This window comes from Arctopsyche grandis, chromosome 5 (assembly GCF_051622035.1).
Source record: "Arctopsyche grandis isolate Sample6627 chromosome 5, ASM5162203v2, whole genome shotgun sequence".
Lineage (NCBI taxonomy): Eukaryota > Metazoa > Arthropoda > Insecta > Trichoptera > Hydropsychidae > Arctopsyche > Arctopsyche grandis.
This window is the reverse complement of record NC_135359.1, coordinates 12,838,526-12,982,439: the sequence shown is the minus strand read 5'-3', so window position 1 is coordinate 12,982,439 and position 143,914 is coordinate 12,838,526. Positions and strand designations below refer to the sequence as shown.

At 33.1% G+C, this 143,914-nt stretch overlaps 5 protein-coding genes across 5 annotated transcripts; 4 read left to right on the top strand and 1 right to left on the bottom strand.

Annotated features, from left to right (window-relative positions):
• The first annotated feature begins 41,704 nt into the window (after positions 1-41,704).
• On the top strand, positions 41,705-44,065 carry LOC143912324 (uncharacterized). Its single transcript, XM_077431608.1, has 7 exons — positions 41,705-41,713; positions 41,787-42,591; positions 42,631-43,034; positions 43,107-43,296; positions 43,501-43,515; positions 43,605-43,760; positions 43,818-44,065. Exons 1-7 carry the CDS (start codon positions 41,705-41,707, stop codon positions 44,063-44,065), a joined length of 1,827 nt encoding a protein of 608 aa, XP_077287734.1.
• Positions 44,066-81,615: 37,550 nt separating this feature from the next.
• On the top strand, positions 81,616-91,194 carry LOC143911972 (facilitated trehalose transporter Tret1-like). Its single transcript, XM_077431077.1, has 9 exons — positions 81,616-81,645; positions 81,830-81,965; positions 83,725-83,939; positions 85,036-85,180; positions 87,830-87,992; positions 88,163-88,329; positions 88,882-89,077; positions 90,103-90,286; positions 90,446-91,194. Exons 1-9 carry the CDS (start codon positions 81,616-81,618, stop codon positions 90,635-90,637), a joined length of 1,428 nt encoding a protein of 475 aa, XP_077287203.1. The 3' UTR covers positions 90,638-91,194.
• A 13,698-nt stretch (positions 91,195-104,892) lies between these two features.
• On the top strand, positions 104,893-107,340 carry LOC143911971 (uncharacterized). The gene is made up of 5 exons (XM_077431076.1): positions 104,893-104,901; positions 104,975-106,270; positions 106,343-106,532; positions 106,737-106,751; positions 106,841-107,340. Exons 1-5 carry the CDS (start codon positions 104,893-104,895, stop codon positions 107,338-107,340), a joined length of 2,010 nt encoding a protein of 669 aa, XP_077287202.1.
• A 2,822-nt stretch (positions 107,341-110,162) lies between these two features.
• On the top strand, positions 110,163-111,714 carry LOC143911970 (pro-resilin-like). The gene is made up of 4 exons (XM_077431074.1): positions 110,163-110,180; positions 111,107-111,244; positions 111,319-111,495; positions 111,577-111,714. The coding sequence occupies exons 1-4, from the start codon at positions 110,163-110,165 to the stop codon at positions 111,712-111,714; spliced, it is 471 nt and encodes a 156-aa protein (XP_077287200.1).
• Positions 111,715-112,351: 637 nt separating this feature from the next.
• On the bottom strand, positions 112,352-143,482 carry LOC143911785 (uncharacterized). Its single transcript, XM_077430827.1, has 13 exons — positions 143,204-143,482; positions 141,456-141,602; positions 131,128-131,421; positions 129,415-129,756; positions 128,759-128,853; positions 128,450-128,666; positions 124,465-124,681; positions 122,797-122,937; positions 121,714-121,928; positions 121,410-121,648; positions 113,259-113,607; positions 112,566-112,686; positions 112,352-112,488 (listed from the first exon to the last, which is right to left on the bottom strand). Exons 2-13 carry the CDS (start codon positions 141,514-141,516, stop codon positions 112,353-112,355), a joined length of 2,427 nt encoding a protein of 808 aa, XP_077286953.1. The 5' UTR covers positions 141,517-141,602; positions 143,204-143,482; the 3' UTR covers position 112,352.
• Between the last annotated feature and the right edge of the window lie 432 nt (positions 143,483-143,914).

Sequence of the window (143,914 nt, the reverse complement as noted above, 5' to 3'; positions counted from 1 at the left end):
TCATTTGCAGCAAACCCTTTTGTTGATACTTTACATTACACGTTAATTTAAGAGTTCCCAAAGACGGACAATCCGCCAATTGAGAAAATAACGGATTGGTTACCAACGCCAAAATTAAACTTTTATTTCTGTAGTGAATATGTGATGACCCCGGTTCTATTCCGTGCGTGTATCCGTAGTTATGGAAACGTTACGCGTATAATTGACACAGGAAGTGTATTGGTAAAGGCGCTTCTATTTCTCTGGGTAAAACCCAATGTGCCTTGCTAGACAATTAATTACAAACATTGCAGCATTTTTTATTACATAAATCGCTGTATTTTGAGAGACTTCAGAGCACGAATCAACAATTAATTAATTAAACAATTAATCCAAAGAGACATCTATGGATTTAGACTTGTATGTACATACATTTTACATCGGTCTCCCTCACGGGCCCGAATGTGAAACGCCCGAAAACGCAAATATCCAAGTCTGACCGGCAGTATTAAAGATTAGCACGGGATTGAACCTGGTAGCCTCTCGGTGCTAAACAAAAATGCTGCTGGCAATAGAAACAATATAAAAAAGCAATAGAAAAATTAATTATTTAAATTTATTTTCAGTAGATGGCGCTAAATGCTCGTGGCACTATTTTCAAAAAGGAAATATTGATAGCAAACAATACATTTACAGGTTTTTTCTTGATTCTACTACCCAAACTTTACATACATTAAACCTTACATAGTTACATACATACATACAAAGTTTCTTTTAAAATTACGTATTAGATATATTTGTATTTTGAAGATATTTAAACAATCGATGATTAAAAAATCTCACAGAAATATGTAACTTGATTGTTGATGACATAATTTACATATATACATATGTATATAAAATATAATTTGTTTGAAATACATATAAAATATATGAAAGCTTTCAATAAGGAATTGTTAGAATACCCTTTGAGCGTATGTACATATGTATATACATACACACATTGGGATGGACTTGGATTGGACTTTTTTTCAAAATTATCACGGAAACAAGAAAAAAATGACGATTTTCTGAAAATAACGCTTTCCTTATACAAAAACCCATTGTGAGCGAGGTGCGTTTTCTATGGGGACTCTCGAGCAAAACGGCAACTTTGAATTCTCGTTAACCAGTCAAAATTCATTATGAAATACCGAAATAAACTTCAATCGGTGAATATTAAACGTTTATTTGATTTTAAATAATAAAAAAAATCAAAATTATTCTGAACAAAGAGATACATATATGGAAAAAAACCGTTTTTTGGAATTTTTGTCTAGATAAATTGATCTGTGAATCAATGATTTTTTTTATTCAACACCAGTTTTCCACTAGGTGTATCGATGAAAATTTAAAACAATCAAAATTTTCGCTCCGGCCTAATGTACATACATACATATATACATAGATCTCTACAGATTGATGATAACGAGAGAATTGAGAGATGATCTAAAAGAAGTCTTCAAAATTATGAATAACCATTTTAAATGTGATATGAAAAATATGTCAATCTTAAACAAAAAAAGGTCGTCATAAAGGACATATTTCTAGACTTCAAAAAAAAAATCAAATAAGACAGACGTTATTTTTTTCTTCAAATAAAGTATTCAAAGTTAAAAAAAGCTGTCCAAACCAGATTGTAATTTCTCAGAATAAATATTTTTAAAAACAAACTTAAACTTATTTACATTTATTTTCTTGGTATGTGACAAGCCCCTTGGGTCTATAACCACCCGTCAATTATACAGAAGTACCCATGAAATAAATAAAATGCAGGTGAATTTGTTTCCAAGTCTGATAATATGTCTACTAGATATACATATGTAGTAGTGTATAATTGATTTTTTTTGCCTTTGTGTTATTAAAATGTCTCATTTTTTGCACGCAATCACTGAACTTGTCAACTCATGCTCTTGTGTGCGTAGTGAGTGGGTCATTCTTCAGCCACGTGTTGCCCAGGACTCGCGGGACCCTAATAGCATAATAAAGTAGCTGTCCCAGGACAGTAGCCGATCCAGGACCCGCAGCCACTGCAAATGAAGAAAGATAGGAGCAATTCTACTGGAGAGAGCGAGACTCACTTTAATATATTATACTGGCCAGGCAAAGGATGCTACCACGTTGAAATATTCACAGAAGAATGGTTGTTTTTCACATAAAATATTTACAATCTCACCTGCGACATTATTAAAGTGGACTTAGCTGCTCGGTACGTTCGTCCATTTTCTCACCATAATCACTACTTTTCACCCCGATTGCTTCTCTTTAACCAAGGTAAACATTCCCGCTATGCTAATCTTGACGAGGCACTTCTCACTCTCGGGTGAAAGTTGCTCGTCTGCATGATAAGTACATACATATATGTAGTGTTGTAAAAAACTAAAAAAAAAACCCTGATAATTATTGAATATGGGTGAATTTTGTAGACACACATTTCACTTTTTAGTTGACAAAAGACACCAGTCGGGTTTTCATGCTATTCGCCGAACGAAAATAAATAAAAGTTCCCGGAGGCGGCACACTCTCTTCACAATAGCAAAGCACCTGTAGCTGCATAATTGAAGTGTCAGGATATAGCCGAGAATCTGTTGCAAACATATTTCTGCTTTGAGCTTCGTCTCTTTGCATTTCTCATTTTGTCCTTTGAATAAAGCTCGCCCATGCTGCTGTGCTTTCTGCAAAATAGCTAATACGAAAGGGAAACAATGAGAACTTCTTCATTTTTTTTATTTGATATCAATTGAGAACCGTAATCACCGTTGATTAAATTTAATTATGATAATTTTTCAAGCGGATATCTTAATAGTTCAAGAGGTTTGTGATAATTTACGATATGTGGTGTACATATTTTGAATCAAAATGATACTTGTAACGAACGGATTTACGCGCGTTTCTCTGATCTCGCGGTGGGAGATCCACAGGGCGTTTACTCCATTATTCTTCCAAGGGTCGGGTTATGTAGAAACGTGGACTAACCTTGGGATAGTGTTATGTATGTATATAGTCGGGGAGGTTCCTGACTGCAAATCGTTTCCGTTGATCACAGCTTCCTCGTGGCTGGGGAGCTGGCTCTGCGGTCGTCTTCTCGTTGAAGCACCGCTGGTCGGGTCACAGCAGCGGGAGGGGGAGGCAGGAGACAAACTCCGTACTGCCTCGTGTGGACACAAGATGGCGATCTCTGGGCGTCTCTGAAGACGCTCGGTGGAGATGCTGGATAGGGAGGTCCTTCCCGGCTGACGGCTGGCTGTAGAGAGAAGAGGCTCTGCGGTCCTCTGGTCAATCCTCTCACGGCTGAGGTTTCTCCGGAAACGGCGTGAGGAATGCAGGGGACGTGGTGCTGGAACCCAGGGGAGGGAGTGATGCTACACTCGACCTCAAAGCGGTTCTTCAGCACTGATGGTGGATCTCTGGGCCCCGTCTTCCCCTGGAGACGTGCACAGGAGAGATCTTTCTTCGACGGGCGATCGCGGGTGAGAGAGGCTCGCTCTACATGCGCGCGTGCCTATAAGGCTTTTTCCTGGGTGGCCACTCGAAATAAAAGGCGAGTGTTGCCCTATGGGACGATGGGGAGAACGTCGCGTTACATACTTCATTTTATTCAATTCCTTATATAGGATAACATAAAGAGTACATGCATACATATGTTCATATATCATATCATTTATCGTAGTTTTTAAGTAAATATTAAATAATTATAAAATTAGTTCGTGATTTACATTTATCCATATCGGTTAAATATTTTTAATTTTTTTAATATACTAGTGGTGCTACCCGGCTTCACTCGTTTCAACTTTTAACGATCTCTTCCTTTTTGCACGGATATAATAAAAAAAATAATTTGAAATGGAAATGCAGTATATTAGTGAGAATACCGTCGAACCATGAAAAAATCTTCATTTGTATTTTTATTAAATTTATTTGAATATAAAAAAATATATATTTAACGAACGACCAATCACGAACGTCTTTGACCAATCCAGCCAATCAGAAACGACTTTGACGACAGCCAATCAGAAACAAATGACAGACGCTGTTTCGGTTTTATATATAAGATTTTTATATAACCAGCAGCATAGACTGGTGGTTGGCATATAATGATTTCGAACATAGTGGTCACGGGTTCGATCCCACTAGTTGATGCTGGCCAGGCCTAGGATATATGACTTCAGGTCGATAGTTGCTATCAATGTTTGCCAATTTATTTGTTTTCAATTCAAACGGTTCCTACAAATTAGCATCTAGTAAATTCAAACGGTTCCTACAAATTAGCATCTGCAAATTTGTCCCTAGATGTCTTTGGGGATATTGATCGAACTAGACTTGTATAAATGCTAACAAAGCTTTTGTAACATGTTTGACTATAAGCGGCTCAAGCCTCTTAGTAATATATTTAATAACATTAGTTTAAGCTGGGATCATAATTTTGATTGAAATCCCAATCATTGAAATCTTAATCATGAAATCCCACACATTTTATATATTCATAGCTTATATTGTCGTACATTTGTTATTGAAATATTGCTTAAAATGTCTTTTTATTTTATTTTAAAATTATTTTTTTATATTTTGGTACATTAGGTTTTTTATAAACATTTATTTTTTTATATATTGTCTTAATTTTATAAACAAAATATAGAAGAGGCTAGTTTAAAAAATATTATTTTTTTTTATTTCATACGTTTTAGTTTTAGAGAATTTTATTTGTAATTTTTATATGTAATAATTTTTAATAAATAATTATTATTTACAAATTATTAAAAAATTTTTATTGGTTGGGTTAATAGGAAGAGTTCTCTAAATTGAGAAATCACCAATTCTCTCTGAAAAAATATCTGACTATTGATTACAATACTCAGTTTGAGCGTAACAATCCTAAATTTTGAGTTAAAGACCGCAAAAGCCAAAAAACTGTAAAAATCGCGGATTTTTTTAAACGCTCATATCTCGAAAACGATCGCCCACCAACAAAAATCAATATCATATTCGAATTCAGTGGGTCAAACTTAGTAAAGATTGGCTAGTCTCCGCTCTGGTAACTCAAAAACGTGATTTTTTGTTGCTCAGTGTAATTTGCGAAGTCAACGATTCATGTCAAGTCACGTTGCGAAGTCAACGATAGCTTGCAAACATGACTTTGAAAAATACAAAAATAAACCTCGACTTTGACTTTATTCAAGACATGGCTGCGTAATGTCAAATTATTTACCAAACATGCACGGTCGTTTGAAACAATACCGGTGTTTCTCAATATGTTTAAATGTCGTCGCGTTGAACAACGGGGGCGCGTCTTCAGCTTCGGTCCGCCGTTACGAGGGTAAAACTTAATTAAAACAAATAAAACGGTGATTATTCCAACTGAGACAAATTAGTTTTGGTCTCTCGCAGTGGGGGCACGTACCCCCATCAACCCCTTCTATGGCTGCGCCACGGTTTGAGAGCCACTCAACACCGCTACGATGTAACGGTGTGTGTACACGCTGTAAAATATTTATGGAGATTGCTCTCATCTCGTCTGATGCACCCGCATTTGTAACATTGAAATGGGTAAAATATGAATAATGCAAGTTAATTTCGTTAACATATGTATGGTATGTATGAACTTTTTTAAACTAAATAAATTCTCGGTTTAATTAAAATACGATCAAAGATATGTATATTTTTAAATGAAAACTATATACCTCTTCTTGAGTTAAATTTAAGAGTTTGTAGGGTACAGTTTTAGTAACGTGTAAAACTTGATTGGAAATAAGAGCAACGTCGGACATTCAGGATTCAATGAAAAAATCTTCCACAAAGTTATACACTTTCGAATGGGCATGCAACTTCGACGAAATGGATAGATAGACGAACGTTCTATCCTCTACTTTTTCGATTAAGCAAAGTTTTTATCTTTTACTAAAAAGCAAGTGGAATCCGGTTGCAATTAAAATGGAATTTGGGTCGGTGAAGATCTACTTTTTTATTTTACTCTCACAGCACAGCAATTTATAAAACTTTATTGATACCACGGTATATACAAATAGTCTTCGCACACTTTGGTAAATTTTAGTTGGAATCTTGGAATTTTTTCTGAAATTTGTATACAATTTATTTACATATATCTATTATAACGTATAATTTGATTTGAATTACAACGTATAACGTTGTAATTCGTTAGACTTGTGCCAATAAATATCGATCTGAGAAGATATTTATTGGTTCAGGTCTTTCATTTGACGAGGTCCCTTAGTGCAAAAAGTACACTGCTACCAATACATATATACGTATTGCTAACAAATGCGTGCATTTTGTGGCGTGGTGATTGTATATATGGTTAGAAACATAGTTTTAAATGGTTCGGTGACTATTTTGATACTAATAATAAACCTTTCTGATGATTCGGGTACCGACGTGGATTTGGAGGATGTGCTGAGAGATATAGAGATTTGTTTTGATTTGATTTGAATTTATTTTGTCTTTTTTATTTATTGTACTTTTTATATTAAAATATAAAGTAATTTAATAATAATTTTATGGTTTTGTTTTAATTTTATGCCTGCATGTGTACCATGAAATAAAACTGAACTATATTTACAACTGACTGAATGATGTTTCTGCCAGTATACACAAGTTATTAATAGATAAGACTTCGTCAACTAAAAGATTTGTATACATATGTAATGATCTAATAATGTTTAAATCGCGATTTTTCTTTTCGTTTATTACCGAAAAAACTAGTTAGAAAGACAATGGTATTCGCTGCTCCCAGTGGAATAGTTAAACAAACAAAATGCAATTTGTCTCGAAAACTCTAGACCAAGTTCGTTCTTTTTCATGTTGGACATAAGCAATTTCTTTTATTTTTCTTCAGAATACATTACACTTTAAACAATTTTGATTATACCTAGTATATTACTTGGCTAATCGCAGTCGTAATAAAACATTTTTGCCTACAACCAATGTTCTTTTACGAAGAAAAGAAATACTTTTTGGCGACTAGAAATGTTGATTATTTTTATAATTACAAATAAAAGTTTATACCAAGCAACTACTCATTGAATTTAAATGTACATATGTACATATATTGTATATAAAGTTAATTCGAGTGGGTGGTCATTCAGCGAATACTTTCAACGGTGATTTAAATATGAATCATGAGTTTCAAATATCTTGAAATAAAACTTTCAAACTGGTAGATACATAAGGTGGAAGTTGTCTTCAAGAAAAATACTTGTTTTCGAGCGACTAAAGTAAAATAGATAGAAATCTTTGCGCTTTCGTATTGTCAAATAAGTTGATGGAGAAAAATAAGAGCTTCCCGCTGGGGATGCGACGCCGTTTGTAATGCGTCATTTCCGTCGAAATATACAAGAGACGCCGAACGTCTCTCGAGGTGCTACTACAGCTACCCGCTCATGGAATTTTATACTGAGTTGGATTTTCACATCCGAGTATCAAAACCGGATACGTTCAGCCGACGGAAATGAAGCCTTTAGAACGTGAAGTGCTCGGAAAATAGGTTCCTGATAATTTTCCGCGGGAATATTTATTTTAGACGCCACGCCACACCGCGCCGCTGCTACGACATATCTCGCCGTCCGAAAGTGCTTCTCCAATTTATTTGCATATATAAGCCATGGTAGCAACTAAATCAGTAAGGCTAAGAGGTAGCCTGAATCAACGCTTTCTGTGAGAATTTCCACGCGAATTGATGCTTTGAATTAACGATTGCACCCAAACGCCATCATTTTTAATGTTTATCGCAGATTTTTATCATCAATATAGCAACAAAATATACATACATATGTATATGTAAGAGTTTGGAATACATTAATATAAGTATCTGTGCGTTCACACCATAACCTTAAATAAGATGGCCATATGGCTTAAATAGGGTGGCTATACGTCCCGTTTTGGTCGGGACCCGTTTTATGACCCGTTCAGTTGTACATATATATGTAATAGCAATTCACTATACTGCACGTATAGAAATAAAAGTGAGAATGAGTTAAAATATTCAATATTTATATGGATACAGATAAGTAAGCACAAAAATGACTTAAAATAAACAGAGACAAGAGATAAGAAAAATAAAATAAACGATAAACAGAACAATCAAGTGGAAAGCAAAACTTTCGATTCTTACATTGGCGCCTGGAGGATAAGTTAAACCAGCGCAGGACAAAAGAGAAATGGCGTCTGAGTACAAAGACGCGAAACTTGAATGGAAATAGTTCGAAGGTACACCTAACAACTCGGCACTATTGTATTGGACAGACTTTGTTCAGTGGTTAACCATTTAGGCCGAAACTACCTGCGGTTTCAGAGCGTGCCACACTCCCTGAAAATATTATAACACAATAAATTAGTCTGCCCGTATAAACGGAGATTGAAGTCAAGTCGAGAGCTAGTCGCTCTATTTTCAGTTGATTGGAAATAGAAGCTCAAGATTCGGCGTTGAAGGAACACGCTCAGCTAAAATTCAATATCTCAGCTTGCATTTGCATTCGTTTGCATAATTATGCGAGCGCACTGAATGGCCACAGCAGGGCTTGCTCGGTCGTGCTAGTTTTCCCCCGTAACGTGTTAACTTTGAGGAACAAAATTAACCCTGGGGCCTCGAGGACAAGACGGAAATAGAAGGCGTCGGAGATGCGGATTCTGGACTCTAGTACTGTCCTCACCTCATGTGAGCTCTAAGACTATATTGAATTTTCAAGAACCCCAGATTGGTTGAAACTTCGCCCCGAATGTGTTTGAATATTTAATTCTATACGTTATGGAATATTCTGTGATAAATACGATGGATAAATTGTAATAAATACGATGGACGAAAATAAAGCAAAAAGTCTGTGTAAAAATTCCGCATTTTCGATATTTATAATTTTAACCATAAAAATTAATGGGTCGTACAAAATGTTTATAATGTACATATGTACAAACATATAAAGCATTACAAATGACTATTGTTTTAATTTATGGTAAAAGATCTGGTGTTCGTAAAGCTGTATAAATTAATATCTAAATTGTTGTTTTCGTGAAAATAAATTTAATTCGCTTAAAATTTTAATTAAAATTCATAATACGCAAATATAAACGTATAGAATTTTTTCAACCTACATACATATATACAGTCGAGGACAAATGTACATATTAAGACACTTTTAAAAAATGCTTTTGTGAAAACAGCCACTACCTGCACCAATCTATCTCACTAAATATTATTCTATTTTTCAACCCTATTTACTCTTCCTTGTTCTGCCTATTATTAAAAAAAAAAACACGAAATTGTCTTTTTTACGAAAATGAGAGTTTCTAAAGAAGTGGTTTAGTAGCGTTGATTTTGTCGTTTCCGTTTCTGTCTGTTTTTTTTTATAGAAACATACCAAAAACACTGATATAAATACAATAGGTCTCAGATTACTTTACTACATTTTTTAGGGTCGGGGTGGTTGAAAATTTCTGAGCTACTTAAATTATCACGATGTACGATGATAATTGTACGATGAAACTATAGGTGCATTAAAAGATACAGTGAGATTGGTTGTATAAAAACTCCATCAAAAATGAGAAGAATCAGGAAAAGAACAATGATAAATGAGTATATTTGTCCACGACTGTACATATTTACATATAATAAACATATATGTACAACCGAGGTATATTTATATATGCACATATGTATAAATTCTAATATGAAATTAAAATTAGTGTCGAATCTATATTTATAATGAACTTCTTTGAAATAAATTTTAAACTTTAAAATAACTTTTTAACTTAATAATAGCTTTTTAACTTTAAAATAATTAATTAACTTTTTTTGATAATAAACTGTCCGCTTCTGATTTATATGATTCGATTTTCATTTGTTCACTTAATTCTCTATCTGCACTTTTCGATAAAATCCAATTAATTAAATATTATGTCATAGAAAGCTATCAAGTGTCCCCTTTTATACAATTTTGGAACACAGTATGATATGACAAAGTATTGAGGAACATTAATTACGTAATTTTAACGAAGAAGACCGATATAATATGAATGATGCACAAACAATGAGGACCGTTTCAATTAAGCCGTGAATATTTTTTCTCGTCATTTCCCCATTCATTCTACGGATTTTTCAACGTTTTTGAAAGACTCGCCTGTGAATTATTTTCGTCTATGAAAACCAAGCTTCGCTCTCATTAAAAAGGAAAGTACTCACAAGAGCAAACACACTCATCATTTTACTTTAAATTTTTCTCTCGCAATAACACAAACTTATGTATAGTACATATATATATATATATATATATATATATATATATATATATATATATATATATATATATATATATATATATATATATATATATATATATATATATATATATATATATATATATATATATATATGTATGTATGTACATCGAAATTCATTCATTTGGTAATCGTCTATTTTCTACGTGGATTCACGTGATGCCATATCGCGACCAATTAGTTTAACGATCCGCATGATACATACATTAGTTACAATATGTACATATATCAGTGCGTCTATTTGCAACTTGTTGATTTAAGTGATATGTTGTTGAGGTTGGCCAGTCTAATTCAATTAGTTTATATTCCGTATGCATTTATAAACATACATATATCTTGTTTATGCGATGGGAAAATCAATCACGGTGCAACGATGCGATTCATTCCATGATGATTTATCACAAGTTTATAATAAAAGTGATGTCAAAATTAATATCCAAGTTTTATGATGAATTGTCGGTTTAATATGTCCTGATTGATAGTGCAAAAGGTGGGTGTTATTACGGTTTCATAATTAATATTCTAATCAGATTATTGCGTAGCTGAAAAATTATTCGAAGACAATTGTTCGAAGCTATTTACTATATAGCAAAATTTCATATACTTAATAATTCTGAATATATAATAGATTTTGACACGTTACTGAGTTATTTTAATTATACATACATATAAGATGAATCTTTTTCTTCGGATAAATACGTTATGATAGCGATCAAGGGTAATAAACGGAGTTTTTTTTTAAGATATGGCCGTAATATTGGCTTTTTTAGAAGTTAATGTTATGCCATTAGTGTTTCAATATGATATTGGGCATATGACCGCGGTTAATTCAAATAAAGCGCAATCTGGAAGTCCAATTATCGACCATTTTTACAAGCAGCTGAGACCGTATATCGACAATAACGCGGCGAAGGCTTCCAAGTCGTCCATCGTCTCTGGTTTATCGGCGTAAACTACCGACTTAACATATCCCCATAGAAAATAATCCAAAGGTGTTAAATCACACGATCTTGGAGGCCGATTCACGACTATAAAATGGTAAGTTTCGCGAACTGAACGACGATTTTCGAAATAAATTTACATTAATAAGCATTGTTCTGGCGTAAGTCTATTCATGGTGAAATGGCAAACTAAACTGAGCACAAATCAGCTGTCAAATGTCAAATTAACTGTTGATGAAAAAAGTGTTGTCAGTACAAAAATCAAACCTCTAAAAAAACCCTTTATATGTTTGTATGCATGTAGTAGATTGATGAAGTTACACACAATCAATAAGCAATTAAATTCAAACCATGCATTAATAACACTAAAAGAATTTCTAATTTTACTGCAAGGTATTCCAAAACCAAACAATTGCTTTCGACCAATTTACCTGAGACCGGTTATTGTGCATGAGGCGTATTACAATAAAGTATGAAACTTGGGTGGTGGGCACGTGAGGTTCTCCACTAATGCTCCAGCAATCTATTTACATATGTATATGTACATATTGTATAATAGTAAATGGCTGTTGTGCGCCCTAGCCATAGTGGGGTAAGTTTCTACCCAACAATCTGGTCGCTTTGGCCTCCTCTTACTGTGTGACATTTATAACTTGAACGTGAATCATCTGCGTACATAACTCACGTGCATCTTCCAGCTGCAACGTGCCTGCACAATAATAATATATTTGCAAAGCCATAAGTTCAACGTGAACATATGTGTATGAAGGTGTGAAACAATGGTTACATTAACACTAACGACTTTTATTACTTAATTCAAGACATTTCTACTTCATAGCTTCAAAATTCCCTACAAAATTATACATTTGTATTACTTTGAAATATACATATATTTACAATCATTCATGTATGTACAGTCTAAAAAAACTCTACAATCATTCATGTACAGCCATTCGCCATCCAATGCTGGATGAAGAAGTCTTCAACACACTTTCATTCGTTTCTGATTTGGGCAACCCTCTTCCATATCAACCAAACATTTTTTTTATTTCATCCACCCATCTCCCCTGTGGCCTTTCTTGAACCCTTTTTCATTCTCTCAGATACCATTCGAGTCCATATACGCATCGTCCTACCAACTAAGTGACCCGCCCATTGCCATTTCAATCTCTTTAACCTCTACATAATATCAACTATACTTGTCATAGGTCTCATCCAAGTATTTCGTTTTCTATCCCTCCTCCTTATGCTAAAAATAAGATGTTTCATACTTATTTCAGTGCATTGTATTTTATGCCGCATCCTGACATTCAATGCCCAAGTTTCGCATCCATATGTTGTCTTTGGCAAGACGAACATTGATCGAAGATCTTTTTCTTCAGGCATTTTAGATTTGAAAATGATATTCATTCACCCAAATGAGTTCTAGGACACTTGCCCTCTGGACACATACCCCCCGGACATATATCCCCGATAAAAAACCCCCCGGTCAAATTCAGAGGTACAGATAATAATAATACATATATCGGATTCTTTATAAATAATCAATAATTAATAATAAAAAATCAGTATCAATAATAATAAATATACAAAACTCCAAAATCAATTGTAATTTAATGTTAGAAAGAAATATTGTGTGCTATTCCACGTAGGTAATCTATTATGTTACTATGTTTTACGATATCTGCGAATTACGACAAGAATCCGTGCGCTTAAATCACTGTGTCTTTTTTGGAGCTTGTGATGGATGACAGGCCAATATTTGAGTGCAGTATACTTGTAATGCTTGTTTTTAATGAAGAAATTCAATAAATTTCCAAATTGTGGGATGATAACATCCGACTGGTGACTGAAAGTCTTTTTAAATTGATATTTATTATATTAACAACAATAAATTGAAATTAAATATTGTACATATATGTATATAAAATGAAATTAAATATGTTCTACCACAATAAATTTATTCTAATTTATTACTTTTAAATTATTAATTATTTATTACTATTTTTAAATAATTTTTATCCATGGCGGGGGTTATTTGCACGGGGGGTTAATGACTAGGGGGGTTTTAACCGGGGGTATGTGTCCTGGGGGTATGTGTCCAGGGGGTAGATGTCCGGATACCACCCAAATATACTCCATCCTAATTTCATACGTCTCTTAATTTCCACTTCATTATTACCAGATATTTCAACCATTTTACCTAGATAAAAATAATTTCTAACTACTTCTACTATATAATATTTTATTTATACACATATACCAGGAAAGCCTAACAAGTAAACCCAATGCTCAAAAAAAAGTAATACTCATTGAATAAATGTGAACACACACTTATTTATTTATAACACAGATTAATGTATCCATACAGTTAATACAAATTATACTAAATAATAAAATTAAAAAACGAAAACAACATAAGTAATATTAAAATTCCATTCCATTCAAAATATGTTGCCTAACGGAACTGTGTGATGCAGTAAAAACATCAAGACCCTCAGACAGCAGGTTAAGCAGTTGGATGGCTCTTGAAAGGGTGAGTCAACAAGCACATTAGTTCTGCCCCGAATTGGCAGAAACAGAGTTCTGTAGCGAGATTCTCTCAACTTCCCAGGTACCCAAAGCTTGAGGCTAAAGAGAACTTCTAGAAGGTGACGTTCACCCGAATTTTGATGAAAATCTTCCCGAGTTGAGCGTTTCTACGCGAAGCTAAAGATTGATTCTTTGATGTATTACTATCAGGCATGAAATTTTTATTACACATTATTTAATATTCCATAATATGATATTATATTTAATGCGTCAATAACAAAAAACCAAGTATTACAAATTGATTTAAAACATACACGTGTTGTCTATGGAAAGCTATATTACCTGTAATAACTATTGACCCTCTTTATGGAGAGAACTCGATTAAGCTGACTTCTGAAGGTTATAAGGATAAGTGAAAGACATATTATATAACTATTGAAATGAATGGTAAAATTAGTAGGAAACTTGGGATTGTAAGTTGGTGAAACTCTTTAATAAGCTTTGAAACGATTTATTATATATGTATAAGTATGTACATATGTATGTACATGTAACTATACTAAATTATATATTCTGTATTAAAATTAAATTAACTTATATGTGCGTTTAATAAAATAACAATACTGAAGCAGTAAACATAGCAATGGTTACGAGATTTAATTTTAGCTTCATAAAAAAAGAAAACTCCCGAAGAATTTCATTCTAATACTGTAGGAATGTATTACATATATGTATGTATGTGTTTTCGAAAAAATGGTGAGCTTTTATATGATCATATAAAGATTCACGCGGATATCATATTCCAAATCACGTTTCACATCCACGCGTTAAAATATCATAGAAAAACACTCGAGGAAAATCGTAAAAGGTCGAGCTTTTCAAAAAAAAAAAAAAAAAGCGTGAGCAGTCGCGTAAATATTCACCTACGCGTTGTTTATGTACACACGCTTTTTTACAGTCGGGTTAAAATAAATACAGCAAGCAAATGGATGCTATCAAGACATAAATATAAAAAAAAAATATACATATGTATATACACTTATACACGTTCACACGCCTTTGATACAATATATGTTTTCACGCATATGGAAAAGACGGCTAAGTCCCAAAACGTAAAAGTTCATTGATACATTCTGTAAAACGCCTTTCAATTATTTCGCCCGAGCAGTTATGTGACAAAAGCTTAGCTTTTTTTTTAATATTATTTGTCCTTTATACGGGCGGATAAAGGCAATGTGGCGTCGTCGTTATAATGAAAAAGTTTCAGATCACTTAGCCCTCTCCCCCATTCCAAATACCACCACATATGTGTGTGTTTCGAAAATACACACAGCGTCGATGTTAAAAGGTTGTCGAGCATAAATCAATGTCATATTAAATTGTTTCCTTTTCCCGAAAGGCGCACGGGAAACACGGGAAAAAATCCGATGATACTACTCCCGGACCGCGCACAAACAATGTAAAAGAGTGATGATAACATTTATACATTTTTTTGGAGTGGGATCTGTCACCTACCTCACCGTATAATATGTACGTACGTTAAACCGCATTTTTTTTACGGTTTTTTTTGTATAACGCCTAAAGAATGGCACGTTAAAAATGTAGATGAAAGAATACCTATGTATGTATTCCTAAAAAAAAATATTTATGAAAAAACTTTTACTCGACTGTAATTAAAAATTTGTGTTTTGCGAATAAACTATTAGTAGCAGAAAATAAAAAAATTAAAATATAATAATTTGAAATGAATCAAACTATCTGAGCTTATTTATCAGCTGGATTAAAAACAAGGGTGTACGCTTTCCATATAATATACATATGTACGTGCATAAATAATTGTGTATGTATTGTATATTAATCATATAAAAAAATCTTTTCCTGTCGTAAGAATCTTTTGAATGCAAATTAACCTTCTTATTTTAGACTAGAACCATAAATAAAACGTGCATAAAGTTTGTCAACAACCTTTCGCCTTTTGAAAACATGTATGTACATAATGGGTGAATTCTCTATAGTATTTTCTTTAACGTATTAACCATACTTTTTAATGTTTAAACTTTTTGAAAAGGTTTTTTTTTAATCTTATTTTATGATTTTACCCATTGTGCCCCAGTGGTGATAACGTTGTGGCACAACGAGCAAAACCTACTTTTTGCCATTCTTGTTTTTTTTTGTTTAAATTGTTTAAAATAAGAACATGTTTTTACTTAATATTATAGATGAATAAATAAAGAAGAGATATGAAATATTAAATTTGTTAATTTTTTTATTCCTACACCCATTTTCCCTTGGGGTGTCCGTCATGCCCCGACTGCCCTACTGAAAATAATCAAAAAAAAAAAAAAAAAAAATATATATATATATATATATATATATATATATATATATATATATATATATATATATATATATATATATATATATATATATATATATATATATATATATATATATATATATATATATGTATATATAATTTTCCCTATTTAAACATAAGTCTAAAGTGATTTCTACTGTAAAGGAGCCATTCTTTCGGTAGAACCCTTTCAAGCCCCACCCCTTCGAAAGATAGATTACATTAAACTTGTATATTTTTGCGGCGGTGATACGCAACGTGTAAAACCTTTATACCTCGCAAAAAATAAAGTTAAAATATAAAGCAGGCTATAGTAGTAGCTTTTAGTCGTTGAATTATTCAGAATGCTCGCTTTGATCGTTTTAAGCGAGCCGAAAATATGGCGTAAAACGGCTTATATATCGTATCATCTCATCTAAATAAAAATGACGACACCGCACCGACGACGAAGAGGTAAATATTAAAAAAGCGTCGTTTTCCTCCGCTCATTTTCCCAAAACCATGGCAAATGGAACGTGCGTAATTCGACAGTAAATTATCCGTAATCATACAACTCCACTCGATGCACATTAAGCGGATCATTTGAATGCACGCCTCGGATTTGAACATCTCCGGAACGTTTGAATTTCGGTCTTCAAAGGGTCGAATCACGCCTTAAAGTCGTTAGCAGTCTCCGTATTAAATTTCGAGCAATTTGCAATAATATCGGTGGTAGATTGTCGTGCACTTTCCACTCTGATGTGTACGAGAAGAACACACCTGTTGCATATTAAAATAGTTTTCACAGCGCTGGGAGGAAGGGCGCATTCGACGCCCGTTAATATTTAGACAACAGCCTTCTCCCGTTTCATTATAATTTAATTAGCGACCCTCATACAATATTCATCTTGTGATTTTAATGAAAGTCTACCCACACCCTTCAGCCCCCAAGTCGGTCCAAAAATGTACGCTCTCGCCGAGGCCTCGATATTGCTCGGGCCTGTGAAGCCTTCGAAATTGAAACACAATATGTACGCTCAGAATGATAATTATAATAATAATAATAATAATAATAATAAGAGATAGCATATTATTTGTGAAAGAAAATATTTTTTTAAATATTTATATACGTAAGTACTAGTGCTTCCAATCCCGGAAGGTTACTTCAGCACCGGGATTGCGGTGCTGGGAATTTCCGATCCCGGGATCCCGGTGCTAGCACCGGGATTAAATGTATAAGAGAAAAAAAGTACAATTGCATATTTTCATATTTCAAAAACGTTCAATTGCGATTTGCAAAATCTCCCGATGTTTCAAGCAAAAAATACTCCCATATTGGCGTTCTTATTTTGAGAGTTTGGCTACATTCTTTAAATTTTCGATTAAATAAAACACAATAAATAAATTAAAAAAACATAACTTTGATTCCGTCGTGATAGATTGTACCGTCTAGTAATTGTTCATCGAAACAATCCACCTAAAATAAAAATTGCAATCACATACATTGACTTTTTTAAAATAATTGGGATGTGACCAACCCACGACGTATTTGATTTGTATTTGAGTAATATAAGAAGGTATGTATTTGAGTAATATAAGAAGGATAAAAAACAAAATTCGATAATCAAACATATGTACATACACGTTAACACGTACCGGCTATGAGCATTTTCGATACAAATTGAACACAAATGTAGGGAAATTTACACAAGACAAAAGTTCTACTTTTGATTTCTGAGAAAAACATAAAAAAAAACTTGACTATCTAGAGTAAAAGCACGACTTTCGGTTTAGGAAAAAATATTTAAAAATATTGGGGTATAATATTAATAATTTCTATAACATGTAAACAAATTTCAGTCCGATTTGATTAACGGTTTGGCAGATAATTGAATTCAAAAATTTAAAATAAGAGGACACCTATAAGGGGAGGTACCATTTCCATTCAACCTGAAAATTTAAAAAAAATTACATCGTATCGATAAGAATTTTAGTAATTGATACTAAGTTTCAGTTCGATTGGACGAACGGTGTTCAAAAAATCCCCAAAATACACTGACACACATTGTTTTCTGGATCATGAAAGCGTGATCAGTGATTGATTGAGTTGGAATCAGACATATTATGCATCAAATATCATTGTGGTTAAGCACAATATCTGCGACACAATACAGGCCGTTGATACCATTTCGTGGAAACGGCAAGCCGGCATCGAAACGGGTTAAAGCAAACAAATGGACTATGACTTTCATTGCTAATCCCACCATTGTTCATTATATAATGTTGTTTTATGTTTTTTCCATATTATTTTTAAAGAAATTTTTGCCAGCACCGTAATCCCGGTATTCAGATTAGTTTCAGAACCGGGATTCACGGTACCAGAAAACACCGGGATTGGAAGCCTTAGTAAGTACATATTGAAAACAGAATCTGCCAACGGGCGTCATAAGCGATACATATCTTTCACATTATTCTTATAATATATATAAAATCTTATTTTTATGAAAATAACTACAATAAATAATTTCTGAGTGAGACGAGATACTTTTTATGCCGTTACGCTACATGAAAAATAGCTTTAGTTCAAATCGAAATAGCATTATTGAAAATTCCCATTTTCAGATATTAAATATATAAAAATCCTAGAAAATTCGATTTTTTACCTTTTTGACTAAGATTTTCGAAACAATAGAATGCTTCGGTATTCACTTCAGTATATGAAAACATATTTTTGTTGAATTCATTGAAAATTCATCCCAGGCGATTTATTATAAATAATTATTTTTTTTTAGTAAAAAAAACGATTCCAGCTAAATTGTCTTAAAAATATATTTCTAGATATTATTAACGCTTTAATTTCGAGAGTAATAATCATAAGCAATTTTTAATGTAAATTTAAATACATAAAATAAAAAGCAAAAATGCAAAAGCAGAAAAACATGATAAAATGAAAAAATAAAAATAAAAAAAACAGAAAACAAAAGAAAAATAATACATAAGAAAAAGAATAAATGTACAAAAGTGTAAAAATCAAAAATAAAATCTAAAAATCACATTCTTAGTTTCATATTGAACAAAAGAAAAATAGTACATAAGGAGAAAGAAAAAGAAAAAGTAAAATAAAATTTAACAAAATATAAATAAAAATAAAATCACAGCGAGGCCCAAATGGAAGAGAGTAGATCAAGATTCCACTCATACAACACATTCAAATTAAGAAAATAATGATGAGCGCAGGTTACCAGATAAATATACCTATATATGTATATTTATCTGGTAACTATACATAGAACGTGTTAGGTATGAATGCACATTTTTAACCATATGTGTCACTTTAGGGCAACCTGTAATAAAACCTAAATTAAAAATGAAATATATAAAGTGTATATACATATGTACTTACATATGTATATACTTTTGTATATTATTTTTTAAATATTTAAAAAGTATTCTTAATCATACACTTATGTTGATAAACTAGCATGACAGTCTTAACTTGGTTTACGTATTTGGCTTAAATTCAGTAAGCCACTTAATTCCTTTTCAAACAAAATTGAACGTAAGCACTATCGCTGCCGAGGCACATAATTTACCAGGCATCATCGAATATTGTGTGACGTCATAAAATTGGAGCAAGTGGAGTTTGATCTTTAGTGGGATGATGGAAAATTTATGGCAGTGAATGGTAAATGGTTGAGCGTGAAGAATTATTATCGCAGCTTCACACCGCAGCGGAAGTGCACCGCCGGAAGTGATTCACTTACTGCAGCCGATCTTCCTGGCTGGGGATGAAATATGGCGATTCAAAGAAAATCTCTTGTGAACGCCGACCGGCCATCTACCAGCTTGCCAAGACACCATTTGCCGCCCGGTAGTTAATTCGGAGTTATTTACGATCGTGGAAAGCCTGCTGTGTACTTAGAGCTCCGCCTCCGTACTCTGGTGTATTGCATGGCCTTACATGGTTTCGCGATACCTCCGGCGCACTAAGGCGAAGTCTTTTTATGCTCTCTTTTTCTTTTGAGAGAAGAAAAAGCAGTGAAAGCTTTGTATCTTCTTGTAAAATTAATTTCGGACGTGCGAAAGCACCGTCATAAATTTGTATCAAACGTGCGAGAATTTTCCGTTCGAAAACGCCGCGGGGGATAATTGTGTGAGTTTTAATGAAAAACACTGGAGAAAAAAATATGAGTTGGAAATTTTTTCAAGATATTTTCCATGTATTTTGCGATTCACTGAATTTTATTCACATTTAAAAAAAACAAATTAAAGTTTAAACCATATTTGTAGAGCTTTCATATTATGATAATAATTTCATAATCATAAGTTACTTAAAAATAAATGGACTAATCCCCCTTAATTTAACAATTCAAATTGTAACACTTTTATACATAAATGTAAATATGTACATATGTATAAACTTAATTCACAAATATTAGGTCCAAAATTCAATTAACTTTTCATACCGGGAAAACATTTCTTTTTTGTAAGTAGAAATTTCAAATATTTATATTCATTTTATTATTTTATACAGGTAAAAACCCATTTCAATACATCATATAATATAAACAATAATAATAAAAGAAAACAATATTAATAGATGAAAGTAATAAAAACAATAAAATGCTGTTAATCATATGACATATTATTTACAATATGACAAAAAACATAGTTAAATAGTAAAAACCTAATAGATAAGATAAAATAAGAGGAAACCAATAAAATTAAGGAAAAACATGTTTTTGATATATTTATATTACAATTATATACATATATGGGTATATAACATATATGGGTTTGTATATATTCCAAAGATTTTCATTAGGACAAAAGTTCCACTTTTGGTTGTCGAATTTTGATGAAATTTTTTTAATTACTTAATAATTACGATAAATATTAAGAGTATAAAATACAGTAGTCTACCCAGGGGAAACCCCCTAGCTGTAATAAAACACAATATGAAAATTAAAATAAAATTTATCAACTGTTTATAATGAAAACCGATAATGTGTGTAGGCAACTATTAATTGTTCAACGTAAGTCAGGAAAAATACTTCTTTCTTTGATGTAAAAATATTTAAAAATGCAATTTTATGGAATCATTCATATTAAAAAGTTTCAGTCCAATCAATTGATTGGATTATGAGATAATTGATTCCAAAAAATTAAAAAAACAGAATACCAACAAAAGGACTATCACTTCCCGTTAACTATCAATTTGGAAAAATAGTACAACATAATGATACATATTTCAGTAACCGATACTACATAAGTTTCAATTTGATAGGACTAACAATCTTGAGTTCAAATCAGTCAAAATTTCGATGTCGAATTTTCACATGATCACAAAACTTTAATTATTTTTACTACGTACATACATTTATTTATTTTATATAGAAAGGCTTAACACGTAGACGACTAATTACAAACATTGCAGAATTTTTTATTGTAAAATAGCTGTATTTGGAAAGGCTGAAGAACACTAAATTAACAATTAATTAATCCATAGAGATATCTATGGATCTAGACTTGTACATATTTTTTTACATATTTTAAATAAATCAAATAGTTTGAGGGATGTTTTTTTGCCAAATTTAATGGAGAGACCGTTTCAACAATGAAATCAGATTGGCAAACTAGACTTGGAGTCACAATTATCCAAGTCTGACCAGCAGTATTATTAAGGATTAGCACGGGATCAAATCCAGTAACCTACCGGTGCTAAACATGAACCCAACCACCGAGCCATACCGCTGGCTACATAGATGAACTAAAAATTTAACTAGAAATTTTATGCGTTAAATTTCAAGTTCGCCATTTATGCACCTTTAAAATAATATTTCACAAATTATGCGCATATAAAAAATATTATTTAAATTTTCATTTAAATAATATTCAAAAAGTTTTGTATAAAATTAAATATTAAATGTTTTGTATAAATTAATTAATTTTAAAATAGCTAGTAATAAGCTCCACAACTATCAAACTACATATTTACCTTCAAATCCGCTCATTTTAATTTTAATATATTCAAACAATTTATTAAAACTAAATTCACACAACGCGATAACAATACGCAGGGTCTGGAGAGTGTTTACAATGATTATACAAACACACATTATATGTATATATGTATGTATGTACAAAACCACACATATGCAAGTGAGTGCATATCCCGTCTGATATGTGAATATCCGCCTCCACCCATTCCGTGTTCACATATCTAATGCAGCAACAACAGTCGGTTTTTCGCAACGGCCTTTGGAACTGAGAATCGGTTTTTCCTCCTAGCATTCAAGACCCCAACCCCTCGTTGCCAGTGTATCTTCGTAATAAATTAAAGATACGCGTGCTTTCAAATGCAGCTCGCATCCTGCGGTGCAAGCGAACGTATTGTATTCATAATGGCGAACACCATCATCCCTCTCCAGTCTCCCTCCACCCCGTGACGCAAAAAACACTGCAATGCATCATGATGTACGGAATATACCGTCGCCATTACTATCCAATAAAACGGCTTTTAGAGCCGCTTTATTGCCTTCTGGAATAAAAAAGCGCATCGCAATACAACGCTCGTGCACAATAAAAACTGCATCGAATGCATTCGTATGTAGATTAGGTCTGTGCGTGAAACGGTTTGACACCCGACATTGTATCGAATGATCTCGGCGATCCTCAACCATTTTCAATTTTTGATATCTCTCTAAAATTTAATTTAACAGATATAATGAGAACTCACAATTATCATGGAAAACAAGGCGAATACGAGAATCTTTGGTGTAAACATATTATTTATTTATTTATTTAAAAGTTTTGGACCATTGTGGCATTACAGGAAGAACCTAATGCACCACAATGGCCTAGATAATAAAATAAGAGAAGGAGAAAAACAAACAATAAATAGATGGAACAAAAAGCAAAAGCAAAAAATGAGATAAAAAAAATAAATTACAAAAAAAAGAAAAGATAAAAAAACAACATTTAAACACAATCATCAAAAAAAATAAAATAGTAAAGTAATAAAATAGCGGATAAATGAAAATTTAAATGAGTAATAAAATAATACAAAGAAGGGAATGTCTTGCACCTGCAGCCTGTTCCGATAAATAAGAACAAGCTACAAATACAAAACATCCCTGCGAGGCCCAAATGGAAGAGAGTTGATTAAATAATATATTAAAAATAGTATATAATATTATATTAAAAATAGTATCCATAAATTAGTTCAAAATTATTCTTTGCACAATTTTAATATTTTTACTTTCAATTATGTATTATATGTACATACACACATATAACCGTACGAAAATTTGAATCTAAATTAACAACATACATACATATATACATACTCGTATAAGAGTAATTTTAATATTCCAATTTAAACGGGGAGAGAAGAAGGAGGGTTTTTCCAGAATTCACAGCTAGTACTATGTATGTAAAATAATCAACTGAAAAAGGCCGAGGCGTTAAGAAGCAGACCAGATATTTGGCACTATCACACACCTTTTTCACACTAATCTATTTATAATTATGAGCTTAGACCACAGTGTAAATTAAATCCCATTCTAATTTTTCTTCTTCTCAATGCTCTGTCCGCATCCGGACGTTGGCGACAACCTCGCCGATTATTTGAAGATATCCGCATCGGTCTTCAGCGGCTCGGAACAGGTCTTCGTCGCTCATATCGGTTCACATGCGCATGTTTCGAAGCCAAAGCAACTTCTTCCTGCCAATCCATTTCTCCCCTTCTATTTTACCCATGGTTATCAAACGGAAAAATTCGTATTTTGGACCCCGTATCATGTGTCCGAGGTACTCCATCTTTCTCCGCTTGATGACAGAAACAAGTTCTCTGACTCTCCCTATCATGCCGAGGACTTTATTTGATATTTTTTTGGTCGATGGGATCTTCAGCATATGCCTGTAGACCCACATCTCAAAAGCTTCGATGCGGCTGATCATCCTGGTCTTCAGAGTCCACGTTTCACATCCATGTTGTAGCACTGTCCAGACGTATGTAGCTCTTCGCGAATCTCAAACGCGTACGAAGATTGAGATGCTTGTTTGTAAGCGCCGCCATCATTTTGATAAATGCTGTTCTAGCCATCTCGATGCGGATTCTTAGATCTTCATATGGGTCCATCTCTACATTCCGCCAGGTACCAAGGTATTTAAATCTTTTCACTCTTTCTAACACCTCTCCATCCAACGTTAGATTCTAATACCCGAAATTAAATCACAAATCGTCCTGACAAGCCTCAATGTTGAAAACCTCCGAAATATTCGAAATATCAAAATAAGACGGCGCGAGGCGTTTTGCGGAAATTTTTACCACCGGATATCTACCAGGCGTTGGCAGGGGGAGGGTATCTTTCCATTCGGTCGCCGGGGTTACTTGAGTGTATCTTACGCGCCGATAAAGCGTATCCGCCGATAACGTATATCCGCGTTTACGCGCCGAATGCGTGCTAAACCGCCCGTAAACCCGCCCACCCGCCAACCACCCACCGCCCCCGCCTAACATTTACACCGCGATTCGTATTGAAAAGTTACCGAAAGCAACACCTGCCACATACTAAACACTCGAATACGAAATGCAACACGCCACTAATAATCTCCGTCACACATTCACACGACGTGAATACACCAGACAGCCCTCTTTTCAAACGGGGTGATGGCAAAGACTCTGAAAATGAGGTTTCGCGGAAACGCTCCCCGTAGTCTGGTGAGAGACATTCAATGCTTACTTTTTAGAAAAATTCTATGTATACATATATGAAGGTATATTATTTTTTTTCTGATTTTTTACAGAATGTATCGCAAGCCGCTTTCAGCTCTCGGACCCATACAAAATGCTACCAAATCAGACTCACCTTTAACTCCCAGTGAGAATGTTTTCTTTTGCAAATAAAGAATTTCCTTTTCATAGTTTGATACTATTAGTGGAGAAAAAATGTAACTTTCAATATGCAATACTACATATGAATAAAAATATTCATATTCATACTTCAACGGGTGAATATAAGTCTCAAGTTTCAGTGTTCAACTTGCGATAAATTTCTGCGATATTCTTACAAAATATGCTATTTTGTTTTTTAAACATGCATAAATGTTGTGCATGTGTATATGTATTAGCTATCAATATGGCTCAATGGTAGCGTATATGTTTAGAACCAAGTGATCGGTGGGTTCGATCCGCTATACTGCTGGTTAGATTTGGGGATATTTGTGAGTTTTCCAATTTTATCTGATCATTGTTGAAACAGTTTCTCAAAATTGGCAAAAAAATATCTTTCATGTATTTATTGTATGTACAATTTGTAAAAATTATCTACAAATCTAAAAATCCAGAGATGTCTAAATGGATTAATTGTTTGAATAATTAATTAATTAATTGTTATTTCGTGTTCTTCAGCTTTTCGAAATACAGTGATTTATGTAATAATAAAATGCTGCATTGTTTGTAATTTATTGTCCAGGAAGGCACATTGGAGTCTTCCTGTCAAGTTTTCCTGGTATATATGTATCTACATATGTAAAATAAAATAAAATGTATGTTACAGTTGAAGTGTATTTTCAGTTGTAATATATTCCAAATGGTGTCTCAGGTCATTCATATTCGAATAAACTATATCTGTACAAGCGCAAATAACAGCTGAGTTTTGACAGATCAGATTTTTACGAATGCTTTAGAATTATAAAAATGCGTTAGTATTTGCTAGATATTACGAATAAAGGTAATGAGTACCGTATTAGAATAACTCCAAGAATGTGTTTCAAACAAAAATATAACTTTCCAACTCAATTTACACTAGTCTATGACATTTCCACGAAACCCTAACCTCTCTATCACTTACCTGGTACCAACTTATAGTTTGTACCAGGTATGTATTTTCAGTTGTAATATATGTATTTTGACCAGTTCAAATGTAATCCACCATTTGAATCAACTTACGTGGGTTAGACGGAATATATTACAACTAGTCAAAATATATTACAACTGGAAGATAAACTTTAACTGTAACATACACGTACATACATATGTATATATGTATAATATGAAAGTAAATACAAAATAAAACTGAATGAATAAATATTAAATACTACTTTCAAGTGCATTGTAAAATAAATATAAGTATAATTAAATTATCGAGAATTTTGTGAAAAATATTTATATATGTGCAAAGGTACCAATTGCACACATACATATGCATATACTTCATTTTCATTTAAAAAAAAGAATTGAAGAAAGATGAAAAGAAATAAAGAAGAAAAGTGAAGAATGGTAGATATGGGATATACATATGTATGTATGTACATATGTTTTACTAGGAAAAATTATCAAACAAAAGAAATTTAAAGCAAGAATGGGAACAACAAAAAGGGTCAATATGAGGGGTAGTGTTGTTGAAACAAGAGCAAAATCTTTATAAAAACGTAAAGGAGGTTTGTAAAAAGGAATTAAAGGAATAGTTGGTAGAAAAAATGATTAATGAGAAATAATGAAGTATTGTAGAGGGATCTGAATGAACATTGCAATAGGATCTTACTCAACAAATAAGGACTATCAATTATATATGTAGTTCAAAAGCTTAAAGAAAAAACTTTAATGAACAAAATGATCATTTCGTGCAAAATACAATAAATTTGTCCATCGTTTTCCAAATTTTCAATCGAATAGTCCATATAGAATGTACTGAAGAATATTTTTCGTACTGCTGTTTACGTTCAATTGCCCATTTAGAACCTTAATTAGCGAAATCAACTGATTTTTTCTTCCATCGAGATTAATTATTTGTTGCCCGTTGTTGCTGGAGCAGTTGGGACTTTATGTCCCTAATCACGTGGCATCATCATTTGATGGCTGTACCTCCTGCCCGTACAGTTCTTTTTCAAATGGCTCCTATTCTTAATGAAATCGTTGCTGCCGAGACTGAATGTGATATTTTCCACCTTAGTGAGCGTAAATTGTCGGAAATTACTCTAACCCATTTATCTGGTAGTCTGCGCTCATCATTGTTTTCATGATTGATTGTGATTTATGAGTGAAATTTTGATAAACTCTCTTCCATTTGGGCTTTACAGGGATGTTTTGTATTCGTAGTTGTTTCTTACATATTTATTGAAACTGGCTGTAGGTGCAAGGCATTCCTTATGCTATATTTTTACTTTATCTGTTATTATTAAATGCTATTTTTTATGTTTATGTATGGATGTATTTATGTTTATGTTAAAATGTATTTTTTTTATTTATAATTGATGAGTATATTATTTTCGTTATGTATTAATTTATGTTTAATTGTTATTTTGTTTTTTTTTGTGTTATATTTTTTGACCATTGTGGCGCTTTAGGAATTCCTGTTATGACACAATGGTCTGTTTAGAATAAAATAAATAAATAAATTATGGAAAGCTACACTTATTATTATAAACAGTGTATTTTCATTTGTAAAGCTTAAAAACCCTATTTATATACTAGTACAAGATAAGATGTTTTCCATTACATTTGTTACATTTAAAATTCTTCAGAAATATCCGCATATATACGATTGTAATAACTTGGTCGGATACAGAATATAATATTTAAGATAAGCTGGCGTGGTTACGACTCTATTTGCTCTCTGGTTTTATTCTCGGGGCACCTTCAGCACCCCTTTTCTCACGACGGATGCTACAGCCAACTTTTGCCTCCCTTGGCACAGTAGTGTGTTGTGCCAGACGAAAACTGTTATGCATTTCCTAACTGCAATATTTATTTCAACCGCGAAGACGAAAGCAGCAAAATTTTCGAAAATACGAGATAGTCGACTCTGAAAGCTGGTGCAGTTACGCGGTGGCGAATCTCCTCGCAGCATCGCATTTGCAACGACAGCATACGCTGAAAATTTTAGCTAAATAAGGAAGCTTGATTATTTTCACGGGAAAGCTTGAATTAGCAACATTTATTTAAAAATCCTCCAAGGCAATTTAAAATAGCAACTTGAGACCTACAGAAGCAATTGGAAAATCTAAATGAGAAGAAAAATACATTAACTGTTTTGAAATGTTCAATTTGTTAGTAATTATAAGTTAGTAATTATAATATTTTGTTATTTCAATGTTAATGATAAAAATCTCAAAAACCTATTCAAAAATATTCATAGAAGGAACTTAAAACATAAGAATGTTGTTATGGTTTAAAATATTATTAATTGAATAACTGGAATAATTTAAACTGAATTTTTTTGTCGGCACGATGTTTTAATTATGAAATTTCCATTTAAACAGTATGGGTTAAAAATAGAAAAAATATTGATACTCAAGAAGTAAAATCCGGTGTTGAATTTATTTTCAAAATACCTATTTTCTAAAAATTATTAAAATGTGATCAGAGAAATTTCCTACGAACACCAACTTGATACTTCGTATATATGTATATTAATAATCTAATATATAATTTCGAAAAAAACTTTGCATATATGTATGTAACCTTGGTTGGTTGGTGTTCGTAGACAACACATTCGATTTTTTTTTTCGATTCATAGGTGCCGATTCGATTTTTTTCGTTTCTGGTATGCATATAATTTCGAAAGAGACTTAGTTTATATGTTTGTTTCTTCGTGACAGTCAATTTAATAAAAAAACAAACGAATAATCAAATAAATTTACATAAAATAAAACTATTCAAATTAATTTAATAAAATGTTTACTATTAGATTACTCATGTTTAAGCGGTTTATTTTATTTTATTTTTATTTTTATTTAATTTATACCAGGAAGGCCTAACAGGTAAATCCAATGCGCCTTCCTGGCCAAAAAAAATTATATACATATTTACACATGTTGTTTTCATTTTGTAATATTATTATTTAGCATAATGTGTATTTATGTTGGTTTTATCTTTATTTATATATGTATGCTATTTTTAATTTTTATATACATATATGAGTAATTTTACTTTATTTATGTGTATTTATGTGTATATGCATGTATAATGTGTGTATGTATATGGATGTATGTATTTGTATGTGTATGAATGTGTATATGTATATGTATATATGTACATGTATGTATATGTGAATATATATATATTTATATTTATGTATTTATGTAAATTTATATTATAATTATTTTTTTTATATGTACATATGTACATACATATGTACTATGTGAATTTGTGTATACGTGTAAGTATTTGTGGATATATGGATAATGGAAGGCCTAACAGGAAAACCCTATGCGCCTCCCTGGACAAAGAAAATTATATAAACATATATGTATGTATGTACACCATCCATATATACACAAATACTTACACGTATACACAAATACACATACATACATTCATAAATATAAAAATACATATACATATACATATACATACATCCATATACATACACATTATACATGCATAATGTGTATGTATATGCATACACATAAACAGCTAGCTAGAAGTCATTTAAAATATGCTGCCTGACAGAACTGTATGATGCAGTAAAAACATCAAGGCTCCCAGAAAGCAGGTTAAATAATCGAATGGCTCTTGAAAGGGGCGAGTCATTAAGCACATTAGTTCTAGCCCGAATAGGCAGAAATAGAGTTCTGGAGCGAGATTCTCTCAGTTTCTCAGGTACCCTCATTTAAGATTACACAGAACTTCAGGAAGATGACATTCACCCGTTAGAATTTTTAGGAAAAGCTTACCTAGTTGATTATTGTATTACAAATACCGAGCGAAGCCAGGTAAAACCACTAGTTATGGATAAAGTAAAAAAAAAAAAACTTAACCACTTAAATCCTTATTCAAATTGATATAATAAATTACAATGTATCTGTTGTGAGTGGATGGGTTTTTATTAAATTCACGTCACATTTCAAAAACATTAATACCAACCGCATTAGATTTATAATACCACAGTTTTCAATTAAATTTGAACGACCACCACTCTGTACGTCATCGCTAATTCGTGTAGTGAAAATTGTTTTTTAATAAGCTTAACTTTTTAATGGACGGTGGCGGGGTCATATCGAACCGGCTCACCCATTGCGGTTATGATTCTTTATTAGGTGTATAAATTTAAAACGGTGTATCGGGCAATGTAATGTAAGCCGAGAGCGGCTCTTTGTTGGAAGTCGTGATGTATTCATAGGCAAACGTGGCTGTTGCATGTGAAATTTCGAATAAGCGGAATCAAACAAAACTGTAACCGTCCGAGGACCGATTTGAATACAGGATACACCTCGTACACACGAGACCCCCCAGTTTTCATGTTAAAAAAAACACGACCTTTTCTCGTGTAATATGCAAAGTACGCTGAATGAAATATGATATCCAATATCTGAATACGCCACGTTTTTGGCCTCCGAATTTCGTACGCAAATTTCAACCTGGGGAGCTTCGGAAAATTTGGACGAGGCACGCGACGCCACTGCGCCGCAAATACTATAAACTCTGTGGTTCTCAAAAGATGCGTCCTTACACTGAAGTTTTCAAAAACTTAAGTTTTTTAAATAATATTATATATTCTAAAAAATATATGAATTAATTTGGTTTTGCATATTTTTTTAAAACAGAATCATTATGTTAAGATTTGATAAATTTCTTAAATAATGTATTTATGTATGGTTTTAAAAAATATATTTCCCACCGATTACTTTAGTGTACGTGCGTTATTTGGGTAATTAATAGCTACAGGATAAATCTAAAACCACCATAACGAGAAAACTGCCTGTGTATTTTAAACATTTGAACCCGTGAAGCTAATGTTTTGATTAAAAATTATATTTTGCAGCATACGAAAAATCATAACTGTAAAATAAAAGTGATAAGCGATACAAATGTACATATGTATATAAAATAAAAATAAAAAACACAATTTTTTCCCACATGAAAAATATTGTGATTCCTGTAGGTTATCCTATATTCCATTGTAAAATTTTATCCTTTAACAGATGTAGATTAGCCATAGAAGTTTTATAAATTATATTTCATAAAAATTGTTATTATATTAGTTTTTTTACTCGTTGCTTACAGTCTCGTTATTTATGTATACGCATGATAACAAAATATTGAATCGCAATAGCTGATTAGTATTCTCGTTAAATAATTGAATCATATTATCATCAAATAGTTGCTTGGTTACCTAGAAACTAACGAGTTGAAGTTTTGGCCTTTCGTTATTCGTGCTAAATTTTAAAATATTCAAAAAAGTGTCTGTTTTTCGCAAAATTGAAAATAAAAAAGTGACAAAAAATAATCTGAATATAAATAAATCAGTGTTTAATAAGTTTATGCATATACATTTTTTTGTTTCTTTTATGTATTCATTAAGCATCTCGAATTTTATGATATTATAAAATTCTACCGTCTCTGTCTCTATGACACTATATAATTGCTTGTAATTGGCAAAGTATGAATAAAATAAAAATAAATAATTAAATATAACCATAAAATTAACATATAGTTCAAAGTGGTAACAAAATATTACTGGTTGCCCCTGAGTGACATCTATGGTATTATACTTGTACATATATACATTTATAGATTATAATCATACTCAAATAGTGGAGACATATATAGTTGGGACTTTTTCAAAAATGAAACCAAATAAATTAAGAAACTCTGAGAGGAAACGATTGACATGGAGTCAAATATCCAAGTCTGACCGCCAGTACTACAGAAATACTTGGAATAAATTCTTTTCAATCTAGGTCAACCCAAGGCCTAAAACTCATAAACATCTCAGTGGTTAATATTAACGCAACCACCGAGCTATACCACTGGCTTTTTAATTTATAATTTAATCCTTTTTTTTTAATTAATAAAAAAAGCATTGCCACATTTGTTAATCCGCATTGATTTTATTACTTTCATAAATTTAATTTTTAGATATGTACATATACTACCTATATAATACAAACTTCCAGTTATCACATTTTCCCATTAATTCACGCATATAATTTATCGGATCAAATTTAACAGAATTATTTCATATTATTTAAGTAATTGAAAATAATGCGACTTACTCTATTTGTGTGTGTACGAACATTTTGTTAGTACTAAACATTAAAATAAAACAAAACGAGTATGTATATATTTATATTTAGTCAGATCAATATGTGACATCATGGCACATACCGTTTACACAAAATATCTACACATACATACATATATGTACATATCTATAATGTACATAGATACATTATAGATATGTCCATAGATACGTAGATACATAATTTGTATATGAAATATAATACGTACACACACATCAAATTATTTGGTTTATTAACTGCTCCCAATATGGAGAGAAGTTTATAAATCGTACACACAATATATGTACTGATTATTTTAGGTTCATCGGATACATTACATTAATTTTCAATTAGCAAATAGCTAATCTGAGATTTAAACGGCAAATCATAATAAAATCCGTTTATTGTTGAATGCGATAGCTTGTATTTAAAAATAAGTGTTGAAAATGTAGAAACATTTTGTGTTGTAAAGCTTATAGTTTTAACTGTGGAGTTCGACACTTTCAGCGCAGCAGATTTTCGCGTTCATAAATCAACATTTTTTAGTTCAATTTTTTGGCCGACGAGTGATGCCACCGAAAGCGTCCGTAGGTACGGAAGGATCGCATACATGCTTGGGTGAAATTTTTCCGCCGCGGAAAATGTCGGAAAAGTTTGCAATGATGTCGTCAACGTTGGAACGTTTACGGCATTATGCTCAGGCACGATACCATCGCTCATCGTCCGTCTACGCACGAAACGAAACACTAAAAAATATTTTTACGGCGTGGAAATTCGCTTGTTTTTCCGCAAATTGACGATAAATCACAATAAGCTCGTTTTATTAACCTTCTGAGTGCCGTAAAGGGTTCATTTGCGTTTTCCGTCGTCGCAACGTACGAGGTACCGTGCACCGTTATTGCATCGCATCTCGATCGATACCCATTTGGAAACGGAAATTTCAATATACGATACTACGTTTATTTTTGGCCGAACGACCGTGTTGTATTTATAAACCAATCAATTGACCATTTTTATATATGATTATAATTTGGTCACTAAAATAAGTTACAATGGCTTATCAAAATTACAATTTAAACTGATTAGGCTAAATTTGTTTTAATAAACAAACAGGTAAAAATGTTAATGTATAAACAGACTAATATTGGTATGAATTTTAAAATACAATATACATACATATAATATACAATATATGCCTTAGGCTAGAGCGAAAAATTAGATTTTTGGATTTTCATCGATGTACCAAATTAGTGCCTTTTATTATTACTAAATTATGTTCACAATACATCTATTTTAACAGTTATTGATCTACTGATCATTTGATATTTTGAATTTTTTTTATTAGTGATAATATTTAGTATTTAATGTTAAATTACTATTTTAATGTTAAAGTACTGCATGGAAAAAGAGCTTAAGAACCAATTTACAATTCTTATAAATGCTCATAATGTATTTTATAGATAATATTAACTATGGATTATCTAAAGTCGACGATCTAAAGAAGATTATGTTTAGATAATCTGTGTGTAAACCTAAAGGTTATAGACGTTTTGATGTAATCACCAATACTCTTCACTAATGTGTTATTAATGATTCTGTCACATAATCTACTGGTTCGTTTGTTAGTAATATTATTTGGGAATATTATTTATGGGAATATTATTAATGTTAGGAATATTATTTATGGTATGTAGTTTTCTCAGGTTAGTATACATGGGTATGTTATTAAATTTATTGATTACCTAATGCAAAACTTTTGTCGTGTCAAAGGAATGTGCTTGTAACAAATCAATTTATCTCGACGAAAACTTCGAAAACGTAGGCTTCTATGCTCTTTTTTGAGAATAATTTCGAATTGTTTATTAACGAGAATTCAAAATTGCTGTTTTTCCTCAAAAGTACCCATACAAAGCGCGCTGCGCTTTGTATGGGAAACGTTATTTTCAGAAAAACGTAATTTTCTCATGTTTCAATAAAAAAATTCTAAAATTTTCTCAAATAAGTAGTATATGAAGTAATCTGCTTTACTTATTTTTATCGAGATAAATTTATTGGTTAGAGGCACAATACATTGTTTAAAGTCAGTATTTTTTTTATTTAAATTTCGGTTAATAAGAGGAAATTGTTCCATTAAGTCCATCGATTAGAATCCAAAATTCGCTTATTTCTTTTGTTATATACGAGCAAACTATGTTACAGTATTAGGTAAAATTTATATTTTACATTAACGGTTTTATGAATTACCTTAATATCATCCCACAGGTAACTTAGTGTCATAAAATATACTACAAAGGCTTGTAACTTCTTGTATGTAAATAAAGAATGAAAAAAAGCTTTTAAAAAGATACAAAAACTGGCACCTAACAATTGATTTAAATTTAATACTAGCAGTAATACAAATACTTTAAATCGTCATATTTTTAACTCAAGACAATTAATTTGTTATTAAATTCACTTTCATGTACATGTCAAAATAATTGAGAAAATTTTGTAAAACATTCATTTTATTTTGAACCAAGATATTTTATTCATTAATATGATGAATAATATATTATACATGTACAAGTAATATTAATTATTTTCTAAAAATACATGAACGATGTATGCGTGGGTTTCATTGAAAAGTTCCAATTCAAAAACTGGATTTGTGTGTTACGAAATTTAAGAGCTTTCTAAAACGGTTGCTAATCATAAAATTTATTCGCACGTGTAACAGACAACAAATGGCACATTTCCTCAATCAATTCATTGTTGGAATTTCCATGGGACGTCTTATTCGAGCACGATTGACGAAAACGGGCCAACAATTTCGTCCAAAAAGCATTTTAATCCACTCGATCAGATTGGTTGAAAGGCATCAACGATTCCATTCTTCGGATTTCGCCTGCGGAATTTCGTAACAGACTACTAGTGAAACGCAAGAAATTTATCTTTTCAATAAGATGGATTTCCGACCGGCTTTTGTAGGAGAGCGCGCGTCCATTTGTACGTAAATAATGAGAAATTTTTTCCTCCAAATAAATACATAAATATTTGAAAACGTTCAATTCGCAACTCCACACAAATAGTATGCCGTATTTAGTACTTACATGAAAATAAGATAAATATTTATTCAATCGTCGACCGTTAAATGGATACTGAGATGCTTTGTGCTTTCACAGTACATTGTCACGAGAAAGCATTCTAGTTCATAGCATACACACATAGCTGGTTTGGATATACCAGTATGGTGTGTGAAGTTGTCGGTCGAGAGCGAATGTGACCAGCCAGATGGCACTAGTTGGGCTACAACATAACAGGCTGTAATCTGGTGCTTTATCCAGTGATGGGATCATCGTAAAACAGAGTGGCGTGCACCGTGTCCTATAGCCATTACTAAGATCGGTCAAGATCGATAAATGGGAACCGAGACTCGGCAACACCTTGTCCAACTGCTCTATATAAACGTACATATATGTACTTATACCAGTATACTTGATTCCGCTGTACTGACTAGGATGTCCGGGAAATGGTGGAAAATTCGCCAGATGCGCTATCCAAGTACCGCACTTCAATGTCGTACTAACACTACCATCAGATTTAACTTCAACTGTAAAACAACCACATACATACCTACATACTTATTTATCTTAATCGTTTTTGTATACGTACGTATGTATGTATTAAGGCTTTCAATCCCGAGATCCCGGGCACCGGGATCCCGGGTTCCCGGTGTTTTCTGCTACCGTGAATCTCGGTGCTGAAATTAGTCTGAATACCGGGATTACGGTGCTGGAAAAATTTGTTTAAAAATATTATTTTTACAAAAATCATAATGAAAAATCATAAAACAACATTATATAATTAACAATAGTGGGATGAGCAATGACAATCATAGTCCATTTGTTTTCTCTGACCCGTTTTGACGCCGGCTTGCGAAAAATACTAAATACAATAAACCAGAGGTGGGATTTTTTCTCTGAGAAAAGTCAAAAATTTTGTGACGACGATTCTTTCCACGCCCTGAACATATTTAGCTGAACATTTATATTTGTATTATTTTTGTACTAACATAGAGCTGATAAGGATTTGGTCGGAATTCGTAAGCCGGAAGTAGAACTTTAGTCTTGTGTAAGTTTTACTACATTTGTGTTCAATTTGTATTGAAAACTCTCATAGCCAGTATGTGTGAACGTATACTTACATATGTTCGATTATCGAATTTTGTTTTGTATCCTTCTTATATTCCTCAAATACATAGATAAAGTCGTAGGTTGGTCACAGCCGAATTTTTTACATAAAGTAAATGTAATTGGAGCTTTTTTTATATTAGGTGGATTGTTGCGATGAATAATTACTAGACGGTAAAAACTATTTGTAAAAAACGAATCAATGATTCAAAGGGTAAACGGACTACTAGTCATATGTGAACCAGTCACAGGACAACCGGTCGCTCTAGATCGGTCACACGTGATCACCCGTCACACTAAAACTGGTCACACCCTTAAACTGGTCACGATAAAACTGGTCACACCCTAAAATCGGTCACGAGGAAACTGGTTGACCGATTTTAAGGTGTGACCAGTTTTAGTGTGACGGGTGATCACGTGTGACCGATCTAGAGCGATCGGTTGTCCTGTGACCGGTTCACATTTGACTAGTAATCACCGAACCAATCAAAGAGATGTTTTTTATTTAATTACGTTTTCGGATGTGTTTTATTTAATCTTAGAAATTTATGGATGCGAACCGAAAATTTAAAGTATTGTTACGTACGCTGTGGATTGAGCGAATTGTACTTAGACCAACGGATATCTGTTATCGGTTAACTAAATGCATGCACTTACTTCCAAAGATTATATCTGGACTCTAAGTGCATTTAGGCTAAACAATGACCGTTATTAGTTATTTCTCAGAATCGGTACGGGAAGACCCAATGACTTGGAAATACATATCCGAATACGTGACTATACAACAGGTAAACAGATTAGGCGTCCTGAGAGATCTACCCTTTATAAGGCGGTACGTAGGCGATATAATTCATTCTGGACGGAGCAGTGACAGTGCGTGTATCTCCTGAATCATCAATAAATGCTGTGATACGACTGTTGGCCTTTTACTTGGATCCTCCACCCACCCGTACGCAACACTGGTCGTCAGAAGTGGGATCCAAGATGGGCCGTGGAACAAAGTCACCAGCGAAGGAAGAGAAGCTACAGCGAAGCCATCCTCGGGAGCTGTAGGAGGGAGTTCGAGCCATGGAGACACGAAATAAAAAAATGCAGTTTTCACTGCAACACACAGAATTGGTCATCACATATTCGGTTGTCGAATTGCAGTTATCACTGCAACTCGACTTTGACATTATCGGCGGTGGCCGCCAAGAATCCATTGGGATGACGGAAGGGGGATACGAAGCATTCGTACAGGCGCTGCCGGGAGAGGACAACTGGAGACACTGTCGACGAGGGGCAGAATCCGGCAGAGGCAGAGTGATCCAAAGGTCGACCGGGACGAGTGCAGTTCACCGGTCGACTTACGCCGCAAGTACCAAGAATTAGCGGCTGTTGGAGACGACGATCCACGGGAAAGCATCGTCGTCAGAAGAGGAGCGGAGAGCAGGAATGCGGAGGAGCAAGAATTCATCAGGATGACGAAAGGAGGTTACGAAACGGGAGGTTTCGTACAAGTGCTGCCGGGAAAGGACAACTTGAGGCGTTGTCAAGGGCAACATCGGAGAGCAGCATCCGGCAATTGCAGAGTCATCCAAAGGGCGACCGGGACGAGGGCAGTTCGCCAATTCGCCGCAAGTAGCAAGAATTAGCGGCTGTAGGTGACGACGATCCACGGGAAAGCATCGTCGTCCGAAGAGGAGCGGAGATCGACTACAACTGAGAGATGTGGATTACAAGCCACTATTCCCTTCAACTGTTTGTTGACGGCAGATGTCAACAAACTGGAAAAAAATCTAATTGGAAACTAGTCGAGTCTAATTGGAAACTAGTTAACCACCTGTTATGTCACAGGTGTCGTCTCGCAAAGAGTCGGAAAGTAAACGGATTGAAATGGAATTCAATCGGAACCATGCAACGGCAGAGAGGCACATTTATCAAATTGGATAAATGTTGGTTGGTCAGTCGGCGGAGTCAATCAAGTCACTTTTGGGAGGATAGAGGCACCGCTTCAGAGGGAATGGCAACGGAAGCACGTTCTGGGTGGAACGTTGGTCTGCAGCAGGATGCTGGGCCACATGATAGGAAGACGGAGCCACCGCAACAAATTTGGACGTTGGGGAAACGAGCGACTTGGATCAACCACGTGAGGGCATTTGAAACCGAAGAAACGCCAGATCGCGACTTCAACGAGAGAGAGCGGAACACTTGATATACGTCAACATCGAAAAAAATCTAGTTGGAAACTAGTGGAAACACGAGTACCTGAAAAAATATATGGACAGTTGCAGCAGTGTTTAGATCATCTCGCAGATGTAACGGGAAAATACATCAGAAAGAAATGGATTTCAGTTGGGTCAATGGAACGGAAAAGAAGCACATTCAACAGAGTGGCAGACTGTTGGGTGCACATTTACCAAGGTCAATGGAACGGAAAAGAAGCACAACCAGCAGAGTGGCAGACTGAGGTGTGCACATTTTCCAGGGTCAAGTGAACGGAAAAGAAGCACCACCAACAGAGTGGCAGACTGAGGGGTGCACATTTTCCAGGGTCAACCGTCATTTTTGTGAGGATGGTGGCGATTCTTGTGGGACATGGCTTTGGAGCACGTTCTGGGTTGAAAGTTGGTCTGCAGCAGGATGCTGGGCCACATGACAGAAATACGGGGCTGCCATAGCAAATTTGGACTTTGGTGATACGAGCAACATGGACCAAACACGTGAGAAAATTTTGGACCGAAGAGCTGATTATAACAAATAATGATTAGCTAACAAATAATGATTTCCAAATGTAGAACATCGGATGACTAATTTTAGGGGATTAGAAATGTAACTGTAACTGTTTCCATTGTAAAGGTGACGTAAAGTGAAGTGTAATGAAAGTTTTATGTAATTGTTTCCATTGTAAAGGTGACGTAAATTGAAATGTAACGAAAGTTCAATGTAATTGTTTCCATTGTAAAGGTGACGTTAATCTAACTGTAACAGAATTAGAATTGTAAAGGTAACGGTAGTAGAATTTAAATGTCATTGTTTCCATTGTAACTGTAAAGATAACGGCTGTAATTGTACATGTAACTGTGACTGATATCGGAGATAAATGTAACTACTGTAGATTTATCAGTTATGATTTGTTGGTCAATCGGGACGATTTGACCTAAGAGGGAGGCAATGTTACGTACGCCGTGGATTGAGCGAATTGTACTTAGACCAACGGATATCTGTTATCGGTTAACTAAATGCATGCACTTACTTCCAAAGATTATATCTGGACTCTAAGTGCATTTAGGCTAAACAATGACCGTTATTAGTTATTTCTCAGAATCGGTACGGGAAGACCCAATGACTTGGAAATACATATCCGAATACGTGACTATACAACAGGTAAACAGATTAGGCGTCCTGAGAGATCTACCCTTTATAAGGCGGTACGTAGGCGATATAATTCATTCTGGACGGAGCAGTGACAGTGCGTGTATCTCCTGAATCATCAATAAATGCTGTGATACGACTGTTGGCCTTTTACTTGGATCCTCCACCCACCCGTACGCAACAGTATGTAGCCAAACTCTCAAAATTGGTATGCCAATATGGGAGTATTTTTTGCGTGAAACATCGGAAGAGTTTGCAAAATGCAATTGAACGTTTTTGAAATATGAAAACATGCAATCCAACTTGTTTTTCTTATATATTTGAAATCCCGGTGCTAGCACCGAGATCGCGGGATCGGAAATTCCCAGCACCGCAATCCCGGTGCTGAAGTAACCTTCCGGGATTGGAAGCGCTAGTATGTACATATGTATTCGATACACATGCATGTACATATGTAGCTATGATGCGTATTTGAGTACTACAACTACATATCCCTCACAAACTGTACATATTAACCCCAAATCGATTTAAAAAAAACTTATTTTATTTTTATATAAATATTTTTTTGGATTTAATAAACAGCAATATAGGGTATATGCAGGTAAAGATGTGCCCGCAGCGAAAGAGATAGATTTTGACCCCCCCCCCCCTCTTTCCCTCAAAAATCATCAAATAACTTTCGTTATTTGATTAGATAATATACATACATATGTACATAATACATATGTATATATTTGTCTATAATATTGTCAATAAAAGAGACATCTAGTCTGAAAAATTTAATCGTTTTATTGGTAAATTTTTTGTAAATTTTAATCCAAAGGCGTGAACAATATCTTTGAGTTTATTATTTCATTGAAAAATTTTTGAATTCCTTTGCATTAATTTACAAATTTGAAACCAATTTTGTCGATTTTGGTGTCACTTTTGACCCTTTCCTTCTTTGCACGGCTCTGGTTCTAAAATCATAGACATGTTCTAGATGAATTGATATTAAACGGGTTAGAAAAGTTTAAAAAAAGTATCGATTCACGGGGATACATATGGGTAGACAGGCAGATTAGCAGATCGATTAAGAAGAGAGTTTGAAAGGATGCAAACCTTTCCAATATTTTTCCTTCAATATTCCGCTAGACCAGTTGAATGGACTGAAAATTATTCAAAGTTCAGCTTTATATCATCTTAAAATCAAAAATTGAATTAACTTGCACTGAGGAATGGGTTAATTCAATTTAAAAATGTGAATTCAAATTAATTGATGCGCATATAAATTAACATACTTAAAATCTTATTTATCAGTCTTGAATTATTTGAAAATAGTGTGAGTAATGTACTTTCAAAGGAAATGTTCCACATAACATTGTAAAACGTGATTTACTATTCATGAATATATAAGTTTATATATAATATGTACTTACATACGTATATATATATGTATGTATGTGGGTATAAAACGTGTATTGGAACATCAACGAGTTAGGTATAATTTTAGGCCTTTATTATCGTACACAGCATATAAGATATATTTAATGGAATGAAAATATTTTTCAAGACTTTTACAAGCGTAAAATTGTTTTAATGAATTTGTTGAATAATTTTATGTTGATCAATGATGATGAAAACACAATCAATTTTATAATTAACACATGTATGAACGATAAACGTTATTACATTTTGTAATAAATATATATTTGGTAATATCCATATGCAAAAAATAACATTGAAATGTGTGTCTCCGATCTCCATAAAGCGGTTTATTTGAATGAAGAAGCTTTTTTATCATATGAATAAAGGCCTTGCATAAAGACGATCATTGCAATACAGCCGCTCGAGTGTTGTATTTGGGGAAGTCGATGCAAGTACACAGGTACCAATAGCAATAGCTACACTATGGCATCATGTTCCACATTCGAATGCTGGGTGTATAAAAGCACCTAGCTGCTCCAAATCATTAACATTCGATAGTTGTCCACAATTAGTTCAACACATCGCTCCCATATCAATAGGGAATTGATATTTACCACACTTACCTAAGCCCACAAAACGAAAACAAAAGCACCACTATGAATAAAGTGAATAGTGATTTCATATGTTTCATAAATATGTATATACTTACAATTATATATTTAAATATTTTCTTTACAGTGGTGCATTATTGCCCTGGCTATTGCATTAGCTAACGGAGAGCCTCCGGTTAATTCATATCTTCCACCGTCTGGAAGCGGAGGAAGACCCTCAGCAGAATATGGAGTACCCGGTCAAGGAGGTAATCAAGGAAATAGTTTTGGAAAAAATGGTCCCGGTGGAAACGGTGGTAGCCCCAGTTCTAGCTATGGTGCTCCAGGGTTAGGTGGATCTCCTTCAGATTCATATGGTGCCCCCAATCAATCACCAGCTGGATTTGGAGGACAATCTGGAGGAAAACCTTCTTCTTCTTACGGTTCCCCGTCTCAAGGTGGTAACGGTGGTGGAAGACCCTCATCCCAATATGGAGCTCCTGGATCATCTGGCAATGGTGGAAATGGAGGAAGGCCTAGCTCATCTTACGGGGCTCCAGGACAGAACGGTGGTACAGGACAGAACGGATTTGATGGCCAAACCTCAGGACGCCCAAGTTCATCTTATGGTGCTCCTTCTCAAGGGAATGGATTCGGAAACACTCCCAGCTCTTCTTATGGTGCTCCAGGCTCCGGACAAAATGGCGGTACTCCCAGCTCATCCTATGGTGCTCCTGGCTCCGAACAAAATGGCGGTTCTCCCAGCTCATCCTATGGTGCTCCAGCCTCTGGCCAAAATGGAGGCAAGCCAAGCACGTCTTACGGTGCACCTTCTCAAGGAAACGGTTTTGGAAACACTCCCAGTTCTTCTTATGGCGCTCCTGGTTCCGGTCAAAATGGCGGCACTCCCAGCTCATCTTACGGTGCACCAGGTTCTCAAAGCGGATTCGGAGGTAGTGCTCCAAGCTCTTCGTATGGAGCTCCAAGTCAAGGTGGCTCTGGAAGCAATGGCAGAACTCCAAGCTCTTCGTATGGCGCTCCAGGTCAAGGTGGTTCTGGAAGCAATGGTAGAACTCCAAGCTCTTCTTACGGTGCACCATCTTCTCAAAACGGTCAAGGTGGTTTTGGAGGAAATGGAAACGGCGGTAAACCAACTTCGTCATACCGAGCACCAGGCGCTGGATCTCAGGGAGGTGGTCGTCCAAGCTCAACATATGGAGCTCCCAATCAAGAAAACTCTGGAAATGGTTTTGGCGGTTCACCTTCTTCTAGCTATGGAGCTCCTGGTGCTGGTGGTAGGCCTAGTTCTGAATATGGTGCTCCTGGATTGGGTGGGTCTGGAAATGGAGGTAATGGTAATGGCGGTTATGGTGACAATGCTGATGATGGTAGCAATGTAAGATTTTTTCACATTTTATGTATTTTCAATGAGAGCTCGGTGCACTTTTTACGATTTTGTGCGTTTTAGGAACCGGCAAAATACGAGTTTAATTATGAGGTGAACGACCAGGAAAGTGGTACTAGCTTTGGTCATTCGGAACAAAGGGATGGTGACAGGACAACAGGGGAGTATAACGTGGTGCTGCCTGATGGCAGGAAGCAGGTTGTCGAGTACGAGGCCGGCACTGATGGATACAAACCCCAGATCAGATATGAGGGTTCGTTTCTATCGTTTGAATACTAACCACGTGGTGAAATTTCGAAACGAAATCTAATAACGGCCTTGCTTTGTAATATAACGCGCTTATAATGAAATACCAATGTCGCTCAAATATTCGACAATTTGCTTTATACAATTTCGTTCAAAATATTCGAATATTTATTTTGAAATGTGTTTATTTTTATTTTTATTTTTTCAACAGGTGGCAATGGAAACGGTGGAAATGGTAAGCTATTTCTTATATATGTAATTTTTTTTTAAATCTTTCATTTTCATTTCGATTTGTAAGCTGAACAATAATTACAGGAGGATATGCTTCAGGTGGCCCATCTGGTCAAAATGGTGGATATCCAAGCGGTGGACCAAACGGTGGTCAAAATGGTGGTTATCCAAGTGGAGATCCAGCAGGATTTGGTGGTCAAGGAAACGGTGGATCTTCTGGATATCCCAGCGGTGGCCCAAGTGAAAACTCAAACGGAGGACAAGGTGGCTATTCTGGTGGACGTTCTCAACAAGGAGGATCAAATGGTGGACAGGGAGGCAACTCTGGCTATCCAAGCGGTGGATCAAGCACAAATGGTTATTCCAGCGGAGGACAAGGAGGCAATTCTGGATATCCAAGTGGAGGATCAGGTTCAAATGGATCTGGTGGATATCCAAGTGGAGGACAGGGAGGAAATTCAGGATATCCTAGCGGTGGACCGAGTTCCAACGAAGAAGGTTATCCAAGCGGTGGACCGAGCGGACCAAAAGGATCTGGATTTTAAGAACTATAACGAACAAAAGCTTTACAAAATGATGCGATTTAATTTAATTTTATAAATAACTATTACGGGTAGGCTATATGAAATGAGGTTGAGTTAAATCTGCTATTTAAATATTTATTGATTTATTATGCATTAGTCAAATTATTTTATTAGATTATATATAAATTAATTTTTATATGATTCTTGTATTCTTTAAATATACTTTACATTAAATAAATAAAATATGAATTAAATAAAAATGTTTCATTATTACGATTCGAAGATCGTCATTCCGTTATAACAATACAATGTTATAATATAATATTATAGCTGTTAGTGACAGATCTTACATAAATATGAGATAGTATTCCAGGCCGCACTTATGCGGTCTGCATTGTCTCAAATCCCAAGTTCATTATAAATGTATAAATTAATTTGTATATGATTCTTGTATTCTTAAATATACTTTTTATTAAATAAATAATATATATATATATATATATATATATATATATATATATATATATATATATATATATATATATATATATATATATATATATATATATATATATATATATTTCAATTCATCTCATCATATTAATGAAATAACTTTTCATAAGTAAGGGTCGGGCCGCACCGTGCAATTTTGTCGGCCGACTAGTTGCGCGACACGAAAAAATGTATGGAAATGTTTATATTAAATAAATAATATATATAATTTTTTTCAATTCATCTCATCATATAAATGAAATAACTTTTCATAAGTAAGGGTCGGGCCGCACCGTGCAACTTTGTCGGCCGACTAGTTGCGCGACACGAAAATATGTGCGACAACCAAGTTGACGGGTGTGGCATGTCCCATCTATCTGCATGCATTTGTCTGGTCGCCTTCAACAAGTCGCTCGCAAGTCGCACGGTGATGCATGTATGTAGTGGTTGTTTCAAATACCCGAGTATTTTTGGTCAAAACGATTTTTTTACAAATGGCCTAATACATTTGTCCACGACTTTAAATGACAAATTAGCACTATGCTCGATGATACTTCAACGACTAGTTTTGGATTGAATTTCTTAATATGAATAAAAATGATCTAAAACATCTTAATAAAAAATATCGAAATTGATTAATAGTTATGTATATTCATACATGTTTCTCGCGCACGCATTTGTGGTTGTTTAAACAGAAAATGTGGGCATGTGGTATTTATAAATATGTACATATTTGAAACCTGCACTCGCATTTGAACTAGTCAGCATGAACAATGCATTATAATTTGAATTGTACAAAAGTTCGGAATATTTTAAGACACAAAATAAACTTAAATTAAGTGTTATAGAACTAACCATATACATATGTAAACCATTTTGAATTTGACTAATTAAAATTTGCGCTACGTTAAACAATATAAACATCCACTGCATAAATTTATAGTTTAAACTGCGTATGTGCTGATATTTAAATTATTTTTCTGTTCGTTAATACAATACGTGTTGATAAAGTGTGCTCGTGTGTTTGCTTGTTGTTTAGCAACGTTCAGTGAAAAGTTTAATATTACGAGAACGTCATGTGTGTGTAATTGTTGCGGAATTGCTCACAGAACCAAAAGCACCCCATGACGCTTGGTCTCTTCTCCACCCTCCACCCCACCTCCCCCACTTTCCCGCGAGATCACGTATGCATTCCGGGATAATCTATAGCGGGTACGTGCCGGCACTGCGGGATCACTGAGAACCGCCCCGTCCGTATTTAATAATTACTATCGACGCCACTAATTATAGTTTCGAATATGGAGGGCACAGGTGGCCAGCACGCCCTATTAGCGGTCCAACCTTCGTTAACATGCCCCAAATACGTTTTTTGATCTGTGAAAATTGTACATAAATAAGAAAATACATCATTTCTACTTTTCAAACAACGTTTCTCATATGCTTTGCTACCTTAAATATTCACATCACAGTTACATCCTCACACTCTTCACTGCTGAAAATTTTTCTATTTTCTTGAATTTTACACCATTTAATTATCACTTTGTTCTATTCTTTTATAGATGGAAAATTTAATTTAATTGTTTAGAAATTACATCTCAACTGTTTGTTTCCTTTAAAAAGCACAAAAAATTATTTTTCTTGATTATAATTATACTTGAATGTTCTCGTGAAAAGCACATATACATACATATTTAAAGGGTTAAAAAAATAGTGGAAGAAAAATCAAATAAGAATAAACCACCGCTTCCGGTTGATGGATGTTCACCAAAATTTTATATATAACTTGGTATTAAGCTTAAACTTATAGATATGAAATTTTAGTTTAATACACTGAAAGGTTTCTGAGAAAAACATAAAAAACCTCGATTCTCTAGAGTAAAAGTACTACTCCCGGTATAGGTAAAAATATTTAAAAAAATATTGGGGTATAAAATTTACAATATCTATTACATGAAAAAAATTCAGTCCGATTTGATTAGCCGTTTGGGAGATAAATCAATTCAAAAACTTAAAAAAAGGGGAGACCTAAAAGAGAGGTACCATTTCCGGTGAATTTAAAATTTTGAAAAAAATTTGCGTCGTATCGATAAGATTTTTTTCTATAGCATGAAAACGTGATATGTGATCGATCCGAGTTCGAATCAGTCAAAATCTCGAGTCCGAATGATCACAAAACTTCGTTTATTGTTAATGATAGAGTAAAAATATACATATAGATAGAGTAAAAATATTTTCTATTTGCTAATTAACTGGTTCGATTAGCAGCGAAAATGCGCTAGACTGTAAATGTATCGTTGAAAAAACGAGCCAATCGAGATTAAGTGAAATTTTCCCATCGTCAGGTCGTTCATTAGCCTCAGGGTTCACCGGAGGAAATGTTATAAGATCAGTAGACAGAGAGTAAATGGGAATACGTCCAAGTCATCTCGAATTTAATGTCTTCGAGATGGGTTCGAGGTTCAGGGTTTCAATCCGGGGTTAAACTCCCATCAATTCCTCCCCCTCACTAATTTACCACTGTTTAAACTTTCCTTTTATATTCTCGACGCAATTTCCACCGTTTTCAAAGGCTAATATTTAATCAGTAATGACAAAATAACTTACGCGCGAAACGGTTCAAAATGACCGAAAATTACTTATCGTTTTCCTCGGTTCAATATTAATGGAAAAATCGATGCGGTTCATGACAGAATTTTCCACTCGAACAATTATACGGAAATTTGTTTACTTTGTCAATTGTATGACTTCCTTTAACATTGGCCCATACATATACCTAAACATATATACGAGTAATATTCTGCACAATAAATTTCAAATAAAACTTCAAATCGAAATATTAAATGAAAACCCAACTTTCGCAAATACCTACTACACGAAGTCACATCATGATTTAAAGAAAATATTTAGATTTCAAAAATAATATTCGTTGAAATATGCAAGTCGGTCGGATGTGAATAAGATTTTAGTTTTTACCGAAAGTTGCCTCTTTCAGTTCAGGCTTTTCAAAGTTATAACGGAATGTTACAGCGAAGATTTCTGCAAAGAGGAATGGGAGACGTAACACGTGCATCGCTTGCGTTGTATTTCACACAAAATGATAATGCTTTTATCATATAGATATTCAATGTAAATACGTCATGCGAAAACTGCAGATACTTCACAAAATTTTCGTATCATTTAAACACTTACATATGTATACGTAAATTGTTAACACAAAAAATTAACAATTTTACAAAAAAAAAATGCCAAATGATTGTTGATCTCTTTATCTATTGAAAAGTCCTCTTTGTGAACTTTATCAAGGAGCTTATTGTATGTATGTATATAATATAATAAAAAAAATCAGAAAAGACGGTTCAAAGCGTAAATAATACAAGGGAGTCTGACAACATTTTATGCAATTTACAGAATAAGTATCATTTTGAGCTCGTTTTCGGGGTAAAAAGTGTGGGGGAGGAGGGACATGCACGAGCCTGGGTCGGCACGACCGTCGCCTAAATGTACCATTAACGCTGCGAAGTAATATCCAACTTTTAGGGTTTAATCCCGGAGCGTTGTTAAAAAACGCTTTAGTTTATATACGAGCGAATTTCATTACCATACCGCTGCACCAGTGGCCCCCTGTTGAACCAAAGCCGCCGAAAATAAATACGAAAATTATTTCTATTATTATCGCCGTCACTGCGCATACAGTTTCGACCTGTTTTAATTTTCCGTGCAAAAATCGAGCTTAAAGAAAAGTGAAAAAAAAAAAATAATTAAAATGTCGATGATGGCTTCAGAATTTTCTACATGGCGATTATTTCCAAACTTTTTCCGGATTTCTTTTAGTTTTATTAATTAAAAGTTAAATACCACTCTTTTCCGAAACAGTTGTGTCATCGTATACTTCATATAATTTATAATTCTATATTTTAAAAAACTAAAATTTAATTTAAATCCAACTGATTTTATAAATTCAATTGGGGTTAATAAATTTCTGATTAAAAATTAGAACATTATTTTGATCAATTAAAAATACTCGGCTTCGAAAATATATACAGCAGTTTTTAAAGAATTTTAGCTTTATAAATAATTTATTTTAAAATTTAATCTTTTAATATTTATTTTTATTTTGAATTAATGTTTAATTATCACTATGTACATTGATCCACTTTTATTACTTTACACAGTTTGGAAAACTCTGAGGCTTAAAAGGAGGAAAAAAATTGGTATATCATTATTTTCAAACAAGAAGAGAACAATAAAATTATAATATGAAACAATGGCGTACTTGATTTATTAATACTTTTTTACAGAAAATATTATTATTCAAACATAGTTTTAATTATTAACTAAATACATACATTTTTATGGAGATAAATTTTATTATGAAAGAATAGTGATATTTATGCCAAAATTTAAGAGTCGAGATATGCTAGGTTATTCTCCGACCCCTTTGTCTTCTCGCTTGTGAGAAGCAAGCTAGAGTATAATGCGATTGGGTGGAATCCGAATAAAGAAAATTAGTCTCTAATGATTGAGAAAATGCAAAAAGCATCTCTTCGTTTTCTATATAGGAAAAACTATTGGTATTACCCATATCTCTACCCTAATCCTTTCCTTTTGGGCAAACTTCGGTATAATTCCCTTGAACTTCGGAGAAACTTCTCATTAATTCGTTTTTTTCTCCAGCTTCTATTTGGTAAAACATCATGCCCGTCGTTGCTGGAACAGTTGGGACTTTATGTCCCTAATATTTTTGTGCGTGGTAGACATCATCATTTGATGGTTGAACCTCCTGCTCCCACAGTGCTTTATCGAATAGCTCCTATTCCAAGACCTATTTAACTTCTCAATAAAATCGTTGCCTCTGAGTTTGAATGTGATATTTTCACTTTAGAAAGCGTAGATTATCGAATATTATTATTATTATTATTCTATCAGTATTACTTTAAGTCTGGAAGCCTGCGCTCATCAATATTTTCATAATTGAATGTGATATATAAGTAGAATCTCAATCTTCTCTCTTCCATTTGGGCCTCGTAGGGATGTTTTGTCATATACATATATGTATTATAACTTTTTTTTATTACTTTTTTTCTTATGTTCACTTTTATGTATTTTTCTGCTTTTGCCATTTATTTATTTATATTCTATGTATTAATTTTTTCTCTCTATTGTTTTCTTATGTAAGCCATTGTGGCGCATTATGTAGGTTCTTCCTGTAATGCCACAATGGTCCAAAACTATAAATAAATAAATAATTTTTTATTTTATTTTTTTTATTTTATTTATTTGGAAAATTTACAGTTTACAGTTTATTAGATTGATAGTAAAAAAAATATAATTATGTTAAGTAAACCATTAATAATTTTCACATATAGGTAAAAAAAGAAAAGCTCAAACATTTAAAATAAGAAACAAAAATGATAATAGAGTAAGATAGTTAAAGAAAACAAAAAAAGAAAAAAAATAGAAATAACAGTATAATAAAAATATCAGAATAATAAGAATAATAATATGATAAAAATTATGAAATAATATAAAAAATATAATATATAACAAAAAACAAAAAGACAAAATAAATACATCAAAATAAAAATTCATAATCATAATCATAAACTTTCATTAAAATTAATCATCGAAAAACAAATTTGCAATAATTACTCTAGCTTGTATAGCATTAATATTAAATAAGTCAAACATAGAAATTGTTAAGATTAGTGTGTTGACGGTGGAGCTTGCACGCCAGATGAATGAGCTTCTTCCATAATTAGAAAAAGTATTAGGTATGTAAAGGAGCTCATTACATCTAGTCATTCTATTTGGTACACGCAATGATAGTCTGCTCAATAATTGAGGACAGTCAATCGAGCCGTTAAGGATGTTCAAAATTGTTGAGATGTCAGCTATCTCCCTTCTTTTGACAAGAGGAAGTAGATGCTGACACCTACAAGCATCTTCATAGGAAGTATAGGTTAATCCAAAACGGCTACTGACGTACCTCAGGAATCTCTTCTGAATGCGCTCCAATCTGTCTCTTGCACCAGAGTAATCTGGGTTCCAAACTTGGGATGCAAACTCAACAATACTTCTTACGTATGCACAATATAGTATTTTGTATGATTTTATAGAAGTAAAGCATTTGGAGGACCGGATGACGAACCCGAGGGCCTTCGACGCCCGAGCTACAACATTATCAATATGTTTACTAAAGGATAGATCAGAGTTTAAAAAGACTCCCAAATCCCTAATTTCCGATACCCTTGTGAGTCTATGTCCGTTAATTGAATGAGGAAAGTCAACTGGACATAGTTTTCTGGTGAAGGTTATGCAGGAGCATTTTGCTACATTAATAAACAACTTATTTATGCTGCAATAAGCCTCTAGTCTGAACAAATCATCTTGTAGGGCCAAAGCATCATTTCGGTTGTCTATTCTCTTGAAAATCTTCATATCATCAGCAAATAATAGTACATTTGAATTCTGAAAACATTTTTCAATATCGAAGATGAAAATATTGAATAATAGAGGTCCCAAGAGGGAGCCTTGTGGAACACCAGAAGGAATATTCATCCATTTCGATATAAATCCATTTAATGAGACAGCCTGTGATCGACGCGTAATGTATGAGGTGAACCATCTATAGAGATCACCATGAATACCGATCTGTAAAAGTTTTTCAAGGAGAATATCGTGATCAATCTTGTCAAATGCCTTACTATAATCTGTATATATAGTATCAACCTGAGACCGATCGTTCATGGCATTAGTAACGAAATCATTAAATAGTAGTAAATTTGTTGTAACTGAGCGTCCTTTCTGAAAACCATGTTGTTGCATACTAAGAGATTGCGAGATAGCTGGAAAAAGTTGGTCGTACACTAATTTTTCTAATATCTTAGCAAATATACATAGCTTTGATATAGGCCTGTAATTGGAAATTTCGTTTTTTTTTCCTTTCTTATGTACAGGAGATATGAATGCTGATTTCCAGATACAAGGTACAAGGCCCTCACTAATAGATCTTTTATAGATAATGGTTAGTGGTAAAGTTAGGCTTTCAGCACATTTTGAGATAAAAATTGGAGAAATTAAATCTGGGCCTGCTGTTTTATGAATATCAGTTGATTTCAAAATATTTAATACTTTTTCACTTCGAATTTCAATTGATCCAATTTCAGAGGAAGATGTGACAGAACAGACGTTGGTTGGTAAGGGATAAGAGGAAGTCGATTGATTAGAGACCGGTTTAAGGAACGTCGAGTAAAAGAAGGAAGAAAACAAATTACAAATGTCCACCCCCGTATCAGCAGTAATGTCACCATGATACAGAATATGAGGTAGGACGTTGTTTTTGTTCCTTGATTTAATGTAGGACCAGAATGCTTTGGGATTCAAGGAAATGTCGTTTTCTACTAAAGTCATATAATTTTTGAAACATTCTTTCTCTAAAGTTTTTGCCCGATTGCGTAATAGTACAAAGGTATGATGGTCAGCCAGGTTGTTATAATTTTTGAATTTCTTAAAAAATTTGTACTTTTCCTTCAGGACTTTTTTTAGGGGTGCAGTATACCAAGCGGGAAATTTTCTACTTTGAACATGTTTCTGTGGGATATATTTATCCCTTAAATTATATATAAGATTATAAAATGAATTTACAGCATCATCAAGAGAAACAGTATGTAAATAAGACCAAGAAACAGAGTTTAATTCATTTTGAATCTCGTTATAGTTACCAAGATCAAAAAGGAATCTAGTATAAGGTTTAGATTTAAGTGATCGATAAAAAGTTAGATCAGCAGTAATTAACAGAGATTTATGATAAGGATCCTCAGGAACGAGAGGATCTAAACAGGCATCTACTACCAAATGTTCATTTGATAAAACTAGATCAAGAATACGGCCGAATAAGTTAAGTACTCCATTATATTGTTTAAAATTACAAAAATGTAATGCATCAATAAGAGTCATTTCGGTGCTTCTTAACGAATTGATAGGTATAAGTCCTCCTCTGGAGATATCCTGGGACCATTGGATGTTACTTAGATTGAAATCTCCAACAATTAAAAATCTATCATCCGGGTAGTTAGTTGAAATAGTAGACATGTTTTCAAGAAAATTAGTAAGTTGAGTATTAAAAGAATTACCTATGTTCTCAGAACATAAATACAATACACATATATGAAATTTGAGAAGGTTGCGATGATTAGTGGTGCTGCGTAAAGTGAGAGATATCCAGATATCCTCCGCAGAAGAGTGCCACTCTGGACGTGAAACAACTCCAAGTTCACGCTTAGTTGCCACAAGGCAACCACCACCACGTATTTGGTTTAAGCTAACATAATTACGATCTCTTCGCCACACTATATATCTTTCATCAAAGAGTTCCTGATCACTTATAGTGTCCATCAACCAAGTTTCAGTAAGCAAAATAATATCATAATTGGACATGTTTATATTTCGTAAAAAAATATCAGTTTTTGTACGGAGACCACGTACATTTTGATAATATAAATTAATAGAATCCATTAAGTGGTCTCAGAAAAATAATAAAAAGGTACTCACACACATATATATATATGTGCATATACAAATGCATATAAACACATACACACATATGTACATACAATTATACACGAAAATACACATGTCAATATGTATGCAAACATAAAAATGAAACGTATTAATAGAGTAGGAAAATAAAGCACATGGAAATAAGGAACATGGAAAGTACACAGAATAAAATATAGCAATGTAATAAAAATAAGATAAATTGTAAAACGTAAATAGAATTGGCAATTGATGAGTACGTAGTGATAGACGTGTAGATATCTAGAAGCATAAATATCAGCAGTTATGTGTATATGAATATAAATATACACATACATACTTGCATCCATAGAAGCGATACGGAATTACCGAGCAAACCATCACTCGTGATACCAATTGAGTTAAAATAAAATTAATAAAGCGAATTATATAGTTTTTTGGCAAGTATTTGTTCATAATATAATAATAAACAATGATTTAGATGACAATTGATGATAGAATTGAAAATAAAGTGCGTTCAGAAATATAAGAAAGAACCAATAATTAATAAAGAAAACAAAAACCATAATATATGGGTAGAATTGATAGAGTGCATAAAGATAGACGTATAAGCCTACATGCGTAGGTAAGCATAGACATATGTATACAAATGAGCATGCATCAATAATTATAAACAAAGATATAGAACTATTGTTCAAATAATAATCATTGATGGTAGTAAATGAATCTGAACATATATTAACAAAGTGAAAAATGGAATTAACCAGTTTATATTCTTTAACAATAATATTAATATTAAGACAATAATCAATAATAGAAGTGAAACTATAGTTATAAATAGAGCAAAAAGTATGGAAGAAATTACAGTAAAAAATGTAATTGCATGTACAAGTATATGTAATTATAAATGAAGATATAGAATCAATTATCAAACAACAATTATTGATGATAGCAATTGAATTGAAATAAGTATAAGCAAAATAAAATATGGAATTAGTTAGTGTATATTCTTTGATAATAATATTTATATTCAAATAATTATTATTAATAAAAGTGAAAATATAGTAAAAAATATGGTGGAAAATACAGTAAAAAATAAAGTAAGAAATGTAGATATAAAATATAGAGAAGAGAATAACAAGATCGGTAAATATAATTGTCACATAAAAGAGAAGGTAAGAAAAATATAAATAAAAAATTAGAATTGATTGCTTATTCATTGAAAAAATATTTATATAATCTTTTTTAGGTCGTCCAAAGTCTTTATGTGTAGAATCTTTGAAGTGGAGTTTTTTCTTAAAAGTATGTTTGAATTTCTTACCCAGACGTATTGAAACCCCTTATCTTTAGCATAGGATTTTGTTTTGGTCAAAAGTTGCTTATTGGCAATGGTTAATTGATCATTTATGTAGATTTTGGTATTATCAACACCAACACCTATATCATTAACTGTGAGATTCTTGTGTTTACGGGTAGTCGCAACAAAGTCTTCTTTAATATATCTATTGATGAAGCTCACTACAAGTAGTTTATCCGAAGTGCGGGTGGGAACTCTAGTGATATAATTAATTTCTGATTTTGGAATATTGCAATTTACAGTTTTGGAGATCGAGTCAAAAATATTAAAGACGTTTTCATTATTTTTACAAGGGATTCCTTTTATTTCAACATTGTTGAGCCTTAATCTCTGTTCATTGCTTGCGATTTTATTTTGTAATACATCAACAATATTCTTAAGTGACTCGATGTCTTTAACTTTATCCTCTACTGCACTTATCCTATTTTCGGCCTCAATAATCTTTGAACTGTTAAATTCACAAGTAGCTTTGAGGTCGCTAATATCAGTTTTTATCGTTTTTATGTCCTCTGCAAGCGATGGCAGGCATGATATGTTACGTTTGATATCCAGGATCTCCGTAAGTAGTGTACCCAATGACGGCGAAGGTGACTCGGTCAAAGACTGAGGACTTTGTGGATTACGGCATCGTGGACACTTCCATGTAGCCCTTTTAGTAGCTCCCAATTTATTGTAGCCGCCTTCAGTAATTTTGGCACAATTAAAATCGTAATGCCTCTTACAATTAGCACATTGAACTCCATTAGAAAATTGCGTTTCACAAGATGCACAACACTGCATGATTGCCAAATTGAATTGAACTAAAGGTTGACAATCTATGAAATTCACTCTGCGAACGAGAATGTATGGACTACCCACTTGAAACTTGAATTTATATTTTTTGAAATTATTATGAATATATTTTATAAGTACGAATTAAAAATAGCACAACAGGAACAAACTTTGAATGACAGATCTTTTTATTTTTTTATTTCTTTGTGTTTTTTAGACCGTTTAGGTACTTTAATTAAATATTATTTATGGAAGAGCTAATAACGGTGCGAATGCGTCATCGATCGACAACGAACGACGGCGAACTGATACGAAATAATTGAATACTGAACTGACGGCGAAATAATTGTGATATTCCTTAAAATTTTTAAATATAATTTTACTTAAATATGTATGTACTTACATTAATATAGGAGGCTGAATGTTATGAAGTGGGCGGGGGTCGAGTTTTGACATCAGCACAAACTAAGTACATATGTATGTATATGTTTCAAATACATATATACATACGTATAAATACATATATAAATCATATGTAGTACATATATGTATACATATGTATATACATAGATGGCAATGACCAGTGCATTGGATGCATCTATCCTGTGGATTATTCCAGAACTCTAGCAACGCTAGCACTAGAAACTAGCGGGTGTTCGATCCTGCGGGATCCCTGTTGTTCGGCCAATATTTATCCCGGTCGTTCGGTTTTACGAGAGACACTTGCGATGTTATGAACGTCCCATTCACGAGCCGCCCTGGGGCGAAGGCTGCGCCCCTTCCCCTCCGTATTTAATATAACCGTTCGTGGCACCAACGTATGGAGTCAGTTACCTTTAATGGATAACCGACTCTTAAACCTATCGTTTCAAAACCGTATTCGCACTCTATGTACGGGCATCCTACCAAATATTTTGCATGTTTACGACGATCCTTAGGACTTATGGATATTGGAAAAACTCGAATAGGATTGAATATATTCAATCTTCGACTATACAGCATATGTATTCTAGTTATCAAACTACTACATAAATATGTACATATATCTACTAAGTATGTATTATATCCTTCCCTCTGTGCTGTTACATTATCTGTTTGCTCTTACAAATGAACAATTCCATTCAGTTTCATTGTCTTGAGGATTAATTGTAGTAACAAATTAAATGTAGTTTTCATTTAAATTTTAAAATTATTAGTCAAAAGTTTTCACTATTATTCTTTATAAGAGAAAACGAGTATTTATTATTAAAAACAGGAAAAGAGTAAAAAGAAAAAAATGTTTGCTTTACAATTCAATATCCAATGAAAATGATTTAATCGTACTACATATGTAAGTATAAACATAGGCATTAACCATAAAAATTGCATCAAAATTATATGAAATTTCGTATAAAGTCGCATGTGGGTCACTTAGCTAGAAGAATGGACGATACATGGACGAAATAAGTGCTCAAATGGTACCCAAGAGAATGTAAAAGGGTGGAAGGAAGGCCACAAGGGAGATGGATGGATGAAATCACAAAAATATGTGGGATGGGATGGATGAGAGTTTCTCAAAACAAAGTCAAAACAGAGAAGCATGTTGATGAGGCCTTCATCGTGCAGTGCATGTTGAATGATTGTGAATAGCTATGATAAAAGGACCATTATAAAGGTCCGTATGTAATTGGTCAGCAACTTTGTTTGATTTGGTTAATAATTAGATGATAAGTTAGTAGTATTATTGCTCACCGACTGCTCGACTATTTTCTGCTTGTCAAAAATTACTAAGCGATTTACTGACCGTTCAGTTTTATATATATATATATATATATATATCATCATCATCATCATCATCATCATTTACAGCCATTCGCCATCCACTGCTGGATGAAGGCCTCTCCAACACGCTTCCACTCGTCTCTGTTTTGCGCAACACTCATCCATCTCATTCCGCACATTTTCCTAATTTCGTTCACCCATCTTCCTTGCGGTCTTCCTTTTACTCTTTTGCCTTCTCTCGGGTACCATTCAAGCACTTCTTTTGTCCACCTTTCGTCCATCCTCCTAGCTACGTGACCCGCCCATTGCCATTTCAATCTCTTCACTCTATCCACTATGTCCACTACCCTTGTCATATTTCTCACCCACGTGTTCCGCTTCCTGTCTTTCCTCGTTATGCCAAGCATACAGCGTTCCATACTTCTTTGAGTGCATTGGATTTTATTTTGCATCTTGGCGTTCAGTGTCCAAGTTTCACATCCATACGTCATCACTGGCAAAACGCATTGATCAAAGATCCTTTTCTTCAGGCAGAGTGGCATTTTTGATTTAAAAACAGCATTCATCCGTCCAAATGCACTCCACCCTAATTTCATACGTCTCTTTATCTCTTCATTTTTACTACCAGACATGTCAATTATTTGACCTAAATATAAATAACTATTTACTACTTCTACTGGTTTATCATCTAAGGGGATGCTATCAGGCATGCAATAACTATTGAACATTAGTTTAGTCTTATCTACGTTAATTTTTAATCCTACTTTTCTACTTTCCCTGTCCAGCTGTGTTAGTCTGATAAGTAGGTCAGCTGAATCACGAGCTACTAAAACTATATCGTCTGCGAACCGAAGGTGACTCAAAAAGCGACCATTGATGCTTACTCCGGCTGTATCCCAATCCAATTTCCTGAAAACTCCCTCAAGCACCGCATTGAATAACTTGGGCGAGATTGTATCTCCTTGTCTTACTCCTTTTCCTATGCTAAATCTATCTGTACCTGAAAAAATTTTAACCGAAGCTGTGGCATTCTTATATATTGCAGCTAACAGTCCCACATAGGGTTCCGGCACTCCCTGTGTTTTTAGAGCGTTAAGTACTGCATTATGACTAACTGTATCGAAGGCTTTCTCATAATCGACGAAACCTAGGCACAATGGCCGTTGATATTCGTTGGCGCGCTCGATTAGTTCGCCAACTACTTGGAGGTGGTCCATTGTGCTGAAATTTGCCCTAAACCCTGCCTGCTCTACAGGTTGGTTCTCGTCGAGGATATTCTTCAGCCTTTCTGTAATAACCTTCGTGAAGAGCTTGTAGACCGCTGAAAGTAGACTAATGGGTCGGTAGTTCTTGATATCGCTTTTGTCGCCTTTTTTGTGTATTAAAATGATAGTTGCGTTATTCCATCCTTCTGGTATAGCTTGGTTCTGGATGCATTTGCTGAAAAGCCTAGCTAAGATATTAATTAGGGGGGGGCCGCCACATTTTAGTAAGTCAATGGGAATATTATCTTCCCCTGGGGATTTACCGTTCTTTGCAGTTTTTAGCGCGGCCTCTACTTCGCTAGGCAATACTGCAGGAACCCTTTGGCCGTGTGTCGATTCCAGAGCGGGGAATTGGCCGTTGTCGTTCTCGTATAGTTTTGCATAGAACGTGTAAACTCTGTCTATGATTTCTTCTCTATTCCTAATTATTACTCCGCTCTCTGATCTGATTGCGATCATTTGGTTTTTGCCTAAGAAAAGATCCTGTTTGCACTTTTTCAGGCTACGGTTATTCTTAATGGTATTTTCTATTAGCTTGCTGTTAAAATCCCTGACATCCCTGACTATTCTCTTTTTAATTTCCTTATTTACTAGATTGTATTATATATATATATATATATATATATATATATATATATATATATATATATATATATATATATATATATATATATATATATATATATATATATATATATATATATATATATATATATATATATATATATATATATATATAGTACACTATCATCACCAAATTTTCATTAAAGTTCCTGACCATTTATTGAAAAAAACTGACCATTTAATTCATTACCTAAATTTAAAAGACTTCTAGCCAGCAGCGTGGTGTGGTAGTTGCGTTAATGCTGACTAACGAGTGGTTGCTGGGTTCGATTCTGTGAGGTGACCTAGATTAAAAAGAATTTATTATGAGTGTTATCTGTAGTGCTACTGGTCAGACATAAATATTTGTGGCTTCACGTCTATCGTTTTCTATCAGAGTTTGCCAGTGTATATGATTTCATTGTTGAAACGGTTCCGCCATCAAATTGTAAATGAGCGAAGTGAAATATAGAAGAGCCTTGTAAAAACCATCCTACCCACTATGTAACCACTATTTGAGTATGATTTCCAAATTTATATATGAACAAGTTTAATAGCATAAATGCAACCCTGAGAGCAACCCGATATGACATAATGGGAAAATATAATTAAAAAGAAAACAGTGACAGTGATGAAATAAATAAAACATTGTTAACCGAAACACTCGATATTTCCGCGAGAAATCTAAAGTTAATTTTTAGTCTGAATACAGCGAGGAAATCCACTTCAGTCCCAAGTTAAAATATTATGAAATATGTTCATATGTACCCATCATTTGATTGGCGATTTATATATATGTACCTATACATATTTGGGTCTAAGCAAAGCTCTGAAATTATGTAGATTTGCCGTTTTTTACTGGTTTTTCCACTATTAGTTAATCGTTTCACATTCGAGGAAAGTTCAACAAAAACAATTCTGCTATTGATGTGGCTGCAGTAGGTATATATCAATCGCTGTGAGATATGAGAACTCAAGACTGTGAAGAAGTAGAAGGTGAGGGGCGCGATAGTGCGCACTTCCGCCAGCGATGAGTAATGACTGGGTAATAAAACCAATTGTCAGGAAGCATTTTTTTTACATTCACCACCGAAAGGAAATAATCGGCGATATTTTACAGGCGAGAAAGCACACACGCCAGCCACTCCGTAGCTGGGGGTCCAGATTCTCGGCCAGATAATCACAAACACCAATATATTTGGGCCGTGCTGCGGCAAAATGTCTACGGTGAAAAATGAAGATGGAAACGGTGCCACGGTACGATATGAAACGACAATTCTCAGACAACCCCTCACAACCGATCCCCCTGTCCGACCACCCTACTTACGGTTTGAATGATCTCAACCTCCCTCCACCCCCCCCCCCTTTCGTCATACGAATTCGAATGTGAACGCGTGCCTTTATGTCGAGCGAGCTCTTTTTTTACTCCTCAATCTTCCACCGTTTGACGAGACGACTTCATTTTTTCTAGTCACTATTTCTAACCGATTGACGAGCTTACTGACCCATTTGTTTTATGCCAGTCAGTTTATCTTTCAGCGAAGAAGCTAATGCCGTGGTAAAAAAGTAAGTTTACGCGAACGGACGATATAATAAAATTATACAAACTGTCAAATATAATTTTTAGATCCTAAAACAAATCCCAATAATTTCCTCTCATCAGAGACAAATTTTCTTAACTTATAAAGTATTATTCTTCAATGTTATTCATAATTTTTAGCGGCAACATTTTTTTTATATCCAATCAATCATGCACACTCACCTTAACAGATTACTCCAATACGACGAGTGAGCTATACAGATTAAGAATTTTTAATATCAATAATATATAAAGTGTATAGTTATTATATTTTTACATTAAACAAAACATCTATGGTCAAAAACCGTACAGGAGTATTGCAAGTATTATACAAAGCAAATATGTACAAAGAACGATTAACATCAACAAATACATATAGGGAAAAATCAGCGAAAATCGAGATGCTGAATAATTCAATTTTTGCGAGGGAGATAGAACAAGGATGCCAATTTGTTAGAACCATTTTAATGATATCAGATAAATTGACAAACTCTAATAGGAAACGATCAACATTGGAGTCACATATCCAAGGTCTGGCCAGCAGCACTACACCAGGATGGTCTATGCTATTGGTTAATAAATAATTCTTATGACGTGTTTTAAAATTCAAATCTCATTATAATTATTTAGCTTTCGTCATAATACTAAACATGTGTCTCTATGTGTCTCTTTCATATTTTTTCGCAACCAGCAATTCTCTTATGAATAATACACTCTGAATTAAATTTCTAATATATATAATGTGTATTAGATTTGTTCAAAGTAAACATATTCATGGTATGTTAAATCAAAATTAATCATTGAAGAAACGTTTAATATATCCGTAAGCGGAATGAAATTTATTTCATTCGGTCGATTTGCGCTTTCGATCAAACTTCATCCCAGCCATCGCTAAACGTCGATTCGTTTTAGAAGAGAAAGAGATAGGTAGACGCTAAAAATAAATGAAATAAAGATGGAGTTTGCTCAGAGTGAGCCTCACAGAACATTTATCTGACAAGAAGAAAGTGGGAATGAAACTGGAGAGCGCGCGCTGAAACACTCAGATGGATCCGAAGCAAATATCTACGTCTACGCGAGCCCGAGAGCAGGGCGTATATCGTGGATAATGTTCGACCGTACTTATCCGGACGGATAATTGAATTCCCTCTTTTATAAGGAGAGTTAATAAGAATAAACCCGATAGTTCGACGATATTGGCAATATCGGCGGTCAAAATTAAAAGCGTGTACATTTGAGCTCTGTCGCAAATCACGATGCATGTGAGTACACAAACACGAAATTATTCATACCCAACGATGTGACACTCACAGCAATCGAACCAAATCTATCAAAACGACCCCCGTATTGTGTATTTTTATTACAAATACGCAAGTAATTGAAAAATAACCAACCAATCTCTACTGTATTTTTATTTCGGTGTAGGAAAATTATACACAGTTCCAAAGCCTTTGCAGTTTACCTGATAATCTTGTTTCATACATTTGAATTTTCTTTTCTTAGAGTCATACTGATACTAAGAAAAGAAAAAAACAAATAAAAATAAAAACCAAAAGTAGCAACAACCACTGTAATAATTCACACACAGCATTCCATCCATAACATTACATTTGACTCAACTCTTAATAGCACAGTACTAAATATTAGCTTTTTTTCATATATGCCACATTGCCATGACAGGTCTTTCTAAATCGTCATTGTGGCTTACTGCGTCCATTTACATATCCAAACAAATAATTTTTATTTACATTTTCCATACATATGTGTATGTATAAATACCAGAGAAGGCCCAGTAAGTACATATACATATACGCCATTGCACACTCCTGACCAATTATTAACATCGTTAAACAATTCATAGAGTAATTTTTACAGAGTATCATAGAGACATCTATGAAGAAATTTTTTTTTATATTATTTATTTTTAACCAATCATATTATTTTATTTAAAGTTTGGACTATTTGAAAGTTTTGCTTATAATTGAATCAACCGTCTGATCACATTTATTACGATCTGGTAGGTCTGTGTTGTCGGTGAATTTATCAATTTGAAACAGCCACATTTAATGCTGTAAGTAAACAAACTCCAGACAAAAAAAAATCCACAATATGCTATTTGCATTGATTTCTAATTTACTTAATTCGCGATAAAACAGTTTCTGGAAATTACCAGCAAATTTAAAATTTTACCGGTATTTACCGATGGCGAAATTTTTACAATTTACCGGTTAAATGGTATTGCAATCCTTAGTACATACATCATTTATGCATATATACATATATGTATATGTATATATATATATATATATATATATATATATATATATATATATATATATATATATATATATATATATATATATATATATATATATTTATATATTTATTTATTTATTTATTTAATAGTTTTGGACCATTGTCGCATTACAGGAAGAACCTAATGCGCCACAATGGCCTACATTTGAAAAATATATAAAAACATGATATAAAAACAAGTAAACTGTAAATAAAGGAAAAAAGCAAAAGCAGAAAACATGGTAAAATAAAATAAATAAAAAAAAGTAACAAAAGGAAAATAATACATCATTCAGAGAGAAAAAAAAATAACAAAAGTGTAAAAATTAAAAATAAAATCCATAAATCCCATTCTTTGTTTACACTGAACAAAATTAAAATAGTATATAAAAATAAACAAAGGAGAAAGAAAAAGTAAAATAAAATAAAACAAAATATGAATAAAAAATAAAATCACAGCGAGGCCCAAATGGTAGAGAGTAGAATAAGATTCCACTCATTCATCACATTCAAATTAAGAAAGTAATGATGAGCGCAGGTTACCAGATAAATATGTTAAGATAATATCCGATAATCTACGCTCCCCAAGGTGGAAAATATTACATTCAGGGACAGCAGCAACGATTTCATTGAGAAGTCAAATAGCTCTTGGAATAGGAGCCATTCGAAAAATAACTGTGCGAGCAGCAGGTACGACCATCAAATTATGATGTCTACCACGCACATAATTATTAGGGACATAAAGTCCCAACTGTTCCATCAACAACGGGCATGACGTATTACCACGCAATAGCTGGAGAACGAAACGAATTAACGAGAAGTTTCTCCGAAGTTCAAGGGAATTATACCCAAGCATGCCCAAAAGGAAAGGAGTAGGATAGAGATATGGGTAGTACCCATACTCTTTCTTATAAAGAAAACGAAGAAATGCTTTTTGCACTTTTTCTATAATAAGAGAGTAGTTTGCTTCATGCGGATTCCACACAATTGCATTATACTCTAGCTTACTTCTAACAAGCGAGTTGAAAAGCAAGCGAGAAGACAAGGGGTTGGAGAATAATCTAGCATATCTCAAGACAAATCCAAGTTGACGAAAGGAAACGTCAGCGATTGTCTTGATGTGGTTGTGAAAGGTGAATTGAGGATCAAAAGTGATACCCAAGTCGACCATTGATTCCACGCGCTTCAACAATACGGATCCAATGGAATATCCGTGACAATAGAGCGAATTCGCACGTCGATAACTCATAATGGCACATTTACTAGTATTCAGTTCAAGCCTTAAACTGGAACTGAACTCTAAAACAGCGTTAATATCAGCTTGAAGGAGAGAGGCTTGCCTCTCATCCTTAACAGCAAAGAATAGTTTAACGTAGTCTGCAAACAAGAGACATGAAGCATTGCGTAGTACTTTAGGGAGGTTATTAATGACTATTGTAAATAGTAAAGGGCCTAAGGTGGACCCCTGAGTTACACCAGATCGCGTAAAAAATAAAGGAGATTCATAAATACCATATCTAACAAATTGTTTCCTATCACTAAGATAAGAAGCAAAGAGTTTAAGAAGACGTGGAGAAAAGCCCACTTCAGCTAATCTGATCATAAGAGCGTCATTGTTGACAAGATCAAATGCTTTTCGAAAGTCAAAGTAGGCTACATCAACTTGTTGTCCACGGTCAACTTTAGACATGGTATAATATGAAAAGCAGGCAAGATTAGTGGTGGTGGAACGACATGGTGAAAAACCATGCTGCTCATCACACAACAATCTTTTGAACTGCAAAAGAATCAAACGGTGAAGGATATTATCGAAAATTTTGGGAATAGCCGAGATGATAGCAATAGGTCTGTAATTTTCAACCTCATTTTTAGAGCCACTTTTATGAATGGGAATGACTCTAGATAATTTCCATTTTTCAGGATAATTACCAGAACCCAGAATAAAGTTAAAAATAAACTGAAGAGGCTCTAAGAGCGAATTACAGCATGCCTTTAATACGTCAGGGGGCACACCGTCAGGCCCAACAGACCCCTTCAGCTTCAAAATTGCTATCCTAACATCTCCAAGAGATATATATATATATATGTATATATATATATATATATATATATATATATATATATATATATATATATATATATATATATATATATATATATATATATATATATATAATAGCCAGCTTGGTGGTTGCATCTATGTTTAGCACTGAGAGGTTACCGGGTTCGATCCCGCGCTAATCTTATATACTGCTCGTCAGACTTGGATATTTGTGACTCCAATTCGATATTTTCTTATCAGTGTTTGCAAATTTATCTGATTTCATTGTTGAAACAGTTCCTCCACCACATTGGCAAAAATTGTCCTACCCGCTGTCACACATATCTGAATTTTATTTATGTAAATTTGTAAATATTTATGTTCAAGTTTAAATCCATAGATGTGTCATAAATGAATTAATTGTTAATTTCGTGCTCTTCAGTCTCTTGAAACACAGCGATTGATGTAATAAAAATGCTGCAATGTTTGTAATTAATTGTCTAAGAAGGTGCATTGCAGTCTATTTATTAGGCCTTCCTGGTATATACATATATATGTATGTATGTAAAAAATAAAAAATAAAATAAATAAAAAGTAAAAAAGATGGGCAGGTGCATTATCTGTGCTTCTAACAACTTATTGTTGTTATGACGGAACAAGTGAAAGGACAGAAGTGGAAGTGGAAGGGCAGATTTCGTCTAGACCTTTTGCTCTTTCCAAGGTGGCGCCGGCCACTTTAGCACTCCGCCATCGGAAAACGGTTGAGAACCATCGGACTAAAGGCTCCGCTTGGTTTTTGTTAATTAGCGAATGAAATTGAATAACAATGAGGACGAGGGTAGTGCGTGCGGCGACAAAGGGCGTAATTTACAGCGGGGCGTACGCCGGGCCGGGCCTGGCCGCTGGACAAAATCCGACATTAGGCGGGCCGGTTTGCGGTCAGGACCGGGACTCAGGACTCACTACTCGGTCGGGTCCCGAATAAATTCTTGGAGACTGGCTCCATCCCATCCCTCCTTTCCCCCTACCCTCCCCCCTCGGTCTCCGGCTAATAGGGAGAGACGGGGATGAGGGGCTCTCCTGGTCACGTTGTACGCGCCCCAGGGCCAGCGGATAATCACCGCGCCACTGTGGCCCGGCTTTATTAAAATGACAATGCGCCACTTGGAGTTCGGCCAAACAATATCCGCAAAGTGTCATTGTGATTTACAAAATCAAGCGTCGTCAAAACCCGGAAACTCGTATTCGACAAAATAATACAGACTACTTCCGGATCGTCCGGGTAATTTAAATCAACCTATGTACTCGTTTCATTATCTATCGGTATATTGCGCTTGACGTACCGAACAACCGATGTATTTTCTACTTTGCACTAGTGTTTACATATATACATACATACATATATATGTTATGCTGCGTGACTGCATTAAGTGATTAAAAGGCGATTTTAATCGAAACAGGGAATGATAAAATCGATTGTTCATACATCCTACATACAATGTACATACCAGTGGCGTGCGCTGAAATTCTCTCTCTTTTTGTCGTATAGCCTTACTTAATGTGCACAAGCAGGATACAAGAGGAACAGGCTGTTCCTCTTGTATCCTGTTCGTGCACATTAAGTAAGACTGTACGACAAAAAGAGAGATAATTTCAGCGCACGCCACTGGTATGTACATACATACAATTTATGATGGAGTGAGCCATACAACGACATATGTACTATTTAAACAATTATAAAAACATCTATAGGTATCCGTACATGTACCCCCTGGACATATACCCTCCGGAAATATAACCCCCGGACACATACCCCTGGTCAAAAACCCCCTGGTTATTAACCTCCCGTACAAATGTAAGTGTCCTAGAACCAAAAATATATACATATTTATATTAATTAATTAATTTTTCAATGTGTAATACACATACTGTGTTGTCATTATTGTTATATCATTACATTTTGTTTGTTTGTTTTATCATTCAAAATTTGTTTTGTATTTACAAAATTGATACAGTATTTATATGGACGATGGGGATTGCACTATTTTCCCAATAGTCTGGAATCAAAGTTATTAATATTATTAAATACATATAAATACATATTAATGGATGCAGAAACTAATGAGTCGAAGCTTTGGTCGTTCGTTATTCGTGCTAAATATTACAACATTTGGGTCGCGTAAAAGTGACGAAAATTTACTAGGAAAAAATGATTAAACATTGTCATTTTTTTTACATACATACATATATGCATTCAATTTACATGAATTTTAAAATTCGCGTGGGATGCTTCTTCACACTAGCCTCGGAGTTTTAAGCGTCGGATAATATAAACTATGTGCAAAAAATGAAAAAAATGAGGGCTGAAGCAAATACGTCACTCCAAGGCGGATATCATAATTACACTGACCGTTGAACGCGGCGTATACTAAATCCTTTGTCTCATATCTGTAAGGTATGTGTACAAGGGCTTTCCACGAAAATAATTATTTCGTAATTGTATAATTCTAATCATAGAGGTTTTGATGAAGAATATATAAAATATGAAGATCCTGTATTAAGTTTATTTATGTTATTATTTTTTAATTCTGAAAATACGAGGAAATTACAAATTTCAATTAGCTACAAAATAATATCAAGAAAATTAATAATTACATTATTTGTTTATCGAGAAATGGTGTGTGGGTGTTGAAGCTGTGGTAAAAATATGATAAATATAAGTACATACAAATATGTACAAAGAGTCATTTAAGCCTATTATAAAGGTGTTCCACAAACCGGAGATGGTACTTAGTTTAATGTATATTTTTAACCTCTTTTCCAAGTTAAAATATTATTTATTATGTTGATTCTATTATTTACTTGACGTGTACTTACTTGTCTAATCAGGACTTGAGTAAAAAGTAAACAATATTGAAATGTATGTACATTATTGCAATGTTCTAATCAAATAATTCCGTTGTTCCCAGAATATGCCTGTTGTTTGTAATAATATAATTATGTATGTATAGTGGAACCATATTAATAGACCAGCTATATGTATGAACAATCCCTTTGTTCCAGTATAATCAGATTACAAAACGTGATGGCATGAACAATACCGTCACAATTTAAACTACACCACCTCGTACATGCGGAAAACTTTTTAAAATCGCCTATTTTCTACTGAATCGTGTGGTAATAAATTTCTCGGAGACATGAAATTAAGAACATAATATATATATATATATATATATATATATATATATATATATATATATATATATATATATATATATATATATATATATATATATATATATATATATATATATATGTGTGTGTGTATATACCTATACAGGACACACACGGTTTGACCTATATATTAAAGTTAAACGCATATTCGTCGGATTTCGCACGTTTCGTATCGCGAATCAAATAACTGTCACAGACGTTAGTGGTAATACATCCGAATTCGCACGAAACGAGAATACGTTTCCTTTTATTTACAAAGGGAAATGATTGATTGTCGAAAGATCGGCAACGGGACACGGGGTTGGAAAAATCAACCGTGCGATCTCACCACCCGCCGCCCGCCCCTCATTCCATTTTCCCCGCATAATCTATTCCCGATTCACGAGATTCGTCTCCGCCGAAAGTCGGGGAAATTAAATTCCACCGATATGTAAGAGCGTCTCCCGCAGGAGCAGATAAGCTCACCGTTATTATTATATCTGAGCGTCATTTCGTGAGGAAACAAGTGCTTGTGGAAAGCGATGGGTAGTGTGGCGGGGGTGTAGTGAGTTGGGGTGGGGTGGGTTATAAAAGATTATTATCGCGGTTGGCTAATTTTCCTCAAATACACTTGTCACGCTGTGTTTTCGTTCGCTTCCAACCCCCTCGGACAGAACCACCCCCAATTACCGGGTAAGAGCGGCGCTTTTGATAAAGACGTTGCTCTCTCTCCGGCTGAGCCATTGTTGTATGTTGTTGGCAGTGTCGCAAGGACGAGAAGCATTGTTGGCCGTTTTCTAGGACGATTTGCCGACTGAAAGCTCCTTCGTTTGATAATAATACGAACTAGGACGGAAACTTCGCCGACACGACAATTTTGATAAACATGGGACGTGCTTTCCTGAGCTACTCATATTTCGGATGATTGGCCCCAACAGAGCCTTATACAACTAGCGATTATGAGAAACATAATATTATACATTAGATTTTAATTTCAGATATTTTTTATTGCTATTGTACGACACCAAAATTAATAAGGTTTTGGTATAAATAAAAAAAAGAATGATAAATCAATTTATATACATATATTTGATTAACATTTATATTTCCCAATGACGTCATTATGGGTTTCATCCATGGTATTAAAATTGTACATATATACATTTATAGATTATAAATTTTGAAATCATATTAAAATAGTGGTGACATAGTAGGTAGGATAGTTTTTGCCAATTTCAGACTAATTGACAAACTCTCATAGGAAATGATCGTCTTGAAGTCACAAATATCCAAGTCTGACCAGCAGCACTACAGATAATATTCGGAATAAATTATTTTCAATCGAGGTCAACCCACGGGATCGAACCCGGCAACCTTTCAGTGGTTATCATTAACGCAATCACCAAGCTATGCTGCTATAAAATAAGAGTGAAAAACTTAACAGTTATTACTAGACTGAGCTTACTTATCAAAACAATAAGTAAATAACAACATACCATTCTATCAGTGTTCAAAGCAAGAGAGCAAAAATGCTTGTAAAAGCATGTTTTCTTTACGAAATGAACTATAGTGCTCCGATATCTAGCACAATTCTAGTTATAACTGTTCAACTGTTTAACCCGTGATTTGCGCAAAAGGTGCATTTAGATAGCTAGCTGTAATCAAGTCGATCTGATAGACAATTCCGTTCTAATTTTTAATGATTTGCTTACTTTAATGAGAGCTAACCCCCGTATGTTAAATAATATCATATAATATCATATAATATCATAGCGATCGGAAAAATGAAATAAAACTAATAAAATGCTTGTGAAAATTCATACGTCTGCCAATGAAACTGAACCTCCTACCTTCACGAAAAAAATTAAAAATATATATAAGGATTTATTCAAAAATAATATTATGTATGTATGTATGTATGTATGTATATTCAAAACAATTTGTAAAACTCACCAGCAACCGTGTGCAATCTCCATTAAAATAATTCGAGTGAATTTACAATATCCTCTTGTTCATTGTGGATAACGCAAAATTTAAAAAACACTGATGATTATTATTAAATTAATTTAAATTTTAAACAAAAACGTACTGGTATTAAAAACAATGATTTTTATTGATTATCACAATAGAAAATACTATGAATACCGGATTCGCAAGTGTCATTCACGATACGCTTAAAATTCACGAAATTCTCCCGTGCTGATTATAAAATTATTTTGAGCGTGTATTTAGCGCATTCGTTATTCGTAGACTAAATTTAAATAAAAATAAAAAGTGAATAAAAGTGTTTAATGTAAAACAAGTGAATAGGTTTTCATTCGAAACTGCAACATGACCTATTTTTCAAATGAAATTGATCAGTTTTCATAATACTACAAAAACAAAAACGATAGAAGAAATTTGTGAAAATTTTAGCTTTATTTTTCCTTTTGCAAAGCTTAACCTCTTCGCCACCAGACAGCGCCAAGTCGCCGGCACTTTTCTTCGTTTGAAAAATGGGGCTCGTTCCGTTGATAACGCGCCATGACGACATTAAATAATGACTAACAATATCTTAGTTATAGATGGCGACCGGAGGCCAAAACAGAGAGCAGAGTGATGATGTACCACCCCAGATCCTGTGGAGGAATGTCGTCGGGGAGGAGGATGAGGAGAGGGTTCGATAAAAGGAAGCTTTGTATGGTTTTTTGGGTGACCTCTTATTGGTCAAGGGAAGAATGATAGTAGGCAACAAAAGAAAAAGCACTGGCAATATCGAAGAAAAATATTATTATCAATAATAAATACCGGGCATGTGCGCCGGAAAAACCGTACCGCACCGGAAGTGAAAGAAAAGCCTACGATCCACTCGTACGTATTAGTCATAATAGCTCAAAATATTTATTATATAGATTACATGACCTGAAAAAATATTGTTCTTTCAAGCATACGTGGTATATTTACACAGGTGTATTCTTTCATGCTAGGTTATATGTACATACATTTATGTATATATATATATATATATATATATATATATATATATATATATATATATATATATATATATATATATATATAAATATATATATATATATATATATATATATATATATATATATATATATATATATATATATATATATATATATATATATATATATATATATATACATATATATATATATATATATATATATATATATATGTATATATATATATATATATATATATATATATATATATATATATATATATATATATATATATTCAAAATTTTAAATGCCGTTTTATTATTAATAAAAAGGATTTCAAATAAGCATTGTTTTAATTTTACAGATGCATTATAGGTACTGCTGTAAACTTCTATGAAGATATGCATATGAACTATTTGATCAATGTTTGAATCACTTTGTATGCAAGTTTATATATGTATGTATAATATTTACGTTGCGTTTAGCATTTCTTGTACTCAATAGATGTAGTCCAACTTGTGAAAATAACTAAAATACCACTCTGTGACAGTAAATTCCTAGTCTAGGTCTAACCGTCCCTTTTTTCCCTAGTTCTTTAGCGTGGGCGTGTTGAGGGATGCTTAAGGGCGGTGGCATTCCGTCAACGTCGATGTATTTCCGTGACAACATAGTTGCTCTAACTTGGTCCTTTGTGATACAAATCGTACCCGAAGAAAAATATGCATCCGCCCGGATCACGTTGCAAAATCCTTCCGCAAAACACCGTTTTTCCGACAGAAAAAATCGCACTAGCGACCGAGCGATGGAAATTCTTTGTTCGCACAAAAAGGAGGAAAAAATATTTGAACGGTTGAATGAGTATCAAAGGTATACGTGGGTAAAATAATGTGTAAACAACAATGCTTTGCTAAAAAGACTCAATACATCTTCGATTTCAATGAGAATACTTTTTATACATATTTATATACACTATAACAAATTAATTGTAAATAAATATCATCTGCACAATTTGAAAACTCAACTTAATGAATTTTCAACTAAAATTAAATTCCTTTGATGTATAAAATTTCTGGAAATTAGAATTAAATTATGCAAATAGACAACTCAAGGAGGTCAAATAACATTTCAATCACGAGAGAGAATTATATTTTCTTAAAATTTTAAAATTAACTACAAATTAATTTGAAAGCTTTCGAACTTATAATATATTACCATAATATATTATTAAAGAGGCTTTCAATCCAATATACATATATATATATGTATACAGTATACAGTAGATTAAATGTGAATCTTCTCAATCCGAAAAAAGATTTGCATAATATAAATATCCATGTTTCAAAGATTTCGTTTAAGAAATGTTATAAATTTGTCATAACTATCGTTATTAACTTCACTTTTGAAATATAGCCGGAGAAGTGGTAACAATATCCCATAAAGTTAATGTCACGAAGTTTATCGTGAAAATTTTCTTCGCCTGTTCCTTTCATATTTTTATTATTTCTAAATTGTACATAGATGTGTTTATATTCCTAAGTTGTCCTGAATGTTCTATTTTCCGGTTTATTGCAACTTCCTGGTGATTTGTAGCCACTGCAGTGTTGCATTTTAAGGAAACGCGTTTTTGTACTACTGTTTTCAACTTTATTCAGTTGAAAGTATTCATAAGAGCAAGTGCATAACTGTCTGAATGGGCCTTTATTTTCGATTAATATTAAATATTATCAAACGAACAAAACATTTCGTCGTTCACAATTGTAACTCCTTCTTAGCATATTTACATATATTACATAAATTTGAGAGATTTTGGATGTTATTATATTTTTGTGTGTCGCAAATTCGACCTCGAGAATTGTAAAATGTTTTCACATACCGTAAAAATATTCAGGACAAGTTTTTGCCCCGGAAAATATTATATTTTATATCAATTTCAATATAGAATAAGTCAGACATGGTGACCGTTCTGAAGAGAGTTATGTGAAAAATTCTGAATACCTTTTATTTTTTCTTCACTACATTAAGTTCAATGAATGACTGAAAGTGAAAATGAAATATGACAAAAATAAAGAAAAATCACAAACATATGTATATGCATGCCTGCATATATACATATGTATAAAGGTAATATGTTATAAAAAATATTTTCAAATATCAATCAAAAAACCCAAAATACTAGATATTGTTCACATTTGTGAATGTTTCATTTTATTTTAGCATAACTTCATAAATAAATATAATTTGAAATTCCCCGAAATAAATGTACATTTGTAAATACAAATATTACATTATATTAAAATAGGGTTGATTTATTCACTCAAGACTACAGATAATATATTATCATTTTATAATTCTGTATAATATACTGCAGTCAAAATAAACTGGGCAATGTATCATACCGAACTATATATGTACATATGTATATGTATGTGCATACATATGTATATTAAATACAAATTCAAAATTTAATAAAGATTCATTTTAAAATGTTTTCATAGTCTGTATAATACAACTAGTTTTATTTCCATTTAAATGTACTAAGTTTGAGCTCCGAGCAAGATGAATATTTTGAAGAGATAAGTGAGTGTACGTTTTAAATGAAACATACCGATGGTGCAGCACACCTGCGACATAGTTTCAACGGATTATATCATTTAGGTACATTTCATGGGTTGGCTATGTAAAATTAAGGATAATCGTCGTATTTGAATGAAAACCAAGGCAAAATAAATAAGTTGGAATACAAAGAATGATTTGCAAACGTTTGCAAAGCTGATGACACGCAAAGTCAGTAATCTGTCAATTTAAATTGAAAATATATGTACATATGTATGATACGTATATATAAAACAGGTATAATATATGGTTTTATGAATAACAAGATAAATGATAGTGAAATTGGGCCGAGGATTGTCGTTATTGATACCTTCAATCAAGGAAGGAACTAATCAGAGGGGATGGCGAAAAAGTCTTGACGAAGAAATCACGACCGATTGATTGCGTCCACCGCATTCCGATGTAAAAACTGCTGCAAACGAGCGGAAAGATTAACAGCATCCCTTCCATTTGTCGGCCCCACCATATATCAGTCTCCACTCGGCAAGATATCCAGCCAGGACCCCACGGTTAAGCATCCAGCTAGCACTCATTAGACACGTAATTACTGTCGATCTATCGCTCCCGGGCGGATGCCGAACTCTCGTAATGGAATAAAAGCTCGTTGTATAGAAAGAAGACAAGGGATGCAAGCTACCCTTATCCAATATTAGAAGGAAGCACTGCGATATACTCGTAGAATTCAATCGGCGGGGTGGTGGAGTAACGCATATAAACTTAACAAAGCTATAGAGTATCCCATTGAGTGCATTTCTATTACCCATCAACGTGTGCAATTTCGAGCACGGTACATAAAATTATATGAACTTTTAACTATTTTTTTTAATTAGTAAATTAAATACCTATATATAAAAAATAAAGTTAAAAGAAATGCCAGGATAAATTATATACATTTTTGTTTTCCGGAAACCCCATATGCTAATTAGAATCTTTATTAGACAAAAAATTATTGATTTATATTTTATTGTTTGGCCGCAACAATTATTCCTTTCCATTTTGATAGTCTCAAACAGTATACCATACTAAACTACATACATAGATATGTACATATTGCATCCAAAAGCCTTAATAATTCTTAACACACTATTTGCATTGATAATCACGTTATATCAGCCGTTATATTTGAACGTTTCAGTTTTAAAAACACCATTTCTATTTGACTTGATTTACAGATTGTCATCACTTCTTTTAATTCGATATGTCCAGAATCTCGGAAAACTAGAATAAACGTATTAAACAAGTACTATTAAATCCCTGCGATGCAAACGATTGCAAACCAAGCGGGCGCATGCTCATTTCGCTGCATGCTCATTTCATACTTTTGTCTCGGCTTTTGCCATTTTAAACTTGCCAGAAAGATCCAACTGAATTTTAAGAATTGCCAATCATCAATGTACATTGAAATGTCATCTGCGCAACCCTATGAATATCTCGTATTTCGTACATGCTGAAATTCAAACAGTTAAAATGCAATCGAGATGAGTTAGCAACCGGGTGATTTGCAATCATTTGCAGCAAACCACCGGCGTGGATTAGCTTTTTATATTATCTATTAATTGTCTAAAAAAGTGTTGATATCCTTCCAAACATTGAGCCTCTGTTAATACATTAAACAATGGCAGGTTTCTAAAAAACAAAACTGTTTCTTTAATATTAATATTAGATTGTGTACCTGCCACAGATGGATTGAATAGTTTACTCAATGTTTGGAAGAATAGATTTGTCTCATTTAGTCTTGAGTGCGAGTCTAGTTCTAGCAGCCTTTTGGATACACAGCTCCTACTGTCTTCTTTTGTTCAGTTCAGTAGTAGACAAAAGCAGTTGCTTGGGTTCGACAGGAAAAACACTGTCTATGGTAAACTGCAAGCTCTGTTTTATCCCCTCAATTTCTTCACATAATAAATGAGCAAAGGGATAGACCCTTGTAAATTGTCTATTAATTTTATTAATTTTATGGAAATTTCACTTTTGTTTGTTATTTTAGCATCTATTCGCATATTTTACGAATTTAGCATCTATGTATTAGCATCTATTCCAAATTTTAGCATCAATTAAGCATTAATAGCAAAATGCCCAAAATACGTGTATCTAGTTATGGCATATTAAGTTATTAAGTAAAAAAAAAAATGTATCGGTCCTGTGTTCGATCCGCATCGCGGTCGCATTTTTTTCAAATACATACGTTCAAAATATAATTAATTTATATTTAATTGCTTAGTATGAAAAATATGGTTCAAAACCGGGCTAAATCAAATTACCGTTATGTATTTTTTTATATGGCGTGATGTAAGCAATTTCTATTATATGTAGGTCTGTTACCGAGAGTTAGTGCGAACAAATGCGCTTGTGTTGTATCTGTGAATAGATGCAGAGCATTATGGCACACTGCATTGAATAATAAAAAGGCGCTCTGTCTCTTTCGCAAATTTCTGTAAATTTCAGGGTGTATTATAAATTAAAACTACCTACCAACCTACCTACATATAAACAATATAAAACGCCAATAGAAAAATGAATGAATGAATTAAATTAATTTTCAATAGATGGCGCTAAATGCTCGTGAGACTATTTTCATAGAGGTAACAAATAATATATTAAAGGGTTTTTCTTGATTCGTTATTATATTCGTACATTTTGTTGGCAGTTTTTTAACTGTGACGAACATATGTACATTCATATGTATGTCGAATCGAAATGATTATTATACTACGGCAAGCGTTATCGCAGACAGAAACATAGAATAGCGCTATTATATATACATATATGATTGTTGAATGCTTAAGATTATATTTAATGTTTTGTGAGATATTTCTCAAAATAAAGAAAAGTGGACTTACGCCACTTTCAAATATAACGGCTCATGGTTGGGAAAAAAGAGGAAATATGCCTAGTAATAAAATTGGAACGGAGTGCTTTCGGATGAATCAAGTCCAATATATTTAAGTAAGGAAGCTTTTGGTCAATGTATTTTGATGTGTGAATTAGGGTTTCTGCCCGGGTCGACCCAGGACAGAAAATTCCGGAAACTTAAGGAATTTCTGATATTCCTGATGAATTTCTGATGTCCCCGGAATTCTTATCTCGAATCCCGGGAAATTCTGTAAATTACTATAAAACGCTGTATGCTCGACATAACTTGGAGAGATAGGACACGGAATGCGTGACAAGGGTAGCGGATACAGTGGAGAGAGTTGAAATGGCAATGAACAGGTCACGTAGCACGAAGAATAGACAATACATGGGTGGACAAAACAAGTGCTAGAATGGTACCCGAGAGAATGTAGAAGGATGAAAGGAAGGCCGCAAGGAAGATGGGTAGGCGAAATTAGAAAAATGTGTGGGGTGAGATGGATAAGAGTTGCACAAAACACAGAGACGAATGGAAGCGTGTTGGAGAGACCATTTCAAATTTTCATAAATCATTGAAATAATTGAAAAAAATCTGTAAACAGAATGTTTCAGTTGTAAAAAAACAGGTATTGTGTAAGTCCATCTTCACAACCATATAACAATAAAGTGAGTAAAGTATTTGTAGATTACTTTCCTCACATTTTCAACGTATGATTAAATATTCTACCTACATAGTTATTTATAATATGTATATTTTTATAACTCATATACATATGTACATATATAGATAACTTGGCTGAAATAATGCCACGAAAAATAAATCTCGTATAGACTTTATATAATAAATAAATAAAAACAACAACCAATCAGAATGTTACTCCCACTCTCTTTTGTTTGTGTTGTATAAATAAAGTCATTTATCTGAAAAATATATATGTACATACTTATGTACATAGGTAAAGTAAAAATAAATGTGTTTTTGTTTGCATGTACATACATACATATGTACATATATTAGGTTTTTACTTAAGTAAATTCAGAATCGGTTTCATCTGAAATTTTATCTTCAAGCTTTACCTTTACGTTTAATCTATCCGGAGATTCTCCCGATGGTGTTAGCACATCTATACGTATGTATATGTACTTTTGCGGGGTGGCTCTCTTCTTCCTTCGTCTCGGGAACAATAAGGGTAGATGGGACAGCGAGATTGTTTGAACTTGGTCGGTGATTGGGCTCAAATGAGTTCTGTCTTTAATTTCGTTGCAATTTGTAGAGACGGAGCTCAGCCGATCAGCTTTATTATTTCAATTCCCTTTGTCTTTATCGAAAGCAAACCGCCTTTGTTCGATGGCTCAACTATATGTATTATACATATATGGATGTTGGTTCAACAGACTAATGCGAGAATCGAATAAAAACATCAAAACAACATAAACGAATCGCCAAATTTAATAACTCGCTTTTTTCATAAAGGAATGTATTGAAACATTTACGTCATTCCAATTGTACAACGAAGTCTTTTTTTGTCGAAGTTAAAAGTGGCAAAAGCTACCTATGTATGTAAGTTCTAAGAAAAAAATGAAGGCCTCCACAGTAAGTTTTATTTCTTGTGGACTGTAACAAAAAAAATTCGGGTGTGACCAACCCATGACTTTATCTATGTATTTGGGGAATATAAGAAGGTTACAAAATAAAATTCGATATTGAACCGTACTGACAGATTATGAAATACTAATTAACTATGACAACATTTTCGATACAAATTGAGCGTAAATGTATGAGTCGTCAGATTTTGATGGTCGCCAGATTTTGTTCAAATTTTTTTTATTACTTAAAATCCCTATCAGTATTATACAAATTAAATATCAAGATAATAAAAATAATTTAAAAGGTCAAAATAAAATAATGAAATATTGTTTTAAAAAAAAATACTACTTTCCATTTACGAATTCTGACCAAAACCCTACCACCTCTAAGTTAGAACATAAAGAATATAAATATAAATTTTCAGCTTAATACGTTAAGGGGTGTGGACAGAGTAGTGGGCACAACATTTTTGACCTTTCTTGAAGAGGACAAAATCCCACTTCCGGTTTATTAAATTTACTGGTTTTTTTTACTTTCATAACATTAATACAAGAATTATACTTGAATTTTTTTGCGAAGAACAGACATGTTTAAAAGGTCGAAAAAAATAGTGGAAGAAAAATTGAACAAGAGTAAACTGCTACTTCCGGTTGAGGAATGATTACCAAATTTTATAAATAAATTGTTATTACGCTTAAACTTCTAGATATGAAATTTCAGCTCAATAAACCAAAAGGTTTCTGAGAAAAACATAAAAAACGTCGATTCTCTATAGTAAAAGTACTACTTCCGGTTCATGTAAAAATATTTAAAAAATATTAAATTATAGAATTTATAATTTTTATTACATGTAAAAAAAAATTATTTCGATTCAGTTAGCAGTTTGGAAGATAATTGAATTCAAAAACTTAAAAAAAAAGGACACCTATAAGGGGAGGTACCATTTCCGGTCATTTTAAAATTTTGAAAAAAATTTACATCATGTCGTAAGAATTTCAGTAACCGATATTAAGTTTCAGTTCGATAGGACCAACGGTGTTCCCCAAATTCCCAAAATACACAGACACAAAGACACACACACACACACATACATTTTTTCTAGCTCATGAAAACGTGATCAGTAGTAGATTCCGAGTTCGAATCAGTCAAAATCTCGAGTTCGAATTTTCCCATGATCACAAAACTTCATCTATTGTTACTACGTACATAGATAAAGTAAATATATAGACAAATCAATCATATAAATGAACCACTTACATACATATATACCGGCGTTTCTCAACCTTTTTTGACTCGCGTACCACTTGGTAGTACATAACGCTAAATTGTACCACCATATAAAAATGATTGTGTTTCATAAAATTTGTTTTTGCAAGTGTAATTATTATATACAGTATTTGCATAGTAAGGAATGTGAAGACAGGATACACACAATATGTGGATCTGTTTTGGTAAGAAATTTTATGGAAATTTTTTTTTTGTAGAGTCACAACTATAATATGCTCAAAGTTTAATATATTTATCTACTATCTTGTCATACTTCTGTTATTGATGGTAAAAATATTATTGAGTTTTAATAAAAACACAAAATTACAAAGTACATATAATTGAGATCCTTGTACTTAGTTATTTTAAATTTGGTTCAAATGATGCGAGATTTACCCTTGAGTCTGGAGCTGGATTCAATCAATTTTTATATTTGTCTTATTAAAATATATGAAGAGAAAGGTCTCTCAACCAGTTCAGTGCTAATAAACGGCGACAGAAATTTGAGCGCTATGTCATAAAGCTGTTCATATTCTTCTAGCCAAAAATTAATAACCTTATTTATTTTGAATTCAGTTTTTAAATGCTATAATTTGAAAGTTCAATTAAGTTATCTTTTTCCTTGGTAGCTGTCCGAAAATGTTCATTATCAAAGGAGTTTGAAATCAAATTGTTTGCTTCTAAAAGGTTTGGGGAAGCACTGCGTAAAAGACGATTTCAGCCCTATTAAATATTCAATTATTTTTTCACGTACATATATACCGAGACATATGACTCTTGTTTTCAGATAAGAAATTATGTAAAGTTTCAAATACTTCAGTTTGATCATTTTCGATACATAAATTCCAAAAATCTAATTTTCTAATCATGTACTTTCAATTTTATCTGGAACATTAACGATTATTATCGAACTGTTCTCAAGTTATTTATTTATTGGAGCGTGAACGTGGTCAATTTAAAAATTCACTCCAAAATCCATGCGGAATCTGAGCAAAACGTATCGATTGCCAGATTTTCGATCATCGACTGTACATATTGACGTCAACGATGACTAATTAAGATAATGTTTATTAATTACTAGTTTTTTTACCCGGCTTCGCTCAGTATTTGCTTAAAGATGGCGAATCTAATAGTAAATATTCATTTGTTTTTTTATTAAATTTATTTTAATCGAAAAAAATATAATATTCAACCAATTGAATTGTCGTCATGGAAATTTTGGAATTTTATGGAAGTCTCTTTCCAAATTATATATTAGATATAAAAAATATTTCTATTTTTATGATTGTAAATCATTCATTTCTGCATGTCCGCCATTACTGATTTATTTCGCGTACCACCAAGTGGTACGCGTACCACAGGTTGGGAAACGCTGATATATACAATACATGGTTTTATTAAATATAATTTTATAATTTAAACATGTAAATAATGTTTTCTGTATGAAAATTAGAGTAAAAAAATGACTTTTGTGGTATTAAGAAAATTGTTTATATGTATAATATGTATATGTATTTGACTATTGAGCTATTACAGTCTGAAATTCTAAATTGGAGCTAGAAGACTCTTAGCAATGGAAACGTTTACACGTATTTCAGGATTGTGTGCGAGATGTGCAGTATCTTGAGGATATTCAGTACGTTTTGGTCGAGGGAATTAAATGAATCCTGGAGGGAAGATCGTTCCTTTCAAGTGTGTATTTTCGAGCTACGTCGATATTTGTTCACCGACGTTCGTATTTACAGTCAAATCGAAAATTGCGCCACATACATATAAAACGTAAAATAAAAAATAAAAACCACTTTGCGAACTTTGTTCAATACGTTTTTTATGCGATTGTGTGTCGCGATATTGTAGTTTTAACGAAACATGGAAAAAATTGCGTGTTTCCTATTCGATATTGCGAAATGCCTGTATATAATACGTTGCAAAAAAATTGTGTTAAGTTCGAACAACGTGACAATTTGCCAAACTAGATTAATATGCTATATATGAATACGACATACATATTAAACTATGGTGATAATTTTTAATACGTATATTTAATCAACTTTACTGTGAGCAGTGACAGAGATGATCAAACTCGATTTCTACTCGATGATTGATTGGTGCGAATTATACGTATGTACTTTCTAAGATTTATTAGCTATCATTTAAGAAGTAATATTTGAGCTCACGACATTACTTTCACTTGGTTGATTCTTCTGCCTTTGTACCACCAAGTAGCTATGAATACGTCAGTAATAAACGTGACGCGATCAACATCGGTTGCAAAATTCAACCAGTGTCTCTTCAGATTCGTAGCCGTGAACTTCAACACATGACACTGCAATCCAGCACTCTTTTTGTGGAATATATCTCAAAAACCGGTTTAAGACTAACTTGACGATGGACTCTTCGACTAATGTGGTGAAACAAGTGAGTTAAAATATACTACCAATGTTGGAGAGGCCCTCACTTTGCTTTAAGACTGACAAAAATCAACGAAATATATTTTTATATTGTACTTACTGGTTAGAATGCCAAAAAAATATATTTGTTTAGTAAAGTGAGAGTCACTACAAACATTATAATAATTAAGGAAGATTTTTTATGTTTGCAGATAATTCTAACATTGGCAGCTTCTTTGGCTTATCTCAGCATAGGCTTAGTAAGAGGTTATTCATCTTCAGCGTTACCATCGATGGATGATACTAATCCCGAACTTTTACCATCGGTAGAAGCTCACTCGTGGGCAGGTATAATATGTATATTTCATAAATACTATATGTATATAAATATTTTATATACAGGTTAGCCCACGGAAAACAGATGGCTATAAATAAAACAGTACTCCATTAGTTTTTTTGCGTGAACATTATTTATTCATGTCAAAATAAAGGTTAAAGTATGCCATTTTGAAATGTTTATGTGCTGAGAATTATATCACTCAAATAATGACCATTTTCACGATTACACGTTTGTGGCTACTTTTCTCAGTGTTTCTTTATTGATTCCTTCGATTTGATTTTGTATTACGGTCTTCAATACTTTCAGTGTGCGTGACGTTCCTTCGTACACGTGTATTTTTAGATAAAAATCACACATGGAAAGGTCAGGTGAACGGGCAGGCCAGGGAACATCACGAAAGCGTGAACTACATACATACATATGTACATATGTATGTATGTATGTATATACATAAATGTCTTACTGTATGGGCAGTAACCATCTCGTACCATCCTCCGGAAACCATGCATTTTTCCTGTCAACTTCTCGTCTTCAAAGTTCTATTTCAAGAAAATTGTTTATCAATTTACCTAAATGGCATAAAGTGGAGAGTTCATTTCCATCTAGACGTCGAGTACAAAAACGTCCGTTTCTAATGGACCACCCGTAAAATGATATCCCATATAAAACATTTTTAAACCCTTCAAAGTATACATTCAATTATATGACGCTAGAAATATCGGGCAACGAATTCTATATCAAAAATAGTTATTCTATTTTGAAATGTACTACCATTTTTGGAATGCATAAACTAATTCAATTTGAATTAGCTTGATACCGATACATTTTTACGAAATTAGTCGATATATCCATCGATACTTCTTATTTGAAAGCGATATAACATACAACAGCACTAAAATTTTTCAAAGTTAAACACAGACAAAAACCATTAAATTTAAAATGTGCATCAAAAGTCATGCCACTCGCTGAACGTACATGAAAGACGTTCGCGAGGATAAATATGTCAATGACTGGCGAAATAGGGAGATAGTGTATATTATTTTATTTGTAATCTATCTTTATTTGTATTAATCTATGTAATTTCGTTGAGAATTATCAAGCATATACAAAAACATGACACAATTTAATGTTACCATCCGGATACTTCTCGTTGAAAATCATATAATAGCCCAATTTTGTTATATTACTGCTAGGAATGCTCATTGCCATAACAACTCTGATTATTGAATTAAAGCTGAACAAATACGACACTTTTTCTTATACAATTTTCTTTGATGGTCATTTACAATTATTTTACATAAAAACAATCATGTTACATACAACATCGGCAATGTAATTACTGTCCGATTATCTGGCATCAAATCTGTGCACGTGTGACTCGGATGTTTTAGTGATATATTATCATGGAGTAAATGCAGCTTAATAGAGCATAATAATGGTAATTAAAATCAGATAAAATCGTCAGTGTGTAAAAACACTAAAGCTTCATTGTACACATGTATGTACGTGGATTATTCAAATGTAAAATCGTTACTTTAATTGACTAATCTAAAGTATAGCTTATGCATAATATATTATTGACTAAAGTATAGCTTATACATAATATATTATATACTAAAGTATAGCTTATACTTAACTAATCTAAATATATGTACATATACATAATATATGTACATATATTTTCACTTAATGCATTTGGTCTCATGTTATTTGATGCTATATAATAGCATCAGATAACATGAGATTTGATATTTGTATATTTTTCAGGATCTATACCTCCAGTAGGAGCACTATTTGGCAGTTTAGTGTCAGGACCTCTCATGCAAAGGGCTGGACGTAGAATGACAATATTGGTATCTGCTCCTGCTTGGACTGCTGCCTGGACTTGTATAGCATTTGCGGAATCCCTTCCAATTCTTCTAATAGGAAGGGCACTTTCAGGATTCTGTGTAGGACTTGTACTACCAGCCACACAAGTATATGTGAGTTTTTCACTCTTCAATGTAAATTGTTCACTACATCAATTTAATACTAATTAGAATTGTATCATAAATTTACCCGTTATGATGCTTAGTGTAAATTATTGCCTGCAACTTGTATACGTAGATTTTGATATAATATTAGAACAGTTTCTTTTACAAATTTAAACTTGGTAAATTTATTCACTTAATTATCACTCATGGAAGTTTAAAGTAACAGTTAGCACATTCAATTTCTTTAATTGCACTTAAATAAAATCATTCTCAGCCGATGATTCACAGATAAAGGTTTTTCCAACATGCTTCCATTCGTCTCTGTTTTGAGTAACTCTCACCCATCTAATCCCACACATTTTTCTGATTTCATCCATTCCCTGTGGCTTCCTTTCATATATCCACTGTGGCTTTCTTTGCATCTTTTTACATTCTCTTGGGTATCATTCGAATACTTTTCGCGTCCATGTATCGTTCGTTCTTCTCTCCATTGCTAGAATAACGACTCATCATTACATCAACCGCCTTTGTCATACTCCTAAATCATGTATTCCATTTTCTATCTCTGTTATGCCAAGCATACAGCGTTCATATCTTTTGAAATATGTGTAGGTTTGTTAACTTCTTCTAACAATGCACTTGTGTACATAATTCCAGCTGATTGATGCTCTTCAAAACAAGTAGACATTATCTATTATCCTCCTCTTGTAGTCACAAGAATAGAATATGTGTGGACATGCAATACAAATTGACCATTGTGACGTTTGAGCCGCAAGTGCAGTAACTACCATCACAATTGATAAAACTGATACCTATGTACGTTCCATTAAATCCAATGGTCAACGTCGAAACATGCGATATGCATAATATCATTAAATATTTCAACACTTATTGGCTTACGAATCAGAAATAATGCGGCGTGTAACAATCGGTGTAATCAATTCTATGTGATTAAACCCAATTGTGCCATTTGCAAATCGCGAATATTGAGAGAATTCCGGGATAGCTACGCGACGGGTAGAATTTTCGATTTATGGATCATTGCGGGTGCATTCGCGTTGATGCTCTCTGCACATATGCACACACGTGTATAATATGTTCACAGGTAAGCGAGTGCAGTTCCCCGGGGATCCGAGGGCGTTTGGGCTCTGTGCCGGCCCTGTTCATGTCTGCTGGGATTCTGTTCTCGTACATCCTCGGATATTGGCTTACGTGGAGGACGCTCGCCTGGTGCTCCGCAGCTGCCGCACGTAAGTGCTCACACGAGTGAAAATTTACCTGAAATTTTCTGATGATAACGCCAACACACCTACGTGTGAAATGATGTTTTAAAAGTGGCTGTAGCTGCACTTTAAAATTGCATTATTGTTTCAACGAGTCTTTTGAATTCCTCACATGAATTCGCCAGTAACGATGCTCGGATGCGATGCATCCGCTCTAAAATCACCAGACAAATTGAACGACAGATTAACGGATGGCTGCTTTAAATGCAATTCTCGTCTTCTCGAATGATAGATTGCACATCAGATGATGGATAACCTTTCAATGTGCACAGATGCAATTATTAAAATGGAAATTATTAAAATTGAATTGGATCTTTCAGGCAAGTTTAATAAGGTAAGATTCGATAAGTTCCGAATCTTGCCTTATTAAACTCGCCAGAAAGATCCAACTCAATTTTAATAATTACCAATTTAATAATTGCATCTGTGCACATCGAAAGGTTACTTGTCATCTGATGTGCAATCTATCATTCGAGAAAACGAGAATTACGTTTAAAGCTGCCGTTCTGTTAATCTGTCGTTCGTTTATCTGGCGATTTTAGAGCGGATGCACCAAACCCCGGTGCTCGAGTGTATTTACTAGTTGAGTAAACTTAAAATTAAATATTTGAATGTTATGAAACAATTTTTTGAATGTTATGAAACAATTTTTTGAATGTCAGGAAAATCAATCACAGGGTAACATTAAAATTTTTGTCATTCATTAAAATTCAGTATTGTTTTGATTTCGGATTTTTAAATGCTTTTTATTATTACTAAATTATCTTCACAATACATCTTATATTTATTTTAATAGCTACCGATCTACTGATCATTTTCTATTTTACAATTTTAATTTAATTTTGTTAGTAATCATAGTATTATATTATTCTAATGTTAATGTACAGCATAATTGGAAAAAGAGCTCAAAAACCTATTTACTATTCTTATAAATGCTCATAATACATCGTTTAGGTAATCTTTGTTTATAACTGAAGGGTATAGACATTTTGTTGTAATCACTGAGACTCTTCACAAGTGTGTTAGTATGGTTATTAGTGATTCTGTAATATAATCTACTGGTAACTTTGTTAGTAATGTCTGTAACTAACGGAATATTATGTATGACATGCAGTTTTTTCATGTAAGTATAAATATATGGGTGTATTATAAATTATTTTTAGGGATTTATTTTGTATTATTTGGAGCTTGGGAGGTTAGTATTCGAGGCGTTAAAGGAAATCTATCACATTACAGTGTTTCATATAATATAAAAAAATATTTTTCATTTAAATAAAATTGATATTGTTATTTAAAATATTGTTGTGGAATACTATTGAATGATATTGATATATGCAGTGTTTTTATGTCTCAAAGACGTGTTCTATTGAACATGTATATTATAAAAATGTATGTATGTATTTATGTATATACCTATACATACATATGTACATATTCATTGAAACTGTATTACTGATAAAAATTTTGGATATGACCAACCCATGACTTTATCAAGATATTTGAGGAAGATGTATAAAAACCAAATTCGATAATAATACGTATATATACATACATAGTTACCTATACATACCACACACATACATACATACCGGCTATGAGAGCATTTTCTATACAAATTTTAGCGCTTATGTAGGAATACTCAAACAAGACAAAAGTTCTACTTCCGGCTGTCAGATTTTATTATTTTTGTTTTTATTACTTAATCAACGTAAATATTATAAGCAAAAAATATCAAGAGATTGAAAATAATTTAAAAGGTCAAAATAAAATAATGAAAAATTGTTTTAAAAAATCATTATTTCTGGTTTATGAATTCTAACCAAAACCTTATCAACAATTAGTTAGTACATAAAAAATACAAATATATATATTTTCAGCTCGGTACGTTCTGTAGTGTGGAAAAAATCATGTAGTCACAACATTTTTCACTTTTCTGAGAAAAAAAATCCCACTTCCGGTTCATTAAATTTTAAGATTTTCATCATATTGATACAAAGATTACACTTGAATTTTCTCGTGAAGAGCACACATATTTTAAGGGTTGAAAAAAGTAGTAGAAGAAAAATCGAACAACAGTTTCCGCCACTTTCAATTGACGGAACTTTACTAAATTTTATATTTTACCTGGTTAATACCAGGTAAAATATAATACCAGCTAAAACTTTAACATATGAAATTTCAGTTCAATTTGAAGTTTCTAAAAATAATCATTTGCACGTGGCAAAACTTTCATTGGAACGAGTGCACTTGCCACCATGACGTCACGACATGTGTGAATATTTCCGCAATGGACAAAGAAAACTGTTCTGCTTGATACGTTTCGGTATCAAGCAGTTGCTGCTTTTTCGGATACATTTGATACACATTACGTACATATATATGTATGTAGATTGAAGTAAAACATATTTTGCATACTGCAGCTTACGCGCAGTTGCCGGCTTGAGCTGGACTGATATAAACGAACCTTTTGCCAGTACGATTCTTGATATAAAAATACTGTTCATAGCATGTTTTAATTTAATTGTTTAAAAATGTATTCCTATATTATTGAATGAAGTTCAAAGGTTCTAGAAAGGTGTTGAAATATTATATGAGTGTGTGTTTGTTTGTTTACAGTGATTATTTTCTTTTTTTTGTACCCACTTCCCGAGTCGCCAATATGGCTGAGCACCGAAGGTAAACACACTGACGCTGAAAGGTCGCTGAAATGGCTGAAACTGCCTTTGACTCACGAGTCTATTCAGCTAAGGCCGCAAAATAATGACCCGGAGAAAAACAAGTAAGCTCTCGGCAAACACCTGCCATTGATTGGCCAACAGCACGAAAGTGAAATTTAGGCCGCGAAATTTCTTTTGTGTCTGTTAAATCAATAGTTACGTGATACCCACTGTACTAAACAACCGTTGAAAAAGTATTAATTTTATTTATTTTAGATGTTTTACTTTTCAGAAATCAAGTCGAAACGTCGATGGACAAAAGCCTATTTACAAAGGAAGTGTTTTTCAGTGCTGGCGTGTTGAAACCGCTAGGAATTGGCCTGGCACTATTAGCCTTTCAGCAAATTAGCGGAATCGATGCAGTTATATTTTTCACCGTGGAAATTTTTAAAAGTTCTGGTATGATTTATTTTTATAGAACACTTTACATGTTCGTTCACTTTTTGATGCATTTTTTTTAATTTGTACGTTATTTAAAAAAAAGTCTTTATTGGACCGAACGCTCTTTTCCGTACAAATATCTATTTATTAAATTTTATTCATGACAGAATTCCGTTCCATGGGAGAATATTCAGAGCCGGGGGTTTTGAAAGCAATTAAAAAAGAAAATTATACGCCCAAAGCGAAAACAAAAGACTTTTTGGATAAGGGGAAAATGTAAATTAAAATAAGCCCGCGAATAATAATTATCTGAAATAATAAAGTTGGAACGGTGTATTCTGAACGAAGTCGAAAGATTTTATGGTTTGCTTATTAAAATTCTTTTTTATTTAAACTTTTTATGACCTACTTTCAGCAAGCAAACATTATATTCAGATTTACGTATTCAAATATTATATCTTACACTTGCATGAATTTGTTACGTGTTTCTTTGAGATAGTACGATTACATACATGGGTACATATGTATATGTGTGGACAATATTTATAACGAACATTCTGATAATTGCAGGAAGCTCTCTAAACGATCATTTAGCAACTATAATCGTCGGAGTGGTTCAATTAGCCTCGAACAGCGTATCTTTACTATTGGTCGATAGAGTCGGTAGGAAACCACTCCTGATGGCTTCTGGCACTATTACATCCATCGCAATGGCGGCCATGGGAATATCATTTTACATAGACCTTAAACAGCATCCGGCATTAGGGTAGCTATATCTTAATATTAATTGCCATTTCCCCATTCATTCCACCGTTCAATTTCGGGGCCAATGAATTTAATACGAATTTTAGCATATAATCAGTTTTTCGATTGCAATCGAAACTTCACTAAATAAATAAAGGATCCTGAAATTTAATTAAAATGAAACTATTTCAGTTTTGAAATTATGAATATAATTATGTAAGTACTTTCGAACTAATCTTCACGGAACGGCAGATGATATACTGCAAATGTTTCCAGACCGCAACTCGACGGTGATAAAGCTTTTTTATTTTACTATTTTCAACTTTTTCTTCGAGGAAGTTTTTTGTGATGCATTTGCTTATTTCAATCATCCAGATTTTCATTATGAAATAATTTATTTGTACAACTAAAGGTCTATTCATACTGGCACGGTACAGACTAGCAACTGCACGTAAACAGCAGTACGAAAATTATTCTTTGATACATCCTATATGGACAGTTTGGTGACCATATCTTTGGTAAAAATCTCGCACACGGAATATTTAACACTCCACGCTAATAAGAATTCGAGTTCTAGATATTACGTATTCGCGATTTCCGTGGCAACGATTGTCATGTGCGAGATCTCAATGTGCGAAATTGTCCGTTTACCTACATATAAGGACACATTATGTTCCGCAATGTGACATTTTATTTTATTTTTATTTTTTATTTTATTTATTTTTCAATTAATCATGCACACTCACCTAACAGATTGCTTCAAAGCGACGAGTGTGCTTAACAGATTAAGCCTCAAGAAATTATATAAATATTTAAGCAGCAACCAGTGTGACTCGAACTCACTACCACACTGACCATATCAAGACATGCTAATCGGCTTATATATGTACTACATATATGTAAGCCGATTTTGCCTTGCACTTAGCAAAAACTTTTTTAAGCGTGCACTGCTGTATAGAATGAATAGAAGTAGTCTTTTCGTGCATTGCTGGTGTCTTGCAGTTTTAAATAGACTTTAAATTGAGAAAATTATATGTGTGATTTCAGATACTTACCATTGATAAGCCTCATCGTTTTCATGGTTGGTTTCTCATTAGGATTTGGTTGTATCCCATTTTTGCTGCTAGGAGAACTCTTCGCGACCAAACACAGAGGATCCTTAAGCGCAATAGCCGGATCTTTCAATCTGTTTACAATGTTTGTCGTCATTAAAACTTATCACTCCCTCCAAGTGAGTACCAAGTAATTGATGTGTACTTGCTATCTAAACATTTCCATAGATTTTTAATATATGAATATGTATACATATGATTGTTTCTTATATTTTTTGTTTCTTAAGTTTTTCATAGGAAGTTCATGGGTTGGTTAGTGATGGTTTCCTGTTTTTTAGGGATTACTAACGTCGGCCGGCACATTCTGGATGTACTCTCTGTTCTGCGCTGTTAGCGTAGCTTTTGTAGCGCTCTGCGTACCGGAAACAAAAGGAATCACCCTTGAGGAAATCGAAAAGCGCTTCCAAACACCACCGTCTACTTCCGGCAGTACCATTGAAGCAGGAAAAGACAACTTGGGCTTTCAGTGAAGTGATCACAATCGGATACGAATAAAAAATGAGCGATTTTAGCCACGGTGCAGTCTCTATGTAAATTGTTCACACCGAAAGTTGGAAATTGACGATCGTTGATGCTTAGCTATGAACCAACTAGTCAATGGAAATTGAATTTGAAAGACTAATACGTTATATCATTAATTTTATTTTTTTTAAATATTATTTAGATCTGTACATAATTTAAGCATATTAATTTTAGTTTCTGTGTAAAAAAAAAGTCATAGGAATGTGATAATAATTTTTGTTTTTGGCAAATAAAATTTCGAAGTATGAAAGGTGATTTTGACGCGATCACACGATTCTCCCATTTAATCTGTCCCTCCTGTTAGTCCCCCTCCAATTTTACGCTCATCCTTTCTCATTTTTTCAGCAGGAAAAAATCTGCTTTGAAGCATACAATTACCTCACTTTGACCTGACAAAAGAAAATTGACAAAGAACGCTAAGTAGCTTAGTGCGATAGCTCGCAAGCTGGACAAAGTTCTTGGCATACAACAGAGTTTTTCAGGTTCCCTTTTCAACATATTTCAAAGATCGTTACTTTCTTCACATTGCTTATTATTTTACTAAAAGTAAAGACCTCGTCTATGTATACTATGTTTCATTTATATATGGAATCTTTTTTTGGATCAAATTTATATATGAAAATAAATTGAAATCGATTTTTTTTAAATAAACTCTTTTAATCAATAGAGAGAACTACATAAAACACTTCATTGAAAAATAAACAATTAATAAATTCTTAATCGTATGTATATAATTTCAAAATCATTTGAAGGGGACAATTTTTTACAGATAGATCAAGATCTTAACATCGTTTTTATTCTTGAAACACAATTGATAAATAGAATATTATATGTATACGTAGTATCTTTACTTATAAAATGATTTTTATCTGAGTTTTGGTTCAAATCAAAAAGAAAATTATACTAGTTCTAATGCAACGAATATTCATTTTAATTGGATTTATTTTTAAGCATTAGCTTTGATATAATGAAAACGGGCGTTTCAAATAAAGTCTCGATAACTTTTTTAATATTAAATTATCTTTTTAATTGGTTTTCATCGATCATTTTACCACCCAACTCTCAAGATAAGATTAAAACTTTGCTTTTAACGACTAAATAATTTCGGTAACATTATTTCTTAGCTAAAAATACAATAATTACACCAAACTAGTGCTAAAGGTTTTGTTTAAGATGTTTTATTGTTAACTGATTCTGATTAAAAAAAAATTAGCTTAATGTATATTACTACTAACTAAGCCGTCTGCAAAACTTTCGAGTCGACGGGTTATTTCCCACAGTTCATATAGAATTAACGATCAATGAATTGTTTCATCATCATCAAGTGAGTACGTGGATTATTCATAAAATAGTATAGTCTTATAGGCTGCGACACGAAAGTCTTGGCACAATTAACTGGAGCAAGCTCGTCGCTACAGCTTCTTTGACGACAAAGAGAACGTGCATCTCCGGCAATATTTCACTATGGGCTTCGGTTGCGACACTCTTCGAAGATGTGCCGCTTGTCTTTTCAACGGCCAACACGATTTTCATTTGCGAAATTTTAATTTATGGTGATTCAACATCGCCTGTGAACAAATGAAACTGATGCGCACTATTATGTTCGACAAAAACGTGCGAATCGCTACTGAAAAGTGCGTGCTTAGGAACTAGTACTGTGTGCATTATATATGTAAATTAGTCTAATGCCTTTGTCACAGGAATGACTTTCATATGTACATATAATCTGAAACAGTAACCGTCTACGTATAATATTATATGACGAGCGTGACGTTGATCGGTGATTCAGTTGAGTGGGTGGAATGAAATTGAATTTCATATTATTGAACGTCACCTTATAAATAGCTTATTTTGAATTCATGCACAATTCTAAGATCTATTCTAAGGTATTTGGTTTGGAAAATTAATGAATCTAAAGCAATTTGCATACGGTTAAAGCGAGCGTGTGGGTCGCGTATCACGTAAGCAGTGCTTGTTGTTTGGAAAATTATTGTTCTGAACAATTCTTGAAATACAAGTAAGCGTGATGCTCAAAAGTTTCTTTAGATTTTATTTTTATTTTAAAATTAAACAAGCTTCTCTAGAATACATTTTTATTATATATATATATATATATATATATATATATATATATATATATATATATATATATATATATATATATATATATATATATATATATATATATATATATATATATATATATATATATATATATATATATATATATATGTATATATATATATATATATATATATATATATATATATATATATATATATATATATATATATATATATATATATATATGTATATATATATATATATATATATATATATATATATATATATATATATATATATATATATATTTAGGCACTCTAGGATACCTATATCTATTCATCATCATCTACAGTCATTCACTATCCATTGCTGGATTAAGACCTCTCCAACATACTCTCATTCATCTCTGTATTGCGCAATTCTCATCCATCTCTCCCCACACATTTTTATAATTATTTCATCCAGCCATCTCCCTTACTAATCCAGTACTTCTTTTGTCCACCTTTAGTTCATTCTTTTAGCATCATGACCCACCCATTGCCATTTAAATCTCTTCACTCTCTCTACTATGTCAACTACATTTGTCATACTTCTCATTCACATATTCCGTTTAAAAATAGGCAGTTAATTAACCAATCATTTAGTACCTTGAAATTTGATTTATGTACCTTGAAATATTTATTGGGAAGTCTTTATTTTTACTAGTAGTGTATAAATTAAAGCGTTAAAATGGAATATTATCGATTATTTTATGGTTTGAGAAGCTTTGACGGTAGATCTAGTAGAAAATGAGCGGGAAAAGCGTACCGAAGCAAACGAAGCATCCGAAGAAGCTTTTCAGGGGCTATTTTAAGCTGAAGAAAGTCACCAGGCATCTCGGCAACTTGTTCTCGCTAAGCGGATCACCAGATACCACTGGGCAAACTGTGAAATGCACCAGACTCCATCTGCATTGTACTTATAATGGGGTTAATTGGATTTATTCTCGAATACTAGAATTCTCATTTATACGGCACATGCATGTGAATTTGTGTATTACTCGTACGAATATATTCGGCAATCCATCGTTTTTCCAGTAGATGTACGTAAGTGTACTTGAATAATTGAAGAATTAAATTGAATAAATTGAATAATTGGCAAGAATACATCGCTTCAGCAAATATTTAAATTTATCACAATAACATATCGTTGAAACATTCTATCAAAAGATTATGTTATATTTAATGAGATATTATTATGTTGAAGTCATTATTATATAAAATAATAATATGTACGTAAGTAATCTTGTAACAGCATTACTTTCAATATGTACATACATATTTTTATACGTACTAGCGTATTTTTGCTGTAAATCAATTTTTACTTTATAACACATACGTAGTAACAATAAATGAAGTTTTGTGATCATGCGCAAATTCGAACTCGAGATTTTGACTGATTCGAACTCGGAATCGATCACCGATCACGCTTTCATGATCTAGAAAAAATGTGTGTGTGTCTGTGTATTTTGGGAATTTTTGAAAAACGTTAGTCCTATCGAACTGAAACTTAGTATCGGTTACTGAAATTCTTATCGACAGGACGTACATTTTGAAGTTGGCCATTAATGGTACCTCACCTTATAGGTGTCCACTTTTTTTAAGTTTTTGAATCCAATTATTTCCCAAACTGCTAACCGAATCAGGCCGAAATTTATTAGTGTATGAAATTACAAATTTCATACACTAATATTTTTTATATATTTTTACCTCAACCGGAAGTAGTACTTTTACTCTAAAGAATCGAGGTTATTACATACCTCCTTTACGTTTCACATGTCTTCCGTGTTAGTGGTCATTTTTATCTCTTATCCGATCGTTTTCATACTTTGCCATATTGCTCATTTTGGTCATCAATATAAGTAAATGGAGCCTCCGCCATTACGATGGTGCAAATATATCGTGTAAGACGCGTTTGTAATTTGCCCGCCGACATTCTATTTGACGTTTACGGTTGACGTTTGTTTGTTAGTTTTAAACATAGATGACGATAGTAAAAAAAAAATATTGGTGTTTTTATTCAAAATAATAATTTTATATACAAATTATAGAAGAGGTATGTTTTTAAAAAACTTTTTTTTTATATATTTGTTATTTATTTTTATGTTTTTATCAGAAACCTTTTGGTTTATTGAACTGAAATTTTATATCTAGAAGTTTAAGCTTAAAACAAGTTATATATAAAATTTGGTAAGCATCCGTCAACCGGAAGATGCAGTTTACTCTTATTCGATTTTTCGTCCACTATTTTTTTCAACCCCTTAAACATGTGTGTCCTTCTCAAAAAAATTCAAGTATAATTATTTTGTCAATTTTTGATGAAAATCACAAAATTTAATAAAAATAAAACTGGGATTTTTCCACTTCGAAAAGTAAAAAATGATGTGACCTCGCAATTTTTTCCACACCCCTGAATGAATCAGGCTGAAAATTTATGTTTTTATTCTTTATGTATGTACATACTAACTTAGAGTGGATAAGGTTTTGGTCCGAATTCATAAACCTGAAGTAGTGATTTTTTAAAACACTATTTAATTATTTTATTTTGACATTTTGAATTATTTTGATCTTCTTGATATTTAATTTATATAATATTTATAGTGATTTTAAGTGAAAAAAATTTAGCAAAATCCGACAGCCGGAAGTAGAACTTTTGTCTTGTGTAAGTTTCCCTACATTTGCGCTCAATTTGTATCGAAAATTCTCTCATAGTTGGTATGTGTGAACGTGTATGTATGTATGTTTAATTATCGTATTTTTGTTTTGTTCTTTCTTATATTTCTCAAATACATAGATAAAGTTGTGGGTTGGTCACACCCGAATTTTTTTATATCCGAGTCTAAAATTATAATTAAAGTTTGCAATTTTAAAATAATATATCCGTATAAAAAGATTGGTGTATCTAAATGAAATACTGTTGAACCGCAAATGTGACAAATCTGTGGCGTAAACGATTAATTGGTATCCATTAAAATTGTGCAAGAAATTGCACTTACCTACCGCGAAAACTGTCGCTGGCTATGTAACTTCACTTTCTCTCACGCGCATAATCAAATTCGTATTTAGAGGAGTGCGATTGCACATTGTTAGCTGACAAACAAGGTGCATAGTTATTTGAATTTAAAGAGAAGGAGAACTTCGTATAATAAAGAAGACAACAAGGAACGTGTCCCACCGGAGAACCGTTCTAGATCCAGATCGTGCTCGATCCGTTCGCGCCAGACACAATGTGCTCTCGCTTTTTCTCACGATTTTAACCCTTTGCGACCCATCAAGTGCACAACTGCATGCTCAAAAGTGACCCCGACTACATCGCTTCGATACAATGTTTTCGCAGAAAGCTCACGTTGATTATAAATCCGATACGGATGAGTGACGTGTGAGCAAACACGATGACTTAAACCTAAAATGACCTTTAAATAATAATAAAAAAATACGTTACAAATTAAGTCGTTTCGATTATATCTGTATTTGACATACATACATACATACATACATTAAGCTATCATGAAATTAGTTTTTTTACTAAATATCATATTGGGTAAAAAAATCAGCACGATTCCTTAATAAAAATGATCGCATCACTTTAATGAAATGCAAACATTATTACTTTTAAATAATTTAATTTTTCATATTTAAATTAATCATTAAATAAATAAATTGAATATTTTATATACTGCACTGTTAGAGCTATTACATATCAGTAGAGAGGTTGTGGGTTCAAGTCCCGGCCAAATAATACTCTGCTGGTGAGATCTTGTGGTTATTATAACACAGATCGACCGTCTCTTGCTAAAATTTTCCGATTTTTGTAGCTTAATTAATGTGACGCATCCAATAAATCGGTATCCTTCCCCTCGGTATCTCGCAAATTCGAGTTATCTGTTGAATATTATGAAATTCTACCTTCATAATGTATTTCTCACAAATTTAATGTGTGTCAAAAATTTGTTGACTGTCCATAGATGTCTTTATTGTATTTTATGTCATGTTAAATTGTTAGTACTTCCATATGTATACAATTAATCTAACCATGTGTATCGCCGTGGGGGGATTCCTCTCATGGCATGTATGGTGTACATACATATGTATGAAATTAAAAAAAATGTACATCCTTCTTTGAATAAAATTTAATGTGTATTTTTATTTTTAGGTGTTTTAATAATTTTTATATAATACTGTTATTTATTTTTAATACCAGTTTCAAGTTTGAGATTAATCACCGCTCGTTAAATAACAACGAAGTAAAGAATATTTTAAACTTTATGAATCCTCAAAATTTTCATATATAAAAAACTAGCATTTCGTAAAAAAACGAAATAAAACACAAAATGAACGTGAAGTAACGGTTGGTGGATTCCTTTTATATTTTCCAGAGATTCGCCTAATGGAATATACTTGTTGGTTTATATTATATTATATAAAATTTCAAACTGTATACAATAATAATAAAAATAAATAACTTCAAAATAATTTGGCTTACTTAATTTTAAATAAACTTGTATGTATAAATACATACATATGTATGTTATAAAGAAGATTAATAATTACTTTTTGACAGGTTCGAGTTTGATTTCATATTTATAATTAAAATATAAAACATAAGCATCAGTGATCCATAGAGCTTATACGTACCTATATCCTATGCCTATAATATACGTGTGTGTAATATTTGAATTTGTATATATGTAATTGGTGTGAACGCCTTGGGTTGATCAAACACCGTAACCGCAAAAAACGAACCATAACCCATTGAGTTTCGGTTACGTGTTTAGCGCACACTTGAAACAGCACTGTTGCAAAATCACGCACCGAGTAAATTAAGATACTATCTTAACGATATTAATTAAACTCAACCATCTGAATTTACCGGCTCAATTTAATCCGTCCGTCAAATCAGAGAGGTAGAGGTCGAACGAATAAAACAACCTCTTAAAAACGAGACGCGCCAATTTGCAAAAACGGGACAAAGCGACGTGAAATCCAATTTGGGCAATTTATAAAAATATTGTCGGCATTCTATTTAGGGATCAAATTTTTAGAAGTTGACGTTGATGCGCTGGTTGTTTTAAATATCGAATGGATTTTTTTAATATGGGGTCTTGGCTCACTTTCGAGACGCACTCTCTTCATTTTCGCAGCGCGTCGGAACGTTTTCTCGGTGAAAATCGTGATTTCAAATTTGGTAATCTGGCGGGTAATCCTCGCCCGGTTGTTTATAAAATCCAAAATGTAGATTCTAATCTTTATTGCGCGGGATCAGCGCGTAAATTAAGAAATATAATTTCATCCGACGTTTCATTTTCTGGGGAATTCAAGTAGCAGAAAACTCTGCCGAGAGGCAAAACCGCCAGTGAAAAATCCGTCAATGAGAATAATCCCACCCTTAAATACATCACTTTATTTGCTTGCATTACAATCAAGTATGCATACATATATTTTAGTGTTTAATTTAGTATCCTACCATTTAAATGAAAGTGGAGTAATCCTACTCACTGTTATTTAAATGTGTGTACATATTATACAAATACCGTATAAAATTTTTTATTAATCGCAAAAATGAATTATTGATTTGTTTGCTGTGTGGTAATTCAATTACATAATACTGATTAAATTTAATAAACAAATATCGAATTTAATCATAAATTTATGAATGTTACATTTAACTTAATTCATAACAAAAATACGTCTCAAAATCGTTCACAATAAAATACTATCAATATAAAATATTTATTAAAAGAGTTTTTCTGTCACGTGTGCGTTCCTATAACAACCGATTGCGATGAAACTTACGGGAGTTATTGTGTGTATGCCCGCAATGGTTTCTTTAATACATATATGTGTTTTAAGATTTCTTACTTAATTCCTGACTGAAAGTGTCTGAATGTCTGAAAGTGAAAGCATTTAATTTTTTTTAGTGTATGCTTTTAAACTCATGAAAAAAAATACATACAGATGACTGCTAAAGATATGCGTTACTCGAATTTACTAGTACTTAAGTAAATATAATACATTCCTGTACGCCGGGCTTAGTAGTTGTAAAATGCGCAGAAGAAGAAAACTAAACAAGAAATGCATTAAATGACGGTAAATAAAAGTGAATTATTTCAACCAATAAACACAGCAAAGTCAAACTCTTAAATATTGCACACAGGTAGATAAAGTGTTTAGCGGTGGAAGAATAAAAAATGTAATGAGAATTTTACAAATGACTTTATGTCTTGGAAGAGTATGGATAGTTTCAATTTAATTTATAACTTTACTAGCTGAACCCGGTATGCGTTGCAATGCCACAATAACGCATTCAATTCCCGTACCCGTTTCCGTTGCGTTCCCGTTACCGTTCTTGTTCCCGTTCCTATTTGTCGGAAAAACGCAGGCGGCGAAGCGAAAGCATTTATTGCGTTGCAATGCCACTCATTCCCGTTTTTCCAATTTCCATTCCCGTTTTTGGGCGATTTTTTTTTCAAAGTAAGCTTGCCGGACATGAATACAATAAATCCTGAAAGTTCCATCGTTCCATCGTACAATAACGCGTGCAATTCCCGTTCCCGTTCCCGTTTCTCGATGCGTTTCGATAAGTGAATGTTTCAGTTTCAAATTTATAATCAAATTAAATTATAGTAAAGTATAGGAACACATTCGTGACAGACAGACAAACATTGATTTTCATATATTTGTAGGATATATGAGTGGTACGTAATGTAAGCGTTGGCATGCGTGCGTGCAAGTTGGTTACCAACGTAAACATTTCCTTAACTACACACTTTCATACTTTCGCGTCGATAAATCGTAATTACGAATATTATTATTAAAAGGTTTTATCCCATTTTGTCACAGTAATCTTCCCGGACATGCATACAACAGATCCTGAAAGTTCCATCGTAATCAGTTCAGTGGTTTAGGAGTTTATTCGAGACAGAGAGACAGACAGACAAATATTGATTTTTATATACATAGATAAAGATTAAAATAAATAACCTTGCGAGTTTTGCATTGTTTTAACTTTTTTTAACTGGATACTTGGAGTCCAGCACACTGAATAGCGAATTCTTAGCACAGAAAGGCGAGTGTCTTTACAAGCATTAAATGTTAAAAATGTTTGAAATTTCTGTTTTAGACAATTCTGAAACAAGATTTTAACTACAAATATCTGGAAGAGAAAGAATTCTTTTATTTCCATTTTGCGTTATTTTACACTCAACTGGTCCCATTTATACGGATGGGTCAGTATCGTAATCAAGCCACGGGAAAGGGGTTAATTAACGTAGATTTTTCCCGGAAAAGCGACCGTAAGTGCATCTCGGAAGGCCCTCACGATGGCCATCGTTGCGTTTCGGAGACTGTTGCAGAATCCGTCGTCAAAGCAACTGTGATGATTACGTGCAATCACGACGCGGCGCACGATCCGGCGTGCACACGTGGTGTCATCACCATAGAAAGCGAACTGCATCGGAGCCGAATGCAAGGTCGTAAAATCGCTTCATATTGACACACATCCTAGACTCGATTCAATGTTGAGCATGACAAAAAAAATGTACTTGGAAAACGCGTAGTGAGACTGATATACATCTGTATGCTCAGAGCATAGTTTAATCATAGCATAGTTTATCAGATAAATGGAATTGAATGTGATATTTTTTACGACAGATTTGAATATTATAATATACATATGTGAAATCTCATTTTAATTACTTCATATAATCAATGATAAATTTATATATGTACATAAATGTGCTAAAATGATCGGACGCTATTGGTCTTGTGGTTGAAATGCATAGTCACATTCGACTCGAAATAATTAGATAACTAAGCGTAGAATGCAATAGGGTAGTCTTAAAAACTAAGTTTTATATGACTTTATAAAATTTCTTGAACAAATTTTGCTTGGAATTTAAAACAGATGCACATACAATGATAGCCAACTTAGTCGATAATTATTTTTACATATGTATGAGTCGTTATTTTATTTTATTTAAAATATTTTTTTGCCACAGTGTCTTTACAGTTACCCAAAACAACACCATCGCCAAATATTTAAACAAAAAAAATAAAAATTAAATAAAATGAAAATAAAAAATACATAAATAAGAAAAAAAGCACGATAAAAAACAAGAAAGAGCATGATAAACATTTAATTCTAAACAAATTAAGAAAATAATTCATAAATAAATAAACAAATTTTAAAATTAAAAATAAGTACCCAATACAGTTGAAAAGGTTCGTTGAATAAACGTTGACGTGATTCGCTATCAGATTGAGGCTTTAAGAAATGGGTGAATCAGCTAGGATCCTACATACATACATACATAGTTCTCGCCTTGACTTCCTGGAACAAAGGACGGGCGCGAGACCCGCGGAAGCATGTGGTGGCCCATAGTTTCATCTCTTGAAGTACGAAAGGGTTAAAAATTTACAGAAGTGAGATACCAGCAGAAAATCTCCACGAGAAGATAGGGATTCATAACCCACAGCCACTTGGAAATAGTAGGGGATAATAGCCAAACACTCTCATGTATCATATATATAAAGACGGTAATCTGTGTGTGTGTGTGTGGGTGTGTGTGTGTGTGTCCTAACTCTCGCCGAACATAATGAACGAATCGATAAAAATCGATTAATTCATTTTTCGACGAGACGACTTTGTCGCGACTCGAACCGATCACCCTAAATAGCCTGAATATGGGTCTAAATGAGCTAATGGTCTCGGACATCGTGCCAAATCCAATTTTTCATTTCGCCCTTTTTTTTTTAAACATTAATTGAAATATTCCTTCTCGCCATATAAAAATACGTAATTTTAATAATTTCATTTAGCGAAGTTTTGAACCATTTTTTTTTCTTTTCATATAAAACAATTAAATATATATTTTTAATTGAAATTAATTTATATTTTAGCGATATTTGAAAAAATAAAATCAATTCCAGGACGCCGACTCGAACCTACCCCCATCGCGCCCAGATCAATATACACTGACCAGTACACCATGATACGGATATAAAGGCTGCTCTAAATAACGTTAATATTCAATAATCGTACAGAACGTATGGACAACCAATCAAAACGGAGTCATATCTTCGGTAGTTGTCGGAAGAAGTCGGAAGTAGTCGGGAGAGGTCGGGAGTGGTCGGGTGTCATGGATCGAGTGAATCGATTTCGATTTGCAGTATCGCTCGGGGCGATAGCTAATAATAATAGAAAAAAATAGGTCTTTAAATAAATAATTGAAAACTCTCTATGGGAGTCTGCGTATTTTTAAGAATTGAAAATTATTACAAATAAAGAATTGAAAACTATCTATGAGAGTCTACGAAAATAACGGTTCCGGTTCCGGATTTTTTTTTTTAGTTTTATACGAGTATATAATAATTTTATACCCATGCGATGATGTTTCATCGGGCTATTCACTAGTATGTATATAACGAAGAAAATTTCTTCGTATTCGTTCAATCTATAGAGAGTATGACCTCCCTAGAACTCCAAATTAAGGATCCAGACTCTAATATGCTGCGTACTTACGCGTTATAAAGAAGACGAACTATTCTCATGTTGTTAAAATTGTGAGCGTTATTGACAACCAATCCCAACCTCTTTGAAGCCCTGTTGCAAACATTAGAAATATGAGTGACAAATCTCCACTTACTCTCAAATGTAATGCCAAGATCAACAGATCAACGTCTTCCTGCTGAAGTAATTCCCACCCAGAGTATATTGAAACACTCCAGGTGTAGAAGAACGAGAATAGGATATTATGTGGCATTTATTGCTTGTGAAAGGCAAATGGTTAATAGCCGCCAAGTTCCACAAAGATTTATTTTATTTGAAAATGATGGAATTCCAATTTTCAGTTCTAAAAACACTATTTCTCTTTGACTTTATTCACAAATTGTTATCACTTAATTCGATATGTCCAGAATCTCGGAAAAGCAGAGTAAAGGTACTACAGGCCACCAGTATTTTTAAATAGTTGTAAAAACAAAACATTATATTTAATGTGTTGCGAGATATTTCTCGAAATTACGAAAAATGGACTTATGCCACTTACAATTATAATGGCTCATATATGTAACGGTGTATACATATGTATGGTTGAAATTAAAGGAAAAAGGAAATAAACCTAGAAATAAAATTGGAACGAGGTATTTTTGGATGAATTAAGTCCGATATGTTTAAGGAAGGAAGCTTTTGATCAATTCATTTTGACGTGTGGATAAGGGTTTCTGCCCGGGTCGACCCGGGACAGATATTTCCAGGAACCCGAGAATTTTTATCTTGAATCCCAGGAAAAATATTTCTTTAAATGCTTTAATAAAGACGAATATATAAGCTACGATGAATCTATTATGAAGCGAGTGCATTATTCTTGTATTGATGATTCCACAATAGAAGAAACTCTCTTAGATTCTGATGAAGATGAGATGATTGTTTTTGACGATGAATGAAGAATTTTTTAAATAAGAAGTCGTTTATATCGAATACTAAACTACAAAATAACGTAAATAAAAATACATATGCTGGCAGAAGAAAAAAAAGATAAGAAAATAAATCGTCCCTTTTTACTATAAAACCAACTTCAACCGAACTGATAGAGTTTTTCCATTGATGGAAATATTTGTGCTAAATCTAGCTTTCCTAAGAAGTTTTTTCAAATATATTTTTTTTATTATGTAAGTATTAAATTTTTCAAGTTAATAGATATATTGATATATTTTTTAAGTAAATGAATTTCATAATAATAAAAAATGAAATATAAATTGATATTTTTTACATTATAAATATGTCTCGGGATTTCGGGAATTCTGGGAACAATCCTGAGCTTCATCCCATGTCCCAGGAATTAAAAAATTCCGGAAAATCAGACAACCTAGTGTGGATGCGACATTGAATTCAATATTGATACTGAAAGTTGTGCTGAATAAAAAATAAATACATAGTTGATTATTATACCGATTATGTTTAATTGAATGATACAGAGGCTAACATGATACATGGGGCGGGACATATTGTAGATGAATCGATAGTAAATGGATTACAGAAGTTTCAGGAAAGTACCTATTCACGGGGATACATATGGGTAGATAGGCAGATTAACAGATGGATTAAGAAAAATCTGTGGTAAACAGGAGGAAATTTGGAGAGTTTACAAGGATGCAAACCTTTCCAATTTTTTTCCTTCAATATTCCGCTAGATCGGTGAATGGGCTGAAAATTATTCAAAGTTAACATCCAATATTGAATTAGCTTGCACTGAGGAATAGGTTAATTCAATTTAAAAATATGGTTTCAAATGAATTGATGCGCATACATATTAACATACATAAAATCTTATTTATCAGTCTTGAATTATCTGAAAATAGTGTGAGTAATGTACTTTCAAAGGAAATGTTCCACATAACATTTTAGAACGTGATTTACTATTCATGAATATATAAATTCATATATAATATGTACTTACATACATATATACATATGTAGGTATAAAACGTGTAATGGAACATCAACGAGTTAGGTATATTTTCAGGCCTTTATTATCGTACACCGCATATACATACATAAGATATATTTAATGGAATGAAAATATTTTTCAAGACTTTTACAAGCGTAAAATTGTTTTAATGAATTTGTTGAATAATTTTATGTTGATCAATGATGATGAAAACACAATCAATTTTATAATTAATTCATGTATGAACGATAAACGTTATTACTTTTTGTAATGAATATATATTTGGTAATATCCATATGCAAAAAATAACATTGAAATGTGTGTCTCCGATCTCCATAAAGCGGTTTATTTGAAAGAAGAATCTTTTTTATCATATGAATAAAGGCCTTGCATAAAGACGATCATTGCAATACAGCCGCTCGAGTGTTGTATTTGGGGAAGTCGATGCAAGTACACAGGTACCAATAGCAATAGCTACACTATGGCATCATGTTCCACATTCGAATGCTGGGTGTATAAAAGCACCTAGCTGCTCCAAATCATTAACATTCGATAGTTGTCCACAATTAGTTCAACACATCGCTCCCATATCAATAGGGAATTGATATTTACCACACTTACCTAAGCCCACAAAACGAAAACAAAAGCACCACTATGAATAAAGTGAATAGTGATTTCATATGTTTCATAAATATGTATATACTTACAATTATATATTTAAATATTTTCTTTACAGTGGTGCATTATTGCCCTGGCTATTGCATTAGCTAACGGAGAGCCTCCGGTTAATTCATATCTTCCACCGTCTGGAAGCGGAGGAAGACCCTCAGCAGAATATGGAGTACCCGGTCAAGGAGGTAATCAAGGAAATGGTTTTGGAAAAAATGGTCCCGGTGGAAACGGTGGTAGCCCCAGTTCTAGCTATGGCGCTCCAGGGTTAGGTGGATCTCCTTCAGATTCATATGGTGCCCCCAATCAATCACCAGCTGGATTTGGAGGACAATCTGGAGGAAAACCTTCTTCTTCTTACGGTTCCCCGTCTCAAGGTGGTAACGGTGGTGGAAGACCCTCATCCCAATATGGAGCTCCTGGATCATCTGGCAATGGTGGAAATGGAGGAAGGCCTAGCTCATCTTACGGGGCTCCAGGACAGAACGGTGGTACAGGACAGAACGGATTTGGTGGCCAAACCTCAGGACGCCCAAGCTCATCTTATGGTGCTCCTTCTCAAGGGAATGGATTCGGAAACACTCCCAGCTCTTCTTATGGTGCTCCTGGCTCCGGACAAAATGGCGGTAGTCCCAGCTCGTCATATGGTGCTCCAGGCTCCGGACAAAATGGCGGTACTCCCAGCTCATCATATGGTGCTCCTGGCTCCGGACAAAATGGCGGTTCTCCCAGCTCATCCTATGGTGCTCCAGGCTCTGGCCAAAATGAAGGCAAGCCAAGCACGTCTTACGGTGCACCTTCTCAAGGAAACGGTTTTGGAAACTCTCCCAGTTCTTCTTATGGCACTCCTGGTTCCGGTCAAAATGGCGGTACTCCCAGCTCATCTTACGGTGCACCAGGTTCTCAAAGCGGATTCGGAGGTAGTGATCCAAGCTCTTCGTATGGAGCTCCAGGTCAAGGTGGCTCTGGAAGCAATGGCAGAACTCCAAGCTCTTCGTATGGCGCTCCAGGTCAAGGTGGTTCTGGAAGCAATGGTAGAACTCCAAGCTCTTCTTACGGTGCACCATCTTCTCAAAACGGTCAAGGTGGTTTTGGAGGAAATGGAAACGGCGGTAAACCAAGTTCATCATACGGAGCACCAGGCGCTGGATCTCAGGGAGGTGGTCGTCCAAGCTCAACATATGGAGCTCCCAATCAAGGAAACTCTGGAAATGGTTTTGGCGGTTCACCTTCTTCTAGTTATGGAGCTCCTGGTGCTGGTGGTAGGCCTAGTTCTGAATATGGTGCTCCTGGATTGGGTGGGTCTGGAAATGGAGGTAATGGTAATGGCGGTTATGGTGACAATGCTGATGATGGTAGCAATGTAAGATTTTTTCACATTTTATGTATTTTCAATGAGAGCTCGGTGCACTTTTTACGATTTTGTGCGTTTTAGGAACCGGCAAAATACGAGTTTAATTATGAGGTGAACGACCAGGAAAGTGGTACTAGCTTTGGTCATTCGGAACAAAGGGATGGTGACAGAACAACAGGGGAGTATAACGTGGTGCTGCCTGATGGCAGGAAGCAGGTTGTCGAGTACGAGGCCGGCACTGATGGATACAAACCCCAGATCAGATATGAGGGTTCGTTTCTATCGTTTGAATACTAACCACGTGGTGAAATTTCGAAACGCAATCTAATAACGGCCCTGCTTTGTAATATAACGCGCTTATAATGAAATACCAATGTCGCTCAAATATTCGACAATTTGCTTTATACAATTTCGTTCAAAATATTCGAATATTTATTTTGAAATGTGTTTATTTTTATTTTTATTTTTTCAACAGGTGGCAATGGAAACGGTGGAAATGGTAAGCTATTTCTTCTATATGTAATTTTTTTTAAAATCTTTCATTTTCATTTCGATTTGTAAGCTGAACAATAATTACAGGAGGATATGCTTCAGGTGGCCCATCTGGTCAAAATGGTGGATATCCAAGCGGTGGACCAAACGGTGGTCAAAATGGTGGTTATCCAAGTGGAGGTCCAGCAGGATTTGGCGGTCAAGGAAACGGTGGATCTTCTGGATATCCCAGCGGTGGCCCAAGTGAAAACTCAAACGGAGGACAAGGTGGCTATTCTGGTGGACGTTCTCAACAAGGAGGATCAAATGGTGGACAGGGAGGCAACTCTGGCTATCCAAGCGGTGGATCAAGCACAAATGGTTATTCCAGCGGAGGACAAGGAGGCAATTCTGGATATCCAAGTGGAGGATCAGGTTCAAATGGATCTGGTGGATATCCAAGTGGAGGATCAGGTTCAAATGGATCTGGTGGATATCCAAGTGGAGGACAGGGAGGAAATTCAGGATATCCTAGCGGTGGACCGAGTTCCAACGAAGAAGGTTATCCAAGCGGTGGACCGAGCGGACCAAAAGGATCTGGATTTTAAGAACTATAACGAACAAAAGCTTTACAAAATGATGCGATTTAATTTAATTTTATAAATAACTATTACGGGTAGGCTATACGAAATGAGGTTGAGTTAAATCTGCTATTTAAATATTTATTTTATTGATTGATTTATTATGCAGTAGTCAAATTATTTTATTAGATTATATATAAATTAATTTTTATATGATTCTTGTATTCTTTAAATATACTTTATATTAAATAAATAAAATATGAATTAAATAAAAATGTTTCATTATTCCGTTATAACAATACAATGTATGTATAATATTATAGTTGTTAGTGACAGATCTCAAATATGAGATAGTATTCCAGGCCGCACTTATGCGGTCTCCATTGTCTCAAATCCCAAGTTCATTTGAACTTTGTTACAACTATGAACAGCCACAAATTGACTCAACTAAAAGTGAAGATAGAACTACATTGAGGTCTAATTTACTGTATTAGTTATATACACAAAGGCGAGCTATTTACACATACACATAAAAAGTTATAACTCCTACGAATATATCGTATGTATATATGTATATCTTGCTTTAAAACATATTTATACACTTTTACAAACATACATATGTACATATGTAGGTACATCCAATAAGTATTTCTAGTGAAAACATTCTATGCATGTTAAAAATAATTATATCTAAACAAAGAGTTGAAAATATATATATAAATATATATATCAATGGTGTGTTTTCATTTCAAAACACGTGATTTGTAATTATTTTATTTTAATTAGTTGATTCGAATATGTACCTTTTAGAGAACGTTCTATACCTATATACATACCATCATTAACTTTTTTCTTTATTTATTTATAGCAAAAATAAGTAAATAAATAATACTATTTATAATTTGTTATTTATTTATAAAACAAATTTTGATTAACTTTTTTTCCAGAACGGTGATTGAAAAGCGCTTTATTTCCATACCATGGAAGATATTCCTAATTTTTCTAAAAATACTGTTTCTTACAGGGCTGTGGAGTCAGAGTCACAGTTGTAAAAAATCAACCGACTCCGACACTCTTTTATTAAATTAATAGTATTACGGTATGCGTTAACGATAGCCTCCAATTTTATTGAAAAAAATCCACAAATAAATTGGAATGTAATAATTTCTTAATGAAAATCATGAATTTAAATAAAATTTTAAATTAATTCAAATTTTTTAGTAGTCAGTTTTCTGTTTTCTCCGTCTTGTACATTTTTTTATTAAACTGATTTTTTGTGTATGAAATTCATACACAAAATACTATGAATGTACTTAATTTTTATTTATACTTATTTTATTATCAATAATTCAATAAACTGGGTTACGTGGAAATTTTTAAATTTCTTTAATTTTTTATATTAAAATCGCCATTATTTTAATACTGACAATTTTATACGTAGGCAAGAAAATTCGATCTTACTAAAACAGTTGAGGTTGGAATAGGAGTTTGGAGTCGAAGTTGGAGTCAAATCATAAAACAAAGTCGAAGTTGGAGTCGGTAAATTTTGATCCTACTCCGATGTAATGTAATGGAAGAATAGTTTCACACGTCGTGTATTGGAATAATAGTCTATTATATGTACATATGTACATATAGAGCATTATGATTACATCACAGAACATTCATACAGCAACAATATGTATAATAGAGCAATATTTCATTACATAGCGTGCTGAAACTATTCTGCAAAAGTTTTAATAGCATTTTTGGAAATTCCTCCATCATAAAAATAAGCCATGGAACAGAAGCTGATGTACATTATAGAAATAAATTTACTAAAATGATTTTGTGTTGCTTTCTTTTGAGTTCTTTATACTGCGAATGCAATTAAGTTTAACAACGGCAGTTGTCTAGAAGCAACCACTTCTTGTCTGCACAGAGTATCTGTGCAATTGTTGCCCGACGAGGCAATGGTCCATCTTTGGCAACCCTTTGCGGCCAGGACGGCGACGATCCCGCTCGCATTATGACATTACCTAATTGGAATTTTAATTAAAAAACAAAAAGAAAAGGCGCCCCGACTACGTGTCGGTCTTTGCGCCACTTTGACGCGCGCACTTGCAAAATTTAATTTTAATTAATCCCCCCAGGTGACTTCGTCGCAACAAAAATTACCCAACTCCCTTTTGCGAGAGGACTGAGAGCTTCTGATGCAGAAACGGCTCAAGTGCCTCGGCCGTTAAGAATCGTTTCCACCGCAGACTCCGAATTGGCGCATAAGTCGTTGTTGAAAAGTGCGCGAGTTGGTTAAAATGTTTCGTCGTTACTTTTTTCCCCCACAGGTCGTAGTGCTGCGAACGTATAAAAGAACAGAGTCGGGTCGAGCTTGAGTTATCTTTTGAATATCCTCGGTTTTGTCCAATGTATAAAACGGTTCAATTGTGCTAGAAGATTTCCCTAACACAATGGTAAGCTCGCTCCCGTTTGTGCGTCATATTATTTTTAATAAAGTTCTCTAGTCGTACGTGAGCGAATAGAGTGGGTGTTTTGTGCGTCGGGGATGAGAAGACGCTTTGGTTATTTAACAAAGGAGGCTCGAACGCTTAGATAGGGGAGTGTACGAAGGGGATGGAAAAAATAATACCTCTAGAGTGCTTGGTTAGTACTCAGAAGGCAATTGTTCGTAGCAGCCGCTCTTTTCCGAGGAGACTGCTTCGCATTTTCACCACAATAATGGTGAATAAATCTCGTTGCTATATATTGTTTTCACGCATTGAAAATACGGATGTTAATTCTTCACCTGAAACTGAAAGTGTTACACGGCTTACAATCAGATCATAAAATACTACATTTTGATACGGATCGAAATGTGTTTATCGAAAACGGTAATATAAAGTAATAAAACATGCATTCATATGTATTCTAGGAGGAAAGTTTATTATTTATGTTTTTTTGTATAAGCTTTTGAATTTTATAGTCCTTATTTATTAAGTAAGATCCTATTCCAATGTTTAATCAGATCACACCGTGATTCTTCATTATTTAACATTAATCTCGTTCTACCAACTATTCCTATAATTCCTTTTTATATAGATCTTGCTCTTTTTTTGACAATATTTCCGCTCATATTAATCCTTTTTGTTTGTTCCTTTTCTTGATTTAAATTTCTATTTTTATATTATTCTTTAAAGTAATACATATACATATATCCCACAACTACCATTATTTAATTATTTTCTTCTTTGTTTTTATTGTGTTTTTTCATTGTTTTTATTATTTTTTAGAAAAACTTTTGGTGTCAAAGTTATATACGTTGTAATACTGTTTTTCTGTTTTTTTACAAAAAAATATATATGATTTAGTATTTACTTATGTAGTTAGTGAATTGAATACACATTGAAATACAGCAGAAATTGATATACATATGTCATAAGATATTGCGATAGGGAAAAGGATTTTTTTTTTATATTTCTCTAATTTCAATGGGCATAGTAAATATTTTAATATTATGCATTAAACAAAATGAACTATGAATAGTAACTGCACCGCAAACCATAATCATCTCGGGCTATTTTCATTCGTGAGACTGTAATATATCGACGTTTTATAATCGTAAATAGTTACGCTGTATCATTAAGATTAACCTGTAGAAAATAATCATCATCAAACTAGTATACTCGTTAAGGTTTCGTGATCATTTTATATATCGTACGTAGAACGCATCATTAACGTACACACATATATATATATACATATATGTATATATATTTAATAATATATTTAAACAGAATTTCAACCTTTGATGTTTTAGATGCAATTCGTCCTTTTAGCTACGTTGGCCTTAATTGGAGTGTTGGCTGAACCGCAAAATAAAGATTATTTACCTCCGAAGCAGGGTCCAGCTAGAGGAGGAGGAGCAGGACGCCCTGGGCAGGATGAGGGACCTAATGTATGTGTTGTGTTATATTTTGTGTATAATATGTATTGTTATCCAGGTTAAAATAATAATCATTCAATGTACAGGAGCCGGCAAATTATGACTACTCCTATGAAGTTCTGGATGATTCAATCAATTTAGATTTCGGACATAAGGAGAAGAGATTGAATGATCAAGCCACCGGTTCTTACCACGTTTTGCTACCTGACGGCCGTACTCAATTCGTAGACTATGAAGCTGGACCCGAAGGATATCGTCCCCAGGTATTTGTGAAATATCAACCAATCAAATTTGGATACTTATGAAAAAATATATGTATCTCCAATAAAAAAAATCATTTACAGATTCGATATGAAGGCACTGCCAATTTAGGGGATGGGAAAGGAGATGGTGGATATAATTACAACGCAGCATCAAATCAAGATCCAGTTAGACAAGTTGCACCAAATTCCTTAGCGACTTCAACTTCCAAGATAGCTTGATTTGATTTTTAAATTATGTAGTTATGTATTTATTCACAAATGGAGAAAATGAAGGCTGAAATAATAGTACTGTGTATTAAATCAATTACTGGCCTTATTTTAATGTACAGTTTATCCATAGACAAAATTATAGCTGAATATAACAATATTAAATAAAATTAAAAAAAAAAAATTGGTTTCAATTAGTACATCATCATCATCATTTACAACCATTGACCATCCCTTATTGAATGAAGGCCTCTCCAAAAACACTCGTCTCTGCTTTGCACAACTCTCATCCATCTCAACCTACACATTTTCCTTATTTTCGTCTACACATCTTACTTATAGTCTTCCTTTAACCTTTTTGCATTCTCTCGGGTACCATTCTAGCATTTATTTTGTCCACCTTTCGTCCATTCTTCTAACCACGTGGCTTCCCATTGCCATTTCAATCTACATATTTTTTACATATGAAAATTCAAATGTAAAAAAAAAAACAAATGTTTCAAGCACACTCATTTTATATTTATGAAATATAGTTTGTACACAATCATCTACGTAAATTCTAACATACAAAAACATATAATATTATAAAAAAAATAAAAACAATACATGTAGTTTAATATAAATAATGTATAATATAATATAAGCTTAGGTCAAGTGGCGTGTAATATATCAACATTTTGATCGGGCCAATGTACTCGTCTATTTGTCGTGACAGAATCAAAGCCCAAATTATCGAAAGAATGGTAATCTTTTTGGTATCGATTTTCTTCAGCGAAACTTCTATACCTGTAAGATTAAATAAATCAAACTCAGTTTAAAAAAAATTACATATGTATACACAGTCAATACATGATCTTGAGTACCTTTTTATAACGATCATACAACCAGCGAGTATCAGAATTTGAATTATTAACCAAACAAACGTTATCGTTATGAAGAGGGCCTCGTGTATACATATCATGCTAGTGCTCATTCTGGTCTCTTCTGAAATGAAAATCGGAATTGCCATTTTATTTTCCATAAGACTGATAAAAATACACACCCCGATAGTTCACAGTGAGCGGTTGTTTGCGAAAATGTCGAGCGTTTGGTAACAACAAAAAAAATCACATTTTCGATACGAAGCACGATTCCGCCTCGGGAGGTTTTTAATTCACAAGCAAAATGAATGGCAATTTTTCGCCAAAAACAAAAAAACCACAACACAAATATGTAGTAGATATTTTTGTTTATGTGCTGTGTACGTGCGATTGCGCGCACTTTTCTCGAATAGGTTTTTGTGTTCTTTATGGCACGTTTAACAAACGTAGATTTTCTTGATTTATACGCACTCCGATCATATTAGGATAAGGTTGAAATATGAATCTGAGTCATTTGTTTGCTTATCGCGACCCGGCAAACACACATACATGTAGGTATAATTCGGTGATAAAAAAATCTTTGGACGCTTTGTCTCCTCGTCCTTTCATATTTACCTTTCGAGGCTGCTCCCAATTCTCAAAGGTAAGCTAAGTCGTATTATTGGTATATTTATTTAAATTATGAAAATATCTCACCGACTCCTGATACTAGTACCCTGTTGTTTTCGGCGTAAACAAGACTGTCTGCTGTGAACACATCGTTAGAAGCGACTATTAACGAAAGCTCTAGAGGTATTTTACTCTGAGCACCCACGTTCATCTCCCTGCAAATTTCGTCGACTTTTCCTCCAATTTCACTCGATGCCACCACCACATGAGCGTTTTTCATCACTTTTTTTTTCGTCGGAAAAGCTTCAACAAAAGTAACGCTAGCATTTTCAGCTGAAAAATCGCTTTCCAAAGTTGAATTTTTGATTTTTTCATCCATAGTTTCGTTCAAACTTCTAGATTGTCTGTTTTGAACGATTTCACTGTCACATTTTAACTAAAACATAATAATTATTTTTCATTAATATTAATGCATAAAACTGAAAATATCATTAGCAATATTTCAATTGGTATCATATTTATTTACATACATATATACAGTCGTGTGTGCAAAATTTTCAAGCTATCAATTCGCAAAGCACTTTTTAAATTTATTTACGAAAATATATGTAAAATTGTAAGAACAAAATATAAATTTATCACGTTTGACATAGCTTCTTTCACGCATCTCCAAAGACTGGAGAAAATTTTAGCGTGAAATTAAATTTTGTATGCAGAGTACACATTAAAAGTATTCCCGAAGGCGGTCGAATTTAAATGAACATATTAATTTGATATATCAAATATTTTTTTATCCGAGAACGTAAAATATACAAAAAAACATAAACTTTTTCATAAAGCCAGCTTAAAAAATAAACAGTATAAATATAAAAATATATATTATGTATATATATATAAATATGTATGTATTTATAAAAACACAATTACTCATTGATGTAAAAAGGTCTAAAATCAAATTCAAATATAATACATACAAACATCTACGTACCTATATACTCATCTGAGTATGTAGATACATATGTATATATGCATATTTATTATATCACTGCTACTGCTTTCATTTGCTTTATTCACATTCGTCGATATGATCATACTTCTCACCCAAAGCACACTTCTTTCAATCCATTTTCTTTATTCCATGCATACAATATTAGTACTTCTCCATGTACACTCAATTTAGCCTCCAAGTTTTGCATATACATATGTACATGCATATACATATAATACATACAGCTTCAAACTTTCTTATCACATGTAAGAAAATAGCCATATATATGTATATATATACATATATACCATTTCTTTCTTTATTTGCATCCTCTTCAATATTAGACCTAGATACAAATATGTGCCAACCATTTTAACTACAAATACTGTACATATGTACATATATACATATATTGCTGAATTTTTATTGGATATTTTTTTTTAGATAGTTTAAAACACACACAAAAAATAGGGTCATACCCGGTATGATACGCCGGATCTTGCGGGATCGTGCGGGACCGGAGCGGTCTCGTTGAAATTCTATAGAATTGTTTATACTAACTTGACGGTGATATATACCAATTCGTCGACGCTTGACAGTGATCGATAACGGTGTATCCCATATTATACTAGATAATTAGAAACGGAAAAGGATTCCGTTTTTAGATGACAATGGAGTTTTTTTGGTAACATATGTGCATTGTTGCACTTGTTGCACGTGCACGTGCAAGAAGAAGTACGAAGAAGCATACAACAGAGATCGCGCGCATTTTTCTCCCCATTCACACGTGAAACATGGCTATGTATAGTAGTGATCTGACGGATCTGACGTCATAGACACATTCTTACTGTCGCACAACTTCTATTAATTTTTCTGACATTATGAACTGCGATGTACCGATATTATGAACTGCGATGACCGAGCTCAAAAGACGAACTGTTTGTGATGTTAAACACAAAACTGCAATTGCAGTCACCACTTTCTTGAGTATAAAAAGTATAAATAAAAAATACTTTGTTCTTGATATAAAAAAAAGTAAAAATGGGCTCTCTTTAAACGAACATGTTATTGTATCGACATGTACATACATTCATACGGAAATGCATTCAGTATCAATTAGTTACAGTCCATATTGAGTGCACTATAGCCCTTTACGTAAAAAACATCTTTGTTCGTTTATCTGTTGATGGTATTAGGGATTTAAGTACGTATTTAGTTTTTGTACCAAAAAACTTGAGTCCATTGTCTAGTCATTTCTGTTTATTTAGTAACAATTGGTTCCGGTAAACAATTAGTGTAATACATTAAACCCTTTATGCTGAATACATCTTTGTCCGTGATCGCAGAGTTTGTTTATGAAAGTATCGAATGAGTATTTAATTCTTAAACCTACCCGGAAATATTAGTCAATTGTTGTTATAAACCGGACACTTGTTTGTCTATTTTTGTTAATTTTTTACTAATTAAGTTTAAAACTGAATTATTAAACAATAAAAGCTTGAAATCCTTAATGTAATTTGTATTTTCTATAATCTTATTATTCCGCCAAGTTCTGCTATATTTTTTTGCAAATATGGGATACACCGTTATCGATCACTGTCAAGCGTCGTCCGAGAGTCGACGAATTGGTATATATCACCGTCAAGTTAGTATAAACAATTCTATAGAATTTCAACGAGACCGCTCCGATCCCGCACGATCCCGCAAGATCCGGCGTATCATACCGGGTATGACCCTATTTTTTGTGTGTGTTTAAAACTATCTAAAAAAAAATATCCCGCGTACAGCATACCGCTCCCTCGCTGTGTGATCGCGCCCTTATTCTGGCATTGCAACGCGTGCCGGGTTCAACTAGTATATAATAAATTATGTTTATTAGCCTATGGTAAAACATACATAGATATGTACATATATATGTATTTGGTACAAAAAAAGTAATTTGTTTTTGAGGTAAAAAATTTCGGTAAAACTGTTAACAAAATATCGAATTACCAGTAAAAGAAAATTATGGTAAATTTGACTCCCTAATATATACATATATATGACATTTTTGTAACCTTCCGGCAGCTCTTTTATAATTGAAGTGACATTCTAAAAACTAAAACTCGGCAAGTACACGCACTCCGGTCGGGTTTTAAGGGAAACAAACGCCTTTGTCGCGTACTATACGCCCCGCCCAGAAACTGGGACAGGGTTAATCCCGCGTAGTATGAAAAATAGAGTTGGATCCCTTTCAGCCAGTAATCTAATTCCCGAAATGATACATCCCCCGCATATAAATCTGCGGAGTACAAACAACAGCCGCAGTCGGCGGGTTAACAAACGCCCCGGCATGTTGAACAAGGGGCCGCCCCTTCCTGATCAGACGGCAACCCTGAACGACGGGCGCTCATCTTTCACCCCGGCCATCCTCGTTTTTATGCGATCCCCATTTATCATGTCCACGAAATCCAGTTCGATAAGTCGACGCCGAATTGCCATCGCGTGCCTCGTCGAAACATCTCCAGCATTACGTTTCCTCCACACGATGCTTCTGCAATCGAATACCATCTCGTATTTGATATGTATGTATGTAGATACAAACTACCACCGACGGATTACATACGTGTATACAAGTGGTGGTACAAACTTTGGGAGTGGCTACATATGTGTGTATAATTTTATTTTATTTTATTTTATAATACATCAATTAATCAACCACACTCGTCTAACACATTGCTCCAAAACAACAAGTGTGCTAAAAAGATTAAGAAAGGGCACATGAAATACAAGTAAAACATAAAAATACAAGTAAAATAAATAGAAGTACATGAAATACAAGTAAAATAAATAGAATAAAAAATAAATAAATAAATATGATATAAAAAATTCTTAACTGATCACCTCATCAGTTCTATGTAATTGGTCGCGACCTCCGTTACCTAGGAAGTGATGCAGAAAATGACGAGATATGTGACAAATGTCAATGGCACCATCCAGTGAATTTAAGAAATGGAGGCCACGAGGAATGGAAGAATTACTATAAGCCACAATTCTAGCCAGAGGAGTGTGAAAAGGGGGACGATGGCGGGTCCATATCAAACTCTCCGGAGCACGAAGGCCCAACTCGTTTATATTTAGCAACATGGTTTATATTTAGCGTAGTTTAACTATCAGGCAAAAATAGGAGCCTGAGAAGTTTTGTAACGTTTTAAGTACTGTAATTGGATTGCATTATAAATTAACCAAGGCTTCCGAGATACTGAATCGGACCGCTAACTGAATCGGACTGAAATTTTTTTACATGTAATCGAAATAATAATTTTTATAACTTTATATTTTTTAAATATTTTTATCTAAACCGGAAGTAGTATTTTTAATCTAGAGAATCGAGGTTTTTTATGTTTTTTTCAGAAACCTATTGGTTTATTGAACTGAAATTTCATATTCATATTAATAAAAAAAAATTGAACAAAATCTGACAACCGGAAGTAGAACTTTTTGTCTTGTGCAAGTTTCTATACATTTGCACTCAATTTGTATGGAAATCCTGTATATGCATAGTTATTAGTATTTCATAGTAAATGCATAGTTATTAGTATTTCATAGTAAATGCATAGTTTTTACTAGGGGTGACCTGTAAAGACACTGTGGTATACTGTTATATTAAAATAAATAAATAAATTGGTATTTCATATTCTTTCTGTACGTTTCAATTTCGAATTTTGTTTTGTAACCTTCTTATATTCCTCAAATACATAGATAAAGTAAAGGGTTGGTCACATCCGATTTTTTTTTAATATGTTAACGAAATATGTGTATTATTAACAATGAGCAACAAAAAAAAAAACACGTTTTTTACTTACTGAAGCGGAGGTTATTAATCTTTAATAAGTTTGACCACTGAAAATCATGTAACGCTCGAATAAGTGCTTTCAGATAGTAAAAAATATTGGAATAGAAAAAAAAACAATCATTATAACCGTAGTAAAATATAAAACTGACCAAATAAATGCATGATAACCCTTGAGTATAATTTTATAAAAAATATATATTTTTTACTTTTAAAATTCGCTTGATAAATAACTGTACGTATTTTAAAACAATAAAAAAATGAAATCAATAGAAAAATATTTAACTATTGATTCCAATGCTTATATTTGCCAAAGAAATACTAAATTTTCGGTTAAAAACTGCAAAAGCCAAATATCTGTAAAAATTTGTTTAAACGCTCATATATTTCATAAACGAGGAAAAACCAACATAAATCATATTCAAATTATTAGTAAAGATTGATTAATCTCCACTTTGGATTTTTTCAGTGTAATTACGTTTTTTTTTTGTTCAACTAAGTCTTCGGTAAAGTTAACAGGTTGAATAGAGATGTTTATTATGAAATTATATATTTTAATACTCATTATCCAATCATTTTGCAGAAAAAAATTCATATTTTAAATAAATAAACGGCGTCAAATTTTTTCTTAAATAAATTTGTTTGTGTTAATAGCTGAATTTATTATTAAATGGAATATGACGACGACCTGCAATGTATTTAACTTCGTCTTTTATATACATATCTCACTCTATGTGTATGAGTGTGCTTGAAATAGAAATGCCCGCTTGAAATGATCTTCGCAAACTAACAAAGTTCAGTTGGACTTAGCTATTCGTAGTTTTTCACGTACCCTCGTGACATGTCGAGGATCGAAAGTTTTCCACTCACGTAAATTACTCAACAACGAATTTTAGTCAGGGTTTATTCATTCAAACTTAATGAAAACTGAGAGACGGATGGAGACTGAAGGACTAGGATTGTTACGAATAATTAAAAAAAAATCATGTTGAATTACATTCAAGCTATAGAAAGATAAGTTCTGTGTATGTATGTATGTAAAAGCGTGAGAGTGAAGTGATTTTTAGAGTTGAGGAAAATTTGCCCTCGTATCTCAGCAGGAGATCTATGTTGAGATGAGATAGGGCGGAGTTGGAAAAGCTCAAATGTGAAAATGCAATGCAACATTAACGACTGGAACACGAGAATACTTTCAGCAAGTCTGTTGCACACGAGAAAAAGAAAAGCTATTGGCGCAATTGTACTCTGTGAAAGGAAAAAAATAACGAAGAAGCAAGTAAGGTAAGATGCAGCCAGGCCACGCTTATAATTACGAAAGTTTCAGTTCCGGCTGGGAGTTTTTGTCTGAACGGGAAGTGGAAGCTGAGTCGTGTACACCCCGGGCTGACACTACGTGCGGAAGCTGATTCGCCGACAATTCACGGCAAACTTCCGGAAAACTGGTGGAGCACTCTCGGCCATTTACGCCGACCGGCCAACTTTCTCGCTGAAAAACGCTGAACATCGCGAAAACGACGCTGAATGCATAAACACGCGACTAATTCACTGTTCGCGAAACAAAAGCTCATCCTTGAGTCCCGCGGTGCAATCAAGGCGCCGGAACTGGTCTCTCTAAAGACTACGTTTTTCATCGCTTTAGAAATGCAACGGACATGACTTTCCGCAAAACTCACTTTGAAACCCCATATCACTGTGTAACCAATTGAAAAAAATTTGGATGTGACATGCCAAGACTTTATCTATGTATTTGAGGGATATAAGAGGGTCACAAAACAAAAATCGACATCAAACCGTACACACACATTCACACATACCGGCAGCATTACGAAATTCGAAAATACTCTGACAGTATTTTTGATACAAATTGAGCGCAAATGTATGGAAACTTGCACAAGACAAAATTTCTACTTCCGGATGTCGGATTTTGTTCAAATTTTTTTCATTACTTAAAATCTCAATCAGTGTTGTACACATTTAATATCAAGAAAATAAAAAAATCTAAAAGGTCAAAATAAAATAATTAAATTTCGTTAGTATTTGAAAGGAAATTTTATAGAATCACAATCACAATTACAACCTAGGGTAAAAACATACATACATACATACATATGTTCGTAGAGGATGGGACAAACGATTGTCAATAATTTAACTTATGCTAAATACATATATTAGTTTGTGCAGGAACAATCTAAATATCTCGTTTGTCAGTTTGGTCTTTTGTGTACACTATAACTGGCCAGATTGGTACGTGTACGAAAAAACCTAGTATGGTATGAATGAACGAAGTGTACACTTAGTCTGTAGCAAATGCACTTAAGTATGTATACCCACATATGTATGTAAGTGCATATATGTATGTAGTAGAATAAATTAATATTAAGACGTTAGTATATTCAATATGTGTAATTTATCAGAACCAAGGTATACTACATATACATATACATCGATGCGGTGCAAACGATCGACAAGCGCCAGAAAGACTGAACCACAGATTAACGACACGTGTACCTAATGCGTGGGCACTGCGCGCACTTACACTAAGCGAAATCTACCCGAAGTCCCGACATACCTACCCTGTATACGTTCTGTGCTTCTGATACTTTAGTTCCGAATTTTGCCTTATTAAACTCGCCAGAAAGATCAAACTCAATTTTAATAATTACCATTTAAGTAATTGTATCTGTGCACATCGAAAGGTTACTCGTCATCTGATGTGCAATCTATCATTCGTGAAGTCGAGAATTGCGTTTAAAGCAGCCATCCAGTTAATCTAAGGTTCAATCTGTCTGGCGCTTGTCGATCGTTTGCACCAAACCCATATACATATGTAGAGGGGACAAAAATACTACATACATATGTATGCATAGAGATTTTATAGTATATTTTAATTTCATTTGACTGCGCATTGGTGTTATAATTTACAAAATCGTTTAACAAAATAAACAATATTATTATTGCAAATCCGTTTCCTGGGCGAAGCTGAACACTTGGTTTGGTTAATAAATAAATTAATAAGCAAAATTCTATACGATAATATACTCATACATATTTACATATATACGTGCATGTAGATCAACGATACAAACCCGTCGGAAAATCTTATTATAGACATCTATCGAAGTCAGTGAAAATTTTTAATTTAAAATATAATTAAAAATCACATTTTTATTTTTCAATTATTTGAATAATTAAAATCATATATTTCATAAATTTAAATGTCAAAAATACATTATTTTTCTAATTACATATTATGCTAATATATGTATAAATTGCTAGCGATTTTGACTGCGTAACTGTGTACATGTATTGCAATATGTTGTATATCGAAAATATCTTCAGATGGCATGTCGTGCATAAAATACTCGATAAATATATAAAAATATTATTTGTCACAATTTCATTTTTAAGTTTCACTTACCTGTGGGCATAATCCAGAACAGTACTGCACCATGACACTGAATTTGACCACGTGAGAGTTCGGGAATCGAAACGCTTTGAATCGAGACGCCAATCGGATTGATCCATTGGCTCTAGTCCTCCTCAATGCCGGAAAATCCACCTGTCCTGTGGGACATCCCCTTCCGTCCAACAACAAAACCGAACTATCACCCAGTTGAGACGAGGCGACCAAGTGATATGCGTGTATGTCGACATCACCTGGACGAGATAAATGACTTAAACTGAACGTTTACAGTTGTACAATGCGCATTCGACAGACCTACCTGCACCAGATGAGTCTGATTCTATTCTCAACTCTATAGTATCGCCTAAGGATACTGCTCTGGCGTTTATTTGTGCAACTTGCTCATACTCGTCCGGCTCGTTGATTATGTACATTTTAACTTTGGGCAAACGAGAAGTTTGTGTTGTGTTTATAATAGAAGAAGCGGGTATCGATGAATAGCCACTAAAATTACCACCGTTCACCTGATCCTCGCTAAAAGTTAGACAGTGCTTTATTGAATAACATAATCTGATTAATTCAAATTACAAAACACGGCCGTACAAGAAATTTCATAGAAATATAAGATGCTTTAAAATTACATGCAAAAAGAATACGGCGCAGTTTCAATTGCTATGATGGCTAAATGCTCTATTCTAATATTTACTCATGTTAATTTAAAATAAGATGGGTACTTAGGTACTAATGTACAGTATGTATTTCAATTCGAATCGATGCGAAACTATTCCAATATGAAGAATCGATTGCAAAATCTTAACGAAAATCTAGTAAATCAGCAATTATTCTCGATATTTATTTTATTTCTGAAAAAAAATAGCTCTCGTAAAACTTCTATCTTCTGTTCTAAATTATATACATACATATATAAGTTACATACATACATATATAAGTTACATACATACATATATAAGTTACATACATACATATATAAGTTACATACATACATATATAAGTTACATACATACATATATAAGTTTTTATGTATTTAAAATAACTATATCAAATACATGTCATATAATGATATGACCATATTTGTAATAGATATTGTTTTCTACATATTATGTATACGGAGAGGAATTGATATGTATTTAATATATTTTAAACATTTCCAATAGCTTTGTATGTATTAACATGAATACTTATTCGAAAGGGTTTCTATGTCGACTTGAATTGTGTATTGTAGAATGTATCCCATTTTTTTTACCATAAATCCTATCTATGCTAACATTTTAAATTGGCATCGTATTTTACTCTTATATTATTTTTAGTAATGAATATCTGAAACGGTGTGGCATTTTGTGATTTGAAAGAGGTCATGTCGATCCTATATTTAAAAAAATACCTTTCGTTTCCAACGTTGATGGCGGTTCCGAGAGTTAAATTGAAAGCAGGTGCTGCCACGCATCCAACTCGTAGGAATCGATCTCCTTGGGCTTGAATTATGGGGTTATTCTGCACCACAAGCATGGTATACATCAATGTCCTTTAAAGAGATCGCAACGTTGAAAAAAAAATTCGCGTACATAATATAAAATATATATTACAAATTGACTTTTCTGACAGAAGAGCAAAGAAAAAGCCCGAGGGAAAGCACAAACGTTTCGCATGTCTTCATTCTTTACCATTATAACATTTGCGAACAATCTTTTCCAATGTGGAAAATTGAACGATAGACACTTTGTGAAATCTTTTACTTAAATGCGTAATGGAAGAAAAGAATGTGGCCTCCAGAAAAAGTGAATATTAGTGGTATAAAAATACTAACATTTTTATTTTTGTAGTATTTTCCAGGGGTGTTTTATCTTTTTAAAAAGTTGATTGAGATGATGAAAATTCAAACATCCTAATCAATATTTCTTTATTATTTTTATTTAATTCAATTTTTAGAAATAAAAACAAATTTTTAGAAATAAAAGAAATCCGTTTAAAATTGAATCCTCATATTACACTTTTAATTATCACTTTATTATATTTAAAGAACTGTTTGAACTTGATCTTAGAGAAACGCGTAGTAGGTAGATTGAATACTGACTTAATCTAATGTTCTGACTGAATGAATTCTTATAAATAACTAAATTTCGTGCTGCGGGTACAGTTTATATGTATAGTCGATTCGACGATCTCAATGTTTGTCTCATCGCAAATGTTTTATCGCATCAATTTTTTATGTTTTGTTATTCCCACGAATAACTGTGTGCTCATCCCAAATTAAAGTATGGGCATTTAGAAAATTAGCGGGGAACATAACAGAACCTTTATGTATAATATACATGAGAATGTTAATATGTATTAATGAAATTGTTCAAAATTGTAACTTTACTTATACACATATTTTCAATTATTCTATTTGTAAAATTGAAGTAATTAAGTGATTATTATATTAGAAGTTAAATACATCAATTTAAACTACGTGTACCCTTCTTTTCTCTGGATAGTTCTGAAATACACAAACGTTTATTTGTTTTCATATTTTTAAACTTATAATCCGATTAGCGGTTTGATGAATTTGATGAAATTTATATCTAATCCTATTAACTTTTAGTTGTGTATAAATATTTTAACTGTATTTGTAATTGTTGGCGAAGTATCACTTAAGTTCGCCTTTACAAATCTGTCTAGACAACAAATTGGTGGTCGTTCAAATGAACTATTAATTTGATCTGACTAAATTGTACCTAAATTCAACAAAACCACAAGAAAACATTTGCAAGCAGTAATTTTAACGATCTATACCAAATTCTAAGCACAATCGTTTTCTAAAAAGCTTCGACTTTTAATGATTCGAACACTATTCGCCTAATGGAAAAGTGTCTGTACAACTCGAATGTTTATTTCACCCCCATTAATGCTACTTTGGGGCCCATTTAAATTTCTCGCCGAGAGAGAAAAAATACATATTGAGATTCAAACAAGTAGACGGACGGCCTAATGTAATAGGATTTAAATTTATATACTGTTCTCGAAAAAACAACGGTGTTTATTTATTCCAAAAGTATATTGAGTGCTTTACCTGTTTTCTCCTTTTTCTCTGTCGCTGGCCAGAGCGTAAGCTTGATTGATTCCACAAGCCGTACCTTGGAAAGGCACAACCAGTCTGGTGGGGTTGTTTTTACCCTGACCAGTCGTTGAGCAAGTTTCTGAATAGCCGCTAACGTATAAACGACCGTGGAAATCTGATCTGGGCCAATACGTCACTGTCATACTACTAGTCGTACATTCAACGGTTACTAAAACAAAACAAAAAAAGCGTAACAAACATGCATTTTCGAGTGGTAAATATAAATCTAGCATGTTCACAACATAAAAACCAACATTAGTACATATAATTCCTAATGGTTGAGTTCCCATTTGGCCATCGAAGGTTAATACATTTTTAATGGTACCTTCGAGAACCTTAGTCAGGTGTTTAAACCCAAATTTACAGTGAGCTGTTGGAGGGTTAATAACCTCCCCGAAGCTATTCGGGGGAAACGTATCTCGACGGGGCGATTTTTCACTGGAACCTAAAGTTTAGATATGCGCATACGTAAGAAGGGCTATCATCAGAAGGCTATAATGTGTCGAACGAGCGGTCTGACCCCATTTTTGAGAGTCAACACCTACTGTTGATGTATGGATAATGTGACACCGATGGCGATTGCCGAATATGGCTGACGTATCTCACTTGCGAGAACGAAAAAAAAGATACCTACCCTTTTCTCATGAAAAATGTAAACGTGCTCTGTATCAAGGCCGAACCATTGTTCGTCCATATTTCATAACCGGAGGACGAAAAGGTGAAGGTAGCTTTCTCAGGGCTGCTTTTACCCCAGAGATTCAATACAGTGTGATTTCATGGTATCGAACAGATGCTACTCAATACAATGAAAATTTTTTGAATTCCTCTATAACAACACTATGGAAAATTCTGAGTTTTGCATGCATCCCTCTAACTTCATGTTATCGTATAAATACAAAATCTATGCAATTTTGAAAAGAGAATTCATAAAAAGCGTAATCTTAAGTACAAATATCATATAAAAAATTACTATAACATCAACACAGTCGAAAAAAATAGTTCTAATACGACAAATATCATAACTCATCTAGTACATATTTTAAATTTTGTCTTAATTAAATTGTATTTATATTTATTTCTACATATACACATTATGGTGCATGCTAAATGGTTGTTTGATCTAATTTTGAAAAATGATTTGAAAATAATATTAAAAAAATTTTTTCGAGTACAATTAAAAAATATTTTGAGTAATATGTCATATAAAATTTTGTATAAAAAATATTGTGAGAAGACTTTCGTTCTTACATTTGGTGGCCTCAACCGAATAGTAATCTGAGCATAGTCAAAGCTTAAAAGACAACTTTAAAAACGTTTTGATGAAATTCTTAGACTTTCTTTATCTAAAACCACCGAAAACTTTGAAAGAAAACATTTTTTGAACTATTAACCATACGCACTTGACGATAGATAAAGTAAGGGAACTCAACTTAAATAGATAGTCATCTCTAAATTCACATGTTAAAATTAGATTTTTTGGCATATACATATACGTATATATACATGTATGGTTTTAGCATATACATGCGTATGTGCTAAATGTACATATGTATATGGTTTGGCATATACATGCGTATACGTATGTACATATATGTTGCTGTTGACACATAAACGAGGGTTTGCAAAATCAAAGATGTTGAAGAGGATGCAATTTGGATGATTTTATAAAATATAAAAAACATCATTTCAACAGGAATACTTGTTAATTAGCATTTGACTTTTTTTTATAAATATTCGAACTACCAATATTAGGATACTAGGATAGAATAGGGGGGGAGGGGGCGTAAAAATTAAACACCCCCCTGGTTCTTTTTTATTCAGCACTACACCACTGCATACAAACATAAATAGTTATATGTATGTAGTACTGTATGCATTTGTCATTCGAATACATATCGTCCAATTTCCACATTGTACGGCTAAAGTCCATCTGACATTGTTTCCACTTTTCAAGCATAATGAAATGTAATATTTCGTAAGCGTTTTGTATACAAAACGCGGATATTATTCGGGTCGGATATTATGGCGCACAACACTTGAATTAATAGCCTTCGTATTCCGCGAAGAAAGCTATTGAAATATTATTTGCTTAGTTGTTCTTCAAAAAGGACGCCGCTTGATATGCAAAGCGGCGCCCGATGGCGCCTCGCCTAATTAAAATTTGAGGCGCCCCATTTATTTGGCGCTCGGGCGGTGGCTCATTTCAAAAATTGAAACGCACCTTTTGTCGTTTCGGGCTTTTCTCTTGAACCTTCGACGGCTACCCAAATGGCGCCTGATAAATTCGTCAGATATTAAACGCATCTGTTAGGCGATGTCGACTCTCAAAGTGCGGCGCGCGATTTTCTACTGCAATATATTACCTGTCGGCGAGCTTGACCTATTTTCTACGAGTGTCCAAACTCTCACAAAAAAAATTTAACCCGTAAAAATGAAGTGAGAATTCTGAGGACGAGTGCATTAAATCATGGGTCACGAATTGTAGCCTGCAAACTACTACCCTTCAAAAATATAATGCGGATAATTTTAAATCCATAATAGTTTAAACTTATATATTATTTCGAAAGAGACTTTGTAGATATGTATCTATCCGTAGCGTGATACATACATATCTACAAATATAGTAGTATAGTATAGAGATAGTAGTAGATTTGTAGATATGTATATATCAGTAGCGTGCGGTGATTTTTCAACCAGAGGATGCTGTCCAAAACACGATCAGTTTATTTTTTTTATTTTATTTTATTCTTCCAAACCTTGTCATATTTATATTCATTAAAATGTCTTTGATATTTTTTCGTTTTTGAATGAATATTCAATATTGGTGTGGGTTTTGGTCTCTTAACAATAATCTCTTTTTCATTATATGGTAGAGAAGCAAATGTCATTTTTAGTACATTGTTAAGTATATGTACAATTGCGATTATTATTAACAACGGCGATAAATCCACTTGCATTGTTACTTTGGCTTTTTATATTTAGGGACATAATAAATAATAATTTAGGACGTAATAAATTACAATAAAATAATAAAAGTAAATAACTTAGGACGTAACGTACGAAATATCAATCAACGAATCAAGCGAAAGTCCATACATTAAAAAAGCGAATCAAGTCCATACATACGCAAAAGGAGATTTTAAAAAGTTTTATTTTAATTCGATATGTTCAGAATCTCGGAAAAGCAAAATAAAATTATTACAGGCCACCAGTATTTTTAAATATTGTTAAACGCAAAACATTATATTTAATGTTTTTCGAGATATCTCTCGAAATAAAGAAAAGTGTACTTATGCCACTTTTGAATATGACACTTTTGAATATGAAATTATGTATTAGATTATAATTTTGCTATTATAATCTAATACATAATTTCAAAAGAGACTTTGTAATCATATATGTACAAAACAAAGTTTCTATGACGACGATATGATTTTTTTTTCGATTCAAATAAATTTAATAAAAAAACAAATGAATATTTAGATTCGCCATGTTTAAGCCGTTTATATAACAAATACTGAGCTAATCCGGTTAAAACAACTAGTTATATATAAAATATAGTATAATATGTAAAAATATATACTATATATTATATAGTATATATTTGTATGAATAATTTAAATTAAAAACATGTAAAAATGTAATGTTAAATTACGACCGAATATATTTCGGCGCAAAGTTTGCAAAATGCATTCCACATGCTTGTCAAAAATTGCAATGCGGCTCAAATGCCGAAAAAGATTGCACGCCCCTGCACCTAATCAGAAGGATGACACACCGAAACTAAATCACTGTAAAGAAATCTATGTATAATTATGCAAATAAATCACGATGATGTCACATAGTAATTTGTACCGATACTTCATCAACGGACTCCACCTAGTAATTAGCGAACAAGGCAAAACAAAGCACTGTTAAAAAAATAAAGCAAAATTACCATTGAGACAAACGACCCTCCTGTAATAAATGGCATCGACCCTTTTAGTCAAAAGCCACGATCCCAGGCTCAGTATGTCCTCGCTGTGCAGCAGGCATATTTTAGAATCGGAATCGTGATCCTGGGACATTTCCGATTGGTGATATCGTCGATCGAATGGAATAGTCGTGAATCCCCTGCAGTTGAACTGGTGTTCGTTCGAACACCGTATTTTGCACTGAAACATCAAATATATGTACATATATACCAATTGTGATCTTTATATATACATATATACTTGAAGGTGTGTAACTTAATAATAATATTCACCTCGGTTGTTGATATGCCGTGAAGTATTATATCGTAGTGTTTCAAAGTTTGATTGTAATATTCCTCGTACGAACATCTGTCGATCTCCTTTGAAACTGATAAAATTTTATATGCATGTATTATATACAATGTATGCATTAAATTTAGCACAAGTTATAAAATTATATCATCTAAAGAAGATGAAGGCCTCTCCAACAAGTTTCCATTCGTCAATGTTTTGCGCAACTCTCGTACATCTCATCTTACATATTTTCGTAATTTCATTTTCGTAAGTATAATTATAAAATACTAAATTAAAAGATCTGCCTACAAATTGATAACAAAATCAAATCCTACGTCCAAAGTACATGTACGTATATATATTATATGTACATACGTCCCAGAAATGATATTGATTTATTTTATTTTATTACAGAAAATTATGTATAAATATGTTTGTGTTTAGTGATATATGTATATTTGATTTTAAAATTGATGTTTACTTTCTGGATATTTATTATTTGAAAAAAACTTATGATTTTCTACATGGCAATTGTTATTTAAAAGCTATTTATTGGACGTCCTTCGTACGTTAAACTACTACTAATCTAAATTCTAAAAATAAAATAAAAATACATAATAGATATGGAAAACAATATAAAATTTCGAATACCAACAATGCTCTACGCACTGGTTCTCTTTGTAGACTGTATTGCTGTTTGCTACTCTGTACGATTCGGGTTGTGTAAATTTATTTTCAACGCTGAGGGCACATCTCCCCTTTGCCGACGGAATATTTTCAATATCATTTCCATCAAAAATGTAGCTGCTGGTGTCCTTGTGAGGTAGCAAAAATTGAGATGATCCAATCTGAACTCCATCCAAAGTCTGAGTCAAAATGCGAGAGCACTCCTCCGCCGTTATGTTATTCACAACTCGAGGCTCGTAGTCTTTGCTCAACAAATGATACCCTACAGAGCTTTCCACTGTCCATAATTTGGAACGACACGGATTGGGTACTGAAATTTTTCAAACTTTAAAATAACCTTTTGAACACGAGACTAAATTCAATTCAACTGCGGTCTCCAAAATTTTTCATTGCAATATGTACATATCAAAGTTAAGATAAAACAAACCTATCATTAACTAAATTAAAACTAAAGAACATTGTTAAATATTCCAAAATAATCACATTTAAATTATATACATATGTACATACATACTTCCATTTATGCCCATTGTTATGCAAGTGAAATAAGTAATTCACGTGGCATTTTTTTCCTAACATGCTGTAAACACTAACATTAAATTAAGATAATACTATAAATATACACAAAAAAATTATGTGTAATATAGACAATGTCACTGGATCAGTAGCTATTAGAATATACCACAGGCTCTCAACAAGTTTCGAGTGATGACCCCTTCTTATTGAAGCCAAGTGACCCGCAACCTCAATACATTTGAAAAAGTAATTTCTAATATTTAATACTTTTATAACCGATTGTAAGTAAAAAAAAAATATAAAATAGTATTTCAAACGTCCAAACGTGGATTCAATATGAAAACTATATTACATATGTCAATAGGTGGCCAATATTTTTCTTTAATTCATTGATTTAGCTGGTGACCCCACAAAAAATATGGAATAGACCTAAGATGTTTTGTGAACATAATTTATAAACAATATCTAAAAATCTTCTGTATTAAAATCAAAAATCAAATAAAATAGGTATTTTTTCTTCAATTCCTTTAATACAAACACTCATTATGAACATTATATCATACATGTACGATAAAAAGATGGTTAAATCGAATAGTCAATGACCGATAATATAACTTTCTGATCATCTATTTACTGAATAAATCAAACCTCAGTTACTGACTGAACTAATAAATACAGCCTTAAAAAGTTTCCTATTGGATAAATTTCAGAAAAAAATATAAGAAATAACTTTTTCAATTAACCGAAATTACTAATTACACTTTCATAATAACCAGAATTTACATACATATTCTACACTAAAATGGGGTGTTTAGTTGCACATATAATAATATAACATACATATGTAAATAGCTAACAGTTGATTTCCAGAAAAATAAAACAAGTTGTTCAAAAATAAAATATACGATTCACCACTTCTCTAAAAGAGGTGATATTGATATTGAATAAATTGAATATATCATAGCTGACGCTTACTAAATCAGTTAGAAAATTGCATTCAAATTGGCTACTGAATATTCTGTTAATAAAACAGTTTTACATATGTATTGTTATATGTAAATAGCTCACTGCATATAAATTTTCCGATTTAGAAGTTTTTGCATCATGCAACCGACTAGACGCGACGTTGGAGACCGCCGTTATAAAAAACAGCTAGAAACCTTACCGTGCATACAAAATTTGATATACAGACTAGCATCATTATCTACGGTCAAAGATTTAATATCACTCCGTGCAAGACCATAGCACTCCATGGCCTGGTAGAGGACCACCACAGTATGACAATCCCGGTTCATCTCGCAAGTCTTCACGCACTCCAAAGTCAACCAGTCCATGCTGGGCGTTTCCCCGTATCGGAACGAGAAAATCGAATTGGAGAGAAAGGACGATTGGGCAGGTCTCACCCCGATCATCTTCTCGAACGTGACCTGCTCGTGTGACGGACATAAAAGTTCACCGTCTGGAAAAAGAAAAGCATGCTGAGGGGGAGGAGACCATTGTGCTGCGAGAGTAAGTGACAAAAGCAATAAATGGCCCGAGTATGTACGGTACGTGCGAGCCATTAACCCGTTGAGTTCCGAATAGATAACGTCTAATGCTGGCGGAAAATTTCCCTTTCGTTTTTACAACGTCGACCCACATATTATGCATAACAGATAACCCACACCGAACCCGAGCATATTCGTCAGCTCAATCCGCAACGTTGGGATGTGTATGTGGAATTTTAATCGGCATTAAAATTTAATATACTGAAGGGTCAAAGATTTCACGCTTCATTTTAAGAAAAAACCCCAAGCTTATTTATGTCGTTCAATGGCGTATATTATTAACCACACCGTAGCTTATGCCATGGAAGTGAAATTATGTATTCTAATGTGATTCCCCCATTTAATCTGCGATGGTGAGTATTGAAATAGCTGTTGGAAAATTTTTGATTTAATTTCTAAATTTGTATTACAGATTTAAAGTAGATATTTTTTTATTTAATATACTTGGGGGAGGCGGCAAAGCCGATAGACCCAAGGAGTTTGATTTATACATATACATAAGTAAATTAAATGAGATAAAAAGTAAAATACATCCAAAATGACAATATTAAAATAAAAATGAGAGAGAAAAAAAGTAAACAAGAAACAGAAAAAAGTTATTGGGAAAGAAGAATTACAGAAATCCTTTAAGTTTAAGAAATGTATCAAGCTTATTCTTAAAAATATTAAGGTTAACAGAAATTACTATTTCATTGGAATGACTATTTCAAACTGAAACCACTCTGTTTGAAAAGAAGGAATCTCTGATAAATTTATTAGATTTTTCTTTTTTGAGTCTAAACGAGTTACCTCTGAGGTGAAAAGATTGGACATATCACATTTATAATGATTATTTTGTATTTTAAAGACTTCGGTTAAGTCGCCTCTTATTTTTCTCGTCTCCAGTGTAGTGAGATTAATTCTTTTCAATCTTTCGTTATAAGAAAGTGACTTAAGTTCAGATGGAATCTTTGTAATTCTCCTTTGTACCCTTTCGATACATATTAACGTATTTTTTTGAAATGAGAACTCCATATGCTAAAAGCGTATTCTAGTTTAGGTCTGTTAAAAGTTTGTATATTTTTAATAATATAGTTCAGAAAATTGAATACACGTTTTATTACATACAAAAATGAGTAACATTTATTCACAATATGGTTAATATGAGAGGACCATTTTAGGTTGGAAGTGGTGATGATACCTAGGTCTAATGATGTTGGACGCAATTGATGAAATGGTTTTTTATTTTGTAGGAAAGACTTGGGGTATGTAAACATTATCTTAGTAAATCTTAAAATTATTTCAATACTATAATTTTTCCTTCACAAAATAATCGTATGTCCTTTTCCTTAAACAAATGCAAAACGATCACCTTCACTAGATCGCAAGCATTTTCAGGTTTTCAATATTTAATAGATAAGATTGTCCTAAATCGAGTTTATATGATTCGTGTTCTTGTTTCATGTACTTTTTGACTTTAAATTTATGTTTTAAAACCAAATATTAAATGTTGTCAATAAGTCTAACCAATCTATAGCTTTTGAATTCAAACATTCTTATATTTTGTCTAATTTAAATTCGACAATTTTCCTCTACAATTCTTTTGTTTGTTCCATATTGGAGTTTAACTGCATAATTTGGGCACCTAGCAGAAAATTGCATATTAATTTATTGGGAAAAATGTCCATAAAAAAAATTGTCGGATTCTCTACTTCTCCCTTGGTTATATCCGAGCTAATTTATTTGGGGAACGACAGCTTTAGTTAGTTGTCGTATTTTATTATTACGACACATGTTCCCTGTACTTCGTGCAATTATTTATAATCCACCGATTTTCAGTGAATTCACTTTTTATGTACCTGAAAATTAAGGCGTAAACACCTTTCGTTTTCGTCTATTATTGTGAAATCTAGCATTTTTTTCAATTCTCCGATATGCACACCCATGGGGCTATTTAACCATATATTGTAGCTGATCATATGGAGATCGAAATATTTAGTATAACTTTTGGTCAGTTTATAAGTGTCCTCTTCTTATCTTTTATGTTTTTACTATGTTTTTTGCCATATACATATGTATATGTCATACGATTAACGGTATAGTATTGCTTTTATTACTTTTATCTATTGATACTGTTGTCTTTTGTTATTATTGTTTATATATTATACTGTGTATTGAAATGGGTTTTTAACTGTATAAAATAAAATAAAAATGGTATTGAAAATGACACTCTTATAATAAAAACTGAACTGATGTTTGATGCTTTCACACTTCATTTAGACTTATTATACATACATACATACGTAATAATTTATTATATATACATACATACATACATACGTAATAATTTATTATATATACATACATAAATTCGTTATAAATATGCAAATATCGGTCCGCTCTAAAGTATACATAGTCGATCGTTTTCTAGCAGGTTTAATTTTTAGTTAAGTTTATTTTTTAACAAGCCCTGGTTTATACAAAAACTGAATTCGAATTTCTTTAAAAATCAAGTATCCCCGGTTTTCGGTTTCATCCTAATATTTGTAAATTTACGGTTTTTTTCAGATATTTAAAAAAGCTTGTTGTAATGGGCCAATGAGTATCTACAGGAGTATCTTCAAAATTGAGGTCTTCATATACGTACATATGAGTGGATGTATGTATATATTACATATATTGACATCTACGCGTGTAAGAAGTCAGGGTTTTGTTTGAATAAATAATGCATATTCATTTAGAAATTAAATGTTTTTAGAGCTAAAAAAGCCGGTTTTCAAATATTACAAATCTATCAAAATATCGGGTCTCTGAAACCGGATTTTAAAAATCGACAATACATACATATACATAGAACTAGACTATGCGATTTCTACCGTGATATTTATATTAATTGGAATACAAAACAATACATATTATTTCAGCGAAATGTATAAATAAATAAAATTCGTTCGATTTAATAAGGAAAACCCGATTTTTTCATTACTATGGATTCTTACAGAAACATTATTAATATGATACATATATAACTGTTATCTAATGAAACTTTGAAAAAGTAATAATTATCAAATGTAATGAAAATGGTATATGTTTTAATAAAATATCTATATAATAAAAATCGGAATATTTTACAATCATCCGTTTACATATGTACATATATGTCGTTCCCGATACGCAAATAAAGGGAAACTATGCAATAAGTAATAAATTTGTGACCTAATAACGGTAACCTTTACCCTGCGTAAAATACGACTTATATGACTAATAATATTTCCATACGATGTTATGCACTTGATCGTAATGAATCACATTTTATTATTTATTTGAAGGTTACTTTACCGTGGTACATACATATATTCTAATAAATCGTGATAGTTTCTCCTATCGTATCGGCAGCAAAACAGTTTTGAATAAATTCGTGTTGTAATGCATACGATATGCGAAAATTACACTAACATACATATATGCGATACATACATATAAACAAAATCAATCCAGATTTACATATATTGTAGCAATATGATAAATCGGAATTTGCTAAGAAATCATATAAAATTGTTCTTTATATCATTACATACATACATACTTAGGTGGCCCAAGCCTTTGAGTAATATATTTAATTACATTAGTTTAAGTCGGGATCACAATTTTGATTGAAATCTGTTTGATTGAAATCCTAATCATAAAATCCCACACATTTTATATATAATATTTATAGTTTATATTGTTTAAATAATGTTTAAATTGTCTTTTTATTTTATTTTATAATTATTTTTTATATTTTAGTCATTTTATATAAACATATATATAATTTTTCATACATAAATTTTTTAATACTACATTTATTTGTTATATATTTACTGTCCGAATTATAAAATTTTAACTTTATGATAATTTTATGGTTAGATGATTCAATTATTTGGCCGTAATAATTATCAGTTATGCAATAACTGATAATTATTATTTAGTTTAAATATGTATTGATGTTAGAGACTAGTCAGTAATTAGCAGAAGCTATGTAAGTCAATAAACAAATACGATTAATAATTAGCAATTACTTTTCATCTAAATTTTCATGGCGATCGACATTTTTGTAGTTGCTTGTTTTAAATACTTTAAATGCTTTTTTTAAGTACTTGAATAATTGCAGAAACAAAATTATTTTTATATTTTCATATTTTTTTTATGAATATATCATAAAAGTTTCTGGATTCAATACATTCCATATATAAGAAGATTTCAATAATGTCAACTTAGCGTCATTTTGCAATTCGACCAACTTGCAACCAAGACTTTTAAACATTGGAAATTGCAAATTTTATAAAGCTCATTTCAGTCAGCAAACCTCTTGTTAAATTGATCCAATATTTCTTGTTTTAAATTTAGTTTTGAAAATAGGTCGTATTATCTTCATCTCAATAAAATATGTTTCTATTTCAAGCAATTACTCTCGAAACCTTACAAAAACATATCCTTTGCTCACTGTGAAAAAACAAATCCGTGAGTCCATTAAAACAAAATAATTTTTAATTTTCTTCTCTGAAGCTCTTTATATCTAGATAAAAAAAAATTATATTTTAAAATATGGAAATCGTTACTATTTTTAAAATTCGCAATCGTAATTGAGATCGGCCAAATGTTGTTTCGCGATCGACCGGTTGGGAACTCGATGTCTCTAATACAGCTTTCGAAAGATAAAATAAGATAATGAAAATTTCACAAAGAGGCTTATTCTAAATTAAAATCCAAAAATATATTGAATTATTGAATTAGTTCGTGCCCGTTTATCGTTACAAAACCTTTATACTTGCATATATTCATGAAAATCGAGCATGAACTTATGCAATTATCCAATATACATATGCACATATGTACATATAAAAATAGCAAGTATATGTAAATTTTATATGATAAGTTAACATTATTAAAATAATTTTATCTTTATACATATTTTTACAAATTGGTTTATTTTTACATTTAAAAAATCACAATAAAAATGCGCAACTGTAGTCACGTGATTGCAATTTTTCATTCAAAGCCAGCCCCTCGACAGACATTATCATAGCTTGTTAATGTTTTTCACGTCAAACTTTTCACCTTCATCCTCGATACCTAAGCAATGAAATGTAAATTTCAATGCATATATTTCACGTCGAGTGGCTTTTGCTTAATTTATACAACTTCGGCATTAGTTCACACACAGCACGGTCGAATTTCCGCGAGCCACAGTTTGCGACAATCTACATACATACATACATGCAAGTTTACAGTGAATTGTGTCACAGATGATATTTATTTGCGTCATTGTATTCCATCAGATGCAATCGCTTCCAAGGAGTGCACGATCCAATTTACGTGTTATCGCTATCTCGATCGAAGCTTTTGCCGACAAGAGCTTTGGCCCTTGATCGACTGCAGCCAGCGCGGAAGTGCATCCGTCTCGGCTGAACGCTTCGGAGCTTTGGCGCCAATTTCCGATTTGCATATCTCGATTTAATTAAAACCGGGGGGAAACTCCAATCTGCCAAGAGTGGAAAACCGCTCGACCGGCGCGTCCTACCTGCTCTGATCGCACGTGAAGAAGCTGTCGACCTGGAGCACTCGCGGACACGACAAACTTCTAAGATGCAATGAATAATAATTTAATCAATCGTATAAATCCAACTGACTAGAGCGAACTTTCGAGTATATTATTCAAAATTAAAAATAAAAAAGTATGACATGACTGATGAATACACGGATCGTCGATGCACACCCAGTTAACGATCCGATACGTTAATTAACTAATAAATTTGACAACGTTCTCCCATATACGTAATGGAGCGAGACATGATTAATTAATTAATCATACAGTTTACTGTATGCCTAAAAAATCATCGATGCGAATTTATTAAAAATAATTGTTTCATTTTAATATCAAACATTGTTACAAGATCACAATTATGTCATTATCATCATCTACAGCCGATCACCATTCAATAATTTTCGAAAATTCGAAAAGGCCTCTCCAACACGCTTCCACTCGTCTCAGTTTTGGGGAACTATCATCTATCTCAGCCCACACATTTTCCTAATTTCATCTACCCATCTTCCCTGCGGTCTTCCTTTTACCCTTTTGCATTCTCTCGGGTACCATTCTAGCACTTCTTTTGTCCAGCTTTCGTCCATTCTTCTAGCCTCATTGCCATTTCAATTCTACCTAAATAGAATTGAAATGGCCCACCCATTGCCATTTCAATTCTATCCACTATGTCCACTACCCTTGTCATACTTCTCACCCACGTATGCCACTTTCTGTCTTTCCTCGTTATGCCGATCAAACAGCGTTCCATACTTCTTTGAGTGCATTGGACTCTGTGTAGCATCTTGGCGTTCAAAGTCAAAAGGAACCGTTTCAACAATGAAATCAGAAAAATTGGCTAACTCTGATAGGAAACGATCGACCTAGAGTCACAAATATCTAAGTCAATAAATTCTTTTAATAATAAGAATAAATTCTTTTCAATTGAGGTCAACTCACGAGATCGAACCCGGCGCCTCTCGGTGCTAGGCAAAAGCCCAACCACCGAGACATGCTACTGGCTATTTATGTAAGTTAGCTGAAAATTGAACCTCTTCTTACTTTATTTTATTTTTGTAAATTTATATTTCCCGTGGTGGGTTGCTCCAAGGCCATATTTATAGCCAACTTTGTACATTTGTATGTACTATTTACAATATTATTATTAATTTGAAATTTAATTCAAATAATGGTGACAAATGGGGATAGGTAGCCAATTTGGTAGGAACCATTTCAAATGAAATTAGATAAATTGGCAAACTTTGATAGAAAAGGATCGACCTGGAGTCCCTAACCACTGAGCTACATACATATTGCTGGTAATATACATATGTATGTGTACATATGTTTTCTCTTTTTTATAAGTTTCTGCATTCAATTTTCTATTTTACATGCTATAGGTATGATGAAATTCATACACTTTTACAGCTTTTTTGACATACATACATATGTATATTTACAACTTAAAGTATTACCGTTACTTAAGAAATCGAAGTTTTTTATATTTTTCGGCGTATTGAACTGAAATTTCATATCTATAAGTTTCAGCTTAATATCATATACATAGTTTATTTATTTTGTAGATATGTCAACTTGAACTATTTTTTAAAATGCAATCCGGAACATTATTCGTGCGTTTAATTTGACTTTTATTTTTTGTTATTAGTTTTGAGTTCGTGTTTCGTATTTTGAAATATTCACATAATTACAATTTTAATAAAAACTACGTAAACTGTTGATATTATTAATTTATTTATGGAACACGTATATATTTTATATTAATGGAAATTTATATTTTTTAGACGGTAAAAGTAATCAACGTCATGTTATGGACAACGAAACTTACAGTAATATTATTAAAGACCTTACATTGAATTATATTGTATTTATATTATATAGTTAAATAAGAAATAATTAAAAAATATATATAGAAATTATTTTACGTCCTTACAATGTTATAACACATTGCACGAATGCGACAGATATAGAATGGATCGACTATAATTTATATAATTTTTGAGAACCATGAATAGTATATTTTATGATTTTGCCATCAAAATTTCCAATGATTGATAAATTTTTAATGTAAAAAAATTATTTTGTAATAAGAGTGAATAAGAGTGAAGAGTGAATCCAAATTGAAACAGTGAAATCGAGATTGCGTTTCTGAATCGATGTTCCCGACATTGACGACGACGATTTAATTAACGTTCAAGACCAACCGGTAGAAGATCTCTTCAAAATATAACAGAACGAGCGTAATCCGATTAATCATATTATAATTATTACAATGGCCGATGATTATATGGCAACAATAAGGTTTGTATAGCGATTTTCCAGCAGCCTTGAACGTACTCAATAGCCATGAACGGTGTGTGTGTGTGTGTGTTTGGTTCACTAATGAATGCACACAGAACTTGGTCACTTGCGATCGAGCCGATGATACGCCATTATGGCTAAAATGTTCCCACGTCTTTGTCGTTATGTGCCACACCAACAATAAGCCGTTTTTTGAAAAAGAGACTCCATCCTGTAAATATAACCGAAAACGTTCGCAACAAAAGTACTATCGATTGGCCTAAAAACGACGATACAATGCAGCACCATCCGAGTACTATTTTATATGTACGAGCTTGGCTGTGCGACACGTGACAGTTGATAACAAAATGAAAAGTGCTCAAATCGCACTAGGAAATGTATTTATGGTCGTATTTAAAATTATAACAATCGTTTTAACAGTTTCACTATTGTAATTATGCCAATTTGCACCAAGGTCTTTTTTATTGTGCAACACGTAAAATGTCGCACAGCAATGTCATCTAATTCAATGCACCGTAGCAGTGTAATGTCATCAATGAAAAGAATGCTTTTTTTAAGGATGCGGTTTGATGTTTGTTTTTTGAAATTTCAATATGCAATTTGGCGGATTGGTTTTGTTATTTTTTATAATTTTTATATAATTTTTGTATATAATTTTTAAGTAGTTTTTTCATACTTTTTAACATTGTGTTTAAACGTTTTTTAGCAACTTTGATATCCCTTGTATCAGATTGACACGATGCGAGTGCATCCAGACCGAGTCACTCGGACTTTACTCAGGTGTTAACACGTTACGAGTTTACTCTTATCGTATCAACCCGGTATTAATAAACAATATTAAGATATGAATATTATATAATATTGTATGTTTTTTAGATTTGAATGATTGGTTTAATATTAAAAAAATAAACAGGCATACATACAAGTTTAATACACATAGTATTAAACTTATACATATTATATATAAATTTATAGATTATAAATTTGAAATTATTTTGAAATAGTGGTGACAAAGATGGTTTTGCCAATTTGACGAGGAACCGTTTCAACTATGAAATCAGCAATAAATTAGCAAAGAAATGGTCGATTTGGAGACACAAATATCAAGGTTTGAGCAGCAGCACTGCAGAATAATTCTTTTTATTCGAGGTCAACCCAGCGTCAGAACCCGGCAACCTCTCGGCGGTTAGCATTAACGCTATCACCCAATACTATAAACACTAACAAAATTAGAATATACCTAAAATATACCTACATATTGTGAGCATATAATAATTTATGAACAGTAAAAGCATTTAAAAATCTTATTTTCGTGGAAATTTAAAACTACCGAGCTATGTATACTGATGGCCGCTAGTTAGATATTTCACAACATTATAATAAAATCTGCCATGTATGTATGTTATCAATTAGACCATTTTAATTTCAAATTCATCCTTACCTAGTCGGAATTAGTAAAGATTTTTAGGTTTTTCTATACTTTTTTTCCAGTTCAAAGTTCAACTATTTCCCAAACGATTTCGGAAGAGGACAATTAATTTTATTGATATAAAGAACGTTTGGTAATTTAAATTTGTATTGCGGTAATGTATAATCATTCAACTCAATAACCAAACCAGATAAAATCGAAAAATGATATACGAGACTTAATCAACGTTGATATCTTGAATACAACAATTCCAATACTCAACATTATGAACATCAAACGTAATATTTTTAGACTTCTTAGAACCGAATCTTTGTTCATCACTTATTTTCATTAATTAAATTTATTGAGAATATGAACTTTTCCTGAATATCCCATAGATATATATTTTAGAAGAAGTCGTAGATATGTACATATATCAATTATTGATGTAATTAAGTGAAATTTCGTTAATATGAACGCTTCATATATGTTTGTATTAGTCGTATTTTTGATACATTTTGGATCTATTCTTGCAAGTCCTTCAACAATGATTCGGCTTGTAAGCCGTATCGATACGATCAAACTTCACAAAAGCCGCCACTGCCGATCGCGACTTATTTCGTCGACACAGAAAAGAAAAGAAAAAGGAAAAAGTAGTAGTGAAAACTTGTGGGACTTACCCGAAGTGGAAAAAAAGGTACCCAGCAATAGCACAGCTACGAAATAAAGTTTATTTGTCATCTCCAGGCGTGGCACGGCATCAACTGGCGAATATTAAAATGGAAAACAAAAATGTGTCACTTCGCAGCTCGGTGGATCAGTTTTTCCTAGAGGCGTGAAATAATAAAAAAAGAGATGAATGAAATTTCCGCAAAAAATTCAGTCACCGCTCGCAAAAATAATAATTAACGACTCAACGGATATCGATATCCTTTTCACAAAAAAAATCGAAATGAATTATTCTCGTTATAAAATATATAAATTTTCGTTGCGTATGTATTTATATTGTATGCAATTCAATATGAATACATACGCAACATATGCTGACAATAAAATTGAAGAATTTCTCATAATTAGTCAAAGGTAGTTGTTGTGAATAATTTATCAGTTTAATTAGCATTAGCTCAACGCTATGTACAACCAAATGCCATTGCATTTTACGTTTTTTCGTAGTCTTCTTATCAACGGTTTTGTAAGATGGCACTGTGGTATCTGTTCGTAGCCTTGACCAACTATACGAATTTTCCACGGAAGAAAAACTGAGGTTAACGTTGAATTTGCGTTTTTTTTTTAGACTAACAGATGTTTCAATTTTTGTACTCCATTCAATTTATGTATAAAATGAATGATTTTATATCTATTCATTATACATATACATATGTCTTCGAATACATACATATGCAGTTATTGCTCATTCAACCAATGCAACCAATGAAAATTTATTCCTATTATTAAATTCCATCTTAAATAGCACGACGATGCTATGGAAAACATAATTTATTACTTATTTATTGGAAAATATATTTTTTTACATTACAAAAACTAAACAAACTAAGATTTTTTTATTTAATATAAAATATAAATTGAAATAATTATGACGAGATTTTTTTTACTGATCTTTTAGTAATCTTGTATAAGTACAATAGTATCCATTATACAATGTATGTTGTATGTTACAATCCGAATGTGCATAATGTTCGTTCATGAACACTCTAGTACCATAAACTATCTTATCCGGCCAGGTATACTGTACACAAATTAACAAATTGACAAACGACTACATAGTTTGTTCATGCACAAACTATTTGGCATAAGTTTAAGTATTATCAATAGTTTGTTCCATCCTCTATGTGTGTATACCTACACTGGGATGCAATATTTTTAATATTATTGAAAACGGAAATTATAAAAATATTTAAATGCGGTTTTCATGGGATTTCCCACTTAAAATACTTCGCGTTTTAGCAGCTAAAAGTTTCATACGACACCTAGTGAGTCTATTTGACTGTTTGAAGTTCGTGTATGAACAAACTAGTACATTCATGATCGAATCGGAATGAACACTTGAACTGTAACATATATCTATTATACATACGATTTCGGCTGAAATATATATATATATATATATATATATATATATATATATATATATATATATATATATATATATATATATGAATATTAAAACTAATTGACATATTCTTTTCAATTAACATACAGTCAACTCTTTAATGTACTAACCAATTAGTTAAACACAACAGCCCTTCATATGTTTATATGTATGTATGTACGTACAAACTATGTAAATTAAGATTCAACTATCGAATTAAAGTGGGGTAGCAAATTTGCATAGTTAAAATCACACGTAGAACAAAACTACGTCGATTTTTCAGACATAAGATGCACAAGCATTCGTTTGCTAACGTACATATGTATGTAGATGCAGTTCTGTTAACACAGTAAACATTGTCCGAACACACGTGCACTATTGATCGATAGCCGCATCCGACGACCGACAGTATCAATTCACTGATCCTCTGTACAAATACGACAATTGGGTCACCGAAAAGCAGCTCAGACCCGGAATTTCACAGACTCCAAGAGACCTCGGGGTCTCGGCGACCCCAAGAGGATCTGTCCAACGTACACCGGAGGTCCATCGCAAATGGACAGGTGTTGTCTTACGGACGGCAACACGTCAAATGCCTCCGTGCACGCATCGTTGTTTATATTGGCGATAGTGTATTGTCTGCAGGTTGAGGCCGGATGTCGTCATTCGTTTACTATTTTTTTTCTCGTAAAAATAGTGATTTTTTACAAAACGATCGTCCTTGTATGAAAATTTTGCGGAAGTGATGCAATATGTAGATACACCCGTCTTGTGAAATTTTATTTTTTGTCGTATTTTAGAGTATGTATTTATAAACATAATAATTAGTATTGGTAAAGATTAGTTTCACGAACATAATCCGGAGTAGGGTTTCTGATTTCCCGGACTTTTTCAATTCCCAGGACACGGGACGGATCCCGGGGTCGTTCCCGGGATTCCTGGGATCCCGGGACACACGTAAAAAAACTTTTTTTTTTCAATTTAATATATTTTTATTAATAAAAAAATATTTATTTATTTACAAAACAA

Bases quoted from the DNA above. Each gene is read 5' to 3' on its own strand.
- LOC143912324 (XM_077431608.1), top strand. The intron at 43,035-43,106 runs GTAAGATTTTTT...TGTGCGTTTTAG, and splicing joins ATGCTGATGATGGTAGCAAT to GAACCGGCAAAATACGAGTT. The intron at 43,761-43,817 runs GTGAAAACTCAA...CTCAACAAGGAG, and splicing joins ATATCCCAGCGGTGGCCCAA to GATCAAATGGTGGACAGGGA.
- LOC143911972 (XM_077431077.1), top strand. From the start codon at position 81,616: ATGGACTCTTCGACTAATGTGGTGAAACAA. The intron at 81,646-81,829 runs GTGAGTTAAAAT...TTATGTTTGCAG, and splicing joins CGACTAATGTGGTGAAACAA to ATAATTCTAACATTGGCAGC. The intron at 88,330-88,881 runs GTATGATTTATT...TGATAATTGCAG, and splicing joins GGAAATTTTTAAAAGTTCTG to GAAGCTCTCTAAACGATCAT.
- LOC143911971 (XM_077431076.1), top strand. The intron at 106,271-106,342 runs GTAAGATTTTTT...TGTGCGTTTTAG, and splicing joins ATGCTGATGATGGTAGCAAT to GAACCGGCAAAATACGAGTT.
- LOC143911970 (XM_077431074.1), top strand. The intron at 111,245-111,318 runs GTATGTGTTGTG...TTCAATGTACAG, and splicing joins GGCAGGATGAGGGACCTAAT to GAGCCGGCAAATTATGACTA. The intron at 111,496-111,576 runs GTATTTGTGAAA...AATCATTTACAG, and splicing joins CCGAAGGATATCGTCCCCAG to ATTCGATATGAAGGCACTGC.
- LOC143911785 (XM_077430827.1), bottom strand. From the start codon at position 141,516: ATGACAAATAAACTTTATTTCGTAGCTGTGCTATTGCTGGGTACCTTT. The intron at 131,422-141,455 runs GTAAGTCCCACA...TTCTTTTTCCAG, and splicing joins TACCTTTTTTTCCACTTCGG to ACGGTGAACTTTTATGTCCG. The intron at 122,938-124,464 runs GTAAAGCACTCA...ATCTCTTTAAAG, and splicing joins AGAGAAAAAGGAGAAAACAG to GACATTGATGTATACCATGC.